General features: G+C 46.3%; 13 protein-coding genes, 1 long non-coding RNA gene, 1 other non-coding gene and 1 pseudogene across 34 annotated transcripts; 7 read left to right on the top strand and 9 right to left on the bottom strand.

The window, feature by feature from the left end:
• The first annotated feature begins 483 nt into the window (after positions 1 to 483).
• On the top strand, positions 484 to 7,798 carry LOC120641779 (probable LRR receptor-like serine/threonine-protein kinase At1g56130). Of its 5 annotated transcripts, none has more exons than XR_005662393.1 (23): positions 484 to 904; positions 1,093 to 1,276; positions 1,368 to 1,439; positions 1,732 to 1,803; positions 1,885 to 1,956; positions 2,260 to 2,331; positions 2,442 to 2,651; positions 3,185 to 3,256; positions 3,357 to 3,428; positions 3,534 to 3,608; positions 3,732 to 3,803; positions 3,938 to 4,003; positions 4,088 to 4,150; positions 4,382 to 4,477; positions 4,578 to 4,642; positions 4,759 to 5,141; positions 5,216 to 5,414; positions 5,556 to 5,690; positions 5,783 to 5,907; positions 6,247 to 6,457; positions 6,567 to 6,798; positions 6,972 to 7,037; positions 7,252 to 7,798. XR_005662393.1 is itself a non-coding variant. In XM_039918013.1 (23 exons), the coding sequence occupies exons 1-23, from the start codon at positions 787 to 789 to the stop codon at positions 7,573 to 7,575; spliced, it is 3,141 nt and encodes a 1,046-aa protein (XP_039773947.1). In that variant the 5' UTR covers positions 484 to 786; the 3' UTR covers positions 7,576 to 7,798. The 5 variants fall into 5 exon arrangements, 3 of the variants coding, with proteins under 3 accessions (XP_039773947.1, XP_039773950.1, XP_039773949.1); XM_039918013.1 differs by having other exon boundaries at positions 6,887 to 7,037; XM_039918016.1 differs by lacking the exon at positions 6,972 to 7,037.
• Positions 7,799 to 10,215: 2,417 nt separating this feature from the next.
• LOC120641778 lies at positions 10,216 to 23,886 on the top strand (annotated as a pseudogene).
• A 2,769-nt stretch (positions 23,887 to 26,655) lies between these two features.
• LOC120641777 (mitochondrial import receptor subunit TOM34-like) lies at positions 26,656 to 29,172 on the top strand. The gene is made up of 4 exons (XM_039918012.1): positions 26,656 to 26,996; positions 27,783 to 27,971; positions 28,279 to 28,841; positions 28,918 to 29,172. Exons 1-3 carry the CDS (start codon positions 26,817 to 26,819, stop codon positions 28,672 to 28,674), a joined length of 765 nt encoding a protein of 254 aa, XP_039773946.1. The 5' UTR covers positions 26,656 to 26,816; the 3' UTR covers positions 28,675 to 28,841; positions 28,918 to 29,172.
• Positions 29,173 to 29,714: 542 nt separating this feature from the next.
• LOC120643282 lies at positions 29,715 to 29,830 on the bottom strand. The gene has a single exon (XR_005662961.1). It is a non-coding gene; the product is annotated as a U5 spliceosomal RNA (small nuclear RNA).
• Positions 29,831 to 31,001: 1,171 nt separating this feature from the next.
• LOC120641776 (uncharacterized protein At4g15545-like) lies at positions 31,002 to 34,335 on the top strand. The gene is made up of 10 exons (XM_039918011.1): positions 31,002 to 31,382; positions 31,471 to 31,539; positions 32,589 to 32,642; positions 32,762 to 32,831; positions 32,933 to 33,007; positions 33,100 to 33,345; positions 33,432 to 33,474; positions 33,553 to 33,631; positions 33,724 to 33,861; positions 33,944 to 34,335. Exons 1-9 carry the CDS (start codon positions 31,134 to 31,136, stop codon positions 33,814 to 33,816), a joined length of 978 nt encoding a protein of 325 aa, XP_039773945.1. The 5' UTR covers positions 31,002 to 31,133; the 3' UTR covers positions 33,817 to 33,861; positions 33,944 to 34,335.
• A 224-nt stretch (positions 34,336 to 34,559) lies between these two features.
• On the top strand, positions 34,560 to 38,951 carry LOC120641775 (protein FAR1-RELATED SEQUENCE 5-like). Its single transcript, XM_039918010.1, has 7 exons — positions 34,560 to 34,996; positions 35,113 to 35,190; positions 35,596 to 37,624; positions 37,721 to 37,836; positions 37,919 to 37,999; positions 38,077 to 38,136; positions 38,333 to 38,951. The coding sequence occupies exons 1-7, from the start codon at positions 34,619 to 34,621 to the stop codon at positions 38,441 to 38,443; spliced, it is 2,853 nt and encodes a 950-aa protein (XP_039773944.1). The 5' UTR covers positions 34,560 to 34,618; the 3' UTR covers positions 38,444 to 38,951.
• Positions 38,952 to 39,366: 415 nt separating this feature from the next.
• LOC120641774 (protein argonaute 2-like) lies at positions 39,367 to 45,180 on the bottom strand. The gene is made up of 3 exons (XM_039918009.1): positions 44,638 to 45,180; positions 41,351 to 42,500; positions 39,367 to 40,998 (listed from the first exon to the last, which is right to left on the bottom strand). Exons 1-3 carry the CDS (start codon positions 45,074 to 45,076, stop codon positions 39,585 to 39,587), a joined length of 3,003 nt encoding a protein of 1,000 aa, XP_039773943.1. The 5' UTR covers positions 45,077 to 45,180; the 3' UTR covers positions 39,367 to 39,584.
• Positions 45,181 to 49,199: 4,019 nt separating this feature from the next.
• LOC120641773 (APO protein 1, chloroplastic-like) lies at positions 49,200 to 57,669 on the bottom strand. 11 transcript variants are annotated; one of them, XR_005662391.1, is made up of 6 exons: positions 57,413 to 57,669; positions 57,101 to 57,201; positions 56,946 to 57,008; positions 54,188 to 54,546; positions 52,997 to 54,051; positions 52,416 to 52,900 (listed from the first exon to the last, which is right to left on the bottom strand). XR_005662391.1 is itself a non-coding variant. In XM_039918008.1 (5 exons), exons 3-5 carry the CDS (start codon positions 50,398 to 50,400, stop codon positions 49,397 to 49,399), a joined length of 807 nt encoding a protein of 268 aa, XP_039773942.1. In that variant the 5' UTR covers positions 50,401 to 52,900; positions 52,997 to 54,051; positions 54,188 to 56,811; the 3' UTR covers positions 49,200 to 49,396. The 11 variants fall into 11 exon arrangements, 2 of the variants coding, with proteins under 2 accessions (XP_039773942.1, XP_039773940.1); XR_005662386.1 differs by having other exon boundaries at positions 54,188 to 54,551; positions 57,413 to 57,624; XM_039918008.1 differs by lacking the exons at positions 56,946 to 57,008; positions 57,101 to 57,201; positions 57,413 to 57,669 and adding exons at positions 49,200 to 50,103; positions 50,202 to 50,277 and having other exon boundaries at positions 50,377 to 52,900; positions 54,188 to 56,811.
• A 3,746-nt stretch (positions 57,670 to 61,415) lies between these two features.
• LOC120641772 lies at positions 61,416 to 63,516 on the bottom strand. The gene is made up of 3 exons (XR_005662383.1): positions 62,267 to 63,516; positions 61,753 to 61,831; positions 61,416 to 61,676 (listed from the first exon to the last, which is right to left on the bottom strand). It is a non-coding gene; the product is annotated as an uncharacterized LOC120641772 (long non-coding RNA).
• A 5,837-nt stretch (positions 63,517 to 69,353) lies between these two features.
• Positions 69,354 to 70,526, top strand: LOC120641771 (cysteine-rich and transmembrane domain-containing protein WIH2-like). Its single transcript, XM_039918005.1, has 3 exons — positions 69,354 to 69,687; positions 69,786 to 69,963; positions 70,051 to 70,526. The coding sequence occupies exons 1-3, from the start codon at positions 69,669 to 69,671 to the stop codon at positions 70,094 to 70,096; spliced, it is 243 nt and encodes an 80-aa protein (XP_039773939.1). The 5' UTR covers positions 69,354 to 69,668; the 3' UTR covers positions 70,097 to 70,526.
• A 185-nt stretch (positions 70,527 to 70,711) lies between these two features.
• On the bottom strand, positions 70,712 to 74,976 carry LOC120641770 (lecithin-cholesterol acyltransferase-like 4). Its single transcript, XM_039918004.1, has 11 exons — positions 74,146 to 74,976; positions 73,693 to 73,784; positions 73,256 to 73,374; positions 72,917 to 73,052; positions 72,742 to 72,793; positions 72,548 to 72,648; positions 72,253 to 72,435; positions 72,014 to 72,171; positions 71,595 to 71,649; positions 71,421 to 71,474; positions 70,712 to 71,331 (listed from the first exon to the last, which is right to left on the bottom strand). Exons 1-11 carry the CDS (start codon positions 74,378 to 74,380, stop codon positions 70,915 to 70,917), a joined length of 1,602 nt encoding a protein of 533 aa, XP_039773938.1. The 5' UTR covers positions 74,381 to 74,976; the 3' UTR covers positions 70,712 to 70,914.
• A 587-nt stretch (positions 74,977 to 75,563) lies between these two features.
• Positions 75,564 to 81,354, bottom strand: LOC120641769 (protein NARROW LEAF 1-like). Of its 3 annotated transcripts, none has more exons than XM_039918001.1 (6): positions 81,080 to 81,354; positions 78,464 to 78,999; positions 78,206 to 78,349; positions 77,331 to 77,571; positions 76,429 to 76,956; positions 75,564 to 76,260 (listed from the first exon to the last, which is right to left on the bottom strand). In XM_039918001.1, exons 2-6 carry the CDS (start codon positions 78,941 to 78,943, stop codon positions 75,872 to 75,874), a joined length of 1,782 nt encoding a protein of 593 aa, XP_039773935.1. In that variant the 5' UTR covers positions 78,944 to 78,999; positions 81,080 to 81,354; the 3' UTR covers positions 75,564 to 75,871. The 3 variants fall into 3 exon arrangements, with proteins under 3 accessions (XP_039773935.1, XP_039773934.1, XP_039773936.1); XM_039918000.1 differs by having other exon boundaries at positions 78,464 to 78,990; positions 81,083 to 81,354; XM_039918002.1 differs by having other exon boundaries at positions 76,429 to 76,929; positions 78,464 to 78,990; positions 81,083 to 81,351.
• A 13,957-nt stretch (positions 81,355 to 95,311) lies between these two features.
• LOC120641768 (probable flavin-containing monooxygenase 1) lies at positions 95,312 to 97,549 on the top strand. The gene is made up of 4 exons (XM_039917999.1): positions 95,312 to 95,869; positions 95,948 to 96,364; positions 96,496 to 96,866; positions 96,959 to 97,549. The coding sequence occupies exons 1-4, from the start codon at positions 95,414 to 95,416 to the stop codon at positions 97,302 to 97,304; spliced, it is 1,590 nt and encodes a 529-aa protein (XP_039773933.1). The 5' UTR covers positions 95,312 to 95,413; the 3' UTR covers positions 97,305 to 97,549.
• On the bottom strand, positions 97,401 to 107,038 carry LOC120641766 (myosin-14-like). Of its 4 annotated transcripts, none has more exons than XM_039917995.1 (9): positions 106,844 to 107,038; positions 105,719 to 105,805; positions 100,122 to 104,603; positions 99,773 to 99,997; positions 99,524 to 99,682; positions 99,016 to 99,174; positions 98,580 to 98,738; positions 98,188 to 98,334; positions 97,401 to 98,100 (listed from the first exon to the last, which is right to left on the bottom strand). In XM_039917995.1, the coding sequence occupies exons 2-9, from the start codon at positions 105,788 to 105,790 to the stop codon at positions 97,882 to 97,884; spliced, it is 5,622 nt and encodes a 1,873-aa protein (XP_039773929.1). In that variant the 5' UTR covers positions 105,791 to 105,805; positions 106,844 to 107,038; the 3' UTR covers positions 97,401 to 97,881. The 4 variants fall into 4 exon arrangements, with proteins under 4 accessions (XP_039773929.1, XP_039773930.1, XP_039773932.1 ...); XM_039917996.1 differs by having other exon boundaries at positions 97,415 to 98,100; positions 105,719 to 105,850; positions 106,844 to 107,004; XM_039917998.1 differs by having other exon boundaries at positions 97,415 to 98,100; positions 105,719 to 105,850; positions 106,061 to 107,002.
• A 3,734-nt stretch (positions 107,039 to 110,772) lies between these two features.
• Positions 110,773 to 115,999, bottom strand: LOC120641765 (gamma-aminobutyrate transaminase 1, mitochondrial-like). The gene is made up of 19 exons (XM_039917994.1): positions 115,763 to 115,999; positions 114,846 to 114,976; positions 114,605 to 114,689; positions 114,369 to 114,441; positions 114,177 to 114,274; positions 113,974 to 114,066; positions 113,466 to 113,539; positions 113,299 to 113,337; positions 113,094 to 113,182; positions 112,916 to 112,992; positions 112,756 to 112,830; positions 112,436 to 112,483; positions 112,284 to 112,367; positions 112,119 to 112,206; positions 111,936 to 112,014; positions 111,748 to 111,838; positions 111,574 to 111,652; positions 111,298 to 111,413; positions 110,773 to 111,216 (listed from the first exon to the last, which is right to left on the bottom strand). The coding sequence occupies exons 1-19, from the start codon at positions 115,805 to 115,807 to the stop codon at positions 111,142 to 111,144; spliced, it is 1,539 nt and encodes a 512-aa protein (XP_039773928.1). The 5' UTR covers positions 115,808 to 115,999; the 3' UTR covers positions 110,773 to 111,141.
• A 1,209-nt stretch (positions 116,000 to 117,208) lies between these two features.
• Positions 117,209 to 119,982, bottom strand: LOC120641764 (MADS-box transcription factor 31-like). The gene is made up of 7 exons (XM_039917993.1): positions 119,248 to 119,982; positions 118,534 to 118,603; positions 118,282 to 118,443; positions 118,128 to 118,169; positions 117,955 to 118,005; positions 117,626 to 117,846; positions 117,209 to 117,471 (listed from the first exon to the last, which is right to left on the bottom strand). Coding segments are annotated over exons 1-7 (735 nt in total). The 5' UTR covers positions 119,436 to 119,982; the 3' UTR covers positions 117,209 to 117,470.
• Positions 119,983 to 121,408: the final 1,426 nt, after the last annotated feature.

The raw sequence follows: 121,408 nt of genomic DNA, 5'->3' as shown, positions 1-121,408 counted from the left end.
GAGGCAACACCAGCAGCTTCTTCATGAGCAGCAATGCCACCGGGATGTTCATGACTCCTGAGCTCCGTCATCGATGCACAGGAAGCTAGGACGGTGATGATCGTCAGGTTCAGAGCACCTTCCGTCAAGTCGAAGGTTTTGAAGTTCTTCTAAATTGCATGTTACCAAGGGTCTCGGGATCTTCAATTTGTGCACCTTCTTCATGAATCTATCTCGGTTTGATTCTTCTCTCCGGAGGAAATTTTTTGATCGGACCTCGGCGTGCGTTGTATGCATAATCAAATGATGGTTGGCTACATGTATGTGCATAAGATTTGTAGAATTGGCAAAGGCCGACTTGGAAGTTGGAAAAAAGTCCACGCCCGCGTGCTTGCTGGAGACTCGAGGATTTTGTTATTCCCGTCTGGGGGCTGGAGCTGGATACTCAGACAGCCAGTGGTGACAGAGGGAGCTACACACAAGAGTTTAGGTGAATTTGGACCAAAATAAGACAGTGGATCGCCACAGTCCCACAGGCGGAGCAAATATTTGCATTTGCAGTTTGGCTGCAAACTAGGAGCCAGCTCTGCTACAGCATTTGCGTGAATTACTCTAGCACAGTTGCAGAGCATCACGTTCATCTCTGACACTGCTGGATGCCCAAATTCAGAGGACCCCTCCTTCCCACAATCCCCCTCGGAATAGATATGCTGCTTCTTTGCGCCCTACATGCATCAAGTAGCGCCGGTCTGCCGGAACACATCGCCAGGGATTGCTCTGAAGCAAAGTGAGAGCAGATAGAGGGAGATGACCTCAAAATGGAGCTCTTGCGTCCGTGGCCTCGTGTTCTCCGTCCTGCTGTTTCTTCTAGTCGCGCCGGCCGGAGCCCAGCAAGCACCAACCAGAAGCACAGATCCAGTCGAAGGTAACCCCATTTCATACTCGTTGCTGCAATGAAAAAGGGCCAAAAGCATAGTGAGAGTAGGGTTGCCCTCAGCAGGGCAGGGCGCCTTTCATCCCTTTTTCTTTCGAGTTTTTTTTTTCATTCTTGGGCATTCGATTGTAATGTGATGATCCCTTGTTCATGCCATTTTCTCGGTGCGTGGTTTGCAGTGAAGGCGCTGAACACGGTGTTTGACAAACTCGGGCTGAAGCTGTGGCCGGCATGGTACAGCGGCGACCCGTGCGTCGGCGCGGCCACGAACGGCACCAACATCGACATTTACCAGGACTGGAACCCGGGCATCAGGTGCGACTGCTCCGACCACGACAGCACCTTCTGCCACATCGTCCAGCTGTAAGTTCGTCCTTTTCGCTGCAGATTACGCATTGCTTGTTGGTGGATTCGACGAACAGCTCTGATGGGTGCTTCACTCTTGTTGCTGCAGGAAAATGTTCAACTTGAATGTAACCGGTCCTATACCAGAAGCACTGAGGAACCTCACGCGATTGACCAATTTGTATGAACCCTCAACTTTCTTGCCGAAATCGTCTGAGCAAAAGCACTGTAGCTCAAGCGTAGAATAAGATTGTTTAGATGCAATTAACTGGGGGAGATTTGTCACTTCCCACTGTATTCTGCCGCAAGAGGCAAGACCTTTGCCTGTTTGCCATTAACATGTTAGCAGGGAAATGGTCTTAAGCTGCTAATGATCAATCGTTATAAGCAAGTTCAGTTTTGTTCCCACTAACACCTGCTGAGCCAATCTATATATTTTTGTTGGCATCTGGTCTGATCTGATGTTGTTTCAGGAATTTGCAACAAAATTACTTAACAGGGCCTATACCATCGTTCCTTGGGGAATTGACCAAGTTGCAGTACCTGTGAGATTTAGAACCTAACATTGCTCCTGTGTGTTTTGGGTAGTTACATAGAACTTAAACATTTTCCCTTGAACGTACAAGGAATCTTTGCGGCAATTCATTATCGGGATCTGTTCCAAAGGAGCTTGGGAACCTTGTGAATCTCATAGTCCTGTAAGAAATGACTTCACACTGTCATGACCCATTTCATTATTTTTATTAGAAATCTCTACTAGATTCCAAACTACAAAATTTATAAATTTCAATTGAACTTTTGTCCAGAATTTATTCAAGTGATCTCAAGTTTATATATAGTACTACTGTGCAGGGAAAAGTATATCTTCATTCCTTTTACCATTTAATTCAACTTCTGTTAGGAAAAGCAGCTGTGATGCTAGTATTCATGCTTCCTGAATAAGGAAATTCCAGTCGCGAATTTTGTCTAATAACCTAACATTTTTTTTTGTGGGATTTCAGGCGTTTAGCCACGAACAACTTAAATGGCTCCCTTCCTTCTGAATTGGGAAACCTGGTTAAACTTGAGGAACTGTGCGTATTTTGATTAATTTTGTGCTCCTTGTAGTCCGTACCTTCTTTCTTGGACGATTGTACTCTGTGTTTAATGTGTGCTCTTATATTTTTTCATCTCTTAACTGCAGGTATATTGATAGTGCCGGCTTAAGTGGTCCTATACCATCATCATTTTCTAAGCTTACAAACATGAAACTATTGTACGTACAAATAAGACATTCTGTATATGTCATTCAATCTTATCTATTATTCCTCTGTATGTTCAGGGTGGCATCAGATAATGAATTTACTGGACGACTACCAGATTACATCGGGAGGTGGAGTAATTTACAAGTTTTGTAAGTTTTTTCATTAATATTCATAATTTGCAATCCCTAACTGAAAATAGTAAACACAACTTGGACATGTTGTTACAACATATAGTTCTCATTTAGTGTTGATATTTTGAAGAAAAAAAACATCACATACAGTTTGCTAGAATTCTCAACAAGCGAAGCTTTACTTTTCGCAAAATTTTAGTTTGTGATGGTGTACGAAATTCATTTTGAATCCTCTTGGTTCGTTGTGGTCTATGAGAGAGATGGTATAAAGTGTGCATTTGTTTTCACTCTGCTAAATTCCAGCCACTTAAAATAATTTATTTAAGATATGATGTGAGGTGGTTTTATCATTTTAGTAAATAGTATGCTACTTCTGAATATCTGTTAGTGTAAAAAAATAGGCTTTTACTAGTATATTTATCTTTTATTTAGAAAACAAATCATAATGTTTATGCTGCATATATTTAATGTTGTTTTATCCCAAAAAGTATCTTGTATCTACAGTATCTTCCTTCCTTCTTTACTACTAGTAGCAACAATTGAAATTGCAGGAGATTTCAAGGAAACTCGTTTCAAGGTCCACTTCCAGCCACTCTTTCTAATCTTGTCAACCTAACAGACTTGTAAGTGAACACTGATCGATGGCTAGGCTAGCAAACTTTCATTTTTAAATATATCAAGCTTACAGAAGGGAAGGATCAATTATCGATTTTTGTGGTGCAGACGAATAGGTGATATACTAAGTGGGAGCTCTTCCCTGGCATTCATTAGTAACATGACATCTTTGAACACCCTGTATGCAAAACTTGCTGTTCACTTAATGACTCTAACTACAAATTAATGTTAATATAGTGTGACAAAAATTTTAAACCCTAAAACTCATGACTTCTTTCATTTTAGAATTTTGAGGAATTGCAGGGTATCTGATAGTCTGGCATCAGTAAATTTTTCACGATTTGCAAGATTAAATTTAATGTAAGGCATTTTGTTTCTTCCTAAACTCCAGCCAAGAGCATTTGATGTGCTTTAATGAGCTGTTATGCATTATACGTTATTTGATGACTCCTTTCCCTCTTGTTCTACTTTTTACTGTTGCAGGGATTTGAGTTTTAACAATATCACAGGCCAAGTGCCACAAGCCCTACTGAATCTCAATTCGCTCAACTTCTTGTACAAATTTTCTTGCCTTTGAATGCATTTTTTCTAGGAACTGGAGACATTATGTATTTTTTTTCTTTATAGAACTAGAGGTATTCATTATTTATCTTGCTAAATGCTAATGCTAGAAAATTTGTTCCAATCAGATTTCTGGGGAATAATAGCCTTTCAGGAAGCCTTCCAAGCTCTAAAGGACCTAATCTCAAATACTTGTATGTCACTGTGGTTCAATTTCATTTGCGAAATAAAAGCAGGATGACATTTATCTATAACGCTGTATCTTTTTCTTTGTTTAGAGACTTTTCTTACAACCAGCTCTCAGGAAGCTTTCCTTCTTGGGCTAGTCAGAATCTGCAATTGTAAGTGTTAGAGTTTTGTAGCTTTTTGAAGGATAATCCTGCACAACCTGGATCATTGAAGTAGCATTTTTTTTCTTCTTTAAAAACATGATACAACTGAAAAGCTACTTTTGGTGCACCTAGCTTTTTTTTTTAAAAAAAAGGCGTGGTATTTCTAAGCCACAGCCATCTGTAATTCAGAAATATATCTTACAAAGCAGGAGTATTTGAATCAGTATTTTGTCCTAACAGCTCCAGAGCGGTGCATATTCTCATTTTTTCTCAATGCTGCATTCTACTTAGGGATCTGGTGGCAAACAATTTCGTGATTAATAACAGCAGTAACAGGTCAGTTCATATTCCAATATCTCCTGAGGTCATCAAATACAATTATTACCTTCTCAAAACTTATATCTTCAATTCAAAAATCATTGTTTTGCATCGGCAGTGTCTTACCTTCGGGGCTGGAGTGTCTTCAGCGAAATACATCCTGTTTTCTTGGCCCTCCACTGTGTGAGTTTCCACATTTGCAATTTCAAGCATGCCTTTACTTCAGGAACACTAGGCAGATTTACTAAATTAACACCAGTATTATATAATGACTCTTATATAATTGAACTTTCTTGCAGCTACCTCCTTTGCTGTGGACTGCGGGAGCAATAGATCTATATCTGGTTCAGATAATTCCATGTATCAGCCTGATGATGTCAACATTATTGGACCTGCATCATATTATGTTACAGGAGCCCGAACATGGGGTGTCAGCAATGTCGGGAAGTTCATGGATGCATCAAATAGTAGCTACATAATCTATAGCTCACGCAAGTTTCAGAGTACTTCAGATTCAGAACTGTTTCAGACAGCAAGGACGTCGCCATCTTCCTTGAGATACTACGGTGTTGGACTTGAGAATGGAAACTATGCAGTCACACTTCAATTTGCAGAGTTTGCCTTCGAAGACTCAAAGACTTGGACGAGTTTAGGTAGGAGGGTTTTTGATATCTATGTCCAGGTAGGTTCCAGTCATGCTCACCCTTGGATTTTAGCCTATGCTGGTCATGATTATTTTTCTTATTTTTGGTACAGGGTGAGCTTAAGGAGCAGGATTTTGACATAAGGAAGGAAGCAGGCGGGAAATCTTACACTGTTGTCAAGAAGCAGTATATCGTTCCAGTCACTAGAAACTTCCTTGAGGTTCATCTCTTCTGGGCTGGCAAGGGAACATGCTGCATACCAAGTCAAGGCCACTATGGGCCTGCAATCTCAGCTTTGAGTGCAACTCTAAGTATTCTCTTCAACTACAAAATCAAAGTTCCTACTACGAGAGCTACTAAAGATTACACCTAGTGGTGCATACGCATACTAGATTGTAGTTCACGTTGCACTTTCAAAGTAATACAAATGATTGAAATTTTTTCTCCTGCAGCTACACCGGAGAAGAGTACTAAAACTGGTGTAATTGTTGGAGCCGTGGTTGGTGTGGTAGTTTTCGGGCTAGTTGTACTTGCTGGACTCTATGTGTGCAAGCAAAAAAGGAGAAAAGTAAGATCGGAGCAGCAAGGTATAAGATGATGCGTACACTAGGACTAGGCTGACGTATATTTCTTAAACCAGCCAAAAGGTTGTGCTCACGAACTTATGTGGTGTTTGCAGAGCTCTACAGTATTGTTGGAAAACCTAATATATTCAGTTACAGTTATGGTGAACTAAGGAGCGCCACTGAAAATTTTAGCTCCAGTAACCTTCTTGGTGAAGGAGGATATGGGTCAGTTTATAAGGTTAGTCATCTACAGTGTGCACATGCATTTGAATTTTCTGTGAATTTTTTTACACAGCAGATAAGTAATGAACAACAAATCGGTTTCATTGTGCAAAATTGGCTAGGCATTTTTTTTTAGTTCAGCTCTCCTTTGGGTAGTACAAATTGCTTTTCTTTCATTGAAACTTATCACTTCTCCAATTCTTTTACTAATATATCAACATATACAAATCAGGTGCATTCTCTAATTTTTTCCCTTTCGTTGTTTTCTAGTTTCTGCACTTGGTCCATTATATGATATTTTTGGTAATCTGGTGCCTAAAACTCGCCTTCTTAAATAAACGTCACCTTCTGGCAGGGTAAACTAAGTAATGGCAGCGTGGTGGCAGTGAAGCAGCTATCTGAAACATCTCGCCAGGGAAAGAAGCAATTCATAGCCGAAATAGAAACCATTTCCCAAGTGCAACACCGCAATCTCGTGAAGTTGTATGGTTGCTGCCTTGAGGGTGACAAACCACTACTGGTTTATGAGTACCTGGAGAATGGAAGCCTTGATAAAGCATTGTTCGGTACTGATCATTTCATTCAATCTGATGCGGCGGCTATGGCGCTAGTCCATGATTGTTATATATATAAATTAAATTAAATGTGATAGCTTAAACTAAACTTTGTTGGCAGGAAATGGAGGATTAAACCTAGATTGGCCAACACGGTACGAAATATGCTTGGGTATTGCAAGAGGCCTGGCTTATCTCCATGAAGAGTCTAGCGTCCGAGTTGTGCATAGGGACATAAAGGCTAGCAATGTCTTACTGGATGCCAATCTCAACCCTAAGATCTCAGATTTCGGGCTCGCCAAACTTTGTGATGACAAGAAAACACATGTCAGTACAAAAGTTGCTGGTACATTGTAAGCATCCCCAACCCCACCCTTGTTTCTCATTAGTTTTATCAATTTGTGAGGTAATGGCAGTCTTTTTTTTTCTCTGTCCGTGAAGTGGCTATCTGGCACCTGAGTATGCCATGAGAGGTCATATGTCAGAGAAAGTTGATGTTTTTGCTTTTGGTGTGGTCATGTTGGAGATTATAAGTGGAAGGCCAAACTACGACGATAGGCTTGATGAAGACACGGCTTATCTTTTAGAATGGGTACGCCTACTATGCGATCTAGATATGCAGTTCTTGCACTCTTTATTCTGTGTTATTTGGGGAAACCTACCCCCAAATTTATATGATTGATCTAAAAGTTGCGTCTAGTTGATTTAGTTATGTACTAAACAGTTGTAACGTTGTAAAAATTAACATCAATGCACGCTCGCGAAAAAAATTAACATCAATGAAGTTGTCCCGCTCATCCTTTCAGGTCTGGCAGCTTTATGAGGAAGACCATCCCCTCGACGCTGCGGACCCCAGGCTCACGGAATTCAACAGCGACGAGGTGCTCCGTGCCATCCGCGTTGCCCTCCTGTGCATCCAGAGCTCACCCAGGCAGCGGCCGACCTTGTCGAGGGTGGCGTCGATGCTCGCCGGGGACGTCGAGCTGGCCGAGGCGATCACGAAGCCCAGCTACGTCATCGAGTGGCAGATGAACTCGTCTATGGGGCAGTCGTCGTCGACCTCCGGGGGCAGGGACGCCACCACCAAGTCCTCGTCGCCTTTCCTGAGCTCCGTCACCGACGGCCGGTGACGGCCATCATCAAAAGTTCAGATCAGCTTCTGTCAAAGCCACGGCGACTATTTGTCCTAGCTGAATTCACTTTAAAACGGTCGTCGGTTATTAATTTTGGGTGCTTGTAAGAATTGTAAATTCACTCCAATCCAAGAACTGTAAAAGATTTGCAATTGACTGGACCGGACACAGTGCCATGGCCACACCTACCTCGAACTCAAAAGCCGTCAATGTTGAACGAGGTTTGCGTCCAAGTGCTTGTTGCCTTGCTGGGGACTTTGTGTCCAACCTGCGATCAAAATCTGTCTCGAGCAACCATCGTAGATCAGGGACCAACAACGACGGTCACGCCTGGACGGTTCGCAAAAGATTTCTTCAATTCGCTCCCTTTTCCTGCAAACGCGGGGACGTACGTGGTGCGAGTCTGCGACCCGACACGTCCTAAGTGCAAATCCGTGACGGAAGCAGCTGACGCTGCTACGTTGAATCGGTTAGGAGAATCGTACAAAGCTGTCTGTGTCACAGTGACAAACCGCTTTCTTTCTTCAAAATCTAGACCATTGTAATCTTCAATGATTAATTCCTACTCGACACCTATCGGTACCTGTAAACCTTGGTGCTGGTCAATCCAGACCAGACCGTAGGAGGAGAAACTCAAGTCGATCCTGTCCGGAGTAGGCGTGCTAGATAGTCGCATGTCGATTGCATGCGTAAGGTTAGGAAACTCCATATTAAAGCATCATAGGAATCAAATGGTAACTACGAGGAGCTTTCGTCGGTTCCTGACCAATGCTTAATACAAAGATACGCAGCCAAATCTAAAGGTAAATTAAAACAAAAGTGGCTGGCCTTGGTTCACTGCATTAAGACTAAGAGCATCTCCAGCAGTTCTCCAATTGGGAGAGTCACAACTCTCCCTTTATTTGGGGAGAATTGGGGTGAATTATTAGGTTGTTCCAATAATTATTAAAAAAAGAAAGATTTTAGGAGACTGTTGGACCACTATTTTTTTTACCTACTCTCCCAATATAGTAGTTGGATTGGCGATTGGGAGACTGCTAGAGATGCTTTAAGTTGGATAGCATTTCTGCATGCTCTTGATCTAACTCGGTAGCATTTTAGTCTAAACTTTCTTGTGCCAGATTTCTCAAAAAAAAAATCTTGTGCCAACTATTAGCAACTCACGGTTCACAGTGGGTCAAGTGGTCTGTAAAAAAGGACACACATAATATATAAACTGCCATGCCCACTTGCATCATATATCCTTACTCAATTACCATTGTTAATCGATCCATTCAAAGTCCACTAGTTCACACATCCGTGATGTGAACATAATTAAGGCAGCTAGCATTATTCCGTCGAAGAAATGTTGGTTGAAATTGTACAAAGCTGTTAGTGCACAAAGTGTCCCGTTCTAAAAAAGTCTTAAGCATTTTAGTCCTGATGATATAAATGAATTTCGACGTCTGTCATCTGCTTTCCAATTCGTTTGTCAATTCAGAGCTTGTGAGATTGTCGCATGTCGATTATGTACTAAAAAAAAGAAATTCTTTATTGAGGCATAGCATCAACGGGCCAGATAGTAAGAGGTTAGTCTAGAGTAGTACGAGAGCATGTAAAAGTAAAACAATGCCAATTGCAACTATGAGGAGCCTCCGTTCACTGCGTTGGGACGAATAATGGTTGGATAGAATGTCTGCATCGACATGACAAAAAGCTAATCTATTTTTTATGCCCACCGTTGCGTTTTTTTATTAGCTATTAGCAAGTAGTAATTTAAAATTTGTCAAATCCACTTTGTGTTATCCTGTACTACTAGCTTGCTAGATCTATTTTAATCTCTGAAAAGATACGTGGAAAGCAACAGTAATACACATAATCTCCTATCAACGTGTGGCAGACCTTTTGTCGATATTCAAGGCAAACGGCGTTGAATTTCTCCTTTTGTTCCGTCTGATTATAGGGGATGCTGACGTTGAGGTTGAAGTCCAAGCAGTATACAGCAAAAAGGGAACCAAAACTCCTCACATAAGTCACATGTGACGAAAATGCAAATGTGCATGCATGCACCTCATGCGTAGATTAACATCTCTGAAATAACCATGTTCACCTAGCTAGTATAACAATGATCAGAAAAAAAAAAGAAACATAAAGGTCGCCATCTTAGGACAAAAGCGCACCAAAATGCCCTTAGTTAGAGAGGACAGAAATTAGAAAAAAAAATCTAGGGATGTCAACTGACCAGTGCTCACTCGTACTATATAGAGAGAAAGAGAGTCAGAGAGCAATGTTAGAATTGAACACAAAATCGCAGGTGGGTACTGGATTCGTTGGACCTCTGTCGTCTTGTCACCTTTAGTCAGGGCGGGGGCAGGGTTCGAAGATTTTCTCGATCGGGGAAACCGATGCTTCTTCTTAAGTTAATACCGGTGGGACGGTCTTTCCCCACCCGGCCGAGTTTTTTTTCTTGTCACCTTAGGTTAGCTAGGTCCCTTCCACTTCAGTCATTTAAAAGTGATCTGCTAAATCATAGAGGCCCAATCTGAAACCGCGCCACCCAAATTCAGCTAATATATCCAGCAATCACCACCTAATCCTCGTGATCACCCCGCTTGCCAGAGTAGCATGCTAGCCAGCTCCTTAACAAGCAATTTAGTACAGTATTAGTGGCGCCAATTTCATATAGGCAAATTGGCTACCCCACATCACCGCATCGTTTGCATGGTGGTTCCATAGCTGTGAGCCCGGGACGCTTTTGTCGGCTTTCTTTGTTCGATCCACCACTTGTTTCAGAGAAATCTGAAGGGAGCAGAGGGAGCAGGGAGGGAGGGGCTCGTGCTCGGGCTCGGGCTGGGCAGGGAGAGATGAAGCCCAGGCTGAGCTGCTGCGGTTTCCTCCGCGGCTCTGTCTTCCCCGTGCTGCTGTTCTTGCTGCTGCTGAATTCTTGGAGCGCGGCGGCTCAAGCTCAGCCGGCGGCGCCGCAGACTGATCCGGTAGAAGGTACGTATCTCGCTCGACGGAGCTCTAGAAGTGAAAGGTTGTTGATCATGGTCGATGAGAGGCTTTGATTTTGATTGCCGGGGTGGCGTTTGTGCGTCCAGCGGCGGCGGTGAACGCGATCCTGAGCAAGCTGGGGCTGAGCGCGCCGCCGTCGTGGAACATCAGCGGCAACCCCTGCAGCGGCGCGGCGACGGACGACACGCAGCTCGACGACAACCCGGCCTTCAACCCGGCCATCAAGTGCGACTGCTCCGACCAGAACAATACGCTCTGCCACGTCACGAGATTGTGAGTTCTCCCCTCCCAGAAAAAATGCTAGCCTTGCTGCTGCTGTTTCTTGGGACCGACTTTCCATGCTAGTACTTCCTTAGCTCTTCATCAGACTATTTTCCCCCTCTCTTTGATGTTGGTGCAGCAAGATAAACACGCTGGATGCGGTCGGTCCGATTCCAGAGGAGCTGCGGAACCTCACTCACCTCAGAAAGCTGTATGTGCTGTCAACTTTGATGACTTGTTTACTTGCACGCATAGCCTGCCTAAAACTAAAAATTGGTTTGTGAGCTATAACAAATTGTTCTCCTTCTGAATCTTACCGTTTCCCAACTGTGATGTTCCTTATTCCCAATTTTGTTCATGGGAGTTCATGTTAGAGTTTGATGAATTTTCGGGTGATAGAGAGCGTTTTATCAGGGGGAGGTCGTTGTAGCAGGCTAGCAGCAGAAGCACTGTAGATAACTCCTGTTAGGAAAAGCCCATTGGGCCAACAAGGAATTGGGCTCTCTGAATCAGTCTGGCCTGCTAACGATGAATGAATAACACTTCCACTTGCACAATGCGCAAGGCCTCCACTGTTTGCGCTCCACTCCGATTCAGTCCCCAAAATGGCGGAGAGGTCACCGGCCGCCGCTCGCCGCTCGCCGCCGCCGTCACTGGGCGCGTACCAGTGCTCTTCGACGGCGAAGGCGCTCGGATATCTCTTGCCGGACGGAGGAACGAGGAGTGCCCCGCTCGCGTTCCGACTTCAAACCTGAGGTTTTGCTCGGTGGCGATGTCCTCCCGACTTTTACTCCTTCACCTCTGGTCCCTGCAATTGCTCGTGTCCAGCTTCCCTCTAGTCTCTGCAATCGCTCCTGTCCAACCTAAGGTAGAAGTAGAGCAAGTCCGTCATCGTTGCAGCCATTATGCGTCAGCGTCACGTCAGCTGCCACAGCCCCCAACCACAGTCGCCAATTTCGTTTGCTGCTGATTTGTCTGTTGCTCAGTGTCCAGGACTTCTCTTGTCAGAATTGGAGTAGCACGTATAGTGTCTGTTTGGTTAAGGTAGCTTGTGCCTAAGGCATTAGACATCTTTGCCATAGATACCTAAATTCAACCCAAGGGGGGCTCGAACCGTAGTACTGCAGTGTGCATAAAGTTTTTCAAATTCATGTTGAATTCAGAAATCTACTGCGAATCATCAAGATCATGAAGTAACACAATTCACCCAATCTGGTCTCCGCGTGAGACGTGCAATATTAACGCTGCTTAACATTTCAGGGACCTGAGAAAAAATTACTTCACTGGGCCATTACCAGCATTCATTGGAGAACTAACTGCTCTGGAGTCCATGTAATACTCTGAACTCAAAATGGTGCTGCAGTTCCTGCATTAAAGAAATCTCACATTCTTTTACATGTAAATCACAAGGACTGTGGGCATCAATGCATTATCTGGACCTATCCCAAAGGAGCTTGGAAATCTTACCAATCTCGTATCACTGTAAGATCCTCCAATCATGTTATTAGTTGTAAAAAAGGTACTTACCAGCACTTCGTTTCGGACATCCTTTTGGAGCTAAACTAGTTTGATTAATTAATTATTTTAGGGCATTGGGGTCAAATAATTTTAATGGCACACTTCCTGACGAGCTGGGGAAACTGACAAAACTTCGACAAATGTAAGCTGTCTATTTGGTTGCTTTACATGTCTTATACATACTCATCTATGCTTTATTTATCTTTTAAAGTGATAGCTATTTGCATAATACGACTAAAAAAATACTATCCATCTTTGAGTTGCAGATACATTGATAGTAACGACTTCAGCGGTCCTCTGCCGTCGACATTGTCGCAACTGAAGAATCTCTCAATCTTGTAATTTTGTAACATAAGATATCAACTAGTGGATTTCTTCTTTCTTCTGAGGTAGAAACCAATAATCTTAAACACCCTTGTCATCTTGCATCCAGGTGGGCATCAGACAATAATTTCACTGGGCAGATACCTGATTATCTCGGGAGCTTGACTAACCTGACTGAACTGTAAGATCTATATTTGACAACCACTAAGACTCAATATTTTGAAATTTTTTTTCTCAACACCATAGTAAAGAAAGCCATTAACCGTTTTGGAGAAGTGCAAGATGTTGCATATACACCTACATCATCTTTTTTTATAGCACAATTCATTTTTCTTTAGGAACTAGCATAGGTATTACTTTACTAACCAAATATTTTGAAATTTCAGGAGGCTTCAAGGGAATTCTTTTCAAGGCCCCATTCCCACAAGCCTTTCAAATCTTGTAAAGTTATCAAAATTGTGAGTCCCTGGTAGTTTTTGTGACTGTAGGATTGTTGTCATTGCAAAGATAAGATAATGGCAGTAACTAAGGCATTGATTCTTCCAATGTAACAGAAGAATAGGCGAAATAGTAAGTGGAAGCTCTCCACTGGCATTCATTGACAACATGACATCTCTGGGTGAACTGTACGACATGTGCCTTCCACTTTTTTCTTCTTCTCAAGTTTAAGAGCCTAAACATTTAAGGTTCCATCTTGCAGAGTGTTGAGGAACAGCAAGATATCTGATACATTAGCATCAGTGGACTTCACCAAATTTAGAAATTTAAGCTTATTGTAAGCGTGTTCCCCTTGTCTGAAAATCACATCAAGTGACAAATTATACTTTAACTTTATGTTGAACTTTGTCATTTTTGTTTTCTAACGCTAAATTCCCTGTTTATCACAGGGACCTGAGTTTCAACAATATCACAGGACAAATACCTCAATCGATTTTGAATCTTCCATCGCTTAGTTATTTGTAAGCATTACTTGCTAAAATTTGCATAACTTGTTTTAATGACCTCTTTTTTCTTTCTTTTTAATCTTCTGTTGATATTTGCAAATATTCTACTTCCAAAATGTGTTTGAATCAGATTTCTTGGGAATAATAGCCTTTCGGGAAGTCTGCCTGCCACAAAAAGTCCCTTGCTGACCAATTTGTATGTTCACATTATCTTTGCTTTGGCACACTCGCTGCAATCAGAAGTTCACCTTTTTTGTACCTTTTTCCAGAGATTTTTCATACAACCATCTCTCAGGAAACTTTCCTTCATGGGCTACTGAGAAAAATTTACAATTGTATGTTTGTGTTCTGAAACTTCTTTCATGAAAGCATATTGCTTATTTATTGGGCACAAAGCCTGCCTGATTCAATTTAACAGTAATAGCTAATTTTCCCCATGTGTTCTACTTTGTACTAAGAAATTTGGTGGCCAACGACTTTGTGATGGATAGCTCCAATAACAGGTGAATGCCAGTTCATCCTCCCTGTTATTGTTAAGGCTAGCATAAAAGTAAGTTCTCTGTCTTAGCTTGTAATCAGAACTCAAAATAGTAAAACATTTCATCTGCAGTATTTTGCCATGGGGATTGGACTGCCTTCAGCGCAATACTCCTTGCTTTCTCGGTTCTCCACAGTGTAATGCTTTAACTCTTTGAAATTTCGAGCATGTGTCTATTCCATAATGTTGGACTTGCAATTGCATATTTCAATTAAGTTTTGATGAATTGCATGCAGCTGCCTCCTTTGCTGTGGACTGTGGTGGTAGCAGAACCATATCAGGTTCAGATAATTCTATGTATCAGGCTGATAATGCTAATCTTGGAGCTGCATCATACTACGTGGCGGGTGCACCCACATGGGGTGTTAGCAGCGTTGGATTATTCACGAATGCACCCAATGGAAGTTACATAATCTACAGTTCACGCCAGTTTGATAACACGCTAGATTCTGCACTTTTCCAAACAGCAAGGATGTCACCATCATCTCTGAGATACTATGGCATTGGACTTGAGAATGGAAACTACACCATTACACTTCAATTTGCAGAGGTTGACTTTCCAGACATACAGTCTTGGACAAGCAGAGGGAGGAGGGTTTTTGATATCTACATCCAGGTGGCTACAAACTTATATCTGGCTGGCATCTGATGCTTTTAATTCATATGATGTTTTGTGCTTGATACTTAATGCTTGTTTAGGGTGAGCGCAAGGAGCAGAACTTTGACATTAGAAAGACAGCAGGAGGGAAATCTTTCACTGTGGTTAAGAAGCAGTATGTTGTTCCAGTGACCAAAAACTTCCTTGAGATTCATCTCTTTTGGGCTGGGAAGGGTACTTGCTGTATTCCTTCTAAGGGATACTATGGGCCTGCAGTATCGGCTCTGAGTGCAACTCCAAGTACTCACCTGAACTTAACTCTTTGTTCTACATTCCAGACTTGCAGTTATACTACTGCCCAGAGTGACATCTTGGAGTATTGACCAATGCATACTAATGACGGGAATAATTGCTCTATTACTCCAACCCTAGATGGGTGGGGTATATATAGATCCAATACATGGGCCTCTAGATGGGCCTCTACACACATGGGCTCAATATATACTCCAACACCCCCCCGCAGTCTGAACTACCGGCGCAGCGGTGTTCAAGACTGGACAACAAGAAAGCTAACACCCCCCCCCGCAGTCTGAACAACCGACGCAGCGGTGTTCAAGACTGAACAAGATGAGAGTACAAGTAGAGCACAAAAGGGCTAATACCCCCCGCAGCCACAACTAGCCACCGGCTACGTTGAGGCTGGATCGAAACTCCGAGAAGGTCGACGAGGGCAGCCCCTTCGTGAAGATGTCAGCAAACTGGGAGGTAGTCGGGACATGGAGTACCCGAACATCGCCGATGGCGACTCTGTCGCGCATGAAGTGTAGGTCGATCTCCACGTGCTTCGTCCGCTGATGCTGGACGGGGTTGGTGGAGATACACGGCGCTGACGTTGTCGCAGTAGACGAGCGTGCTCTTGGCGAGCGGGCTGTGGAGCTCCGCCAAGAGCTGTCGTAGCCAGGACGCCTCCGCCACGCCGTTAGCGACAGCCCGGTACTCCGCCTCGGCACTGGAGCGGGAGACAACCGGCTGCCGCTTGGACGACCAGGAGACCAGGTTGCCGCCCAGGAAGACGGCGTAGCCAGAGGTGGAGCGACGAGTGTCCGGGCAGCCAGCCCAGTCAGCGTCAGTGTAGACCACCAGCTCAGCAGAGGACGAGCGGTAAAGTACCAGGCCGAGGTCCACAGTGCCACGGACGTACCGGAGGAGACGCTTCAGCGCAGCAAGGTGTGACTCCCGGGGATCATGCATGTGGAGATAGACCTGCTGAACAGCGTAGGTGAGGTCCGGTCTGGTGAAGGTGAGGTACTGCAAAGCGCCGGCCAGACTCCGGTAGGCTGTAGGGTCAGCCACCGGAGCACCCAGATCAGCAGACAGCTTCGCCTGAGTGTCGACTGGAGTAGAGCAGGGCTTGCAATCAGTCATCCCAGCCCGCTCCAGAATATCGAGGGCGTACTGCCGCTGGTGCAGAAGGAGACCAGACGGGCGAGGCTCAACAGTGACGCCCAAGAAGTGGTGGAGCTGACCAAGATCCTCATAGCGAACTCCTGCTGCAGAGAAGAGATGACACTCTGAAGCAACTGCTGACTGGAAGCTGTAAGCACAATGTCATCGACATATAGCAGCAGATATGCCGTCTCATCCCTACGGCGGTAGATGAAGAGAGACGTGTCAGACTTGGCCTCGGTGAACCCCAGTGTCAGCAAGAACGTTGCGAACCGAGAGTACCAAGCCTGTGGAGCCTGCTTCAGTCCATAGAGAGACTTGTTGAGCCGGCAGACCATATCCGGACAACTCGAGTCCACAAATCCCGCAGGCTGAGAGCAGTAAACAGTCTCTAACAAAGTGCCGTGAAGAAATGCATTCTTCACGTCCAGCTGGTGCACAGGCCAAGTGCGCGAGAGCACAAGTGAGAGGATCGTGCGCACCGTAGCAGGCTTCACGACCGGGCTGAAAGTCTCATCATAATCCACACCAGGCCGCTGAGTGAACCCCCGGAGAACCCATCGAGCCTTGTAGCGCTCCAGTGTGCCGTCAGCCCGACGCTTATGCGTCCAGATCCACTTGCCAGTCACCACATTGCAACCAGGCGGACGCGGCACGAGATCCCACGTCTGGTTGGCAAGAAGAGCCGCGTACTCCTCTTCCATCGCGCGACGCCAGTGAGGATCCGCCAAGGCGTCGCGGACAGAGGAGGGTACCGGAGAGACCCGCGGCTCTCCCTCGGTGGCGGAGAGAGTCGCGGCCTGGGACGCCATCCGCCGAGTCACCATGGGATGTATATGTCGAGGATCCCGATGGATGACCGGCGGGTGGTACACCTCCGGCTCTGCTCGAGAGGGAGCCGGAGGGGGCGGCGGCGGCGACGGCTCCGGTGTCGGTGTCACAGGAGCCTCCGGAGCAGGAGGCGGCGCCGGTGTTGACGTGGAACGACGCCGGTACACCTGCACCGGCTCAGCGTACCGCCGCGGCGCCGAGGTCGGCGCCAAGCGACGCCGGTACACCTGCACCGGCTGAGCGTACCGCGCAGGGCAGTGGAAGGCACCGGGGCCGCGCGTGGCGCAGTGGGAGACACCGGGGCCGCGCGTGGCACGACCGCGGGTACCGGGGCCGCGCTCGGCGCAGCAGGGATCACCGGAAGCGGTGCCGGTGCGCCGGGAAAACCTGCAGGAAAAGGACAGACAGGTAACGGTGGCTGGACCACCGGGTCAGTCGGAAACAGGGACGCCAGCTCGGGATCAGGAGAAGGTGTGGGAGAGGTGGAGTAGGGGAAATCCGACTCGTCGAAGACAACGTGTCGGGAGATCAGAACACGGCGAGAGGTGAGGTCAAAGCATCGGTACCCCTTGTGGTCAGGGGAGTACCAAAGGAACACACAACGAGTCGAGCGGGGCGCCAGCTTGTGAGAAGCGGTGGCGGACATGTTAGGGTAACACGCACACCCGAAGACCCGAAGGTGGTCGTAGCGAGGAGGGGTACCGAAAAGAGCGTGGTGTGGAGTGGGAGCAGGAGAAGCAGTGGACGGAAGACGGTTGAGCAGGTAGGTGGCGGTGTGGAGGCTCTCAGCCCAGAAGCGCGGGGGGAGAGAAGCCTGGATCAGAAGGGTGCGCACGACGTCGTTCGTCGTGCGAATCATCCGCTCAGCCTTGCCGTTCTGAGGAGAGGTATACGGACAAGACATACGCAGCTGAACACCCCGAGATAGGAAGAAAGACCGGGAGGTAGAGTTATCGAACTCCCGCCCGTTGTCACACTGGACAGCCTTAACGGTGAGGCCGAACTGAGTGGACACCCAGGCAAAGAAGTGGAGGAGGGTAGAGAAAGTCTCAGACTTGACGCGCAAAGGGAAAGTCCAAGAGTAATGAGAAAAATCATCAACAATGACCAGGTAATATTTATATCCAGACATGCTGAGTACAGGAGATGTCCACAGGTCACAGTGGATGAGATCAAAAGCATGCGCAGCATGCGAAGAAGAAGAAGGAAACAGAAGTCTAACATGACGACCTAGCTGGCACGCATGACAGAGGTGCTCAGCAGGAGCCCTAGTACAAGGAACATCTGTACTACGACTAAGCTGAGCCAAAACGTCGCGGCCGGGGTGTCCAAACCGGCGGTGCCAGGTAGTGGAAGAAGCCGTCACGGCAAAAGCAGTAGACGAAGAAGAAGCCAAAAGCGGAGCAGCGGAAGCAGGAAGCCGAAGAGTGTAAAGGGGCCCCGGGCTGTCACATCGGAGAAGCGGACGCCGGGAAACCGAATCCTTCACAGTAAGACCAGAAGAGTCAAATTCAATAGAACAGGAGTTGTCAGCAGTAAACTGACGAATGGAAAGAAGGTTGTGAACCATCTGAGGAGCAACAAGAACACGAGGAAGACGAGGAGCAGAACCCACGGCGGTGACAGGAAGGCAAGACCCATCACCAACCATGATAGAAGAAGGACAAGAGGGGTGTGGGGGTCGGACAGAAAATATGATACCAGCATCGGGAGTGGTGTGGAACGAGGCACCCGAGTCGGCGATCCACTCGGTGCTGGTCGGCGGCGTCAGTCCCATGGTGCTGAAGGACTGCGCCAGAGCGGCCTGATCCCACCCCCCAGGCCAGGTCGGCGGCTGGCTGGGCTGAGCGGGCGGGGTCCATGACGGCGCGAAGAGTGGAGTAGCGCCAGTGAACATGACCGCCGGCTGTAGCTGAGGACGAGGCGCCCCTCCCGGACCCTGGAACGGCCACATCGAGATGCGCCCTGACCATGGGTTGCTGAAGGATGGCCAGGGCGTACCTCCAGCGGCAGGGGCAGGTGTGGGAGCCGGAGCCGGTGTCGGCGCGCCCCGACGGCCCCCACCCGTACCGGTGCTCCCAGAAGTAGGGCCACCAGTGCCACCACCACCACCCCGTCGCCGGCGACGTCCACGGCCCCCCCTCCTCCGGCCTGCCCGGCTGGAGGAGCACCGAGGGAGGTGGCTGGAGTAGCTGAGGAGGCCGGTGGAGCAGCAACGAGCGCGGCTGGGGTGGGCGAGGACGATCCGGGTGCAAGACCCCTGGTGATCTCCTCGAGGGCGAGGTCGTCCCGGACCTGCAGGAAGGTGGGGAAGGGCCTCTGGCGGGCGATCCAGCCCTTCAGGTGGTCGTAGGTGCTGCTCAGTCCCCGTAGGACATTGAGCACCAAGACTCGATCGGACACCGGATCCCCGAGGTCGTGGAGAGCATCGGCCATGCTCTTCATCCGCTGGCAGTACTCACCGACGGAGAGGTCCCCCTGCACGAAGGTACGGAAGGTGGCGTCGAGCTGGAGGGCGCGATACTCGGCGTTGCCGAGGAACTGCCCCTCGAGCGCCACCCAGGCCTGCCGTGCGGTGCCGCCGTGGGTCCGGACGAGGTCCTGAAGATCCAGGGAGATGGTCCCGAAGATCCAGGACAGAGCGACGCTGTCGAGGCGCAGCCACGTCACGTCCCGCGCCTCGATCGGCAAGTCGACGAGGACGTGGTCGTTGAGGGCGTAGCGGCGAAGGGTGAGGACCTGGTCCCGCCAGCGGCCGTACGAGGAGGACGCGGGGTCGAGGAGGACGGAGACTAGGGCCCTGATGTTCTGGACGCCGGCGGCCTGGAGGTGGAGCTGGGCGACCATGGGGTCGGTCGGGTCGTACCGGGGTCCAGAACTAGCGGGCGGGGGCTGGTGGGAGGAAGAGGCGCCATGCTCGGGGTCGACGGGCAAGCCGGAGGAGACGCGGAGGTAGCGCTCCGCCTCGGCGACCCGGAGAGCGAGTGCGTCGGCCGTGGCGCGCTCGCGCTCCCAGGCGAGGGCTGCCACACGGACTCGCTCCTGGGCCGCCGAAGCCTCCGACTTGGCGGCGAGGAGGGCTGCGGCGAGAGCGGCGTCGGCCTGCTGCCCTCGGAGGGCGGCGGTGGAGAGCGGCGCATCCGCGGGCGCCATCCCGAGGCCGGACCACGCATGATCGGCGGCTGCGGCGGCGTGCTGTTTGCCAGCAACGATGGCGGCGCGGTGGACGTCCTGCGCTGCAGCCCACGTGGCGGCCTGCTCGGCGGCGTGCGCGGCGGCCGTGGGCCCTGCGGGGCCTGCACCCGCGCCAGCAGAGGTCGCGGCGGGCGGAGGGCCCTGCTGGGCTGCAGGGGCGGCCGCAGCAGGCTGCTGGGCCGCGGCCAGCTGCACGGCGGCCTGCTGGGCGGCGCTGGCGGCCACGGCAGCTCCCCAAGTGGCGGCGCCAGCACCCACGGCGGCGGCGGCGTCCACGGCTGCGGGATCTGCGGCGGCGGCGTCCACGACTGCGGGATCTGCGGCGGCGGCGGCAGCACCCGGCGGCTGGAGGGAGGAAACCAGGGCGGCGGCTCGCGGGTGCCCAGCCTCCGCGTCCGCGCCAGCTGCTGCAGAGGTGGCGGCGCGGATCTGCGGGCAGGGGACAGCAACGGCCTAGGTAGAGGATCTCTGCGTCGGCTGCAGGGGAGGCGTGGCAGCAGAGGAAGAAGAGGTGAGGGGAGGGAAGGAGGAAGGGGGGAAGAGGGACGGCGCCGGGAGGGGCGGCGCCGGCGGCCGGCGGCCAGCCATGGAGGCCGCCGGCGGCGGCTGCAGGGTAGGGAGGAAAAAAAAACTGGCTCTATACCATAATGACGGGAATAATTGCTCTATTACTCCAACCCTAGATGGGTGGGTATATATAGATCCAATACATGGGCCTCTAGATGAGCCTCTACACACATGGGCTCAATATATACTCCAACACATACTAGTGTAATCACAAAAAAAGGAACTTGTTGGTGTTGTATACATAATTTTAAAAATTTAAAATTTTGATAAAACTGTTATATTTAATAGATTAATCAAAACATGGAGATTTGTTGGCACTGGTATGTTCATGTTGTATCTTTATAACTGCATATGTTACTATAAGTTAGTAGTCAAAGTTTTCTTGACTGGTGGTAGCGGAAAAGTAAATGTAGACACAAACAACTGATTAATCAGGATAATTTGAGTTGAATTTATGCCATTTCAAATCAAAAGTAGAACAAACATAGAACACCCATGATAAACGCTCATATTGACATTATCCTCTTTAGTACTTGATGTAATTGTACTATTTTAAATATGCATATTCCATCTCAATTATGTTCTATACAAGGTTTTCAATGCTCCAGCTAACTGAACTTTTCTTCAGATTTTGTCCCAACGGTGCGTAGTTCTGCAGACATCAAGAGCAACAGTAAAACTGGTGTGATTGTTGGAGTTGGAGTTGGTGTTTCAGTTGTTGCATTGATTGCACTGGTCGGGATCTTCTTATGGTGTCAGAAAAGGAGAAAACTATTGTTAGAACTAGAAGGTACTGGATATACTAATATCCCATTGTGCGCTTGACTTAACTGCACATGGAAATTATGCTAATAAACTATTTCTGACCTTGCAGAATTGTACACCATAGTTGGAAGGCCAAATGCCTTTAGTTATGGTGAGCTTAGGTCAGCTACGGAAAACTTCTGTTCTGGTAACCTACTTGGTGAAGGAGGATACGGATCAGTTTACAAGGTTTGTCCTTCTAGTTATCTAGTGTATAATCTGATGTGTGAACTTATGAAAGCTTAAACGCTGTTTCCTATACTCTAAATAGTACTACACACAAAAGTCAGGATATGACATTTATCATAAACTGGTGCTTTAGGGGCTAGTGGCTAGGATAGCCCCCATGATTATCAAAATAAAAAAAGGGATAGCCCCCCTGCATCACAGGACACTAGGGACCTGGTTTTCTCTATGATTTTTGCGAGGATGACACCGTGAGAATTCGAACCTGGGCTGGGCTGGGATGGTCCAATGACTACCCAGTTTCACTGCCGCTCCCCTAAACTGATGCTTTTCAAGTGCTCTCATAAGCAAACCTTGGCCTGAGCTATGAAATACCTTGCATAATAATAAAGATATGCAACTTTCTTGCAGGGTAAGTTGAGTGATGGAAGAGTGGTGGCCGTGAAGCAGCTCTCTCAATCCTCTAATCAGGGGAAAAAGCAATTTGCTGCTGAAATAGAAACCATATCTCGAGTGCAGCACCGTAACCTTGTGAGGTTGTATGGTTGCTGCCTTGAGAGCAACACACCATTGTTGGTTTATGAGTACCTGGAGAATGGGAGCCTTGATCATGCCTTGTTTGGTATGACTTATTCTGATCTGACATGATATATGGAGTGCAACTTTAATGCAGAAGTTTAAAATGTCTGAATCTTTATATTCAGAGAAGGGAGGTTTGCATCTAGATTGGCCGACACGATTTGAGATATGTTTGGGCATAGCAAGGGGTATTGCTTATCTCCATGAGGAGTCTACCGTCCGCATCGTGCACAGGGACATAAAGGCCAGTAATGTGTTACTGGATGCTGATCTTAATCCGAAGATCTCGGATTTTGGGCTTGCCAAGCTTTATGATGGCAAAAAGACCCATGTCAGCACAAAAGTTGCTGGCACATTGTAAGTGTATTTTTCATCTCTACTTTGAATATGGTGTTATATTATTTGCAAATGTAAGTTAATGGTAGTTGTTTCTTTGCTGTCTTTGACTGTATCATCTAGTGGTTATCTCGCACCTGAGTACGCCATGAGAGGTCATATGACTGAGAAGGTTGATGTGTTTGCATTTGGGGTGGTCGCATTGGAGATTGTTGCTGGTGAATCAAACTACCAAAATACATTCGATGAAAACACGACTTATATCTTTGAAAGGGTAAGATCAGTATATTTACTTTTAAACCCTACACATAGCTTGGTTTTTCACTGCATGTCTGGAATTCTCAATATGCATTCTCAAGGCATTTGTGTGTTCTGTGTCTTTTTGCTATGCTAGAATATAATGTGCTTGTCATAGAAGCTTGATTGTGAATCCGGTAGCGGTGCAAGAGCTAACTGTTTTCAGTTTTCTTTTTAAAGAGAAGGTTCAAATTTGTTTCTTTTAGTGGTGGAGAAACAATGCTGATACACTAGTTTACTGTTATGTTCAGAATTCTGAATCCTTTTCAGTAATGTGACATCTCAAATTCTGAATCCTTTTTCAGGTGTGGGAACTGTACGAAAACGGGCGCCCTCTGGACTTCGTGGACCCCAAGCTGACCGAGTACAATGGCGACGAGGTCCTGCGCGTCATCCGCGCTCCACTGCACCCAGGGCGCGCCGCACAAGCGGCCCCCCATGTCGAAGGTGGTCTCCCTGCTCACGGGGGACGCCACCGACATGGCCGAGGAAGTGACAAAGCCGAGCTACATCACTGAGTGGCAGGTGAAGGTCGACGGCAGCGGCACCTTCACGAGCAGCCAGGTCGGGTCGTCGTCCACGCAGCCGTCCTCCGGCGTCCAGCTGGCGACCCCGGAGCCCGGGGACGCCACGCCGGTGCACCCGTCGCCGCTGTTCACCTCCATCATCGACGAGGGCCGGTGACAACCGTCGTGGAACTGAAGGGCGGAGGCCTGGGCGCCTGGCGGAATCCCTTTTGTCGCGGTGATGCTTCTGTGGTTGTTGCACTGTGTATACAGCTATGATGATTTTGGAGGAAAGGAGATCGACCTCGGTTGTAATTGTAATCTCCAAGTTACATTTCAAGTGAGGAATCTACTTGTGTGAGGCAACAGGTTACTCTTGAAGGCGCTCTGAACTGGTGCGGGAATTTCGGCCGGCCGGTGATCAGCCGCCGCGGCTGGCGTCGCGGGCGGCGCAACATCGCGTCCGATGGGTGGCAATGCCGGCGGTGGTGGGTTTGTTCCCGTCAAGAATGGGATAGCGTGTGCGTGTCGCTGCAAGGTCTGCCTTGGATTGGTTGCTGCTGCACGATGGCACGATCTCGTTCTCGTCGGTGGCCGCGTTACACGTCTGGAGAGCCCAGCGAACGTTCCAAGCCATCTGTTTAGGTGTTGTTTGTTTCCACGGACTTAAATTTAGTTCCTATCATATCAAAGAGAAACTTGTTATTTTATGAGTATTAAACTAAATCTATTTATAATTTTTTTTGACAGATAAGTGCTAATTCACAAGATGAATCTAACAAGCTTAATTAATCCATAATTTGCAATAGTAATGCTAAAGTAATTATTCACTAATTATGAATAAATATATCTCATTAGATTTGTCTCGCAGTTTAGCCTCAGAGTTCTGCAATTGGTTTTATAATAAAATTTTATTTAATATTTTTAAATACTAAAATTCTTTTTGATGTGACAGGAACTAAAATTTAGCCCTCTAAAATCAAACAACTCTTTAATTTTAGTATGCATCACATTACATTGCTGGTGGGCTGGCGCAGGTGCTTTTGCTATATTGTTTTTGTTCTCCCTGTTGGGGTTTGTGGAATGGGCGTACGATCGAGCCGTGTTCGGCTGACCTTTCCCGGCACGTGGACCTACAAAATCCAAAATTTTCCGCAATATGAATGCTGATTGCTGAAAAAAATATAATAATAATAATAATAATTCGGGCGAGAACTATAACAAGATTGTAATATAATAGCAAGGCAGAAGAATTTGCTTAGCTTGTCATGGTGTCATAAAGAATCTACATTGGAACTTGTGTAAAAAAATTGCATGCGAAGCAACTTCAAGCGAAAGAGGCAAAGTTAGGTCTTCTACAGTATAGTGATGCCTGTTTCGCTTGTATGATTACAGTGTGCAGCATCATTCTCTTTCTACACCTGGAACCCAAAATAGAATTAAAAATTTTAAATCGTCTCTTCTCTCCTTCCCTCCAAATGCATTCGTATATTTTAATGACCAAGCATCGGTGCATGTTCCTGCACCGAAGCCAAAAAAATTTTATCAGGCACCCGGTGCTATAGTGTTGAAGCATCGGTGGGAATGATGCCTAGACTCTAAAAAGTGCTTTCAAGCATCACTTTAGCAGTACACTATGGAACAGGGACTTAAAAAAAGTCTCAGGTATTTTTTAGTATTTAGAAGTATTAAATAAATATTAATTATAAAACTAACTGCAGAATCCTAGGGTTAAACTGCGAGACGAATCTAATGATGTATCTTAATCTATGATTAGCGAATGGTTACTGTAGCATCACTGTAGCAAATTATGAATTAATTAGGCTCATTAGATTCGTCTCGCGAAAAAGCACTCAGCTGTCAAAAAACATTTATAAACAGATTTTATTTAATACTATAAAATAATAAGATTTTTTTTATGTGATAGGGACTTCTGAAAAAAAGTTTGGAACCAGGGCCTTAGCGCTATGCAGAAGTTAACGCCATACAAAAAATTAGTGCTATACCGCAGAACAATAAGCTCGTCAAAGAAGACAAGAGCAGCGAAGATGTCAGCACTCTCTGCACGACTATATAAGGAGGACATGCTTCAATAAATGAAGGCATCGAAAGGAGAAGCTAGAGCCTCCGACAGCGAAAGTGCGTGCGAGAGTTCCTAAAACCCATAGAATTCTTAGTACCATTCTTATAAAAAAATAGCCACCAAATCCGTTGTAAGGTAATATTTGCTCTGTTTTAAAAGTTTAGGGGCTTTTCGAAAGAAAAAACCATATGTAAGCTTGTTTGTATCTCTCCCTCCCTCCCTCTCCGTGTGACATAGAAAAAGTATACTGAAGTGTGTAAAATGTGAAGTGTATCATGGTATCTTTGTTGGCTTGTTAATTGATCAATGCCATGCATCCCGTGTAGATCTTCCCAATATCTTTTGATTTTTTTTACATAACAAAAGATCATGAAAAGTATAGAGCAAAGTTTTTCACTAAAAAAATATAAACCACTAACACGCCGTAGCGCGAAGTCACATGGGCTAATTGGGTGGTTGTGATGAGCAGAGCGCACTCAGTGTTAGCAGCTAAGCAGGCTGAGGACCGTTAACTAACAACAAAAGGTAGTAGCATCAGCCTGAAAATTCCAAAGAAAAAAAAAAGAAAAGAAAACATCCGTGACAACCTGAAACAGGTCATCACTGTTAGGATTTATAACTGTTAATACAAATATACAATCATACAATCCATCACTGTGTGGCATGTCGGACTCCTTTTATGCGTAATAATAATACTCCATCCGTTTCACTCCTTTTATGCGTAATAATAATACTCCATCCGTTTCAAAATGTAGATCGTTTTGATATTTTTTAGATTCATATATTTTGCTATGGATCTAGATATATTTTATATCTACATACATAACAAACATTATGAATATAAAAATATTAAAATGACTTATATTTTAGAACGAAGAGAGTAAGAAACAAAAAGAAAACACATAAAAACGAAGCGCGTTTGCCCCTGCTCCTGCACGAAGGCATCCGGAAATCTAGGAAGGTTCGAGGTTTAAGGAAGGGGGGCAAACCCGTCATTTCCGGTAGATAACCCCCAGCGGCCGTGATCCTCGCGCGGTCGCGGGCAAGCGAAACCCAACAACCCGCAACCGTCCAGGCATCCAACCACATTCAAATCTCCCCCTCCTCTCGCCATCATCTCCATTCTCCTCTCCTCCCTCGTGATTATCCATCCCCCCAAATCCCTGACCCAAACCAGCCTCCGATCCATCCGGCCCCGAATCGCCGCCGGGATCTCCGCGCGTGGCGGGCGATGGCGGGCGCGGGCGCGGCGGAGGTGGAGAGGGCGCACGAGCTCTACCGGGGCGGCCGACACCGGGAGGCGCTGGAGCTCTACTCCGCGGCGCTGGCGGCGGCGCGGGCCCCGGCCCAGCGCATCGCGCTCCACAGCAACCGTGCCGCATGCTACCTCAAGCTCCACGACTTCCACAAGGTCCGTCCGGCTCCTCTGCTCTGGGTTGCTTTCCTTCGCGGAGGATTGCGTGGGTGCTTTGATTTGACTTTGCTTCGGTGGCGATTGTGGTCCCTTCCAAGTGTCAGAGTTGGGTAAAAAAAAATCGTTTTCTGGCCATACAGATCCTGATTGGTTCCGGATTTCAGGAATAGCGGCGATTTGATGCTCGTGGATTCTGTTTACGTGGTAATACAACTATTTGATGCGTAATTTGGAATATATACGCTAGGCATGCCTTAATGGAGTGATACTGTTGTGTGAAACTGTTCTAGTCTCCAATCTAGCTTTATGGTGATCTCTGCGCATTTAGCTCAGTTGCTGGTAAATTTTGTGTTCTAAGGTTCAGTCCATTAGAATGCTTGGACTGAACTTGAGAAGCTGCAGAGCTTGTAAAAGCTTGGAGTTGCCATACCAAAAATAGCAGAAAGTACTACAAATGGACTAGGCAGGGTACCTGAAAGTACGAAACACTGGAAGTGACTAAATTTTTCAATGACACCAAGTGAATGATCTCCTTCACTACCTGACATTTTTGGGACGGACAAACAGCTTATTTCCTGATCTCCTATGAGCATGGGCAGAATGATACTGAAAACCTGAATTACCTAGTAAGGGGCGAAAGTTATGACTTAGCTGATCCTCTATACTAACAGTAGATATTTTTCTTGAATCATCTGGGACTGCAGACTTCATTTATTGTTCCCTTTTCTACATTATTGTTTTTATTATTAGCACTGAATTCTCCATTTGCAATGTCTGGTATAGGCAGCAGAAGAGTGTACATCTGTCCTTGAGTTGGATAGGGAGCATGCTGGAGCTTTGATGTTACGTGCCCAGACTCTGGTTACTCTGAAAGATTATCAGTCAGCTCTGTTTGATGTCAACAGGCTCATTGAGATAAATCCATCGTCTGAAGTATATCGGAACCTGCAGGCACGATTGAAGACACAGCTAGTATGTTTTACTTTCTCTCTCATTATTTTCCTTGGTTTACTCTCCTCATACCTTCTACCCTGACATGCCTTGTAATTGGAAAAATCATTTTTCCTGAAAATGAAAATGAGCAGACCTTTGCAAGAAAGAAAAGGTTAGATTGGTCATTTGTAGCTTTCTTGCCCATATCTTTGTATTTTTGCCATCAGCTTACAAATCTTCTGTTTTTTCCCCCACTTCTCCTGAATGCCTCAATTAGTCAAACCGTTAAATGGCTTGCTTGCTTAGCTGATATTTCTTTTTGCCCATCTGCTGTATTGTTTCGAAGTCACTGGCCCCTATTCCTGAGTGTGAAGAGGAGACCATGTTTCTTGAAGAAGAAAAGGAAGAACTTCCTCCAAAAGGACATCAGAAGATTGAGACTTCTATCACTAAGCTTGACCAACCTGAAACTGAACTGGTTCTCGAGAACAAACCTTCAAATGGACCTGTTCTCAAAAGAAAACCTGCAAGTGAACCCCAGAAGGTTGATGTTGCTCCCATTCTGCCTTCAAAACCCCAGGGCTGGGAGGCCATTCCAAAACCAAAGGGCCATTCAGGTCTTGATTACTCAAAGTGGAACAGCGTGGAAGATGATTCGAGTGAAGACGGGGATGATGATGAAGAAGAAGAGTTGCCGCAGTATAAGTTTAAAGTCAGAACTGTTGTGCGGTCTGTAAAGTGAACAAGATTAGCAATGTTCAAACTATAATCTGTGTAGTCTGACAGGATGCCTACTGACCAGGGTGCCACTTATCCATCTTCAGTTAAATTATTTTGGATGAACAACTATACATATTGGTTGATATTTTGCTTCAAAACCAGGTTGCCCAATCTCGAAAATAAGCTCAGGTAGGTCCGTTTGAGTTTTCAGAGTCATGTGAATTTAAACTGCAGTCCACATATTTATCTTCTATTTTGTATGCAGGTTAAATGATTTGTCCAATACTCAAATGCTGCCCGACAATAATCCAGAGCAATTATTTGTTTTTCGAAGCGATGGAGATGGATATGATGGCAGGGTCCATGATGTACAAAGATCCAAGCTAATAACATTACAGTAGTCTAGCGCAGTTTAGGACCATAGTCTCGTCTCGGCGGACCTGTGCACCTAGCGTCCTCTGGATTTTGGACTATTATATGATCCGTTTTTGGTTACATGAACTCGCTCCTCTGCAAGTTATATGAGCCATGTGGTGGCAAGAGAAACGTTTTTATATGAATCAAAATATCAATATTTAATCCCTGATTTGTAGGGGCTCTCCTCCTTAAAGGAGAATCCTCTCAAAAAATTGGGGTATGCTGCTATTTGGGGGAAAGCTATTCATCGCGCACGCGGGTGGCAGCGAAACTGTCGCAGAAGCGCCGCAACACGCCCTGTTCATCTTCCCCGGCAAGCTCCGGCCTGTTCATCTTCCCCGGCAAGCTCCGGCCGGGGTTCGGGCCCTACGGGTTCCGGGTTGCCGAGTCCTATGGCCTCTGGCGGCCTTAGAAGAGAGGCGGGGAGACATACGATGGACCAAGCACCGGACGGGGGAACACGGGTCCGAGCTGACTAATGTCGACAGCACGGGTCCGAGCTGACTAATGTCGACAGCGGCGGAGGGCCAAGCACGGGAGCACGGGTCCGAGCTGACTAATGTCGACAGCGGAGGCACCAGTAGTGCGCCGGAGCCAGGAGAAGGTGCCGGGTACTTCTGTGATACATCAACGGCAAATCAAAACAATGAATAAACACCCCCAAAAACGATGAATAAACACCCCCGCTATTTGCGGCGCGCACGCGGTATTTTTTAGTAAAATGCAGAAAGAATAGTTTGCTCTGTGCGCACCGCGCAGCTGCGTGCCTTCTCAACGCCGCCTTGGCCTCCCTTATATGCTTTTCCATCGGCGTGCAACGCAACTCGACCAGCGAGGTGGTACTAATCCCTATCGGCTATCGCCCCGAGCGCGACATCTCACGCGCTCCACCGTGCCCGTTGCCCGCGCCCGCGCAACCAGATTGGCCTGTTGGGCCAGGCCAGCAGAGGATGATCGTAGCACTAGAGTTTCGGCCTTGTCCCCGTAAAAAAAAAACTAGAGTTTCGGCCTTGTGGCTATTATTATTCGCACGTCTTTTTTTTTAGACCTTTGGATGTAGAAGAAAATAGGGAGTACTTTTTTTTTGCGGGTAAAAAATAGGGAGTACTGAGTAGTACTGACTTTTTTTTAAAAAAAAATTACACAGTACAACTTAGACATTCTTACCCTTATGAGTCTCTATGAGCATCTTCGAAGACTAAATCGGCAAATTCTTGAGATTGACGAAGTCACCATAGACGCCTCACTGTCGACGAGAATATCGCCTCCCACTGAATGTACAGTGCCGTTAAATCTCAAAATATTCGCTCTCATGGAGAGTCGAACCCAGAATCTCAGATGCTACCGAGGCTCTTAAAAAACTAGGATACAGCCCTTTTCACATGAGTACTGACCTTTTGCGCTCCACCTGTCTACCTTTTGTGCTAGGTTGGTTAGTCTGGGAAACAAAAAATTAGTCTGGAAAACAAAATTTTGCTTAGTCATTAAACCGCGTCACTTGAGCTTGTCGAGCCTTCGTCAATTGGGAAAAAATCACATGTATAATTTTTTAAACTGAAAACATGCGACTATTGCTTGCAAAGCAAAAGGAGAATTTGCCCGAGCTGTAAGCATTTTACAAATACAACTGTACATGTATAACCAGTATATGCTACTGCTTTACCAGTATTTCTTTCTTATATTGGTAGCATTATTGCTACAACCATTTGTCTATCTTTTTTGGGGGAAAGATGCTAAACATTGTTTATCGTGAGTAGAATGGCTCTAACAGCAAAAAAAAAAACTGCTAATACGGTGTACACGACCAAAAAGAAAATTCAAAATCCTTTCAAAAAAAGAAAATTCAAAAGGAGCAAAAAAAGAAAATTGAGGGAGAAATGGCTTGGAACTCCCAACAGTGTACAGCCAGGCAATCCATCCCCATCACAAACCACACATTCTTGTCAAAAAAAAAAAAAACTCAAACTTTAATTTCCAATTCCTTTCTTCCCCAACGCCGGCGACCACCGCCAGTCCGCCACGGCCTTCTGGAGCTAGCCAACCTACCCTTCCCCGGCGGCGGCGATGGCGAGGCGCGAGGCGTCAGCATCGGCGGCGGGCGTGGACTTCCACCTCCCGGACGAGATCCTGGCTGTGATCCCCACCGACCCGTACGAGCAGCTGGACGTGGCGCGCAAGATCACCTCCATGGCCATCGCCTCCCGCGTCTCCCGCCTCGAGGCAGACGCCGCGCGCCTCCGCCGCGACCTCGCTGACCGCGACCGCAACGAGGCCGACCTCCGCGCTCGCCTGGCCGCCGCCCTCGATGAGAACGTGAGCTCCCCCGTCGCCGTAATTCTTCCGATGTCCGTTGTATTAAGACCTGTACTTAGCTTCTTGCCCTCGGATCCTTGGTGTGCAGGTGAAACTGGCGAAGGAGAGGGACTCGCTCGCCGCTACGGCCAAGAAGCTGGCTAGGAACTTGGCAAAGGTGCGACCTTTACTAACTTTCTATGTCTCCTTCACTTCGAATTCTCTGAATTCTGTTTAGTACATTCAATTTTTAGCACAGATTGTAACGAGAAGCCTGTGAATTTAGACGAGAGTTGTGTCTTGAGTGTACAGTTAGTAGAATTGTTGTTGACTTTGATTGAAGCATTATTTTTCTAGTCTTGTTTGCTTGTTTATGTCAGAGTTGTGCTTTTCAGTAACCATGATTCTGGGCACTTGGTAAGATGGGCCAGGTGTGCATTGGATTTTTATAGATTTGAATGACATGTATGTCTAGCATTGTTTGTAGTGTGGAGAGAGCCAATTTTGTTCCCTATGGTGTGTTGTAGACCTTTAAGCGTAGTGTTCATCACAGTGGGGACTGGGGAGTATGTTTGATTTTTGTACCATTTTAGTTTTGATGCTTGACTTACTCATACAGCCTTTGTCTGGTCTTGGTGATCTAAAGAATACATGTTAGGGAATTTTTGACTCCGTCGGATGGTTCAGCTTAGCATGGGCTGCAAAGTTATTCTGACATTGAAAGTCTTTCTATAACTTCAGTCTATATGGAAGATTTGGTGCAGTTGGAAAATCAGGCCTCTTGGAATATAGCTGCAATTTTACTGCCCCTGAGTTGCATCGTAGATTAGCTTGCTGATTTTTTTGAGAACCATCCAGGAGTAAAGAATTTTGAATACGAAATGGTAGAGATGCCAAACTATCGGCCCAGATTTGTAGAAACTGATTTAATAGGAAACTAGAAACAAGAAAAGGTTTGGTTACTGCTTTACTGTTAGTTACCTTGTTTTGCAGTTTCACGCAGTGTTGTGGAAACTGGAATAGTTGAATGTGAAGTTTTTTAGTAGAGTATTACTCTTCCGTGACTCTGCTCTTCATTTGCTATACCTTGAATGATCGCATATGTATGGCAGTATGAGTCTAGCATGGTATTCCAACTGGCATGAATTTTGTCAAACTCTTTCTATTCAACATGAAAAATGCACCTTGCTAGTTACCAAGTTACCAGAGGTCATTCTTTCTTTGCAGCTGGAGGCATTTAAGAAACAGTTGATGAAATCATTGAGTGAAGATAATTTATTGGTGAGTTGTATCGATCAAATGTTTCTTTCTCTTATTCAAGATTTGTTGTCATCTTTTAAGCCTTAACTTCTGCGGCAACTTTTGGCTTAGCAAATGATTTTTATTTGCATATTCCACAGCAATTGTCTGAAACCGGTCTGGAACATGACGCGGAGGATAATTTGACTACCCGCCCCCCCTCTTGGAAAGGTGCCATTTAACATCCTTGCAGTTTTTGTAGCATCTTTTGTTAAATTACATAGCCTTAACTGCATGCCTGATACATTCTTTTGTTTTAAATGACTTTATAGATGAAGTTTCAAGCAGTTACTCTTCTTCAGATACTTCCAGCAGATGTACAAAAACAGAATCCACTCATGGTGGAGGTAATTCAGTCTCACCACTGCTGAACAGCTAAACTATGTCAATGTATGAACTCTATTCTCAGCATAACCACTTACATAGGAAGCATTTACAGGATACCAGTTCTCGATCACGCCATACATACCTCAAAAAGTAACTCCTGGTTCAACACCTATGATTTCATCCACTGGTGGTTCCCCTAGATCATATTCAACGGGCCCATCCTCTCCCAAGTTCTTATCAGGTCCATCTTCTCCTACAAGATCTCGATCTGAGGGCCAATCCGCATTTTCATCATGGCAAAGATCAAGTCATCAGTATCCAGCACCAACATCTCCTCCTCAACGCCACTCATTCACAGGTTTGAGAAAGTGACAATCTATCAATGCAAATATCATTTATGTATATGGACCCTGCTGAGGACGTCGCAATATTTCCTGTTTCCAGGGCGGCCTCGTATAGATGGAAAGGAATTCTTTCGACAAGCACGGTTTGTTTCTATTCTCGTAACCTTTTGCAGCAATTATTAGCTTGTTTTCTCTTACTGCTTGTGCCTACAATTGACCAGGACGAGACTTTCTTATGAGCAATTTGGAGCATTTTTGGCGAACATCAAGGAGTTCAATGCTCAGAAACAATCACGAGAGGTAGCATAATCTGCCACTATTTTCATGGTTGGGCAACTCATCAATGTCCAGGAAATGTCAGCGCAATGATTTTTACTTGATAATATCTGCAGGACACCCTGTCAAAAGCAGAAGAGATTTTTGGAGTAGAGCACAAAGATTTATACATTTCTTTCCAGAATATGCTTAATCGCAACCAATCATGAACATCTGTCAGAGGATGTGTTCTTTTTCTTCTCTAAATCAAGCAGGTTTGTTCATTCTACGTCTACGACTGAGGAATCTAATGTTCTGGTCAGCTAATCATGTCTATTTTATACCATTTGTTTGCAGGGAAGCAATTTGTTGCAATAAAACTCTTTCATAGGTCTCAAGATCAGATTGCAGATATCTGTATATAAACCGCCTTAATTTGAACTGCCCATCCTCAATAACCTGGAGCTGTGACCGAGAAGAAAAAAAACTCATACCTCTTTGAAACTTTGGTCCTTTGATTTAGCATGCATTCACATTCCGTCATTCATGTCTTCCTGCTGTAAATTGGGTTGCAAATCTCTTGAGGTGCCTTCCCGTTGTAGAAAGTTGTACAAAACTGTTCTTTTGCAGTTGTTTTACTGCCAAGTGTAAGCAGAATGGTGATCACACAACATGTGCTCTATGTTTCTGTATTTGTTCGATGAACTGAGTGATTGGAAATTTTTGTTGGGTTATTCATTCCATTTGTTGATCACTGGATTTTTCACCATACCCATGGGATGATTGTGAACTTTGTAAAATGTACCTCAGATTGTTTTTCCCTCCGGGGGTTGTGATATACTACGTATACAGAAAAACATTGAAGAGCAAAAGGGTACCAGATGGTAAACGGACACTCTCACTGACATGTGGGTCCTACGCATAATAACTCCTCTAAAGGACTGAGGCTATGGGCCCACATGTCATGCACCCTACCTTTCTACTCGATGCCCCAGGCTTCGTCCTCCCGATCCCCACCACTGGTCCACCACCATGGCCACCCCATCCACTTCCGACGACCCTGCCGCCGCCGGCGAACCAGCGCCAACCCCATCACTGGAGCCCACCCAGCGTCGGCACCCGACCTCCCGTATCTCCCACATCGTGCGCACCTACCTCGACCTCTCCAGTTCCAAGAAGCGCCGTGCCTTTCCCAAGAGCCAGCCTAAGGCCGGCGGCCAGGAAACGCGCGCCGCCGAAGACGAAACGGACGGGTCCGAGGCGGGGCAGCCTTCTTCCCATCCGTCTCGGCTGCTTCGCGAGCTGGGAATCCGCGTCTCCCGCTACACGCACGAGGAGCGCCGGGACATCATCCTCCGCTACATGCAGAAGCGGAGCGGCCGCCAGGCCGTCAACCGCGCGGCGAGCAAGGTGCGATTCGTTTGACGAGAGCTTAGTTTAGCGGGGTGATTGGATTGAGGAGCGCACAATCAGGCTGAAGCTGACATGTTTTTTTTGGCGGTTGCTTCTGCTGCTGCTGGTGGCAGGTCCCATCGAGGCAGGCTCTGGCGGAGCGACGACGGAGGGGTGCTGGAGGGAAGTTCCTCGGCAAGGAGGATGCCCAGGTACGGTCTGGGATATCCGGTTCCTCAAGAATGGAAAATTGGAAATCACTTCGCGTTGCACTTGCAAATAGGCTGATTTAACGTTCCTGAAAGAAAAACAGAGGTTAATTTTTGTATGAATTTTGCCCTGTGGTAACTAGGCAGAACTTGTATCAGCACTGCAGTTTTAATATCAGAAATGTTGATGTCTTGGCTCGTCTGCTTGAGTGTCTAGTGGGTTATATTGATTGCATAAATGAACCAGTGCGGTAGAAAGTAGCAATGCTAAGATTGATATGTTCGCTCTGTTTTTGTCAAAATGATCACAAGTTTGTGACAGAGATTTGCACGGTACTACAAAAGATGAGCTCATATAGACTTAGTTGTCCACGCTTCTGCTCTGTAAGAGCTTTTGTTTTCCCCCAGACTGCAGATAATCCTGAAGGAAAGGCAGAAGAAGAGCCAGAATTGCCACCGGAAGTCGTCTCAAATGCTGGAGGAGTGCCCATAGTTGGAATGGTCTTTGAGAGTGAAGAAAAAGCATGCGAGTATTATGTTAGTTATGCAGGAAATATGGGATTTAGTGTCCGGAAAGGATGGTTGGATAAAACTTCTAAAAATTCCAACAGGTCAAGGGTCTATATCTGTTCTAGGGAGGGACTTCGCTCAAAGAATGATGCCAAGAGATCTCGCCCAGAGACAAGGATGGGTTGCCCTGCACGTATTGCTATAAAGTTAACACCTAGTGGTAAGTATAGGATCACAGAATTTGTGGAGGATCACAATCACCAGCTTGCTGCACCATTTGATATTGAGATGTTGAAATCGCAGAGAATGTTGGCCAAGGCTCAACCTGGAAGCCAAGCCAGCGGCATTCCTCCAGGGTACAAGAATTATCTTCGGTCGAAGTCCACCAAAGATATGAAATCAGGGGATCTCAGAGCTCTGATGGATTATTTTCGAAGAATGAAGAGTGTTAATCCTTCGTTCTACTATGCAATTCAGGTGGATGAAAATGACAAAGTGGCTAATGTCTTCTGGGCTGATGCAAGGTCAATCATGGACTATCACTACTTCTGCGATGTTGTCTGCTTTGACATGATCTACAAGCAAAATGACTGCAGCAGGCCCTTAGCTTTGTTTCTAGGTATGAACCATCATAGGCAAATGGTCATATTTGGTGCGGCTTTTCTATATGATGAAACTGTTGAGTCTTTTAAGTGGCTTCTTGAGACTTTTAAGAGTGCCATGTGTGGGAAACACCCAAAGACAATTTTGACTGATCGATCTGCGCCTTTGAAGGAAGCGCTGGGTCTTACTTGGCCTGGTACTATGCACCGTTTCTGCGTGTGGCAAATGTACCAGAGTACTGTTAAGTCTGTAGCACATATGTTTGGTACTTCTGAAGAGTTCACACATGATTTTAGACACTGTGTATTTGATATCGAGGATGAACAGGAATTTGTTGACACATGGAATATGATAATGGAGAAATACAACCTTAGAGAGAAAGAATTATTAATTAAGCTTTATGAAGATCGGGAACATTGGGCCATTCCATACAATCGACAAATATTCTCTGGGGATATTCAAAGCATGTTACACACTGAAAATGTTGGCACTAGGCTCAAAGAGTACTTGGGCTGTGAAGCAGATCTATCCTCTTTTTTGAAGTTTTTTCAATGTTCAGCTGAGAAGAGGAGACAAGAAGAGATGCAAGCTGATTACCAAGCCAATCAAGGGGTGCCAAGAATACCTCTGCCATTCCTATGGCAGGCTGCAAATTTGTATACCCCGATAAATTTTGACTTATTTAGAAGGGAATGTGAACTAAGTATCGACTGTATGGCTTATGGTTGTGGGGAGTTTGGCTCTTTTTCTGAATATATGATTACTGTCAAGAACAAGACCAAGGATCAGCTTGTGCGTTTTGACTTATCAAATGGTACGGTTGCATGTACATGCAAAAAGTTTGAAAATGCTGGACTGTTATGCTGTCATATATTAAAAGTATACGAGCTGAGGAATGTTAAAGAGATTCCCCCACAGTACTTTCTGAAGAGGTGGAGGAAAGATGCGAAGTTGGTGGCAATGGATGAAGCTGATGGATTTAATTTTGACGGTGACACAAAATTTTCCGTTGCAGGTCGTTATGCAGCCCTTTGCCGCTTGTTCTATAAGATTGCTGCTAAGGCTGCAGAGAACATAGAAACATTTGCACTGATGGCAAACCAGTCAGATCAACTTCTTGCAGAAGTAGAAGGAACTTTGCGATCTACTCTGGCTGACAAGTCATCTGGTCATTCCTTTACAGGCCAATTAACTCACATGGCCCAGAATGACTATCTACTTAATAGTAGCCATGAAGCTCTAGGTTCTACTGGAAAGAAGAAGTGTGAAGTCACTCGGCACAGAAATGATCCGGAAACCAATAAACGAAAGAAAGCGAGAACAGGTGTGTATACATGGATTCCTTGTGGATTTATACCTTTTGTGTTCTGCATGTAATATCTGAGCATTCTAAATATTTTATTTATTATCATTAATGTAGGGCAATCTGATGAAACAAAGGGCGGAACAAGTGGAGCAATGAATATTACACCAGGAAGTATACAAACAGAACCAAGGAATACTTCGAACCCATTCATTCCAGATCAATTAATGCAGGTGAGTCCTTAAGTAGGGTGCCGACATATGCTCCTTGTTGCTCTGGAAAAATAGCACATTAGCTGATGCTTTCATCATGCAGGGACATCATTATGTACTTGGTCACAACTTTGGTCTTGGTATCTCACAGAACCTTAACGACAATTTGAATCAGTTTGGTCAGGTCTGTGTTCATTTCTAATTTAAAATTCTTATGATGTTAATTAAGCATCAAGATTCTCAGGTTCGTTTTGCCTGCAGGCTTCCTCGTTTTCAACCTTGCACCAGCAGCCATTTCCTGGGAATGGTCAACTAAGCCAAGTGAGTTCTAGAGATTATTGTTGCTTGTAGAGAAGTATATCCTGGATTTATTTTTTTTCCCGTAGCATTTGATCTTCTTTTCTGCTGTGAAGCTATCTTGCATATAATCAAAGTGCATATGCGCATTATGTTGAAAATTTGCTATTTTTTAATTTTTCAAAATGCCTTCATTAGTTGACGGAAAGTACTCCTGCAGCGATATCCTGGTGATATGCATGCATTGCAATTCGTAGAGACAACTCCCGAAATCGATCATCAGAATGGCGACGACGGTCAGTCGTCAATACCGGTGTGGGATTTTCTTTGATTGCACTGCCTAGAATATCGGTATTCGGTAGGCAGCACTAGCCTCCTGCTCGAGCACTTTGCCGCTCATCCTCATGCTCCTCCACGCAGGAGGCAGCTGTTCACCTAAGAACACATGACTGCTGAACACTCGGTGGCCGGTTTTCTGACTTCCGTTTTCGTTATCATGAACTGCCTGAGAACTAGATGTTTGGTGGAACTCGATGTAGTAGCCTAGTGTAGGGTCTGATGTTTTTCACCCCCTTCAGCATCGCAAAAGGAGGCTTCTGTATATGATTTGGCTATTTGTGAATACTAGGTTAGGTTGCTCGCAAGGAAGATGAATGCACTTTTCTTTTATGTGCTGACGGCACAATGTAACACGTGCCGGGTTGTTGACCTTCAATTGTATATGATGCTTTTCACCCTTCCGCTGGAACTTTTTTTTTTTTTTTGGAAACGCCTTCAGCTGGAACTCTGTTTGCTGTTGGTGTGCAATAGATGATTAAAATTTCATGATTCATCGTAAAGTTATGGATGAGCCGCAACAAAAATAGAACTGTCGTGTACGTTCTAACTGTATGAACTCGACGCATTGGTATATAAATACACCATTGATGACAGACACAGGTTTTTCAGAATGATCACGCGCAGATGTCAGGTTGGAGTTGGACATGTCTGCTGAAAAATGCACGCACACTGCTCGCCAGCTCTGGTAGCGGTTGGGTGCGGCGCCTGACGCTTCTCCACTCCGCCACCTGCACCAGACCCTGTCCAGCTCTGAACTCTCACCTGACCCGGATGCATATCAATGGAACCTGCAATCTCTCTCTTTTACAGAAGGAAATGACGACGCAGTGATATACAGCGGTCTATTAAAACTCAAAAAGACTAGGCCTCCTTTTCGCCCATATGCTGTCATACAGTGTCTGTACAACAACGTAATTCAGCAAAGTTTCGTTAACTCAAACCACATTTACACCAGATCATCACTGTTTCAACTTTCAAAGGTGACGAAAACGTAACACGAGTATAGTTAAAAAGTGAACATCACTCACTGCAGTAGCCAGTAGGAAATAAAAGACGAGCTAAAAAGACGCGACCAACAAACGCATGATCTACAACAGACCATGCTCCATGACAACGGCGAAAACATGCTGGTGTCAGATGAAGAACATGTTGTCCTCCAGGTCCTTGTGCAGCCTTGGGAAGTTGCCGACTTCAAAGGTTCCCGACCTCACACCCGCCTCATAGTAGAGCCTGCCGCGGTAGGCCGCAAGGTCGGCGTAGTAGACGGGCGTCGCCAGCGACACCGGCTTGGTGCACCGCGCGAACACGAAGCACAGGTTGTAGATCAGCTTCTGCAGGTCATCCGAGCCGAAGCCGTGCTCGTCCACCAGGCTGTAGTAGTGCGTGGGCCGGCTCGTCCCCAGCAGCCCGTTGTGGCTGCACAGGTAGAAGTCGTACGCCGACGGGTCCACCACGCCCGTGTCCACCACTGTGCCGGGTGGCACGTTGCCGTTCTTCGTCTGCGGCTGGCCCTGGTCCTTGGGGAACAGCCGTGTGTGGTGCCGCTTCTTGGCCACGATCACGGTGATGGTCGGCGAGTAGCCGTTCACCTTGATCGCCTTCTCCATGTCCGCCAGCTCCTCGTTCAGGACCATGTCGAACTGCCCGTCGCTCACGCCGTCGCGGAAGTAGATGATCCTCTGCGGCTTCACGCGGTTCTGCTTCTCAAAGACTCCGATGAGCTCCAAGCAGATCTCACCAAGATGTTGGATCACCTCGCAGCGGTGTGGCTGGGCGCGGATTCTTGACGCATACTTGTTGACGCCAGAGTTGATAGACGCAACCACAGCTGCGATTGACGGGCTCTCCACATTCCCGGGTGACGGATGGTTAACATCAGCCCCGATGAACATGAAAGGCGCGCCGCTGACCCGGGGGAGTGAGTCGAACAGCTGGACGTTGCTGCCACCAAGCTTGCCGTTGATCTTGAGAGCAAGGTTGGTCATGTACTGGTCCTGGCCCTGCGGCTTGTTCGCGAGGTTGCTCAGGAAACACTGGGTCAGGATCCCCAGCTGCGTGTCGCATATCAGCTTCAGTGTCTTGTAACCTGGATGCTGCTCAGACATTGGGCAGAACAGGAGCTGCAGCTTCTGCTTCTTGCTCACTGCAGCTTGTTTAGCTTTATTTAGCTCCTCGTGCAGTCGATGTGGATCAGAGAGCACTGCCATTTCTGATATGTGCACGAAGCATGGATTAGTGTTCATCCGGATACCAAGGTCACAGCACTTCCTCACTATCTTTTCAACAAACATCCTTCCATTGAGGGGTTCCTGCCTGGGGTGAGACGGATGTGCACTGAAGTCAACAATGCCCCAGCACTGAAGATCCCGGCCCTCTACTAGTTTCTTCTTCATAAGGTTCCACTGGCAGTTATCCTGATCGATACTGAATTTGCAGGTCTGGCCATTGGATGCGCCAAGTTTTAGGTTGGGTGGCGGAAGGATCCTACCCGTGACTTCAGTCATTTGTACATCCAAGGAAATCCCAAATTGATGTGCTATCTCACCACTGTAAATGAAATGACAGTTAGTAACATATAAACATCACATATTCCATTGAAAAGAAAAGGTCATCACTTTGTTTGCTGTCCTAGAAATTAGAGGTAGGTCAAGGATATGTTCAGAGAAAAAATGGCAGCAAAGAAATTAGACATAGAACTTATGGTTACAGGTACAGATGAGTCCGATGAATGGACATTATTTACGCAGAAGAATGAATAACCCAAAAGTTATTAACAAATTCAATTGCATTGCATCTAATCTTCACTGACAGTTAAGCATAGCAGTACCTCAAGTTTTTAGGTTGACAAAGGAACAGACAGAGTATTCAAGAAAGGGAAGAACAGATAGAAAAGCAGTACCTGCAAGGTCCATCTCTAGAATTCACCAAGTCCAGAATCTCCTTCTTCCGCTTAAATGCAGGAATTAGGGCCTCCGATTTTAGTGTTCTATCAGAATTCTTATCCAGGTTTGCCTTTGGAAACCTCTGCCCTTCAAGAAGAGTGCAAAGCTCAATTGGCACATGATTTGGTTTGTCCTTGCTCTTGCTCAAATCCAGGCATGGAAGCATCTGATACTCAATCACCTTGCCATGTTTCTGAGCATAATAGTCGACAAGTCTCTTTGTTTGTCCAGTTTCAGCATCCACAAAGGTCAACTGGCTGGTAGGCAAGGGTGTCAAACCTTGCACAGTGTACTTCTGATTAGTCCTGCGGTGAATCACAGTCACACGCCGGCCTTTAAGCTCATACTCCAAATTTTCCACTTGCCTCTTGTTCAGAGTTGTCCTGTAATCAAGGCGCCCCACTATCTTCTCAACAAGATCCATCACTGGCCCAGCTTTATAAAATGGCATCACTGAGTAGTCAACGCATAGGATCAGCCCTTGCTGAGTATGTTTAAGCGTCTGTTGGGCTCCTTTCAGAGCCACAGCACCCTGCCCAATGTCTAGACTGTTATCTGGTGAGTAAAATCCTTTACCAACGATAATCTTGCGCCATCTAGAGGCCTCGCGCACAATGACATCAAGACCCTGCAAGACCTCTCTAGGCACAGGTAACTCTGAGAGCTGACTTAATGGTATCTGCTTCTTTAAATCTACTGATACAATGTAAGTCTTGGACCGAACTATCACACGGAATAAACCTTCCGGCAGTTCAGCAGAAGTGAATAGATTTCTTCCGCCATCATAAGCAACACACGACGAAAGACGCCGAAAGTCAGTGTCCTTGAAGAGCTCATCCTTGACAGAAAGAAACTCGGCCTTGGAGAGTTCCTTGCCTGAAGCCTTGGGGGAAGCTTGATCAAGCTTGATGTCTATGTCATAGTGAAAAATGGTAGATGCCTGTCGGTAGTTGACAATGAAGTGGTTCACCAAAAGTTTGACCTTTGCTTGAAATGATGAGCCTCCACGGTCAGGTCTTTGCATTGGCGCTCGTGTACCAGAAGACATAGCAACAAGTGATGATACCGAAGGTTGTACTCTAGCCAATTGACCGGGGCCAATGCGTTCTGCAAGAAAAAGAAGGCACAACAATTAGGAACAGCCAAGGTCAATTTTACATTAAAAAACTAAGTATATGAAGTTAAATAAGCAAAGACTAACCAAGCTAGTACTCCTTAATAAACTGTTTTAGCCCAACAATGTCCCAACTTAAAATGGTGGGAGTAAATATGCAACATACATTTTACTGAATTACAAACAAATTTCTCTTCCATCAGTCTATTGCTCCATAATAAGTCCAAAAGTTAATTATAATTCTCCAAGCTTATGAATCAATTTCTATTGACATCTGCCAAGCCTACTTGTACAATACCACAAGAAAGCAGGAAAAAAATGTTTTTTTCTCATTGTCAGACAAATGGACCGTGATTTTCTTTTACCAGTTCCGGATGCTTTCTAGATTCACTTATAAAATGATACAGGTAATTATCAACCTGAACCTTCGAAAGATGAATCTGGCAAGGAAAAAAGGTCTCATCTCCAAATGGTTTTCTTCTTGTTCTTTTTTGATGTATGTGTATCCTTATTTTTTCAATTCTGATCTCAAAATGGCAGCAGTGGGAAACTTTCAACAACAACAACAACAACATAACTTTTTTTTCCAAGCAAGTTGGGGTAGGCTAGAGATGAAACCCGAAAGAAATAAGTTCAAAGTTCAGGCACATTGATAGCTAGTCTCCAAGCGCTCCTATCCAAAGCTATCTCTTTAGAGATATTCCAATCCTTAAGGTCTCTCTTAACCGACTCATCCCACGTCAGTTTAGGTCTACCTCTACCCCTCTTTACATTATCGACCCGCTCAAGAACCCCATTACGCACCGACGCCTCAGGAGGTCTTCGTTGGACATGTTCAAACCATCTCAGCCGATGCTGGATAAGTTTCTCCTCAATTGGTGCCACCCCGACCCTATCCCGAATAACTTCGTTCCGGACTCTATCCCTCCTTTTGTGCCCGCAAAACCACCGCAACATCCGCATCTCTGCTACACTCAGTTGCTGGACATGTCGCCTTTTTGTAGGCCAACATTCAGCACCGTATAACATCGCCGGACGAATTGTTGTCCTATAGAATTTGCCTTTTAGCTTTTGTGGCACCATCTTGTCACAAAGGATGCCAGAAGCTTGCCGCCATTTCAACCAGCTAGCTGAAATTCTATGGCTAACATCTTCATCAATGTCGCCATACTTTTGTAGCACCGATCCTAAATACCGAAAAGTATCCTTCTGGACCACCACTTGCCCATCTAGACTAACGTCTCCCCTCTCATGCCTAGTCGCGCTGAAATCGCACATCATGTACTCGGTCTTGGTCCTACTAAGTCTGAACTCTTTCGAATCTAACGTGCGTCTCCACAGCTCTAACTTCCTATTAACCCCTGCCCTACTCTCGTCAGCAGTGGGAAACTTTCGAATAGGAAAAACATTCTTCTCCTTTTTTTTCAGCGTGCAGACCTTGGCCACCACTTCATCATCATGGTTTGTCACATGAAACAGTTTTTCTTTTTATTTTTGAAAAAAATTAGGCACTGCATTAACAAGAACGGGGGGGGGCAACCTAGAAAGGACGCTGAGCTACGGCAAAAGAAGACTGCATACTAAACAAGCAAGCAAAAAACAAAAGGGAAAAGCAGTAGGTTACTCGTTAATCGAAGGGAAACTAAAGCTTCAAGTATCACTAGTCACAAAAGACATAAAGTAGTACTGCCGGGACCTCTTCGAGCAAAAACAACGAGTCATATGGACACAGGCAGTAACAGCATAAAGCTGACCAACCCTAATACATCAAAAACCGGTGAGCAGATATCGTCATGCAGAGAGATCCTCCACATTTGAATCTAAAACTCGATTCATAAACCTGGAGCACTCAACTCATTTACAACGCTAAACCTCGATTCAGAAACAGGAAACCATGGATTGTACTCTAATCTAGATCGTGAGCACCAGCAGGCAGACGGCGAATATTGCAATTGCGAGACCGCGAGTCCACATGTTAACGGTGCCTACTCTACCATCGACCGCCGTGGAGAAACGCGCATATATGGCATCGAAAGAAAAGAGTATCCTAGTCAACCATCACGGAACACTAGAACAAAGCACTGCAACAAGCAGCACGGTTCGCGCGAGTAAATCCGGAGAGGCACTTACCAACGGATCCCGACGAACTCGGCGCCTCCTTGTCCTTGGGCGCGATCCCCCTCACGGCAGGCGCCTGCGCAGGTGCCCTGGCGACGGGGACGTACCCCGCGCCGCCGCCTAAACGGCCTCTCCCCGAACCTGGCCCAGGCTCCCACGCGCTCCCGCCGCGCCCATACGCCAGGCCGCTGCCACCGGCGGGGCCGCGCCCTCCGCGGCCGCCCGCGCCCGCGCCATATCCGCCCCCTCCGCCTCCGCGAGGGCCGTGGTAGCCGCCACCTCCGCGGCCCCCGCCGTAGCCTCCTCCTTCGTCATGCCCGTATCCCCCTCCTCCACCGCCGCCGCGACCGTCCCCGTGCCGCCCGAATCCACCACCGCCGCGGCCTCCGCCGCCACGACCCCTCCCGCGGCCGCGGCCGCCGCCGCCACCACCTCCGCGCTCGTAATCCATCGCGGCTGCCGATCGATGGATCGAACGCGCGAGGGTTTCAGATTTTGTTTCCGGAGCAAAACCGCTTCCGGTGCTTCGCTAATAAAGCGCAGGGGGTGGGGAGGAGGCCGAGGTTTGCGGGGATAGTTATACCGTGTGCGTGTCGGGGACAGGGAGATCAGGGGGGCGTGGCGGTTTTGCCCCCCTCGGGCATGGCCCACTGGTAGTGCAGTGCGAGGATGGTTTCCTACAAACTCGAGGGGCAGAACTGGAATTTGGACACCGCGAGTCAATCCCAAGTCTAGCCCGTCCGGATATGGGTAAAAGAATATATTTGGTGGATGGAATGTGCATCGAAATTGCCGCGCGGGCGCGGCGGGGCTCGTGGGAACGTGAATCGTGGGTTGCATCATGGCTGGCTGGCTGACTGGCTCGGTGCTCAATAGTAGGGCTGGAAAAAAAAAAAGCTCGTTAAGCTGGTTTGGTGGCTCGTTTTAAAATTGCTCCGATTACGTTCGTTCTTTTTTTAAAATAAAGATTAGTCGATTTGGAACAAAAGTCAATTTTGGCAGGCTCGGCTCGGCTCGGCTCGTTATGCTCGATTTGAAGTTGCATATCAAACAACGCGGGAGACTATAATAAATATGAATATATTGATTTCGAAGAAAGCTCGAAAAAAATCGAGACTCGGCTCGATTCCACCCCTACTCAATAGTTACACTTTTGCAGTTAGGTACCTGAGTTGTTCACTTGAGAGCAAAGAAGTATATTTAACATGTGGCTTGGCTAGGTAGATACGATGAAACAAATTATGTACCATTTCCGAGAGAGAGAGAGAGAAAAGTCACGTACCAGTTCCACCTATTGTTTCTAGACAAAAAAAAATAGTGTGCCATTATAGGTAGAAGAAGAGAGTTAAAGTTGGCCCCATTCTGTGATGAGAAGGATCGCGTGCAGAGGCAGGCGAAGCAACGAATCTGGGGCATGAGTGCATGACTGTGATGAGAAGGATCGCGTGCAGAGGCAGGCGAAGCAACGAATCTGGATCGTCGGTCGCCTTGCCCGGTTCTGCCCCTGATCCTTAGGAGCGAAGGCAGGGGGCAAGGCGCGGAGCGGACCGCGGTGGGGCCGCGCGAGTCTGCGCTGTCTCTTTGCCTCTTTCGGTCGGAGCCGCCGTGTTCTAAATAGATAGTTAGGGCGCGTTTAGTTACCAAACCATTTTTTTTGTCAAATTAACAATTTGACCAGATGTCGGGAAAATTTTTCGGACACTAATTAAAAAACTAATTTCAGATTTCACCTGGAAACCGCGAGACGAATTTTTTGAGACATTTGACCGCATCATTAGTACAAGTGAGTTATTGTAGCACTTATGGCTAATCATGCACTAATTAGGCTCAAAAAATTCATCTCGCCGTGTACATCCAAACTGTGCAGTTAGTTTTGTTATTTAACTACATTTAGTACTCCATACACATATCCAAAGGAAAAGGTACAAATTTCGAGGTGAATTTTTTTTGAACTAAACGCGCCCTTAGTACTGCTTTATTCTATACTATAAGGATCGAAAATAATTAAAAATTTATTTCATCTATATTGGATCCACCGTACCTCTCACGCTAGACCCGCGTGTCAGGGCGGAGGAAGGTGGAAAAATATGTAAATCCATAAAAAAACTGCGAGTTAGAGCGCTCCTGTTAAAATTGAATTTTTTTCTCACCTTTTCGGCACCTACCCGCCCGCGTACGCGTTGCTGGCCCTCTTCCCCTCCTCCCGCTCCCCGCGCGCCACAGCCTCCTCCCCTCCTCCCGCTCCTCACGCGCGCCGCCGCCACGGCCTCCTCCCCTCCTCCTGCTCCCCCGCCACCGACGGATCCTCCTCCTCGTCGGGAGGCGGGCGCTCGCCTCGCGCCATGAGGTGCCGGCGGCGGCAGCGGAGGTTGGCGTTGCGCGGCCCGCCGTAGCCTCTGCCACGGTGTAGGCGGTATATGTTTGAAGGAGAGGAGCTCGCTGTCGGTGCAGGCGGTGCGTTGCGCGGCCCGCCGCCGCACCCGTCCTCGCTGTCGCTGCTCGACCCGGTCCCCGCCACGGTGAGGAGCTTGCACCCGCCAGCCCCCTCGCCGAATTGTTCATGTATTATACATATTGTTATAAGACATTAGTAATGTTAGTTACGTATGCATGAATCTTATGATGTTCATAGGATTCTTGTTTACTAGAATGTTTGAAATCACATGTCAGTGCGCATGCATCTTTTGTTTTAGAAGGACCCACCTAAAATTAAAGGTTAGAATAGTGCATTGTATTTTAGTCCTAATTTGGTGCTTCCAAGTAATGCTAAATTATTAGTTCTTGGATATAAAAATCTTATGACTATTTTCTAAAAAAAATGTTATCTCTGCATGCACATTTTACTGTGCATAAAAATTATTATTTACAACATTTCATATAATTGCAAAAATAATTATCATTAAGTTTTTATAACACGAGCTTGGGGCACGTGCGTCTCTACCAGTACCATTAAAAAAATAAAGTTGCTGCTTCCACGGGACGGCAAGCGCCTGTGCTGGGCCTGTAGCTGCTTCGCGCAATCGCGCAGCCCCAGATGTAGTACGTCCCGACAAATTTGGGCCCTCTCCGTGATAGTGTCAGCCTGTTGGGCTGGCTAGGCTCACGTAAGCACGGACTCCTCCAGTTTCCAAAATCAGCGCTGCCTATGCTGGGCCTCGCCTCACGTAATGTCAACTAACATTTTACATTTCCTAACAAAACCAATATTTTATTAATATAGTAGTATCTTGGAACCTACTTGTAGAAAACAATACTCCTATGTCAGAACATTGGTTATCGGTAGTATCTTTACGGTTTTTTAAATCTCGGAAATATAAATGAACAATGTATAAACTCGTGCGGAAAAGTACTACTGTTTCATGATTTTATAGCAATATATAGGATCTCCAAAGTCTTATTATAGAGCCTAATAATCAATATACTCCGTCTATTCTAAAATACAGGTTATTTTGACTTTTCCAGATTTATAGAATTTTATAAAGAATTTTTTCATATATATATATATATGTATATATTATATCTGGGTGTATAGTAAACATTATAAATCAATGAATCTAGAAAAAAGAATTACTATAATTTAAAATGGAGGGAGCACGAAGGTCAATTCCAATTGGTGGTTTCATTTTGTTGTTTTCAAGAGTGTCATATCAACAAAACCGTAGATGAAACTCATTCCACGGTGCGTTATTATTTCACGTTTGTTGTTTTATAAGTTCTTATCACATTTAATTCTAAAACTTATCGAGAGTTGGTAGTCACGCATATATGGTTTTATCTAGATGAAACTTATTTCATCTCTCTCCTCATTAATCTAACGTCACAACATCTAAAATGATGATATGATATCATATTTATTTAATGTGCATAAAACTCTCATGAAACCTCCTGTGGCAATGGTCCAATGAAGCTACTTTGGAGTCTCTAATCACTCGTTGCTTTTGTGCCAATGTACTAATTACGCTTACGCGTGAAACGTAATGTGCGGTCCAGTTCGATCAGCCCCTCTCCATCGTCTTTAATTATTCCCTTAGCTTGTTGAACGAACAAAGCCGGGTCAAGACCAAAGCAAAGCACCCCGCTGGGATTAACGTTCCAGCGGCTCCAACGCCACTCGCCTCTCGATCAGCTCAGCGACGGGAGGTCCGGCCGGCCGGCCGGTCCAGTCGTCCTTGGAATCGGCGACCAGCGAGCAGAGCGGGCCACGGAGCTCAGCAAAGCCACCTACCTACCTACCCCCACCGCCGGCCCGCGAGCGGCCGTTTCCGCCCGACGCCGAATCGATAAAGCCTCGGCTGGGCCGCGGGCGGCGCCATCATATATTCCTCGGCTTTAGTTTCCGTTGCTTTCTTCTTTAGCTTCTTCCTCTACTACCCAGCTAGCTACTCCTCTACTACCCAGCTAGCTACTCCACCCGTTGCTTTCTTCTTTAGCTTTAGTTTCGGCCGTTTCCTTGGTGTACCCGAGCGGCGGCGATTCGTTGGCGATGGGACGCCGCGAAACAGTGGCGGAATCGCGCGACAGGGCCCCCGACAGCGACGGCATTCTTCTTCTTCTTCGATCAGTATATGTTCGGAGAACGGAGAAAAAAGAATTCGTTTGATTCTTGGGTTGGTTACAGTTGTTACACTGCGCACGCGCGCCAGACGCATCGCCATCGATGCCATCTGCTCGGGGGGAAAATGACACGGTAAGGAATGAAGCTACGGGGCGGTCGGGAACGGCGCTGAGGGTGGCGTCCATGGCGCTGGCCGGGTCGGCCATGTTGATTGCTTCACATGACGCGGCAGTCGACCGTGTTGTCGTCGTTGAAGAAATCCTCGTCGAAGCGGGAGGGCTGCGGCCGGAGCTGCCGTGGAACACCCATCGGCACCGGCATGACCATGGGCGGCGGCGGCGGCGGCATCGAGTAGTAGCCGCCGTAGTACGGCGCAGGGGCCGGCGGGTAGTACGCCGGCACGTGCACCGGCACCACCATCGCCGGCTCCGCGCGGTGGTAGTGCTGCTGCACCTGCACCTGCCGCGCCAGCGCCGACCCTTTGCCGCCGAAGCCGTGGGCGTCGCGTCCTCCTCCCTCGCCGCCCTTGGCGTTCGCGTCGGCGTCCTTGGACGCCGCCGCCGCCTTCCCGCCGGCCGCGTGGTCGCCGCTGCCGCCATCGGCGTCGCAGGCGCGCGCGGCTTTCTGCGTGCACTTCTTGCATTCCTCCTCCTTGCACGCCGCGGCCTTGTCGCCCCCCGTGCCCTTGCCGTCATCCTTAATCTTGCTGCTCTTCTTCTCCTCCGCCGGCGCCAGCCTGTCGCCGTCGTCCTTTGCGCCGCCCTCCTCGCGCCTCTTGCCGTTTTCGGAGGGCGGTGGCGGCGGCGGCAGCACCTCGGCGATCTTGCCGACCTTGGACAGCTTCTTGACGAGGACCTTGGCGTCCACATCGCCGACGATCGTCACCCTGTCGTGCGACGGCTGGATCTCCGTCCTCAGCACGCCTGCACGCGTGGACACACACGTCAGCACCATGTCTCTTGGAAACAGAGCAGAACCCAAATGCACCAGAGACATGACACACAGAGCTAACGATCTTGACCTTTCAAGCTCATGGCCTTCATCACCTTCCTCCTGCACCCATCGCAGCAGCTCACGTTCACCTTCAGATCAATCCTCTGCACGACGATTCCACCGAGCCATGTCAGCCAATGCAACACAACGCAACTACACAAGCAGTGGATCAATGGACGCGTGCGTTGAGCAAGCTCCGGTACCTTGAGCTCTTCTTCCCTAGCCATGGCGATGATGACTACGGCGCAGGAGCTCGCCGGAGAGGCTGGCTCTGATTGGGAGCCGATCAGCGCTGACAGCTCCCGAGTGCTGATGCCTAGCACTGCCGTTGCTGCCGCGTATTTATACACAGCCACATCGGCAGCTTTCGCAACTGGACCATTAGATTCCCAAACGCCCACGGTCCGTTGCTTGATTCCGAGCTGTATTTACTCGCGGTATTCTAATCGCCCTAGGGCAAGGGAGACGAGGTATATACCGGGACAACTCAAACTCGTGTACTTGCAGTGCAGAGGCCCACTCCTTTTTTTTCTATGTTTGCGCCAGCATCATAGATTCATCGGCTGTTATGTGACGACAGATTCTTTGGCCAGCAAAATAATAATGATACGAGCTCTAATGATGATGTGCCGCGAATGTTCTTCTCTGAATCCCTATATGCTCTTCAAAACTGTTGTAAGATGCACATATTTCTAAAGCAGTCAAGCTTCAGTCCTAGCTGACATATTTGTTTACAGTAGTCGTAATTGAAAAGGGTCAAGGATATCTGCAGTTCATCATAGAATTTGTTACTCAGGATAGTGCCGTATCTCTCACCGTACAATTGGTCTACATGGCTCTATTTCTCATCATCCAAATCATATACAAGTCAAAAGCTACCATCCATTTTATACAATTTCAATCATAGATTGATAATGAAGTTTTTTTTTGAAATTACTCTAGAATGAAAGTTGCACAAAGCTTGAAAGATTAGTTCAAGGCTAGCTGACAAGCTTTTTTTTTTGCGAAGGGACTGGATCCCGTATATTAGAAGACCGTGGCCCTTACAACCATCTCCCTGGAGGAATTATAAATTACAAACAAGTCCTAAGCACTAATCCTCCAGAAAAGAAAACAAGCAAACAAGACCCTAAAGAAAATCAAATTTGAAACAAAGGTCCTTTGCTCTGCATCTCCCAGGCAGCGCACTCCCACTGGATCCACCGGAGATGGAGAAGAAGCACGTCGCCTGAGACAAGAACTCAACCAAGAAATCGACAGGGACCTCCAGCTTGCAGCCGCAATCCATCTCTCCTCTGGCGTGCATTGGCCGTCGCCATCAAGATCTTGGAAGAGAGAGTAATCGGCACCACTGAAAAAATCAGTGCTCCGAAGTAAATCCGCAGCTGGTGACATCGTCATCAACCCGGAAAAGAGCCCCAAGTAAGAGGAATCCGGTCCATCCTCTGCCAGAACAAAGGAGAACACATCTCTTCCCATCTTCCAGTACTTCTCACCGAACCTTGACAACGTGCGCCAGATCATCAATCCTCCAGCATCCACCTCCTTTCGGACCAAGAAGCCGACTCCACACATTGGAAAGCCGCAAGAAATCCGCGATACGAGAACATCGGCCGTCAAGCTACGAAGTCCGGCCACCCACACACCCGTTGCCATCGATGACCCAGAGCACGGCACCCACAAATCCGGCCAGACCACCAGAAGCGAAGGAAGAAAACCCAAAAGCTCCACCTCTAAGGTCAGCGGCGAGCTAACCCTCACATCAAGCACTCCGGGGACGGCGTCGTCGCCACCGTCAGCGGAGAGCAAGAGGAGGAGCAAAATCCACCTCACCAAGAAGCCGAAGTCGACCTCAGCAAGGGGAACCAAAGCCCAGTGCCCATCGTCGGAAGGAGCGCCGACCTCGCCGCCGCCGCCGCCGCCGCCGCCGAAGATGACCAACAGGAGACCTAACCCTAGACGGCGACCAAGGAGCCATCGCCGGGACACACTAGCACGAAGATGTACATCTACGGCTATACAAGGTCCTCCCGCCGAGGGGCCGGACTCCCCTCGCCGCTCCGACGCCCCGCGGGCCGCCGGAGGGGAGGGGGCTGGCGGATCGACGGAGGAAAAGGAGGGCCAGCTGACAAGCTTGATCACATAAGTGCACTGCAAGTGCTCTAGCCTCTAGGATATCTGCTGGTTATCACAGAACTGGTTACGCAGGGATGCATCTTTTTTTTTTAAACAGCTCAAAACATTTCGTAAGCACAATTAGTGAACTGCACTGAATAAGTATCCTCTACAATCTACATGCATGTTACAAAGTAGTAGTATACAGCAAAAAGGAGAACACAATATGCCGACGATCTGGTAGGACTGTACATGTAGCCATACGCCCAAAGTGTCGATCTGGGGACGGGCACAAGCTCACAGCCTTTTAGGCCATGATTAATTACAACCAGGCGCACAAATACCCAAACAAACCGCTGGCGATTAGTTTAATCCAAAGCACTTGCTCACAATTAAGCATGGTACCCTGCTACCAGCAGAGAAACGGGAGGCCATCTGTATGATAACGCCTGAGGCATTCTAAGTGCCTCACAGTCTAGCATAGACAGGAATAAAGCTAGCTGTGGCCATTAAACAAGGTGGTATGGACATCATACATGTTGCAGAGGCCACCCTTTTTCACTTTCAGGCAATCAGGGTTGTTCCCGTGTGTCTTCGGTTCATGCGCTAAACCTACAAAAGTAGCAGTCCAATGGCTCATTAGAGAAATGAATAGAATAGAATCGCTGAAAAGGCAATGGTAAGGGATACAGGATATTCAGGGATCACCTTTCAACGAATACTTAAACCAGGTCCTCGGATCAATTTAAAATTCTGATCGACCATGATTTAGCTATGATACTCGCCAACTTATGTTATACAGACTGCATTTTCTGCTCCTTGAACTTTACGGTTACAGTATCAACAGCCCCAACTACCAGAACATGCCTGGAAAACGGCATCTTTGGTTCAAATGTACTCTGTTGCTGGTAGAAGTAGAACGTTCTTCTCATGCAGCCCACCGAGCTTCGTCAGAGTCTGGAATGACAATGTCAGTCCTCATCATTGGCCTATAATCGTCTGGTATTGCAGCTCCGGCCTGCACACACAGCTCTACAACAGCGGGAGCTTTGCCATAGAAACTCCTGAGAGAGGATCTGAGAGGAGGGCCACTGGGGTCAGGGACATGCCACACGTAGTTAGGCGGGATGACCTCGTCGATCACTGCGTCCTGCCACCCGTGCTTGCCATCCCGCCACTGGTGCTTGAAAGCCCCGCAGAGCTTGACATTGTGGCCCCATGGACCAACATGGACCTCAGAGCAGTAACCACATGCTTTCACAGTGTACTTGCTCATCAGCTGTTCGACGCCTCGCCTGACATTGAGGTATGCTTTCAGTGTCCTCTCTGCAAGCTCTTTCCCATTGGATGGTGAAGGTGACTGGCCCTGTTGGTTGCTGAATGTGTCAAGCTCAGCAAGCAGAGACACGCAGTCTTCTGACCGGTGTGGCTTGGGCTCATCAACAAACTCGCCACGGCTAATCACCTTCTTGCCTATCATTCTGACAGGAGAAGTCCGTCGCCTTGAGGGATATTGCGGTAAGTCAATGCCAGCCTGAATACATAGTTCAACTATTGCCGGAATCCTGTCATAATCAAACCTGGTCTCATGCTTGACTCTCCGTCCAAATGGATCAAAAAGATGGTAAGACTCAATCGGGATGAGAACATCATTGATGGAACCTCTAGCCCAAGAGTGATGACTGTTCCGACGCTGGCTTCCTGAGCCATAGCAGTCTTGGATCTGGTGGCCAACCAGACCAACATGGACTTGAGGGCACTTTCTGCAAAATCACCAACCAACAAAAAAAGTTCAGGATTCTTGACAAATCATTTTGGATAATGCTGATTTCATGTATGCCTACGTAAGAGCATCTACAGATAAAACTGCTCACACACATAAGTATTTGTTTTGGTTACCTGCAACCATAAACTGTAACAACATTCAGAAGTTGAGAGAGTCCTCTGATGAGCACTTTCCAGTTATCAAGGACGTCATATGCAACAGGAACAAGCTCCGGCACAAGTAAACCATTCTTTGGGGCTTCAAGAGGCTTCTCTATCCGCATTTGTGCAAGCCTCTTATCTCGCCGAGAATCTTGCAACATCTTTTTAATTGGAACAGGAAAGGGTTTCTTTTTGTTTTTTGGTTGTAATTCTGGAAGATCAACATTCTGTGGTTGTTGCTCATACTTTGCTTGCCTCCTATAAGTATTGGGAGAGTACTCACAGCATGTCCTTGTCAGCTTCCAGCCAACTCGTTGTGGTTGAGATCCTACCTGAACTTGTAAACAAAACAGACAAGTGTAAATTGGCCTTCTTTTTGCATACTACAGTACTTCTCCACAAACCGGTTTCGGCACGAAAATGAACAGATGCTAAGAATTTTCTGATCATGTAGCATTCAGTACCAACCATCTCCATAGGTCATACTAATGTGTTCGAGCTGCTAGTCTGAAATTGTATTGGGGTTTTCCAACTGGTCAGTTGTACTGAAGGTATTTTCTCTATATGTTGAGACAGTTCGAATTTCGAAACCCCAAGGACAGCAGATGAATGATAAAATGTTTGTGCATACTATCTGCTATGTGTAGTATAGTGCAATCTGAATGGGTGACTAGTAAAGCAAAATCACTAGTGTCGTCAAAATGACACTGCAACAAGTGCGAACATGTAAGACGACAACAACAATGGAAAATGTTCCTACCCCGTTTGGATAGAGCGTTCAAGAAGAAAACAACCGATCCTTCAGCAGACTCCATAATTAACAGTAATGAAGATCAGGGGCAGACAACTGATGCCAAACTGTATATGGCAGGTACTGACAAAGTATTTCTCTGCAATGGACTCTACAAACAAATAAATCAACTTCCCTTTTGATCACCTAGAAAACTGGAACTGGATGGCAACTTTGTGCTGAATGGCCTAACCTATATATGCACTTTCAGTTTTCTTTTCTTCAATGAACATAATTATATGAAAATAAATTAACTTCCCTTTTTCTATCACCTAGAAAGAATAGATGGCACACTTTGTGCTGAATGGCCTAAACCATACATGTAATTTCAATTTTGTTTTCTTCAGGCAACATAATCACAACTGAAGTACTGAATGAACTGCCTGCAAAAGGCCAGAGCATGAAGACAGTACCTTCACTGTCTTCATGCAATGGAGAGGGGGGTAGGAAATGAGCCACTGCCGGCACTCACGGGAGAGGTGGCGCGGAAGGAAAGAAGATCTTAGATCCGGTAGGACGAAGAAGAATGATGCCATGGTGGAAGGAATTGCAGAAGGGCGAGCTGAGGTCGATCGAGGAGGCGGCGAGAAGCGGTGGAGTAAAGGTGGAAGACGATGGTGGAATACGAACGGGAGGCGGACTTGTGCTTTTCGGCCAAAGACAGGAGGCGGTGAGAGGCATCTGACGCCGCACGATAAAACAAGCTTCTTATCTCCAAGCCTATCTTTATCTGTCGCCTCCCTAAAAAATCCCACAGCCATCCATCCACTTCAGTTCGCCATGGCGACCTCCTTCCTCCGGCCCCTACTGCCCCCCAAACCCTTCCTCTCCGCCCGCAGGCCTCACCTCCCCGCTGCTCCCGCCATCAGCACCACCACCGTTCGCTGCACCGCCGCGCCCAAACCGGCAACAACCTCCACGCCGAAACCCAGCCAAGAGGAGGCCATCAACGGCGCGGCCACTCCGGACGAGGCGAACGCCAACCCCAACAGCATCCCCGACGAGGAGACCCCGGCGGCGGCGGCGGCGACCACCTCCTTCGCGGTGGCCCGGCGGGTGCCGTCCGCCATCTCCCCGGACCGGCGGCGGCGGACGGCGCTGACGCAGGAGGAGCCGCCCAACTACGAGATCGGGTGGAAGCGCACCAAGGAGCTGCCCCTGGAGAAGCCCCGCGGGTGGGCCGTCGCCGACTTCCTGGAGAAGCTGGAGGGCCTGATGGCGCGCGGCCGGTACGGGTCCGGGCAGCTGCTGGGCACCGTGGCGGGCGTGGTGACGGAGCGCGCCCGGGAGGAGGCGGAGATCCTGGTGGCCGAGGGCGGCGTCGAGGAGCGCGTCGTCACGGAGCTCTTCCGCGTCCTCCGCCTCGTGGAGATGGACGTCGAGATGGTCAGGGCCGCCGTCAAGGAGGAGACCGTCAGGGAGCGCGTCGAGACGGCGCGCGCCCGCTGCCGCCAGGCCATCCTCGTCGCGCTCTCGCTGTGACCACGATGCCGGCCACTCTCTCTGCAGTCTGCTCTCCTCTCATCACTGATGGCCGCACGTACGCCTTTTGTAACTAAACGGCCGGTTAAATAAACAAGTAAGATTAGCACGCATTCAACTGATGCCAAACTGTATATGGCAGGTACTACTGACAAAGTATTTCTGACTCTACAAACAAATAAATCAACTTCCCTTTTGATCACCTACAAAGACTGGATGGCAACTTTGTGCTGAATGGCCTAACCTATGTACTCGTATGCAGTTTCAGTTTTGTTTTCTTCGATCAGCATAATTATATGAAAATAAATTAGCATCCCTTTTTCTATCACCTAGAAAGACTAGATGGCACACTTTGTGCTGAATGGCCTAAACTATACATGCAGTTTCCTTCAGGCAACATAATCACAACTGAAGTACTGAATGAACGAACTGCAAAAGGCCAGAGCATGAAGACAGTACCTTCACTGCCTTGTTTATTCTGGTTCTGCCGAGTGCCGACGCCAATCGAGATAAAGGAAACACCTGAACCAATGATCCAAAAGTAAACGTAAGAAGCTGCCAATAAAGGATTTCAAATGCCATAACTAAAACGCTGAGAAGGTAATTGGGCTTACTGTTAATTATCTCCATGGCAACAGCTCAAGCACGCATCCAAGATTCTTCGCTGAAGAACGAATCCCCCTTGCGTTCAATGCATAGGCGCAGGTTTAGCTACCTGTTAAGGAGAAATAGAATTGTTAGCCAAACGGTGCAAAGGCGGAATTATCGTTTGTAACATGCCATGGCATGGGGGGATTGGATTCAGGCATTGAATCGATAGGCTTCCGACACCATTGCTCGAGGACGAAGCAAAGGAAATGGAGACGGACCGAACCAAGCTAACTCTCGGCACAACCCACGCAAGCAATAAAGCTACGAATTCTTACCAGCAAGCAACCAAAGAAATCAAATCCAGTCTGGACGGGTCTGCGCTCCCAGCTGAGCTGGTAGAGGGTTGGAGGTGGGGAGGAGGCTTGGGGACGGTCTGCGCGGCAGCGAGGCCGAGAGGGATTTCCTTTTGGCGATGGCGAGGGAACGGGGAGGAGGGCACGACGAGGACCGGGCTGCCCGGCGCCCGGCGAGGTGAACTCGAGATGAGGTGAACCTGCTTGCTCTCGAGTCTCGTCGTGTCGCAGCGCAAGAGGAAGAAGCAGCACTCGGACGGAGCGTTTTTTTATATATTTTTCAAAATCGTTTTTTACAGAAATATATTTTCGGTTTCATAATTTACAATTTTGTACCCTTACCGTCCGGCTGCGGGGGCGGCCGGCCCCTTGCCGCCCTGCTGCCGGGCGGTAGAGACCTGAATGTAAATATAATTTATTTTTATTCGCATTTTGGCCCCTAGGGGGAGCCTGCCCCCGGTGGCGGGGCGGTAGGCCTACCCGCCGCCCGGCAAGGGGGCGGCAGGCCCCCCCTCTACATAAAAGGTTGAACTTCGAACTTGGAGGCAAACTTGCTACTGCATAGGGGCCACACAAGATACTTTGGAGGCGAACTTCGAAGATTGGAGTCGGTTATTTTCTACACCTAACCAGCAGGCTGATCCTACCTTCCAGACACATGTGGCCACCGGACGTCCAGGTAGAGACGTAGGGCCTCCAGACCGACACACATATCCTACAGACCACGTCCTCGCACAGCGTAAAAGAGGTCGACATGGCCGGGGTGGTTAGGAGGTGCTTCTAGTTGTTTCTGTATTTTTGTTATAAACATGTCGTCATGTTATACTTATTTCGTTCTCATGCATCACCTATTTCGTTCTCAGTTGCGTATGTGTATGAATTGCTAAGTTATACTTTTCATATTCATCTACTTTACTAACGTTTTTTATTTCTATCCAAAATATTTAAAACCACATCTAATGCCGCACTGCTGCACTGACAGGCAAGGTTTAACCTGCGGGAGGGCCTGCCCCCCCTGCCGAGCGATGGGTAGGCCTACCTGTTATCGCCATAAATTAACAGATTAATTTATGGGCCGAAAGCAAGATAAGCTTAAAGCAGAAGATTAAGAAGGCTTGTAAATCGGCTCCTGCGTGAGCATCTGGGCTACATGGGCCATGTATCCTTAGATTTAGTTTAAGATTAGAGATAGAGTCCAATCGGGACAATATTAGTTTAGATTCTTTCCCAAGTCTCCGGACTATAAATATGTACCCTTTGTTATTCATGAAGGAGAGCATCATCACGTCTCGCAAACAACAACTCTCGGCGCATCGCCACCCCTAATTCTAGGATTTCATCCAAGTAAGCGCCATGCTGCCCTGATTGCTTCTTGCGATCAGGGCAGCGTTGTTCTTGCTTTTACATTTGTATTACTCGTACTGAATTATTTTTGATGGCGAGTAATGCTAGTTATCCTGATGTTCGTAGCATGGCTTTTAGTAGATCTGTTGTGCTTCGTTGCTTATCATCTACGAATATCATGTTGTCTCTGTGCAATCACGTTTCAATCTTATGCTAGTTCTTGTCGCATAGAATTAGTTGCACAGAGGCAACACCCTGCTTCTTTTATGTCTAGTAGATCTAATCTATTATGGTTTGCTCTTATCTCTAAGAGTTGGCGTAATATCTGCTAGGTTAGGCCTTACAAACGGATTGGATGATCCGGTGGTGTAGTAGATGCTTTATCTTAGCCTTGATAGGGATTGTTCCGGGAATCGGCTCTTGCTAGTTCTTAGGCCACTGTTTTGGGTTATGGTTTAGTTGTCTGTTACGTTCATTAGGCCCAGTCACGTGTAGGATGTTCCGATCTAGCAGTGAAGCTGTTACCATCGTGGATTAGATTGATTAGATTTAATTGAAGCAGCTTTACAGTTATTTGCTTTATTCATTAACATCCTGATGCAAATAGATCCCATCTGACACCGGGACTCGATCGGCTCTTTAAAGCCGATGCAAGAGTCGTGCCGGGGAGCTGACCATGGCTCGGACTTATGTTTACACGTGTCTTTGTATGCAGGAAACTGTTCGGAGCACGTTCGCACCTTCCTGACCGGGTATAGGTCAGGTGGCACGCCCGGCTTTTCATAGAATCTCCGGGCGCGTGATGGAATTGCGGGCCGTCAACGAGGGAGCAGTGCCTGCCAGCGCCCCGGCGACCTCCCGGCTCTTCGTGTTGCCTGTCGCTGCTCGCCGGTGGGTTTCGACCGACAACACATTCTGGCACGCCCGGTGGGACCCTTCTCGGCAACAACGTCCACTGCAACAATGACTGGAGCTCAAGATCAAGAACCCGCTCCCAGGCCCGTCACGTATGAAGAGCTCTCTCCTGAACACAAGAAGAAGTATGATGAGATTAAAGCTCTGCTGGAAGCCGATCTCATCGGCTCTTTTGAGAGGACCCGCAACCATGGCATCAGATGGAAGGGGTTCTCACCAGAAGGCGCTCTCGACAATGTAGATCTGTCTGTGCCATCGGAAGAGCGCACCAGAGCTCTGCGCCAGGAGATGAACTACATGGTGGCCCATGCGCTTCATCGGCACTCTCAGAGCCTGATGAACGAACTCGAGCGTATGGCGCATCGCGTCATCCAGGAGATAATCAAGAACCAGTACTCTCCATCGGGGCCAACGCTAGGGAGTCACACAGAGGAAGCTGCACTGCATTCTAGACCGGTATTGCCTTTCTCGTTTGCGGCTCCAAAACCACAAAATTCGCCGATCTACGTCGTCCACAAGATCGGCGGTGATCCTGGAGAAGACCAATTCCTCACCGAGCCACCCAAGGAGATTCCGCACGGCTACACGTGCGCCTACATCCCTGACAGCGTCAATCCAACACGCTCGGTGCAGATGGTAAACCCAGGAGCTTCTGGAGCAGACGCGGAGAAACAAGCGTGGCTGGCAAAGTACGCTACTGGGCCGAGTGCTGAGCCATCGGCCCCAGGAGTTCTTAGTGTGGAGCAGGTCAGTGCAATACTGAGAGACCAGTTCGGCATCCTGCCCAAGAGGAAAGCGATCGGCTATTCCAAGCCGTATCCAAGTGATTATGACTTGATCCCACTGCCACCCAAGTATCGGGCTTCCTGAGTTCACCAAGTTCAACGGGTCAGAGGGAGCCAGTTCTATCGAGCATGTGAGCCGATACTTAACGCAGCTTGGGATGATCTCAGTGTCGGATCCGTTGAGGGTCCGGTTCTTCGGCCAATCCCTTACAGGCCCAGTGTTTGGATGGTATGCATCACTGGCTCCAGATTCGATCCGAACTTGGAGGCAGCTCGAAGATCAATTCCATACCCAGTACCACTCGGAGGCTGCTGAAGCTGGAATTGCCGACCTCGCCCAAGTCAGGCAGAAGCGAGGAGAGACTGTGTCAGAGTACATACAACGCTTCAGGGAGGTCAAGAACCGATGCTACTCGTCGCGCATCACAGAAAAGGAGGCAGTCGATCTGGCTGTCCTGGGACTTGCTAAGCCGATCAAGGATGCGGCTTTTCAGTTGGAGTTCACATCTCTGGCGCACCTTGTGCAGAAGCTCACAGCATACGAACATTACAGTGGAGCAGTTCGAAAGCGTGGTAACCGAAGAACCCGAAGCAGCAGCAGCAGGAAACGTCCGAACGGAAAAAGGAGAAGAGATCACGTCCCTTAATTATACTAGTAAAGTGCTCGTGCTAACGCCACGGATAAATTTTAGACGTACATTAAACAACATATGATGCATAGTCTAAACTGAGAAACATATGTTCTACACAAAGAACAAAATTATTATGTTGATTACACAAACACATCCAACATCGGTCTTTCCTAATTCCCCCTCTATTATTAAGGAAAAGAATGTGAGTAAAATATTCTTATGAGTTAATAAGTGTGCCCGTGCTAACGCTACGGATACTAACATGTCTTGTTAGATACTAATAGATCATTAGATGTTCAGAATACAAAATAAAGATAGAATACGCGATATCAACCATTATTTTTCGAAATAAAAATGTCGCACATATATATGCGGTCCATTACTTGTGAACTTAATTTGCATAATTAGTAACCAATGCAAAAAAATTATTCTAATCACAATCTTTTCCTAAGAATACAACCCAAGAGAAAGCAAAGGGATTGCCAACAATACTCATCAAATGATTGTAATAATCAAACCCCCCTCTGTCGGTCACTTAAAGTCCTGCCCATCAGCCATTCTCGTAAGTTTCTGCACAACCAAATAACAATTTGTAAGCAACAGCTCATTGTTTCTATGCACCCAGATGTTTTGAACATATTCTTACCCTGCGCTGTCTATGGAGAGAATTTTCTGTAGAACTAAGCCATTTGCTGATAGGGTTGATGAACTGTATTGCACATGGGCTGTAAATTACAAATGCAGATTAGCAATCACCAATTGCTTGAAATATGTAACAGAACGGGCCAGATGGGCCGGGCCGAATCCCGGATACTGTAGCTCGGCTACTGTAGCGCCGAAAAATACTGTAGCGACGGGCGTATAGTCCCAGACTGTAAGTTGAGAGAGGGACGAGCCAGCTTAAATACCAGGCCCAGGGTAGTTGAATAACTCCGGTTGCAATTTTTTGCGCGAAGCGAGGACGAAAGCGCAAGAGAGTTATTTTAGCTGGTGTGATTTACTCAACGTGCAGAGTAGATCTTAGCCATTACCCTGGGTCGACTCTCGCGGTTTCACGCCACATACGGGCAGAAGTGCGCGTCGGGTCGTTACAAAATATAGGGAAGGGAAGATCATATTGTCAATACAAACATCCTTAGTATAAAGAGTTAAAAGAGTACCAAAGCTTTTAGGGTGACCATCCATTTTTGTAATAATCACATCGCCAATAGAATACTTGGTTTAAAGGCTCATGCCTGATGAAATGCAGCCTGGCCAATACTACTGTCCATAAGATTTGTAGTGAAATTTAGCAGAATTGTTGAAAGCCAGAACTGCAAATTTCAAGTGCACATATTATTGCTTCTGAATCTTGCCACATTTCATTGTAGAGTGTTGCTTCTTGTTTGTGCTTTCCACCCACAATGATGAGATTGCAATTTTCTTTCTTGAACCTATGGAAGCCCTGAACAGCAATCTTTGATTGGATCAGACTCAATGTAGATGCCAAACAACTGTTCTAGAGAACAGATATGAAAATAGAAATAACAAGAAATTGAACTTGAACCTATGCAAGCCCTGAACAACAATTTTTATTGGATCAGACTCAATGTAGGTGCCAAACAAGTGTTCAAGAGAACAGATATGAAAACAGAATTAACAAAAAACTAAAATTGAGATTTATAGCAACTTTTCATAACTCTGAACCAAAGTAATCTAATTTGAAACTGGCATATGCCATCTCAAGTTCTTGAAATAAGTACTGACAGGGCGTCGAGGACAGAGAGGAGCCTGGGATAGGATGCGTTGTATATATTGGCTTGCTGAAATAAAAGGTGCCATGAGACTATCATACTCCCATAAGAGAATGCACCCGCCCTACCTTGCCAAACATTATTGTGACATTTTTCGAGAGAGAAAATATTTTCACTAATATATTAGCCAAAGCCTTCTCATTTGTCCATTCAGTCCAGCTGATTCAAGAACAGGAACATAGAAGGAAAATCTCTATAGTGATACTAACAAGTTTTGCAAGTAAAGAAAACTCTTTTTATTCAATGTTGAAAGGATCTTGGTGATGCCTAGAGGAGGGGGGGTGAATAGGCGAACCTGTGAAAAACCTGAAAAATTCTTCGCAGCGGATTAGTCTGTCGGAACTTCCGACCCTGTGAAGGGAGTTCCGAGGAACGAAACTTCCTACACTGTGAAGGAACTTCCGACGAGAGTAAGAATTTGAACGAATTACAAGTTTCAAGGAGAACCTGGGAAAAGTGTTTGAATCAAAAGTTCACCAGTAGTTCCTAGAGTAACCTGCAAGTGGTCTAGCACAAAGGAACACTCCACAAAAGTAGATCGGGACAAAACGAGTTCAAGGTCAACAAGAACGAGATATAAACAATAAGAACATGAGACACTCGATTTGTTTCCCGAAGTTCACTGTAACACCCCGGGTGTTTGCACAGTAATTAAATAAGTGTCTGCACAGTAATGGTGTAGGTTGGTTTTGCATCATGTGCTAGAATTACTTAAAAAGGATCTTTTTGTAATTATGAAAGGGTATATGTGTAATTATGATTTTATGCAAGGTCCTTTATATAGTTATTTCTGAATATAGCTTTTGTGGAGGGTGTTTGTGCAAAATTTCAGTGCATTTATTGCATGGCATCAATTTTTGCTTGAAGGTCTACATTTGAAATGAAATTGCTTTGAAAAAGACAAATTTCCTGGAATTCAAAATCCCTTCAACAGTTTTAATTTTAGCTCTTGAAGCTTTGGCCAAATAAATTTTTGCACAACATCAAAGTTGTAGATCTTGAAATTTTGAACAACTTTCATGTTGGGCACTTTTCTATTTGAGCTTTGATTTAAAAGTTATTGCTTGTTTACAGAAAGGTCCCTGGAACTTTTGGAAATTGCAAAATCGCCCTTATGACCATCTCCCCCTCTCTGCTCTGCTTCTCGCCGCCGGCCACCGACAGCGCCGCCCGCCGACGCCTTCCCGGCTTTCCCGGCCATCAATTCGCCGTGCGCTGGCTCCCACGCGTCGCCGGCGAGCTCCTCCCCCTCCTGTTGCCTCGCGCTGGAGCCCCCACCCCTCGCCACGCGCCCCCGCCGAGCCCAGAACCTCCCCGGCGGCCGCCACCGCGACGCCGCCGTGGAGAGCCCAAACCCGAGGCCCAGCTCTCGATCTTTCGCGCGCCTGAGCACTACAAGAAGCCCCGCGCTCTATTCCCCTCCTCTTTTCGCCAGTTCCCTAACCCCACGCCCCAGAACGCCGCCGCCGCTCACCCCGAACGCCGGCGAGCTTCACCCCGCCGCGGAGCCGCCACCCCAGACCCGCTCTACCCCTACAGCCCCCACCTTTAGCACCGCCTCGACCTCGCGCAGCTCCCAGGCCACTTCCCCTCGCCTGAACCTCACCGGAGCACCCTCGCCGTCGCTTGCCTCCGCCGCCGACCCGCCCTGCTCCGCCGAGCCGCCGCTTCCGAGCCCCTCCGCGCAACCCTAGGCCACCCAGAGGTGCGCCTTGCACCCGTGAAGCTCACGCACCCCTCCCCTCTCGCCGCCGGTGAGCCCCTCGCCGGGAAACGGCCGGTCAACCGCCGCCTCCCCTCTCTGACCCGGCCCAGGGACCTCGGGTTGAAAGGAAAGAAAACCCAGGGGGTTATTTGCATAGGTCTAGACTCAGATGAATAGTGTCAGTAGGGGCTGCTTTGTAATATTTTCAGTGAACTTTGAAATTCTAGATCAATTCGTAGAAAATTCGTAAAATAGCAAATCTTGATGTTTTGGAATCCTCTTGAAGAGCTCTATGCAGTAGAACCAGAATATGTTAGGCCTTAGTTGCAAGTTTTTGCTGTAGATGTTGTTTTGTGTTACTAGGTATATAACTACTTGTTCTTTAATCTTTTTCTTATCTGATGCTTGAAAGCTTGTATTGCTTTGAAATTTTGGTGGTAGTTTACTCTTGTTACACTAGCTCTGCTATAAAAATTTCATGATCAGTTCTTTGTTGTAGCTATTTATTTGATTTAATCTTTGTTTAATAGACTTTATTCATGGTAAATAGTTTCTGTTCTTAATAAATCATGAAAATATTCCTGAATGTTGTTCTGGAGTATGTTAGCTTTTCCAGGAAGTTTGAGCCTTAGTTCATGGCTAGATCAGGGGCTAAAATATAAATTTTGCTAATCTGTTGTCTGTTTTATTTATTTTCTCAGAATTATTTCGGTGTAGATAAAATCATAAAAAAATTCACAGTAGATAGATCTTACCTGTGTAGATCTCCTGTTAATTTTTGAGCTTCTACTTTGCTATATTTTAGTCTGTATAATTCAAGCTTGTGCTAGGTGTTGCCTGCATAAATGTTTTATTGTGATTAAATGGTTACATGTCTTCATATGATTTTTGTAGGGTAGATTACTTTGTTCATGTTCTGTTTAGTGTAATTTTGGTAGATTTTATTACTATTTGTACTTTGAGTTGTTGATTTATTTACAAATCATGACTTAATTGTATAGGAAATCACCACCACTCATTTTATGAAGTTAGTTAACTTCTTTTGTGCTGTTGATCATGATGCCTTGTGTAGTTAAATTTGTTATTTAACTACTCTATAAACGATTGCCCATGTTGTTTATAATGTTGTTCTTGCATTACATATAGGGCTGGATATCAAGCCAGCTCGGCTCGTTATGGCTCGCCTCGTTATAGCTCGGCTCGTTAATATATTGGCTCGGCTCGGCTCGTTATACTAACGAGCCAGCAGGCTAGCTCGGCTCGGCTCGTTAGCGAGCTCGAGCTAGCTCGTTTGGCTCGCGAGCCAATGTAGAGAGACAATATGAACACACATCATCACAGAGTATGGCTCGTTTGGCTCGTTATAGCTCGTTTGGCTCGTTCCAATTCTTGCTTCTTATGCTGCTCTTCTTACCCATTTTCCAGCATTGTTCCAATTCTTGCTTTTTATACAACTATTCTAACTCATTTTTTATATAAGCAACCTCTTGTTCATACCTTGAGGAGTCATAAAGCTGACTAAAATAGAACTGAATATATATCATTTTGAACTTAGGGTCAAGGATTGTAGCAATAACCATGACATTGTTCTTCTCTTCCAAATATTTATCAAATTTGTTTAACATTGCAGCACTCATTTTCTTCAAATATGAGTCATTAGAATTTTTTGTCTTTAACAATGCACCCATTTAAATTTGCTGGCTCGTTATGGCTCGCGAGCGGCTCGCGAGCCAGCTCGAGCTGGCTCGTTATAAAACGAGCTGGCTTGTTATAAAACGAGCTGGCTCATTATAAAACGAGTCGAGCTCGAGCCGAGCCATTAACGAGCGAGTCGAGCGAGCTAGCGAGTTACGAGTTTTTCGTCCAGCCCTAATTACATATAGATACGACTACTTTGTCAGACGGGACGTACGAGTTGATTCCGGAGTCTGACGGAGGTGATCTCGAAGCTCAAGTGAACACTGCGGAACTAACTGAAGCCCCGAACCAAAGTTCGGAAGAGCCTAGCGCTGAAATAGTTAGCAATTACCGAGAAGGCAAGCCCCGGACATAACCTATACTTCAAAATTAATTTCATTTACTGTATTATCTTACTTGTGCATTTACAGTTCTTAGGATTTGAATTGAAAACCCTAGATGCATGATCCTAGGAACCTATGTACTGAACACTAGACTTGAGTTCGAATAATTGCTAAGCTTATAGGACCGGTAAAAGTCGAGTGATTGCCTGTCACTCGCGAGCTTTATAGGAATTTTCTGTTTACTTTCTGTTATCAATATAAGGACTACGGACGGGGTTGTGTTCGATATCATGACCTTATGTGATACCCCGTCTGTGTTGATGAACTTGCTAAGGTCGCGGTGTGTGGTAGTGCTGGTTAAGTTTTTGAAAGTACTAGTCACATGCCGTAAATATGGTACGCGGCAAGCCTAGTAGCCGATTGGACCGGGGAGTGGATATACCTGACACTCTCTCTTAGAGATAGGTTTTATTTTATGTTGCGCAACACCACGACTTCTAGGGACAAGGGTGGACCGGGCACGGGTGGACCTTGGAGCCCTGTAGTCGGGGAGAGTGTTCCTATCCACGAGCCGGAAAGAAAGGCAAACGGTTGTTTGGAAATGACCCGACGGTGTTCCAGACGTGTGTGCTAGGTTGTCCTTGCAAGGTTGAATTTCGATTCAGAATCGTCCGCCTCTCACGATGAAATGAGACTGCTTGATCTCTTTGCCACACAGAGTAATAAGAGCAACAATATTCTTATTAATCTTGATGCTTGCTTAGAAGTTCCACCATGTTTGGTTAGTAGATGCTTACATAGAATGGTTAATCAACTAGAATCTTGAAGCTAAAACTTGAAAGTAAGGACCTACTCTTTATTGCTTTTCAGCAAAGGAAACCAGAGCCTTACAAAGCCTTGCATAGTCTAGCTAAGGTGGGCTACTTATACCCGTTGTCGGTTAAGTCTTGCTGAGTATTAGAATACTCAGCCTTGCTGTTGAAACCCTTTTTCAGGTATGAGTTTTGAGGATCAGATCGCTAGCTTGACCTATCCTTGCGCTTTGCCTCCTGGCTGGTCCGTAGAATGGGATACGTCTTCGGCCGGCAATGACTATGACGAGTGATACCAGGCTTGGGCTAGCTCGGTATACCTTTGCGACGTGTTGTAGTTATCGTGTTTTATCTTCCGCTGTTTAAACTCTGATTCTACACTTATGTTTTGTATAACTGTTTTACTTAAGTTGGTTTTGTAATAATCTTTTGAACTGGTTTGTGATCTTTAATATGCCTGTGTTGTAAAATTGTGGTTGTAATATCTCTGGACTCGCCTTCGTGCGGGGTATGCTTGTTCGATCCGAGAATCGGTGGTTGTATCGGGACGTTACCCGACAGACCAAAAATTGTTCCGTTTGAAGTGCGTTTAAGCTAATGTTGCCTTTATGGTGATGGTTTACGCACTTGAGCCGGGATAATTTAGGCGGTTCTGCCACATTCACACCCAAAGGTGCTACGTCTCCGTTGAGGAAGGATTCAAGAGACGACGCTCAAGAACCCCTATGCTCCTCCCCAAGGGCGAGATCACCTCTCTAGCCCAATGTCACTTACTATGAGATGTTGTTGTACAAACTTCCCGGGGCGCACACACACGAGAGGACGCTCCACGGGCGACGCCTAACCGTCTAGAAGCAAGCTTCAAGAGTAACAAATACGAATCGGCGGGAGAAGATGCTTCTAGAGCTCTTGAGATGGGAATGACTGCTCACACAAGTCAAATGCTCAAGCTCACACTCAAATCTTGCTCTCACCCAAGCCCTAGCTCAAATCCTCACAAAGTTTAGCTCTTGGAAGGATTGGGGAGAAGTTTTGGAAGCTCTAGAGTGTGTTTAGTTCGCGGAGTCAGCAGCCAATGAGTGAAGGGGCTGAAGGGGTATATATACCCGTGGCCCAAAAACTAGCCATTGCGGGGGTGTGTCGGCTTGGTGGATGTAGCCAAAATCGAAGTCGTCCCTTAGTGGATGGACTTGTCAGCAACGGACCATGGATGCTTAGGGGTTAAGCATGTGAGCAGTGTCTCTGTCTCGCTCATTGCAGCAGATGATCAGAGATTTGATTTCAGCAAGACAGCAACATGAAGACATCCATATAAACATTTTTTTAATAGCATATAAATTAAGATTGGAACACGGCAGAGACGGCGGAAGAACTAACCAGGCCGAGTCGTGGCTCCTCTTCCTCATTGGCGCGCCACCGATCCGAGCTTTGAAAAAGCACGATGATGCATGGGTGGGCGCTGGCCGATCTGAAGGTAGGACCCGTTGTGTGCGTTGTGAGGAAGACGAAGGCCCGTTCACTTCCCAAAAAGTTTGTTATACTAACTGTTACATCGAATTTTCGGATACATATATGGAGCATTAAATATAGTTGAAAAAATAATTAATTATACAGTCTAACTAATTAGTACGAGATATATTTTTTAAACCTAATTAATTCATGATTGGACATTATTTGTCAAGTAACAATAAATTGTGCTACAGTAACTTTTCATCCAAAATCACGAACTGAACGGGGCCGAACCCACCAACGAACGGGCTAGCCAATAGGAGAAGACGAGTAGACGGCTGATACGGCTTGGTGGCCAGGTAGGCGGCATGACATCTGCGACCGGCGCCTCTCTCTGATTTTTTTTTTTTTGAGGCGAGCTCTCTTTGAATTTCAATCTTTTCTTTTCAGTTGTTTTCCAAAAAATCTTTTCTTTTCAGTTTCATTGATTTATTAAAAAAACGAGGCGGCTTCTCTGAATCTGAACGCCTGGTGCTTTCAGTTTGTCCTTCAGTTTTCCGTTCCTCCTTGGAATACGCGCCTAAGCAATATACTAGCAGGTTGGCACTAGGGATTAAAAAAAGTGTTTTACAGCTCGGCGCCCAGCGCCTATATAAGGACTAGCCTCTCTGAAGGTGATGATCTCGTCTATCCATCCACCATCTCCTGTGTTATCAGTCCCTGTTCGGCTTCCTAGAGTTCCAGCTGGTGTTGATCGCACAGAGTTCTTGCTGTAATCGGCCATGAGCTACCAACCTTCAGGTACTTCGGAGTTCTGATCAGTGGCCCGTGATGCGTCCATGCTTCTTGCTACCTGACCTGAACTGATCGGTTTGAGTTTGTTGGCTCTGCTTCTGCAGCGTACCCGCCACCGGGCACGGCGTACCCTCCGCCGGGCCAGCAGGCGTATCCGCCGCCGGGCCAGCAGGCATACCCGCCTCCGGCGTACGGCGCGCCGCCTCCCGTGGCCGGGTACCCGCCGCCGCCCCCGCCGCCGCAGGAGTCCAAGGGCAGCAACGACGGCTTCTTGAAAGGATGGTAAGATATCCTGACACCGTCGTCTACCAACCCGTCGGCTAGCTCGCCAACGTCTCTGATCTGTCTGTCTATGTTTCTGATCTGCAGTTTGGCGGCCATCTGCTGCTGCTGCATGCTCGACATGTGCTTCTGACATCATCAGGGATGAGAACGTCCAGACTCATCCTTCATGCAGGCGAATAGAGCTGTTTCTGAGTCATGATGCGTCTTTGTTTACATCAAATGTATCTGTTTTGCCCTTGTTATGAATTTATGATCGTGGTGTTGGTGTACCTGCAAACATCTTCGGACTTCATTAGCTGATCTAGGTTTTTCCTTTTTCCTTTTGGAGTTCCATGTGAAAAAAGCATCTCCGATCAATCTGTACTTGCTTTGGTGCTTGATTATTGCCGTACTCCACGCCTCCTCTGACCCTGCATGCTCTGGGGTAAACGTGTGTCGATGGTGGATGTTGATTTTCAGCGCCCCGTTGAGTTCAGGAGTGTGAATGTACCAAGCTGTCATTAAAGTCCAAGAGTGTAAATCTCAGGCGACGAAATCTATTGGACAAAAATTGGCATCTTCTAAATATTCTTTTTAACACATTTGACCCTTACGGCTGAAGAAATGAGAGGTACAGAATATGCCGCACGGCCAAACGATTCGGCATATCCTGATATCCAACATAGCTGGTTACAACAACAAAGCCTTTTTTTTCAACAGGCGCCAGCTAAAAAGGCTAACATTTCAATTTTCAACCACCACATGATAAGCAAATTATTTGCGAGGGAGTTGTATTCCAAACACCACTTTGCTCATTCAGTTCTGAACATTTACACGCAGAATAAACATTTTTACAGCTCTAAACACAAATTTCCAACAGAGGCCGTAGCCCATATGTACATGCACTTTACAGTGTGTGTTACCGTGCCCAGAGGTTTAGCTGCCAAACAACCAACGTGGTTCCTACGCCTAGCCACCATGGCTGACACCAACAGCCCTAACTTCCACATGCTGCCGCCCCTTGTTCTCTGGGTGAACAACGATGGTCGCCTGTGCCTCTTCCAGTGTGCCCTCCTTGCCCTCACGACTTGCAGTTAACGTGCCGACCATAGGAGCTAACTCAGCTGGCCTCATGGTTTCGCCGTCGCTCGGGGAGATGATCTCCCAGTCCTCTGAAACTGATGTGAGATCCCCACGTTTCTCATGATGCTTCTCGATCTCATAGGCTGTTGGGAGTATGACATAGTCGTTCAGGGGATTGTAGAACGGATCAGGTTCTCCAGCATGCAGCCAGTGCTGGACAATCCGGAATACGTGGTGGCTGCAGACGATTCCTCGGTGGTCAGCTGCAACCCCAACTCTTGCCACTGCATTAAGCCCATCCGCCTGCAAAACGAGGGAAAAAACATTTCACACAATTTTCTCAGTAGCGCTTTCCTCCCAAATAATAATCTGGAACAGCAAAAGTATCAGACCTTTGCTGATTCTACTGGGACAGATCCATCACCATCAACATAGACATATTTTCCCTGAAAATAGAAACATGGCTCAGAACCTCAGGCACTACAAACCAGTGATTGATTGTTCAGCACACCAGCAAGCCAGAAACCAGGTATGCACAAAACACAACAATAAGGAAAAGAACTGACCTGAGCATATAAAAGGTGACTAAGATTTGAAACCGGATGGTGTTCACTACCATAGCTGCAAGACACATGCATATTAGTAACTGAAGGTTGATGCTACTCATCAATATGTAGCCATCCTACATTGATGGTTTATACCATATTTGTGCCTTATCCCATAATATTTGGCTACATGGATTTCGACCAGCATGTTTGTGTTTTGGAGACATTTTAGCTCTCGAGTAATGTTTACAATCTGTGTAGCAATACTAGTATTGTGAAATTACTAGTATACTAAAATCTGACACATGCACCACTCTAGTTATTGAACGTAAACAGCAATTAACGCATCATCCCATCATGTCAATGGGCCCAATGGAGATTCTGCTTAATACAAGAACAAAACTGAAACTAAAATCAGAAATTTCCAGGTGAGAAAGTACCAGACAGTATGTGGAGTGTCATAATCAGTCCCGTATATATTGTAGAACTTCACTGATTCTGGAAGCTTTGCACTGGACAAAATATCATGAGTTTCCTTTGCCCACTTTAATATATCCAAATTAAGGGGCACAGAAATATGCATCCCATCAGCAATGATCTGCCATTACAAAATTTTTCAGAAAGAATAAGCATCAACATAAGCTGAGTCATACCATAATTTGAAATGCGAAGGACTCACCTCATTGTTGGAAAGAGCCTTTTCAATCATCTTTATTGCTTCCGCAGGCTCATACGACTCCAACAGGGCACTTTTCTTACCATTGTTATCCAAATTCTCTCTCCAAATCTGTAGCAGTGGAGTGTCTTTCCACTGGAAGTTTGGGTTTGCCAACAACTCATAGATTGATGGGCACTCAAGTAGCTGAAGCAGAAATACTGTTTTCAGACTTCTTTTTGAAGGAAAAAATTCTGGTATCCACATGAAACATGCAGACGATAGGATGCGGATAAATGGATAGGATATAAAAGCATACCAATTGTTGCATACACCACTTTGAAATAAAGAATTTTGATTCCCATCCTTCAACGAAAGACATTCCATTCAGCAGACTAGTAGTTATGTACCCAGGGGCACCTGTAGGACAGTAGAAGGTCGCTTTGTCAAGTAAAATTTGCTAGCAGCCTAGTTGAATAACGTTGGAAGAAATGGTACTCAAGCACATATTACCTTGGAATGGTGCAGCAATTGCAATCCAACTCTTAACATATTTTTCAAATACCTATAGAAGAAAAACAACACTATTCAGAAAAGGAGCTATAGTCTTGAAGCCAGCAAAGCTGAGCAGGACATTGAACATGGCAAATCAAAAGGAAAGATCCAAAATACATGAACAAGCACTGACATCGCTGTGCAGAGATATGAAACATTTGACGATTAATCCCCCCATTGAGTGAGTAATGAGATTTATCTTTTTCCCACCAGAAGCTGTGTAAACTGACTCCAGCTTTTTGGAAAATCTGTCAAGGGTCTCTGAGAGCCTGAAGAACAGAACAGTATCAAAAAGTATGAAGATAAACATAATGTGTCCCACCAGAGAATAGAAAACTCCACAATACTTAAATCACCAATGAGAAAATCCATAATTGTTTTCATAAACTCATAAAACGGTGACTGTTAATAATCAATAAAGGATCACGAAGTGGATAGCATAAATAAAACAAGAACAAAGTGCAAAATTTACCTATTGCTTTGGCGGAAATCGTAACCAAACCCAAAGAGAGTTTTTCCTTCTTGATATCCCCATTTAATCATTTCCACTATCATGTCATGATAGTAGTACACAGTCTCATCGCCTATGATCTGTTACCAAAATGTAGTAAATTCTGAGATCATAGAACCACTGCAATTTATGCAATTTATTGGGAGGGGTTCGTATCGAATCTATAATCAAGTTGGCTTCAAAGTCGGAAGCCAACAACAGATAGAATGAAAAATAAAAGCAACATGGCTATTATAACAAGAAACCGAGCAGCACATGATGAGAGCCACGAGCTAAGAGACAGAAAGTTGAAAAGACATCACAAACATTTACTTCTACAAGCTGCTACTGGTTGAGGTGAAACTTTTTTTAAAAAATAACAAAACAACAACAAAGCTCCCAAATAAGTAATATCTTACCATGTCTGGGTCTAATGTGTCAATGGCATACAAACCATATCTATCCTCGGGGACGGTAATTCTTGTTTTCTCATTCACAGAAACAGTTCTACCTGCTCCATTAGAATAACTTCAAATCATATGACATAGAAGCAGGAAGCGATCTAATAATAGATCGGACAAAATCATGAATAAAAATGGATCAGCTGTTGTTTTCTTTATGAAGCCAAAGAAAAATAAATTAATTTCCATACATTTGTTTATATCAATTGTTTCACCAGACCATGTGACTTTAGTACAAGCATCTCTGCCATTTTTTGTTAGTTCAATATTCTAACATCCTTTCTTTTTCATATCATGTCCAAAGTAAGTCAGTACAGTCCCTAACATTAGAGTTTAAATAATTAAGTCAATGTATAATTAGCCAATTGAATGTAAACCACAATTATTGGTGAACAAGAGTGTTGCTCATACCAGTGGAGGCATCAAATCTGGACCAGAGCTTCTCCCGGAACTCATGCTCCGCAGCAAGGATGCGCACCCACACCCTCTCCTTGTTCCCAGCCTCATCAACAGCTTCAAGGATGGAGCCGGCAATACCAGGAACAAGTAGCACCGGGTCAAGGGTTGGATCGACCAAGGGCACCTGCTCCTTGACAATCCGCAGCCAGAGCTCTATCGCCCGGATCAACTCCTCAAGTAGCGTCATGGTCACCAAAAAAGGCTGCGCCTTTCCAAGACTTCTCTATCCAAATTCAACCCCAACCAGCAGCCAGCGGCAACTGCCCCCGCTTCAGCAGCTATCAGATCACGCAAGCAGCGATGATGGCTCAGCGATTTCAGCAAATTGCAGCGAAATCAGGGTAAGCTGAAAATATTCCCGAAATCAGCTTGCAATTTGTTTCGCCAGACTAACACAGCGAAATCAGGATTGAAATCAGAGCAAAAACTAAAGCGATTGGGCCATAGATAGGAAACAGGAGCAGTCTCGATTGGCTGCGGCAGCCACCAGTGAAACGAAAAAGAAAACGCCGACAACTCTGACGCCCCCACCCCTAGAACATGAACACCGACCGAACCCCCAATCGCTCCAGCTGAAGCGCCGGCAGGAAAGCGAGAGCCTTCCCGCCAAACCAGCTCCGATCGCACGAATCAAGCCGCAAGGTTTGGAACCAATCGGGGGACGCCGACGCTGGGGTACGGACCGCGGTCGGAATCCTGCGGCGTTTATTCGCTTCCGGATTGGGAGGTGGTGGGGTTCCGGCGGCGTGAGGGCTTCGCTATCCCGTTCCCGTCCCGTACTCTAACGCCCAGCTGAAGGGAGATACGCGAAGCAACCAGCGGCCACGTGGATCCGTCTGCCCACGTCACCCGAGATCTGCCTCCCTCAATGACAGGAGTACCCGACGTGTTGCGGGGCCCAGCGATCCGTGACTAGTGCTAAAAGTAGTTAGGGAGAAATCGCCTCAGAGGAGTCCTAATTTAGACTTCAGTACGATGATGAAGTTTCCCGGCGTGGCGGACCCAAAATGTCAGTGAAAGCTGGTCCTGATTCTGAATTAAAAGAATCGAACGGGTGAAGCTTTTGCGGAGGATTTAACAGTTAGATCTGGGCCGTCTGTTCAGCATATCCCGGTCCATGCCTCCATGGCCCATAAGTGACAGTCACACAGAGATGTATATATACATGCTGCTCCGTTACCTTACGTTTCATATTATAGATTTTATTTATAATTTTGATTTTCTAAGTAAATACATATAAAAAGTCTAAAAAGCTAAAACAATTCATAATTTAGAACGGAGAGTACATGTAAAAGCAGCAGTTTTTACGTTAGAAAGTGAAAACATAAGATTTCTTACTAAAAAAACATGAGATTTCCAGAAGCTTGATCTTGAGAAAAACATCACCAATAATGATAGGAAAAAAGTGCTGAAGATCACTTCATCGCTCCCTACATTGTTTTAACATGGTAGAGGATTCAGCATTTGTGTATATCAAGTCTCATGAGAACAGTGCAAAACTGCCGGGATCCCACCTAAACTCCTACAAGTGCTGAATCAAGTTTCACCATAGTACATCATAATGCATTCGCCATGAGCATGATGGTTTAAGCTAACGCTGCAGGTTCAATTTGCTGGACCACAGAAGATCTTCAGACTAGTTCTGATTTCTGAATGTAGGGAAGCTGAACTGAGCACCTCACTTCTCCAGGTCAAGGTCAGCTTCTGTGTCGGTGCGCAGCCGCTTGGGCTCCCGGTCACCTAGGTGCAGCGACATGGCCAGTTCTTCCTCTGATGGGTTGTTCAGGTTGGCGATTTGCCTCGGAGCGTCCTGGTCTTGGCGCACAGGGGACATACCGACGAAGTTTGAGATGAACTGGTGCTCCTCCACGTCGGTCACAGCTGCATCGTCCCCTTCAGTTCCAGTGGTCGGAACGTCTTGCCGAAGCAGCTGCTCAATTTTGATCCCCAGAGGCTCGAACATATCCTCCACCTTTTCTTCTGGGACAGGAGGGGCTACTGTGGAAGACTCCCCAACGATAGAGTTGGCTGCAGCCACCATCGCAAGCCTTTGCTGCTGCACGGCATCTTCATTTAGGATAAAATTTTGTCAGTTGTGTATCATGGAAACAAAAGCGTACAGATTCAATTTTTGAAATAATAGTTCTGAACCGGATAATGAATTTTGTAGATATCTGAACAGACAATCGGAAACAAGTAGAGCACATAGAAATGAAAGTTTGGGAAAGACCAAACCTTGGAGTGATTCATTGGTTATGATAAGATCAAGTTCAAGACGGTCCAGAAGGCGGCCAAGATCAACTCCACTGGTCCAATTTTCAGGGCCATGGTCACATGTAAGCTTTAGCCTCCCACGGTTTGCTGTGCCACCCCATATTATCCCAATAGGACGTGGCTTCTCACCATCCTGGCCGGTCAGGATAATAAGGCTCCCACTATCACCTTCCAAATCAAATGTTTGGCAATTCTCACCGACAACAAGGAGGTCAGTGAAGAAGCTTATTCCTTTCTCATCATTGTATTCAAGGGCATAAGCCATCACAGTTCCAGTTGTGTGACCAGAACTTCTGCCGATTTTGCATACTTGCCTCCCTATGAGGCTATTAAGCGGGCACTGCAGATCTATAACCTTAACATCCCCGATGTCACCAACACCCCTAACTGTAGTTGTGACAGTCTTGATGTCAAAGTCATGAGTAAATGGGATGAATGCCCCGTCAGCCCGTACAAATGTCTCTGCAAGTTTATTAGAACATGGCATGTATGTTTGGGAATTAGAACATTATGTACATCATTTTGAATGTCGGCAAAAAAAAAGGTAGATGTGCTACATTGGTAACATGGCGAAAACTAGCCTATACTTTATTTGTTCAGAAAAAAAGGCCTAACTTATTTTTTTTCTCAAAATTAAACTTATGCTGCTTTGTTTGCAAGCAGCAACCTGAAGAGCAAGTTGGTGTTAATTTGACTGACAAAATTCAATAGACTCACAAATGTCAAACCTTGCTTGATATGAATAGATTAATAAATAATGGCATCTCGTGAAATTTTAAATAGACACAAAATTAACCAAGCAATTAAAGCTGTAAGCAATATTTTGTTTCCTCTATTATCCAGGTAATTTGTAACTGCTCTACCTGGGTTTGTTCCAGCATAAATTCCATACCAAACATCATCTGTGATGAAAGATGTTGCCCTTTCGACAGCTCCAAGATAAACACCAGGCCCAAGGTTGGGCGGCAGTGGGTGATACATCTTCTGGTTTGGGTAGTCCAAGTCAACCGCAACATGCCGGTTGGTTAGGAAACCTATCTGCTTGTTGCCAGTTCGCCGTTTTACAATGGCACCCAAAGTTCCAAAAGTGTCCTGACTTGCAACCTGAAACCATGAAACAAGATCCATACGGAGGAAATTTTTAGAAGCATGGCATCTTCAATCATCCATTGCATCATCACACAGTATTAGCAGCTGCCTATTTTGCCACCACAAATGTGACAAAATCTTCTGGTAGTTTCAAAGAGAATCAATGACTAAGGTAATTCAGACGATAGTAGCAAATTTCAGTTGCATCATCTCAGATTATGTGTGATGTGTTTTTTTAGGACAAAGAGTATGTGTTTGCCACTATAGCATACATTTGACAGGGGAAACTAGTTGGAATATCTTATTAGAACATCCAGCTGGATGAACTGAACATTTGCCGGATTCATAGTAGCTCCTTTAACCAGGCATTTTACATGGTTGGATGTACTGAAAAAGTATCTGTCAGTCCTTAGAATATGCATGCCAGGCATTCCCCCCCTTTGTACTGGTTAAATCTCGAGAAGAATCTTGACAAAATTGAATGGTCCCCCTACAAATCAGTAGTACAATTTTGTAGTACAGGGTTTTGTCTGGTACAATTATTGTGCACAGCTGCACAAGTGCAGATGGTAGCACGATCTAATTGATCCACATGATATATTATATATAGTTCGAAAATTAATCAATGCAGAAAAGAACAAAGGTGTACCTGAGATCCTGAACCGATACATTCATCACTACCGCACAACCTATCAACAAGCTCAGTGAACATTTGCTCTTTTGGAGTTTGAGCTGGTGCGCCATAGTACGAGAATTCAACAACATCAACATCACACCAAACACCTCCTGGACCCTGTCAATGATCCGACTTAGTGAAAGTTATTCAGACCATGACAAAACCAATTCAAAGCACAAAAAACCAAGCTAGTGCAATATCTAAAATGCATATGAATTGAAGTTTCCTAACCTCAACGATTGCAGGAAGGCATTGGGTCGGATTAAGCCATTTCTTGTTAACCTTGCGAGCAACAAAGACAAGAATAGCAGGGATATCTGTCAGAACCCCTTTCCTGATGCGGAATCCCACTGCGGTCCCAAGGCTAAAACATCGTAATATCTTGCTATGGAAAGCTCTTATAGTCATCAAGTCAAGCAAGCTATTTGCTTGCTGGCCCTTTGGCAACTTGCCAGACTTGGGAAGGAGTCCTTTTGAAAGGTTGCCAAAGTAGTTTGCACGCCCCTCAGCTGCACAATGCTGTAGGTTTGATGTCGGCCATAAGAAGTATGCCGCGCTATTCTCTGTGTGTGTGCACCCAGAAGCAATTGGTTGCATTGATGGAGAACAAGGGAATGACTGTTGGTGGTAGCAATGCCCCTCCACATCAAGTGTTGATTCTTCTGATTGTGCAAAGCCTGAGAGCTGCGCCCTGTCATCTGAAGGCCTCATTTTGCTGAACAGGTTGCTAAGCTACACCAGGTAGGACAAGTTGTGACCTTGAAAATGAGAAGCATCAAGTCAGAGAACATGATCTTCGAGGCTAGATAACCTAAGGCCTAAGGTAGAAAATGTAAGGAAAAGGCTCGAAAGCTCGTATCCTTGTACATATGTGAACAAACAGCTATGTGAACAATGTGCTACCAATTTATAGACTCATAATGGATGGGGCGATCTATGGTCAAGAGCACATATGTGAACAAACAGCTAGTTGTGGAGCAGCTTGATATTCTTCAGGAATAGATTCTGAAAGATTGCAAGGAGAGCCACGTAAACAAAGCAGCCTGAATTTAGTGTCTCTGAAAGATGACAGAATAGGCAGACACCACCAATCAGCTGTACGAAGGATACGATCCATTTGAACGGCGCATCTGATATTCTGGCCGTGTTTGGATGAATCCACGAAAACTTTTGCACAAAAAGACGAATGCATGCATGAAGTACTAAACGAAGTTTATTTGCAAAACCTTTTTAGGAATGGGTGTAACTTTTCGAGACGAATCTAATGAGCCAAGTTTCATCATTATGGCTACAGTGATGCTACAGTAACCGCGCTCAATCATCCTACCATGCGGTCAAAGATCTCATTAGCTAGAGCAACTGCTACAGTACCACAGTGTGGAGGTAATTTTGTAATTAGACTTTATTTAATACCCCTAATTAGTAGTCAAAGCATCATTTCTCTCTCATCAAAACTTTTCCACCCTCCAACCAAACATGGCCTCTGATATAGAAATAAACAGATAAGAGGAATCTGCAAAAGCCCAGGCCTCCGCCCCCTTGCTGTCTAAAGGCAATGGCGACTTGACAATTCAAGAAATCAGGGCCATGAAGGTTAAGGGATGGCACAAATTCTCTCTTTAAACAAAGGATTTGGCATAAATCCACATGGCCACTGATTGTAATGAACTAATGATAGTCTCATTTCGGGGAATAAGGTAGGACCTACACTACGATTTTGGTAGTCGGCAGTGAAAACGAAGTTGGGCAAAGGCATCATGTACTTTCTTGAAAGAGAAAAGCAGAAACAAAAGGTCCTAAAAAGCGCCACCAGGAATTGGTATTGGGTAGCCAACATTGAACCACATGCTCTAGCTAAGTCTGGAATGCAGAGACGAACAATACTCCTTCCATGGCGTTTCTCCAAACTCTGAATAAAGAATGCTGAAGGCAAAACATCGGGAGCCATCGATCACGCCTCCAAGATTGTCTCTACGAAGACGGGACCTCGCTTTCCATCGCATTTCCGCACCCAAGACGGATTAACAACAACCAACAGCACCCACACCTTTTCTGGTAAAAAAGAATACATCAAACACACTTGCCGATGCTAGGATCGAACTTAAAAGGGGAGGGGGGCTACACAAAATGTCAAAAGGAGCTAAACCCTGTTGGAACCGAGGAACGACGGACGATCACAAGAACACGAGATATGGCGACGAACGCCCCGGCGGCCGGTATGCTGGCTTCTCTTATTCCCCTCGGCTCAACCCAAATGAGCGAGACTACATCGCACTTTATAGCTGCAGCGCCTAGCAACGGCCACTTCGGCACTCGCACGCATGCACTAGCTCCTGAAGACCCGGCCAGAACGTACGTGAGCCACTCCTCATGCGCACGATCTGGCCTCTCGCCGAGCTCTACGGAAGGCACGTCTGCGACTCATTCCTGCAGCTAACAGCCCCGTGCAGCTATCCTGCACACGCACACGCGACACACCAACGCACACACATGACCAGTCAGGTTTATTCCTAACAAACCCTGCCTGGCGGCTGGCTGTAACTCTACTCTGCTAAGCAAAATCAAGAACCCTTCACTTCGGCATCAAGATTAAAACAAAAACAGAGGGACTTCGAAAAGATTAACCAACCAGCGGTAGAATGAATACGAAAGCTAAGCGGACTCACAAATGCAATCATGAATCAATCAATAAAGGATATAACGAAAAAAGAAAGAGGCAGGAAACCAAGAAAGGAAGGAGAAGGCGCTGCCAAGATCCCGCCTTTCTCCATTCCCGGGCTCACGGCAGCGAAAAGATCCAGTCATGGAAGGATTTTTACGTGCGGAAGAAGAGGAATTCCAGGCGCTTACCTCAAATGGGAGCAATGGCGAGCGGCCTCAGTCCTCCCCCGCTGGCTGCTGGCTATCCATAATTGGGAAATGGGGGTGGGAATCTCCACTATTCAGGGCGACGCCCAGTGGGCAGAAGCCGCCAGCCTTGCAGCCTTCCTGCAGCGCCGCGCCCTCCTCGATGCAGCGACCCCTACCGCTCGAGCCTGCGGTCCTTCGCTGTGCACGCACAGCGAGAGGAGGCCCAGAGCTAGGGGCTAGCGAGATGGGGGGGGGGGGGGGGGAGCCGGGGGCGGAGGGGGCGGGAATCTTGGGGGAAAGAGAGAACGGGGGAGAGAGATGGAGGGGCGCGAGCTCGGCTTAGGTGATCATGGTCAGAGATGGGATGAACAGCCGCTGATACTGTTGCGCCCGTGTGGTGTGTCGAGCGGCGTGTAGGCCATGTTTGGTTTATAACGTGAATTTTTTTAAAAAAAATGAATGTAGGCATGGAATACTAAATGAAGTTTATTTGTGAAATTTTTTCACGGATGAGTATAACTTTTCGAGACGAATGTAATGAGTTAAGTTCCACCATGATTAGCTACAGTAGTGCTATAGTAACCGCACATAATCATTCTCTAATCATATGGTCAAAGACCTTATTAGCTACATCACATGCTACAGTATCATAATTGTGAAAGTTATTTTGTAATTAGATTTCATTTAATACCTCTAATTAATAGTCAAAGGGGCGAAAATTTTATATAAAAACTTTTTCACCCCTAACCAAACACGGCCTCGGTTTCGAGCTTTGGCTGCATAGTCGTCCATGTCGCCGGCGGAAATGGACGGCCCGATCGCCGGCAGGGAATTCGCCGACACGTGGCCCTCCGCCGCCCCTGGTCCCGGGGGGCTAGTGTTTCATGGGGGGAGGTTTGTGGCAGAAATTCAGAGGATTTTGTGAATTTCTGAATGAAAATGAAGATGTTACAGTAAAAGAAATAAAAGAGGAATCACAACAAATAATCTAGCCATACTCCCTCCGTATCCATAAAACTTGACGTTTAGGATAACGACACGGTCTCCTAAACACAACTTTGACCACTTGTTATTATAAAAATATTTATGAAAAAGTGGTATATGTATATTTTTATGAACGTATTTTTCAAGACAAATCTATTGATATAATTTTCACATTTGCAAACTCAACAACTTAAAAGTTATTGATGATTTATATTTCTAATGTTTGACCCAAACCTTGTCCAAAACGTCAAGTTTTATAGGTACGGAGGGAGTATATCCATTGCCGACCTACGGATAAATTTATGCCTGAATAGAAATGCATCGTGGCAAAGGAAACCTCTACTTGAAACAGTAAGAAACTGAAGACAGAGAACACAGGGAAACCACCAAATGCCTTGTTTGGTTAGAGGGTGAAAACTTTTTGCCTCTTCGATCACTAATTAGAGGTATTAAATGAAGTCTAATTACAAACAACCTCCACAATCATGGTACTGTAGCATGTGATGTAGCTAATAAGGCATTTGACCGCATAATTGGAAGATGATTAGAGGCGGTTACTGTAGTATCACTGTAGCCAATTATAGTGGAACTTGGCTCATTAGATTCATCTCGAAAAGTTACACCCGTCTGTAAAAAAAATTTACAAATAAATTTCGTTTAGTACTTCATACATACATTTGTTTTTTTTTGAAAAAAATTTCAGGGTGAAAACCAAACATGGCCAAAGGGTATCTCAGCGCAGTGAAACAGATGGCTGCAAACGCTGCCTCCATTTTCGGCCCCGGAAAGCGTCCTCTCTCCCTTTCCCTTCTTCAACAGCAAATCGGCAGCGGGTAGTAGTAGTACACTGAGAAGCTATGAACAGTACAAATGCTGCACGCTGCATCACCCCGCCCACAAGATCGGCAGGCTTGGGCCACTGGTTTCTGCAAGATCATCAATGCCTCTTCTGGGAAAAAGTATCACGAATTAGCTTCTAGTATTTATTTAATTAATTCCATATTTAATTTATATTTAATCCTCCTAATTAATATTCAAATATATAATGTGATGGGACTAAATTTTATTCGTGGAAAACAAATTGAGGAGACCCACGCCGGAGGAGGTCGTTGGGGGAGGTAGACCCACGCCGTCGCTGTACGTACGCGTTCGGCGGATAAGATTTGGGGGCATGGGTGGTAGCTGGAGCTTCTAGAACCTTCCGATACCAAAATTTGCAAGGGCGAGACCAGCTAGTCAAGGAAGCCCTCTCCTTTCTGCTTTTGGAGTCGCCATCCATCGAGAAAGGCGTGGATGAGCGACGGCTCGAGCTGACGATGATTTCGGATAGGTTTTCACGCTGAGATCCATCGTGTGAGCCGACGAAAGATATCCAAAAAATATCTAGGTTTCCCGCTGCGGTGAAACTGTGAGCGTGCGCCGGCGACGGACCTTGGATGGCGATGGAATCGAGCTGAAAGGCAAGCGATACGGCAGTGAAAGAGAAGGTGATTGCTAGCTCGATTAGGATCGGCGTTAGTGGCGAGCCGTCACTAATATCTCTGTCTCTCTCTCTGTCTCGCCCAAAATGGTAGCCAGAGCCAGTAAGTAGATTAGGCAGCAGCCAGCAGCAGCCAAGAACTAGCAGCTGATGAGGATGCACGGCGGAGTAATAACTCGGCGGCCTGGGTCGCCAGCGAAGCAATGCGAGCGTTTTTTTTTTTTTGAACTCGGATGCAATGCGAGCGTTGATTGCGCTGCAAACTCTGCAGCTGCGATGGCACAGCCTTTCCGCTGCTGTATTTCTCTGAGGCCCTTTTAGTTACCACCCGTAAACATAAAAATGCAAAAATGTAAAATTTTGCAAAATAATCTTGCTAATTTGAAGTACTAAATGAAATCTATTTATAAAACTTTTTGCATGGATGGGCTGTAAATCACGAGACGAATCTAATGAACCTACTTAATCCATGATTTGCAACAGTGATGCTACAGTAACCATCCGCTAATTATTGCTTAATCATGGATTAATTGGCGTCATTAGATTCGTCTCGCGATTTACAACCCATCTGTGAAAAAAGTTTTATAAATAGACTTCATTTAATACTTCAAATTGGTAAGATTCCGTCGAAAAAAAATTACGTTTACACGCCGACGAACTAAACACGGCCTGAATGTTCTGCTAAAGGCTGGCTTGGGGTTCGCTTCGCCCGCGCGAATCCACACGCGCGCAGCCGCTGTTCAAGGTGGAGTCGATGAACATTGACGGTCGCTAAGTTTTTTTAAGAAGTCTATTTTTTACCATCCAACTATGTCTTCAGTTTGGTTTTGACCATAAAACATTAAAATCGGATATTCTTGACCATTCAAATATCAAAACCGTTCACAATTGACCATCCGACTATTTTGAACTGTGGTTTTGCTGACGTGGCCGACACGTGGTAGTGGGGCCACCTATAAGCTCCTTTACCCGTCTTGCCTCTCGTCTGGCCGGTCAAAACCGCGGCGCGCGGCAGAGCTTGAGCTCGCCGGCCGGCGGCGCATGCCCATGGCGGAGCTCAAGGTTGCCTGGAGCCAGGCCCGCTGGGGGCGAGATCGCCCGCGCCGCCTGCTCCGACCGGGGATGGAGCTCACCCGCGTCGCCTGCTCCGACTAGGGGCCGAGCTCGACGGCTTCGGCTTGGGGCCGTCGGGGGCCGAGCTGGCCCGCGCCGCCGCCATAGAGCTCGACGGCGGCGGTCCTGGCCACGTGCCGAGCCTCCTAGCCTTCCTGTTGCTGCTCGACTCTCCGCTGCTCTACTGCTGCCATGCCCACGCGCATTCCAATGATAGCCGGGCTGCCCTCCGCCCTTTCTTCTCTGTTCTTTCTCTCGCCCAACATGAGCGCCGAACAAAGCTCCACCACCGGCTACAAATACTCCCACCAATGGCCGCCTCTTTCCAATTCCCTATCACCCACGGCACCCAAACCTTCCCAGCTACAGCCGTGACTGAGATCTAAGCATAGCTGAGCTCCACGGCGCCGGGGATTTCAAATTCCACGGCCGCCGCAGTCGTGCACCGTCGACTCCATGGCTCCATCCATCTCACCGTGGACAGCCCGTTCCTGCAGACTTCCACCCCAATCGGACGCCTCGGTGAGTTTTCCATGCCCCACTTGTGCTCACCGACCCTTTTGTTTTTCCGGCGCATCACTCCTTCTCGACGGCACATGGCCACGTCGTCGCGGCTCGCCGCAGGGCCGTGTGTCATGGGGCTGGGCGCGCTCGTGCGCTCGCCCGCCCTTTGCGCCGTGCGTGCCACGTTGGCCGTGCCGCCTTGCGGATGCTGCGCCACGCGGCCAGGGCCGCTGCCGGCCGAAGCCGTGGCCGGCACGCCGCTGCCGCTAGTGCGGGAAGGGGCAGCTGGTGGGGGAGAGGCATGGCATCCGACGCCGAGGAAGGGGTGGGGGCAGGAGCGGCCGACGTCGAGGCAGGGGTGGCCGGCGCCGGGGAAGGGCCGACGCCGAGGCAGGGGTGGCCGACGCCCGGGACAGAGAGAGGAGAGAGTAGAGAGAAAGGAGCTGACAGGTGGGCCTCACTGCCGTGTGTTGGCCACATCAGCGAAACCACCGTCCAAAATAGCTGAATGGTCAATTGTGAACGGTTTTGATACTTGGATGGTCAAGAATATCCGATTTTCAAATTTTATGATTAAGGCCGTGTTTAGATCAGGGGGCGTGTAAACGCAAATTTTTTTTGCGTGGGAATCTTTCCAATTTGAAGTACTAAATGAAGTCTATTTACAAAACTTTTTGCACAGATGGGTTGTAAATCGCGAGACGAATCTAATGATACTAATTAATCCACTAATTAATTCATGATTAATCAATAATTAGCGGATGGTTACTGTAGCATCACTGTTGCAAATCATGGATTAAGTAGGCTCATTAGATGCGTCTCGCGATTTACAGCCCAACCATGCAAAAAGTTTTGTAAATAGACTTCATTTAGTACTTTAAATTAGCAGTATTTATTTTCACTTTAATGCGTTTACGGCTTTTTTGCGTTTACGGGGTGGGATCTAAACACACCCTAAAATCAAAATCGGATGATACTTGGATGGTGACCTTCGCTCCTTTTGTTTTAAAAAAAACATTGACGGTCGCTGGTGATGGCGGGAGGCCAGCGGCAGGCTTCCTGTAGACGGACAGCGCCGCGACGCTGCCGCCTGTCCCCCGGGGGCCTCCCTCAAGCCACGCGGCTACCCACTTCCTCCTTTTTCTCAGGCCCGCCCGCAACTGTTACATGTACCAACCGTGTAGTCCCCTTGAGTACTTGCTAGATATGTTTGTTTTTTTGACAGAAGTACTTGCCAGTAGTATGTAATTGATTTGCGGTCTCTCTCGTATATTGGTGGAGCGGTTAGCAAGTTGCTGGTACATTATGTTGCTGCCTACAATTCTGGATTCTAGATGCTATACGTTGCTTCTTCTTCTTTTTTTTTTTTTGCACCACGAGAACTGAAGGCATGGGTGGATGATGATTAGACTGTGTTGGTGGATGGATGATGAATTGACGACACTATTCCATGAATGATCCAAATAGTAATAATGACCCTGTGAAAAATGAAAACTGGACCCATGCGCGGCGGAGCAGGAGGAGATCTGCAGGGGGGGGGAGCCTTGGCCGGGTGTACTTTGCATTGCACCGCGCGTCGCTTATTATCGTCGTCCCTCTGCCCACGGCGTGCACTGGGCGTTGCCAGAGAGGAGGATAGGGTTTCAGGCAGGCAGGCAGGGGAGACCACAGCCCCTCCTCCCGCATGCATTGGCCATTGGCCATGGCCTCACCCAGTCACCTTTGACGGTTTGACCGCGCTCCACACACACACTCTCTTTCATCATGGACGCTAGCCGGGGCCCAAAGCTTGGCGCCATGCCGGCGGGCGGGCATCCTCAAGCAATGCCCTGCCTCTCGGTGGTGGTGGTGGTGGTGCTCCCAACCCCAACCACAATGGCGGCCGGGCAGGCGTCGGATCCGAAACGGGATCCGAAACGGGCGAACCTGATCGCCCAAGGCCTTCTGGAATCCCCGTACATACATACGGACATACGGTGTGGTGGCGCACGTGCTTGTGAGCGTACAACTGCTGGGTACATACGGGCCAAGCCGCGAGGAAAAGCCACGGCCCACGCGCGGCGCTGCACCAGGCCCACCAAACTGCCGCATTGCTGCTGCTGCTGGCGCCTCTCTTTCTGTGTCTGTCTCTCTCTCGGGGCAGCGGCAGGGTATCCGGGAACAGTACCCTCTTCGACAAGTTCCAAACGAGTTGACGACGACCCCGCCGTAACTCGCCAGGGACCTGGTTTTCACATCCCTGCAGTTTTTCCTTTTCCTACGAACAATCACCAGAAGGCCTCTGTTTGGTTCTCTTTTCCCGGCTTATTTCGGCTTGTTTTTGTTTATTTCTTCTCACATGGTATTATTAAATCAGCCGGTTTTTAAATCAGCCGAGAAAGTAAAGAAGAGAGAGCGCGGAGCGACGGTCTCGTGAAACGCCAGCTTGAAGCGGGTAGATAGATACGAGCGCGGCGCTCCTACTGTTCGCTGCTCTGCTGCTACGCTCGCTCCGCATTGACTGCACGTGCTGCTGCAGAGCAACCACTGCCGCTGCCGTTTATTTCACCGACCGTCTCATTGCTCCTGCTTTCAAGAATCTTATCTTCAGGGATGTGGGAGACAACATCGTCTTGCTCGAGGCTCACCATACAATGCGAGTTTTGGGGGCCGCCGGGCGGCCGATGTAGGCGTTGTTTGGTTACAGTGATTTTTTAAGTCTCTGTAATTTTTAGTATTTAAAAATATTAAATAAAGGTTAATTATAAAACTAACTGCAGAACTCTGGGTTAAATTGCGAGACGAATCTAATGACGTATATTAATTTATGATTAGTGGATAGTTATTGTAGCATCAATGTATCAAATTATGAATTACTTAGGTTCATCAGATTCGTCTCGCGAATTAGCACTCAGCTGTCAAAAAAATATTTATAAACAGATTTTATTTAATACTATAATTGTTTTTGATGTGATAGGGACTCATGAAAAAAAAAAGTCATGGAACCAAACATGTCCTGTGTATCTTTGCAAGGAACTCAGGAAGAATGTGCTGTGCTGTGCTGCGCGACCTGACCCATGCCATTTTGTTTGCTGATCATACCACACTCCACACTCGTAGGAGTAGGGCGGTAGGGGTGACGTCCCTACTCCATAAGCATATGCCTGCTACTCTGCTAGGGCATCTCGTCTCACAGACATTACACAGCTAGGCAGCTAGCTCACTATAGGCTTTAAAGAATGGCATCCACTCGTGTTTTTCTTTTTCGCCACCACCACCGTACCTTTCCATCACTTTCACTGCTAGCAGCACCCCTTTATCTTTCTTCCTCTCAAGAAAGTTCGTCTGCTCCGGGGATCGTGCCTGATCTGCTCATTGACCCTAGTTTAGTTGTATTCAAAATTTTACAAGATTCTCTATCACATCGAATATTTTAATATATGCATGAACTATTAAATGTAGCTAAATAAAATAATTAATTATACAATTTGTTTATAATTTGTGAGACGAATCTTTTAAGTCTAATTAACCTATGACGGAATAATAATTACCAAACACAAACAAAATATTACAGTACTTTACACTAAAAAATTTACGCATCTAAACAGGGCTCTGGTCCAGTGGAACGAAAGTTCTCGTGTTGTTTTGACATTGTTCTCGGCGCAACAAGCTTTTGGCTTTCGGTTCTACCGTACGGGGGATTCATTCAATCAAGTGCTGAATCGCTCTGATGGGGGAGAACGTGCATGGCATGATGGTGTGTCCTACTGATCAATATGTCATTCTCATTCGATGTGGGTGGATGCAGAGTGAATGGTCAGGGATAAGGCATCGTGTCGATCCACGATCCGTCCCCGGAGGAGAGGCTGCGAGTGCGAGATCGATCAGCAGACGGGACAGCGGAACCCTTACCGCTAAAAAAAAACGTTCCGATCGTGAAAAAATTTCCGAACTCTGGCCATGTTTGAGAGAATCAAGTCTTGCGGCGAGCACAGCGAAAAATTTTTTATACCCACGGACGAAAATTCGTCCCACCTGCGATTCAAACTCCAGACAAGCGAATATCCTGCCGCCAAGACCAGCGAGTATTAAACATTAGCGAGTACTTAGTATCGTGCAGGACGGATCTGAGGGGATAAGATGCGGCCGGGGAAGGCCTTTATTAGGGTCGCTGGTACAGATCTGCTGCATAATCACATGGCTCTGTAACAGTGTGCAGTAAGTAGAGAGCTTCTGGAACCTCGATCTCCAGGCATGCAATTTGCAATGCGAGTGTCCCGTCCCGACAGCAAGTGGATGCTGATCCGTAACGGATTCGATCGGCCGTAGGGTCCCGACCATCATCGCATCATCATGCATGCATGATCGAAACGACCACGCAAGCTTTGCGCAGGATTAATTATTTCTTCTGTTGTGTTTACGAACCAAACTGACGCCACTGCTCTCTTTATATATATAGTTTGCAGTAACGAGTCGACATGTGTTGACTACTGAATTTGACAGGAACCGATTTGATCGGTACCTCTAAGCGGTCTAACTGGTCGGGGTTCCTGTAACCGGGCTGGCACAACCAACCGGTCTGACCGGTCCAAGCAGAGTCCGAGTATAATTAGAAATTTTTATAGATTTAGATATGTAAACAGAATTTCTTACGTGATAAGTCCACCCCACCCTATAAATATAAAGAGTCACGGCTGATTAGGGTACCCAATCGATCAAAACACATCAATACATTATTTTTTTCTATGTTCATTGCCTTTACTTTTATCACCAAACTCTAGCTCCTTCCAACCCTTTTCTGTTGTTCTTCCTTCGTCTCCGTGACGTCCGAAGGCGTTCTAGGTGGCCTGCCGATCCTAGAACAACCCTACGTGCGCCTGCCCTGACGGGGTCCCTCCCGGGCGATCGTTCGTTGGACTTCGTCGTTCTTCGCCGGCGAACCGGTCTGACCGCCCTGAGCATCGGCGCTGCGTTTGTGCCGTTGCTCATTGCGCGATCTAGCGCGTTCGTGTGTTGGCCCTAAATTTGCGTCAACATATTTTGACGACTCCGCTGGAGAAGAAAGATCTTGATTGTAAAGCCGATCTAATCTTACTCCATCTACTGCCATGGCGAAGCTGTCGAATCCTGGTGAGATCGATCCTGATAACATCAACAGACCATCTGTTGATGAGTTGCCACCCGAATATCGTCAAGCTTATGAAGCCTTCATAAAGAAGTGTGAAGAGGAGAATAAACGGCGCAAGGAAAAAGAAATTGAAGAAAAACATCAGTGGTTCTTGTCGCACTATTCCAAGAATCGGAAAGGTGATGTCTTGAAGGATAAAGAGGTGGTCATTCTTTCAGATGAAGAGGAGCAAGCCAAATCAAGTGCTACAACATCGCCTACTTTGGAGCAAATTACTCAATTGGTGGTTAGTGGTCAGGAAAAGATACTTGCTACTATTCAAAATATGATTGATAAATCATTAGAAAATCAACCTTTGATTGATGCTGGTAGTGCTCCTAATTTTAATGCTAATAGTACTTTTCAAAATAATACCATGACTCCTGAATCATCGGCAGCATGTATGCCTCATTATGGTATGCCGATGAATTTTTATAATGGTCAGAAAAATCCAGATCAGTACCGAGCGCACTGAGCGGTCGGACTGGTCATGCCGACCGGTCAGATCAGTCATGGAGGACCGTTTCCAACCGGTCCAACCGATTCTGGAGCTTTAGTTGCATATCCATCTTCTCCTGAACCAATTACTAGTGTACCTCCTGTTTCGGCTGATTTTAGCCGAATGAATAATTCATACGGTATAGTGCCAAATAATGGTCATATGTAGCGATTACCACATACATGTCTGAACCATGCACCGTATATGCCGAATAATTCTAGTGTTAATATGCAAAAGCCAAAAGACTCTTATTTTAATCAAATACTTGAGAAGCAAAAGAAATATTTGGCTATTATGTTTAAAGAAACTTTCGGCGTAGAATTTAAGGACAAAACTCTTGTTTGTCAAAAGCCTTATCCTGAGAGTTTTAATTCTATTCCATATCCTCGGAATTTTAGAGTGCCAGAATCTATTAAATTCACTGGGGAGGATAGTAGGACTACATGGGAGAATGTTAGTTACTTTAATGCACAGATAGGAATTTATGGGAGTCTTGATCATTTGAAAATTAGAATGTTCCCTTTGTCATTATCTGGTACTGTTTTTTCATGGTTTTCGGCCTTAGCTCCAAATTTTGTGCAAACATGGTTGCAATTAGAGCGTAAATTTTATGATCATTTTATACTGGAGAAAATGAGTTGAGGCTATGTCATTTAACATCGGTTAAGCAAAAGCATGATGAGTGTATTGCTGAATTTATCAGAAGATTTAGAGATACAATAAACCGATGTTATAGCTTGGTTATTTCTGAAAAGGATCTTGCCGAATTACCTCTTAAGGTTTGAGATCTCATATTAAAGAAAAATTAGAAGGATATGGGTTCTTAACCATTAATCAAGTATTGCAAAGAGCTTTGGCTCAAGAAAGCCGAAGTAAAGAGTCTAAGTTTAAATCTGATCGTCTTGGTATGCATATGCTACATGGTGATTCTTCGGACGATTGGAACAGTGAGGTTTATGCTGCTGAATTTGTATGGTCATCTAGCGATAAACCTAGCACTTGTGCCTCTTTAAAGCCGATTCCTAAAAATCGGCATGATGAAATTAAATACACCTTCGATGTGTCTAAGTGTGATAGAATCTTCGATGAGTTAGCAAAGTTTGGAAAGATTAAATTTTCTCACACTATTCCATCGGTAGATGAATTGAAGCGGCGTGCTTATTGTAAGTTGCATAATAACTTCTCTCGTGCTACAAATGATTGCAATGTTATTCGTAGACAAATACAATCGGCCTTAAATGAAGAACGATCGGTTATTTCTGGAATGCAAGTTGATCAAAATCATTTTCCAATGCATATGCATGTGCTTGAATTGCAAAATCCCAAGGTTTTAATTCGGCCGAATCAAACCGAATCAACAAAGGGAAAAAATGTGGTCATTGGAGAAGAGAGGCCTGAGAAGAAGATACAGCAGAACAAAACCTCTCGAGATGCTTCAACACTCGGGGGGCAAGACAAAAGGAAGGCCGACAGCAAGTCGACCGGTCTAACCGGTTCTAGAGGCGGTCTGACCGGTTCGGCCGGTCTAACCGGTATGAAGACCTATCTGACCGGTGCATCCAATGAATCTGGGGGTTCCTCCAAAAGTAAGATAGGGCCGAGTTTTAAGGAACTCTTAGCCGAATATGAGGAGCAATGAACTACTCAGAAGAAGGAGAAGCAATCAGGTGAAACCAAGGATGTGAGTTCATCATCAAAATTCCAAGAGCAATCGGTTTGTTGCTCACATCAAAGTAATTATTATGGCCCGTTTACTTCTTGGTTTCACCCTTATTTATATACGCCTATGGATTATAGTAGGATACATATGTAATCATATTACATTCAATATCCTCCTATATATTCATATCATGCTTCACCGCAAAGACCAATTGTTGTTAGTAACGATCTGGCCAAAAAGGATTATGATTGCAGCAAGGAGGGTAGAAAGGATGCAAAGCAAGATTCAAAGTACTTACAGCTGAGGTGGTGTCCCTTAGGCTTGTCTCATACCAAAAAACGAAGACTGCAACATTTGCGCAAACTAGAATCAATGGAGCAACAAAGTGGAGGTCAAGCCAATAAAATAAATAGTCACAAAGAAAGTTTGGAGGCCGAAGCAAGTTGTTTCAACTTGAAGAAAAACAAGTCATGGCCGATAATTTTTATCGCCCTTAGTACAAAAAATGGATAATTTTTATCGCCCTTAATACAAAAAATGGCCGATGTGTTGTTGATCATCGTCCTTAGACAAATTTGGTCCAGATGAATATTCTTTGGCACGCAAGCTTTGACAAAGATCAGAGGGGCATATGTTGACTACTGAAATTGGCAGGGACCGGTCTAACCGGTACCTCTAAGCGGTCTGACCGGTCGGGGTTCCTGTAACCAGTATGACCGGTGGGTCTGACCGGTCCAAACAGAGTCCGAGTACAACTAGAGATTTTTTTATAGATTTAAATCTGTAAACATAATTTCTTGCAGAGTAAGTCCACCCCACCTTATAAATATAAAGGGTCACGGCCGATTAGGGTATCCAATCGATCAAAACACATCAATACATTATTTTTCTCTATGTTCGTTGCCTTTACTTTTATCTCCAAATCCTAGCTCCTTCCAATTCTTTTATGCTGTTCTTCCTTCGTCTCCGCGACGTCTGAAGGCGTTCTAGGTGACATGCCGATCCTAGAACAACTATACGTGCGCCTGCCCTGACGGGGTCCCTCCCGGGCGAGTGTTCGTCGGACTTCGTCATTCTTCGCCGGCGAACCGGTCTAACCGGTCCCTCTGACCGGTCTGACCGCCTTGAACATCGGCGCTGCGTTTGTGCCGTCGCTCATTGCGCGATCTAGCGCGTTCGTGTATTGGCCTTAAATTTGCGCCAACAACATGGCACGGGTTCACAGCCACATTAACGGCGGAGTTCAGAATCAGAGCTCACAATGCGTGCTCAACGGGATGTGTTCCGGTCCAGTCAACTCGGAGGTCAGGGTAAAAGAGATGGCGCCAGAGCATGGAAATCTCTTCAGGTATTTCGTACTACTTCTGTCCTAGAATATAATTATGTTTAGATTTTCTTCATTCCAAACCTTTTAAATTTTGACCATAGATAGAAAAAAGAAGTATAAAGATTGATAACATAAAAATGATATTTATTTATTTGTAATGAAACCAACTATCATGTAACCTTTTTTATTTAAAAGAATTATTGTTGAAGATATTATTAGTCAAAGATGAAAATATTTGATTTTGAACAAGTGTAAAGTTGCTATATTTTGGGACGGAGTTAACAAAAAAAGAGTGCATTTATTTATTTTTTTAGAGGAAAAAGAGTGCATTTGTTGGTCTCTGGGATTACAAGTGTGGACGTCAAAACTCAAAAGGCACTATGGCGGCAGGAAGGAGACGTCTCACGCGCGCGGAGAAATACAAGAGCGAAAGAGCGGAGGCTTGCCTGGCCCGGCCTGTCTGTCATATGGGCCTCTGCACAGCGGGAGTGGGGTTAGGAAGAATGGGCCGGGCCATCAAAAAAAGGAAGAATGGGCCGGCTTTGTTTGGCCGACAGGAAGGAAAACGGTCGTCTGGAAGAGGGCCCAAAATAGATGGCCCAGATGAATTTGGAAAAGTGGTAAACGAACCCTGAAAATAATTGATTTTTTTATGGAGGCAACATCACGTGCTTGTTTTTTTTTTACATTCTTTCCAGTCAACGATCTGAGCTGCACGTTTTGGACCTGCGTATCGGACGTCGTGCACCTTCACCTGCACGCTCTTTGTTTAAGCTAGGCCCCTGCCTGATTCGCTCAAGTCCTGCCCGTTGCCTCTACTTCTCTCGAAAGGCCAATGGCCATCAAGCTTCTAAACCCCTGCCGGCCGCATGATCGATTCAAGGTTCAAGCTAGGTTTCAGGTACTTGCAAGCTAGGAAGAGTGTTTTTAAGTTCTTTTAATTAAGCATAAAATCTATTTTTTTCTTAAGTCAAACTATCTCAAGTCTGAGCAATCAAATTTATAAAGAAGAGTATCGTAACACCACATAGATATACTATGAAAACATATTTCATGTTGAATATAATGGTAATTACTCCATCCGTTTCAAAATGTAGATCGTTTTGACATTTCTAGATTCATATATTTTGCTATGTATCTAGACATATATTATATTTAGATGTATAGCAAATACTATGAATCTAAAAAGTCAAAACAACATACATTTTGGAACAGATGGAGTGTTTGTTATCATAAGGATACGGTACTTTCTCCATATAAACTTAGTCCAAACAGAAAATGGTTTCACATATAGGAAAAAACTAAAAGAGACTTTTTTTTTCATGGGACGAAGAGAGTAGTTAATTAATTAACAATTTTTTTAGCATAAAACTCAGTTCCATCATATTTAATTTTTTTATTATCCAATGAGTTGGTGGGATGCGTTCTGACGCCTCATCGCCCTGTTCGGCTTGGCTATAAGTTAGCCGCTATGCCAGCTGCGGCTGATCTTCTCTCTCAAGCACTGTTATGCACTGTAGAAACAGCCAGCTCCAGCCGGCTTATATTCCAACCGAACAGGCTTCTTTATTAGAAAAAAAAAGGAAACGAAAGCTGTAGCGCACCGGTGGATCAAGCAATGGACGACCCGACGACGAAGCGCGTGGCCATCGTCGGCGCCGGCGCCAGCGGCCTGGCGGCGTGCAAGCACGCGCTGGCCAAGGGCTTCCGGCCGGTGGTCTTCGAGGCCGACGAGGGCCTCGGCGGCGCGTGGAGGCACACGCTGGCCTCCACGCGGCTGCAGACGCCGGCGCCCAGCTACCGGTTCTCGGACTTCCCCTGGCCGCCGGCCGTGTCCACCGAGCTGTTCCCGCGGCACGACCAGGTGGTGGAGTACCTCGCCGCCTACGCGCGCCGCTTCGGCGTGCTGGAGCGCGTCCGGTTCGGCAGCACGGTGCTCCGCGCCGAGTACGCCGGCGCGCCGGAGGAGCAGGTCGCCGCCTGGGAGCGGTGGGCCGGCAACGGCGAGGCCTTCGGCGACGGCACTGGCGAGTGGCTGCTCACCGTGCAGCACCGTGGATCGGAGGCTACGCAGGCAATGCAGCTAGTCTAATTTGCTGAGCATTAATTGTAGTTTCACAAACTCAAAGCTGATTGCAATTTTGTTGTGCAGATGTACAGGTTTGACTTTTTGATACTGTGCCTCGGGAAGTTCAGCGGAGTGGCGAACACTCCGGCGTTCCCGGCGAACCGAGGGCCCGAGGTGTTCCGGGGACAGGTGCTCCACTCCATGGACTACTCGCGCATGGGCGCCGCCGCCGCCGCCGAGCTGATCAGAGGCAAGCGCGTCGCCGTGGTGGGCTCCGGCAAGTCGGCCTACGACACGGCCGCGGAGTGCGCCGGCGCGAACGGCGCCAGGTTCCCGTGCACCATGGTCTGCCGGAGCCCGCAGTGGATGCTCAACGGCGGGTTCGTGTGGGGCGTCAGCATCGGGCACCTCTTCAAGAACCGGCTGGCCGAGCTGATGGTGCCTCGCAAGCCCGGCGAGGGGCTCGCGCTCACCCTCCTCGCCATGCTGCTCTCCCCTCTGGTGCCTTGCCTTCCTGCTCCTCCCGATCTCTTCTTCTTCTTCCTCCTTCTTCCCTACAAGTCTAGAACACACAGCTAGCTCCTGCTAATCGGAGTGCGACGCCGCACGCCGCCGCGCCGTTCCGTGTGCAGAGATGGCTGATCTCGAAGCTGACCGAGGCCTACTTCAAGGCGCGCATCCCGATGCGGGAGCACGGGATGGTGCCGGACTGGAGCTTCGCGTGGACCATCTCGGCGTGCCGGCTCGGCGTCCTGCCGAACGGGTTCTACGACAGGGTGGCGGAGGGCAGCGTCGTGATCAAGAGGGCCAGGTCCGTGAGCTTCTGCGCGGACAGGCTGGTGCTTGGCGAGGGCGAGGGCGACGCCGGGGAGCGCGTCGAGGCGGACGTCGTCGTGCTCGCCACCGGCTTCCGCGGCGCCGACAAGCTGAGGGGGATCTTCGCCTCGCCGAGGTTCAGGGAGATGGTGGCGGGCGGTCCGGACAACCCGGCTCCTCACTACAGGTCAGCACGCGTCGCTCATTTGCTTTCGCCGTCGATGATCCTCGATCGAGTTCGCCGCCGCGCCGCCGACAGATGATTCTCCCTCCGTGCAGGCAGTGCGTGCACCCGCGGATCCCGCAGATGGCGGTCATCGGCTTCTCGGACAACTCGTCGAGCATATACGGCTACGAGATGATGGCCAAGTGGGTGGCGCACCTCCTCGACGGCGCCTTCCGGCTGCCCAGCGTCGCGCGGATGGAGAGGAGCGTGGCGGAGTGGGGCGAGTACGTCAAGAGGCACGGCGCCGTCGACGGCGAGGGCCCGTGCATCAGCGCCGCCAATACCTGGTACAACGACGAGCTCTGCCGGGACATGGGCTACAATCCGCGGAGGAAGAAGGGGATCCTTGCCGAGTGGCTCCAACCCTACGGCCCGGCTGACTATGCCGGTATCCGCTGAAGCATACTCCAACCAAAGCATGCACAGTTGATTCATTCCAAGAACTTGAATCGTCAGCAACTTCATGTAATTGCAAGAGACATTATAAATGTGTCGTTTCTCGCTCAAGCAATTCAATTGGACATCCGTACATCAAAAAAGCACCGGAATGGTTGAATTTGTACATGACAACAGAACTTGAACTCTCCATGTATATGAGCAAAGCAGCAAAGGCTTTTCATGGTTTGAGTCCCTGGATTTCTGATCTTTACAGAGAAGAAATGTACATGAAAACTTGCTGACGGCAAAACCAGATGCACATAGTTGGCCTTTTGCATGCGAAGGGTAGGAATGAACAAAAATCAAATTCCAACCCCCGTTCCCAGAAAATGAAAATTAAAGCAAAACTCAACAGGAGAAAATAGAAAGACTTTCAAGATCTCCGACTTCTCCCTAAAAGTCGTCGATCCATCCCCATCAAGGCCACCAATTCTTTCAAACTTCTGCTGACTCAACCCTTTCAGTACAAATTAATAACCTGAGTTTCACTGAAACCAATATTGTCAGTGGAATTTCCCATGGCCATCAACACTGAGCACTAGTACCGCTTTCCGAGAAACACGCCGATGAGTACGGACAGCAGGGCAACTCCCAGGATGAACTTGAAGGCCATGATCCCAGAAGGTTCTTGCACTTCTTTCTGGCTTAGGTTTGGCGAGGTCGTGTCAGCAGCTGAAGATCTGTCGTGTTGTTTGCCTGAAGTTGTTGATGAATCCATGGTGAATTCCCGGGATCTCAACTGGACAGCATCATTTGCCTGCAAAGAGATCATGTGATTAGTTGCTAATAACAAATGATCAGAAATAAGGTAACCAATAGATTTCACCAGCATGTCTCTGCTTACCTGTTCCTCAGATTTAGAGTAAGCTACCTTCAGCTTCTGTTCAAGGTCCTGCACCTTCTTCTCCAATTCAACACTCTTGCTTACTTTTTGTGTCAATTTGTTGAACTCCGTGGTGACCTCAGCAAGTTTATCCCTCTCTTCTGTGACCTGGAAAGCTCAGACGATTCAATGAAAGAGCAAAAAGTTGCGACCTAGCTAATGAATCATGCATCTTAGCAAGTTGGTAAATTAAATTCCAACAAAAAAAGGCACGTCCTGTATTAGCCAGAACCTAGAAGTATGGGTGCCGCAAAAGTAAGCTCCATCATGCTATTATAATATTTGCTGACCTTATGTATGAATATGATGATGGTCCCTTTACAATTAAATAATGCTGCAAGGATAATGTGTACCTTCTGCTTGTAGTGTGCGTCAACTGATTGTAGCTTCTGTGTAAGAGCTTCGATCTGTTTCTCCAAGTCGTTGGCATACTGACGCTGAGCTTCCAGCTCGTCCAGTGAATGAGTTTTATCCGCTTCCCATTGAACCTCCCTTAAAGAAACTTGTTCTTCCTGTCAAAAGAAAAATTATCCACTTATAAAAAGTCCACCAATATCATAAATACTAGAGTGTCCAAGTAAAACATCATGTAATATAGTACACTAGCTTTTAGTATTGTGATTTATTTGCCACAAAAACATGTGTATTTTTCCTCAGAATCTATAGCCATAACAGACTTAAGACTCAGGTACAGGAGGCCTAAAAATCTGAAAAGCGCCATAGTGCCCTCTTTCAGGCCCAACAGGTGAATTAGCACATAGCATAAAATGAAAACACAGAGAAACCAACCTTTCGCTTGTAATGGATCTCAGATTCTTGGAGCTGTTGTTTAAGAGCTGATACTTGCAGTTCAAGCTCTGCAGTACGCTGCTGCTCAGCTTCCAGTTGATCCTCTGAATACTTCCTATAGGCATCCCACTTTATCTCTCTCACCGAAGCTTGTTCTTCCTGCAAAAACAAAAAAAATTCATGTCAAGATTGGCTCAGGCAATTTTGGAAAAGAGATATGTCTGTTTTAAATATTATTGGCCCTTGAGTTGACAACTTCGGTCATGTCAAGATAGTTGAGCACAACGCAGTACAAAGAGGAGGGTGCCTATTTGTTCCAAGATCAAAGTGAGACAGGTTTACGATTTCTCAACAACTGAAAGAGATAAAGAAGCAAACCCAAGGCACATAAGTTTTGTCTCTAAACAAGTAGGCCGCAATATATTTGGCAAACCCTAAGTTTCTTAGCAATAAGGCTTGAAAATAAGAAAATTATATTGGATTTTGTTTTTATATAACACCAGTTTACCTGATTTGCTATGGTATGGTAGGCACCATCCAGTTCCTTTCTTATTTCCAACAACTGTTGTTCCAACTCATCTTTCTCATGCTGTAAGTTTGCATGTTCCTGCATCTTTGCTGTTAGTGCTTCATCCTTTTCAGTTGTTTCCACCTGCATGGTCTTTATCTGAAAATGTTGTATACAATATACAGATGAAACAACATTTCCAGGTCAAAACCCCAAATAGTCTTGAGAGAGAGAAACAGCGACACATACCTCCTCCATGTACTTTATCTCGGATAATGTAATCTGTCGCTCCAGTTTTGATAGGTGCAACTCTTTTTCTGACTTGTCCACATTCATTTTCTCCTCCAACTTGGCTACTGCTTCCTCTAGCTCTTTCTTTGTAGTTTCATATTTGTCATTCAATATCTGCTTCTCTTCGAGTGTACTTTGGTATTTGCTCTTCAGTTCATCATGCTCTTCCATGGTAGAAGATACCTGAAAATTGTTCTACTTTAGCTAATGGAAAAATAATCTTTATTTTCTAATGCTATGTAATGGTACAGGAACATATATTGAAGCTACAGAATTAAGCAGAAGTAACAATTAAGCGTTCAATTACCTGGATTTCTATTTCTGCTTTGCGCTCAATCATTCCATCTAGCGTTTTACGCAGTGAATGAATCTCTTCAGATGCCCCCTCCTTTTCTGCTACTGCAGCAGCAAGTGCAAGTTGTAATTCGTTCAACTTGTTCTGATGCACTTCCAACTCCACATTCAAACTACTATTTGCTTGAGCCAAGCTTTCCTTCTCTGTAAGGAAATGCTCAACCTTGCTTTGTGCCTCCTCAAGCTGTTCCTCCAGGATCTTTATCTTCTGTGAAGCTTCATCAAATTTAACTTTGTGATTTTCTTCAGTGGCAGCAGCTTCTGTTGCCTGCTCTTCGTAATATCCCAACTCAATTTCAAGGGCATCCAGCTTCTTACTCAATTCTTTAACTTCACCTTCTTTCTGTGCTATCGTCTCAAGAGCTTCACGGAGCTGAGCTTCAATCTCTTCATTCTTTGATTCAGCTGCAGAATGGAGCTCCAAGCTCCGTGTGTGCACCTCTGTCAGGTGTGAGATTGTCCTCTCATGAACAGTTAGCTTCTCTGCAGCTTCTTCCTTCTCAGCATGAGTAGAGTTAAACCGTTCCTGTAGCTCATCAAACATGGCCATCCTAGCATCCACTTCCTCTTTTAATGTCTTGTTTCTAATAGCCAGCTTTTCATTCTCAGCTTTGAGTAAAGCCAGCTTCTCCGTCAAGTCTGTAACTTCATCTTCCTTTTGTGCCACCTTTTCAAGAACTTCACGCAGTTGACTCTCAATTTCTGCATTCTTCGACTCAGCTACAGATCGGAGCTCCAAGCCTCTTGAATGCTCTTCTGTCAAATGTTCTATTTTTCTCTCATGAACAGCCAACTTCTCTGCAATTTCTTCTTTCTCAGAATTTACAGAACTACACTTCTCCTGCAGCTCATCAACCATCACCAGCTTAGCATTGATCTCCTGTTTTAAGGCTTCATTTACATGTGTCAAACTTTCGATCTCAGACTCGAGGGCAACCAGTTTTTCGTTCAAGTTTTTCACCTCAGTCTCTTTCTGCTCTGCTGCCTCAAGAGCTTCACGCAATTGAGCTTCGATTTCTGCATTCCTTGATTCAGCTGCAGATTGAAGCTCTATACCTCTACTGTGCACCTCAGTCAAATGTTCTACTGTCTTTTCATGCTCAGCTAGCTTAGCAACAACTTCTTCCTTTTCAGCCCGAGTAGAATTAAGCTGTTCCTGAACTTCATGAAGCATTGCCAGCTTCGCATCAAGTTCCTCTTTCAGGGCCTGATTTGTTCCACTAAGCATTGTAAGCTCAGCTAACGCCTGCTCTGCCTTTGACTCAGCATCAGAGACCTTGATCTTGAGTTCTTCAATGGTGGACTCATGAGTTGAAATCTCTGATTCAAAGGCTTCGAGCTCCACCTTCATAGATTCCACCTCTTCAGTGGCTGCAGTTGCTCTTGATTGATAAGATGCTGCTTGTTCCTCAGCCAACTTCAGCTTTTCAGACAGTTGCTGGCACTCTGTGTCCTTCTGAGCTAAGTTGTCTGCTGATTGTTGGAGCTTCATCTCTGTATCTTCAAGTAAAGACTGGTACAGAGCTTCCGAGTCTATTTTTTTTGAAGTGGCGTGTTCCAGTGCCCTCCCTTTGTGCTCCAGCTGCTCTTCTGCAGATTTAAGCTTCTCAAGCACTGAGCTTTCTCTAATACCCAGAGACCGCAGTTCATTTTCCACCTCTTCCATTTTACCACGGGCAGATTCTAATTCACCCTGTAAAGTTTCGGCCTGCTTCTCTGCTTCCAAATGCTTTATGGTTGCTTTCTTTGTTAGTTCTTCAAACTTCTCCTTTTCTTCATTAACTTGAGCCAAGCTCTCTGACAACTCAGCCTCTGTTTGCTTTGCTTGTGCTAATGAAGTCTCGAGGTTAGTTGATTTCTCCTTGTATGCTTCAAGCTCCCCAGAAAGCTCATCAATCTTCACATGACAATTATTGCACTCTATCGTAGCAGCTTTAAGGTCTTGCTCAAGATCTATGCCCGTCTTCTCAGCAGATGCTAACTTTGACTCTAACTCACTAAGCTGCAGCTTCAGGTTCTGTTCCGAAGCAGTTAATTCCTGAATTTGAGTTTCAAGCTCTGAAACCCTTTCCATTGCGGATTCGGCAGCTGTTTTCGATGCAGTGTGCAGGTCATTAAGAGATTTTAGATTTATCTCAAGTTCTTCTTTGTGTAATTGTGCTTCCGAGAGAAGTGATCTTGTTTTGCTATGATCATCACCGGCCTCGTTTATCTGGGACTCCAGTTGACTGTACATGTCATTCTTAGTGGAGAGCTGCAGGTTCAGATCAGCAATGGTGTTTTCATGGTGTTCTTTTTCTTCTCCCAACTTCATCAGCTCTTGTTGTAGATCCAGCACCTTCAATTCTTGGCTCTGCAAACTCTCTTCAAATGATTGTTTTTCCTTCAAATTTGCTTGAAGTTTAGCTTCATACTCTGCCGTTAGTTCTTCAATTTTCTTCTTTTCTTCAGTTATTTGGCTCAATGACTCCATAAGCTCCTTCTCTTTCTTGCTAGCTTCTTCCACCACAGCTTCAAGACTAGCTGCTTTTGTCTGATAAGCTTCTAGATCATCGGAAAGTTGTGAAACCTTGCTTCTGTATTGCTCGAGTTCAGTATCAACCCCCTTGAGCTTTTCATATGTGCTGTTCAGCTCCTGCTCCAGCTCCTGTGTCCTGGAGTATGCACCTTCAGCATCAGTCTTTGATGCGTGCAGCAAATCTTCCAGCTCAAGGCTCCTTTGCTGAACTGAATGAGCTTGTTCTTGATGCTCTGAGCATTTATCGGTCAGCTCCTTGACTTGCTGTTCAAGTAGCTGATTTTTAGATAATGAGGAATCTAGGGACGATTGTAACTCATTGATTTTTTCTTTGTATCCCTCTACACTGGCCACTGCTTCTTCAAGCTGCGTTCCTTTTTCTGCTGATACAGCCACTTCTTGTTGAATACGCTCTTTCATCAACTCTATTTCTTCACTTGATGCAACTAATTTATTTTCAATCTCACTCAGTTTTTTCTCAAGGTCTGAACCGTTCTTCTCAGCAGCTTCCACACTTGCGTCAGCTTCTTTTAGTTGTGACTTGAGTACCTCTTCAGCTGCATGCATTGCCTGGATCTGTGCTTCAAGCTCGAGAATCTTCTGGTTTGCATTTTCTCCAAACAGTTTGGACTCACCATGCTGCTCACTGAGAGAGTTCAGATTCAGCTCCAATTCTTCTTTTTGTGACAGTGTTTCTGCGAGGGCCAACTGTGCTTTAGCAAGCTTATCTTCAGCCTGATGCAGCATGGAGTCTTTTTCTGAAAGTTTTGAGTTAAGATCAACAAGAGACCCTTGGATAGTATTGTTTTCATCCTTCAATTTGTCGAGCTGAGTCTGCAAGATGACTATCTGCTCATTTTGCTTCTCTAGTGCAGCTTCACTTGTCTGTCTGTCTTTTGCCTGCTCATCAAGTTTTGTCTCCAATTCCTGCAAACTCAAAAGCTTTGCTTGTAGCTCTTCATGTGCTGTAGTAAGTTCATTCTCTAGTTTAATAGTCTTCTCTTTAAGAGACTCTTCAGATGAACAATGAAGATTCAACTCTTCAGTTAGTTTACTGATGTCAGCATCCTGAGAGGCAAGTTTCTGTTCCAAATCAGCCACTTGTGACTTTGACAGCTCTAGTGCTTCTTGTACCACCTTGAGTTCTGAGATTGTGCTTCTCAGTGATTCTTCTATTTGTTGATGGTCTGTGGCCTTATCTTGATGTTCCTTTATCTCCTCCTGAAGACTGCTAATTTGTTTTTCCATTTCCTCCATATTCAACTGTGCCTGTTCCAGCATCTTATCAAGTTCTGAGGCCCTCTTTGCTTCCTGTGCAGCATGCAAGCTTCTTTCATCCTTCAGCTCTTCAAGTTTGCAGAGCTTATCTGCTGATGAATCTAATTCAGCTTCAATTTCTTGAATCCTCTTTTTCGAGCTTTGGAGCTCAGAATCCAGCTCCTTCAGGGACTTCGTTGCTTCAGCCAGTTCCTTATCTTTCATTGCCAGAGAGCTTTGAGCTTCTTGTAGATAACTGTCCTGCAGGCTCTGCTTATTTTCTGCTTCTGTCAAGTCCTTAACCAGTTTGTCTTTTTCAGATTCAAGCTCTTCAATACGCTTTGTCAGCTCACTCAATTGTTCTGTTTGTTGGTTCAACATGGAGGAGTCTAGATGTCTTGTGTTTGCTGCAACTGATTGTTCTTCATGGGTTGTCATATTTTCTTCTTGTGTATCAATTTCCTTTTCAACAGGAGATGTATCAACCTTTGTACTTGGAGCTGCCGTTTCTTCCTCCATTTTTGTTAAACCAAAATTTTCCTTCACATCTATCAGCTCAAACCCATCAGATCCCGTTCCATCATCTTCATCATTGTGTGCTTCCTTCACTTGCAGATTGGCATTACCATTCAGTAGATCTTCTTTTTCATCAATTTGTGCCTGTGAATGTGGCATTGTCATAATTCAGTGATCCGTTTGGAGCTTAAAGGAATACCAGAAATTGGATAGTAACGTTCGAGAAAATTTAAATAGTAACAGTGTGCCAAGTTTCACTAATCTCGCCTAAGGTTGTTAGCCCGAGTGGTGCGAAGCAACCGGCGGCACCCCACAGGTGGGGGGTTCGATCCCCCACCGGGGCGGATTTACCCCGCCTGTGGGGAAAAATCCCCTCGCTGTGCTCCCGAAGTGCTTGGGCTGTGCGACCCGGCGCTGGGTAACGGTTGCCGCGAGTGTGGTCCGGCCCAGCTGCAACGGAGCCTCCGGCTACAAGGCCGGGAGTCGGGGTTCGGGGATTTTCTCGGCCGGGCATTACGGCCCTCTTCTTAGAGTAATACCGTGGGGGTGGTCTTTCCCCCACCGGCCGAGTTTTTTTTTAAAGTTTCACTAATCTCAACCCAAAGTTTTAGCTTTGCTTGGTGGTGTATTTGGTAATAACACCACCCCTCACCCTGGTTTCTATAACCCTATTAAGAAATGGGTACAACTATTTACAGCCTGAAAGTCTGAAACTGAAAATGCATTTGATTTTTCTAATAATCTCAACCCAAAGTTTTAGCTTTGCTTGGTGGTGTATTTGGTAATAACACCACCCCTCACCCTGGTTTCTATAACCTTATTAAGCAATGGGTGCAACTATTTACAGCCTGAAAGTCTGAAACTGAAAATGCATTTGATTTTTCTAATATATAACCTCACCAAACCAATCCTGAAAACTGCAATGCAATGTTCAATACACACTGCAATCATATTTTGTATTATGTATGTACAGAATCAAATGTAACAAGGATACCAGAGAGGTGAAGATCCTAACATGACAAACACCATATATGGAAAAAAATGAGTTCAGAGAGAACACTTTTTTGGCGTCACAAGGAAATGTGTTGACATTATTGGAAGCTAAATTTTACTCATCAATTAGATGCGGTAAACACACTATTACACTAGACATCAATAAAACATCATAGTAAACCGACAACAAGACTCCTGTTGCTCAATGGGCATTAATAGCAAACAGAATGATCTCACCAACCGTCACCAGGGATATGTTTCCTTACCGGCGTCTTATCAGGCACCTTAAGATCAGTCGTCTCTGGAGCACTTACATCGGGCCCCTGTTCGGCTTCCATATTGCACTACTTCAGCTGTCCGTCCATGCAGATCACAGAAAGAATCACTAGCATCAATCCCTGAATCGAATCATAGATAAAAACAAGCAAGGCTAAGCTGAAAGCAGACACTCGAAAGTCCAACGACATTAAAAAACGGGCTTCTTTTACAGACTGGATGATGAAGAATACAGGGGAAAAGGTAGCGCTAGAATCCAATGTCTACAGTAAAGTAAAACATTCTGGTACCAAGAAAGAATTAGCGGATTCCTTCTTCCACCAAAACCTTACCGACTGCACGGAAGTCGATCCGATATCAATTGAATCGCAATCATGCAAAGGAGCCCACGGAGCAAGTGGAAAAGGTCGCATGCATATGGCATCGAATAACACAAGATGCGCAAAAGGAAATATCGAAACTTGGAATTGATCTGAGCTCATCAACTCTTGAAGGACAAGATTGTAGCTGCCAAACGCAAGGACGGATAGCAACACACAACTCAGCAACCCGCCAGGAAAAAAGCAAAGCCAAAAGACAAAGACGACAGCCCGCGCTCACCAACCTCCCCACGATCGCTGGCGGCCTACCCCGATCGGAGACATGCCATCTGCAGCGCCTGCAAAGTCAAAAAGAGCGATCCGATCGGAGCGAGCAGAACACCACCGGGTCCGCACAGAGAAATCCGCCGCCCGCCGCCGCCACCCCCGCCGGCCGGCAAGATCGCCGATCGGAACAGCAGAAAAGGAAAGCAAGCAGGGAAGCAAGAGGCGAACGAAGAGAAGAACAGAAACTGTAGCAACAGCTTTCCTGCTCCGGAAGTACGAACCGGAGAGAAGCCAAAGAACACCCACAAGCTTGCCATGGTGACTCCAAAACCAGACCAAATCGGTTCAAAATGGCAGCAACCGCAAGCAACGCCAGCACTTCCGAACTAAATCACCGGGCCGTCGGCGGACAATCGCAAACAGGGACGAGCCGGGCTAAAAAGAAATAAACGGAAAAGGATCGAAAATATCGGACCTTTCTGAAACAGGTAAACAGACTTTCTAATCGGAAGAAACGGAAGTCACCACCTTGGGTTGGAAGAGGTCCCGGCGGGGCGCGATCCTCCTTGCTCCTCCGCTTTGCTTCCCCTCCCCCCTCGCCGGTTGCAAGCAAGCAGCGGCGATCGAAAACCAGAACCAGCCCCACCCCTAGAAATCGAGAGGGAGAGAATCTTTTTTATTTTGTGTGTGGGGTTTTTCCTTCGTGGGAGGGTTTATATTCTCAGGTGGTGCGCGGTGTATGCGGCTGGATACGTGCCGCTGAGTTGGCCGGGTCCGGCAGGTGGGGCCCGCCCGCAGGCCGGAGCGGCTGCTGGGCTCACCGAGCCCGTGCGCTCACCGCCCTCAACAGCCAACAGCCCCTGCAGGTGGGGTCCTAGCGGTTGGGGGCCCGCATGTAAGAGGGTGAGGAACGTCCGGCGGCGTGGTGAAAATACCGAATTACCCCCGGGCGCGAGATGCTGCGGATGTTGGGGGCGGGGCGGCGGCAGTAATTCCCGATGACTTCCCCCCCTGACGTATATCGAAACTATTTTACGTGGTTGATGAATTTTATTTTGGTAATAATAGTAATATTCTAGGGGCAGTATTTGAGTTGACGTGGATTCATCGAACACAGATTAGGCATTGCAAGAATTTCATCCAACACATGTAGAATGGGAGTGGTTTGGGATGGATTTCATTCTCTCTTTTTTTAATATAAAATGGAATTCTTTCTCCCCGTTTGGACTTGCACACCGTGGGCCTACTTGGTTGCCGGCCACAATTCGCCACAGCCAGAGAGCGCCACAACTGTTGCTAGGAAATGCACTGCATAAAAAAAAAGAGAAGGTTATGGTGCTGCCTCATTCTAGGAACCGGCTAAACAGCTGCGTCGGTTTTCCTGGCGCCGTGGCTGGTGTGTGGCCTTGTGGGTCCAGCATTTTTCTTTTGCACAAAAATGGGTCCAGCAAATTTAAAACAATGTAAAGAAAAACAACAATACTGGGGCTCTCAAAATGACAAAGAAAATTTGTTCCCACATCAAGTCGTTTTCACGCATCCCACTTAATGAACACATTTCCCTTTTGGAGGATACTTTCTCATTCAAGATTAATTGCATTAATTATATTTCGAGGCCGATCACTTTGCTTGCGAGAAAATGATGCGTCGATAATGCATGCCAAAAGGCGCTTCCATCGTGCACGTCTTTAGTTTTAGAGTTTGGATTACCTTGCAAGCCTACCTCTCTGTTCATCCGCAAACAAAGAACTCCAATCATTTTCAGTTGTGCCCTCAGTACCTCCATCAGCAAGACCGATGCTCCTGTCTATCTCTAACCGCAATTTTCAGTGACCATAACCAATTATTCGGAAATCATTGGATGAATCGATCTGTGCCTAAAATCAATATGCGTGGTCCTTCTGGTATGGGCGAATTCGCATAAGAAATTGTCTCATGCTTTTTTTGCGGGTATAATTGTCTCATGCTATCAAAGGCTTTACCTCCATCTCCATGCTGATGTGTTTATACAAAAGGGTAAACATTTGATTTTTTTCTATTTAAGTTAAGAAGTAGTAAATGTTAGATTCTCTGACTTGGCCTGCCAAGAAAGACCACTTCAACAGACAAATAAAAAGTTAACACAAGCCAATAATCACATCTTGTCACGCTATCTGCGATAACCTTCGAGTCTACATCAAGCAAGATAATATAAAAATCCACCGCAAAAACTTTAATCAAATACAAGTTATTTTTCTATATATATCCGGCTAGGATGGCAGGCACGGCTGGCCACCGCAAAGTTTAAAGAGAGCTTGCAAGGTTGGCAGGAGAGGAAATAGTATTGTCTCCGTGGCCGGTACAGACCAGTTGAGCTCAGCCACAAGCTCCATGATGCCGTTGGCTTTTGCGTCTCTGTGGCTGTGGGTAGGTCTCGTCGGGCCCACGGCGCAGTGGACGGCGGGGGATAATCCGCCGGCCACAGCCACAGCCACACCCCCACCGACCCGCCGGCGGGGGAGCTTTCGGCATGCTGATGATGCTGTCACTGCCTGCAAGTACTTGTCTCTAGCTCGGCTCAAGAACATCAGCAAGCAAATGGAGAAGCTTAGTTTAGTTTTATTTTTGTGTTTTCTGAAAGGCTACTTTATTATACTCCTAGATTCATCTTGTATTGCTTGGGCAGTTTCTTCAGACCTTTTTGTTTCTAACTCGCATCATAATTCCATATCACACGGCATTCTTGTTCACAAATTTTGTAATTCTTTTTAGCAGATAAAATCAAATTCAGTATTTTTTTAAGGAAGTTGGGGTTCGAATGGTGAAAGGAATGTACCAAGAAATGAGCTACTACAGTTGACAGACAGTGTTGCACATGTGCATTAGTACTTAAGAGATCGACCATTTGCCTGCTCCGATATTTTGCTTGCTTGCTTTTCAGCTCACAGAATCCCTGCTACTGTTGCCCTCTTGTAATCTTGCGGGTCTCCAGATCTGAAACTCTTGCTGCACCACTTGTCCTGCCCATCGACAGTCACTGTGGCAACCCCGGATCTTGTTGGTCAAAAAAATGGTTTGAATCCCACACAAATTTGGCAAATTCCTGAAGGCATGTGTGCAAAGCTGCGGCCGCAGGTGACCCGGTCCATGTGATGTTCAGATGTTCTGAAGCATCCGATGCAGCATCATTGCGCGCTGATTACTGCCCGCAGCCCGTAAACACACTTTCTCACTGGCCAAGTCACCACGCTTTGTCCTAACGAAGTATCATATGCTAGTCAGCACGCATTCAGCCAGGTTGGCCCTTTTTCTGCCCGTGTGGTTTGAAACTCTGAATCTGCCTCTTCTGCCTCGCCCAATTGTCCAAACTCGTTCAAAATTTCTGCTGTACCATTCAAATCGACGTAGGCTGAACTTGACAAAATCCAAAGGTAGCCCGGGCCGGTAGCTGACTAGCTCGACGCCGGTCCCGGTCGTGGTGTGCAAACACCTTCCTTTTTTCAACTGTGAATCCGTCAGCCATCGGTCTAGGTTTTGGACTGAAAATTCTTCAACCGCCCCCCCTGCGCTTTTCCTCTTCCTTTCATCATCATCATCTCCTCTCTCAAATCCCCACCAACAATTTGGAGTCGATTTGGTAGCGAGTGCCAGGCCGGCAAATTCCGGGCGAAACAAACACAATTGCATTCGGAAGCGTTGGTGCCGCGCCGAAGCTTTTCGAGCAGGATTGGAACTATGTCGCGTGAAATGAAATTCCTCGAAAATTTGGGCCGTCGTCGCCGCAGCTGCGCCGCTCATCTCACTGGTGAAGAGTTCGCCGGCTGGCCTGTTCCTTTCAGCTGTCCGGTTCCTTTCAGCTGTCCGGCGACCGGCGAGGCGGCGGCGGCTGGTCCTAAAACCGCAGCAGGCCCGGTGGCACCGAAAGGCGAGGCTAGTAACCGTCAAACAAATTGGATCGGCCCTTTCCCGCGATCTGACGTGGACGACACCTCTTCTCCGGGCCCACGGCCACCGCCCAGTGGGCTTTCCAGCTGTGACGCGGGGCCCCCCATGTGTACTTGCTTGGCCCGGCTAGGCACGTCGTCTTCGCGCCCAATGAATGACGCCTGGGCCCAGCCTGCCAGCGGAACAGAGCGCCCTTGCACTGCGCGGAACAGAGCGCCCGCCAACGCCTTTGCTCGCTGCCCGTGCCGCCGTGTCTGATGATTCGCTGATGTCATGAGCGTGCTGCTGTACCCCCATGGGAGGTGACTGCATCCCCAAGCAGGCAGGTCTTCGTGCGTGGGGGCCACTGACATACGGGCCCACTCAAAAGGAGGCTGAAAGCATCAAAGCAACACTGGACTGGCGTTTTCAAAAAAAAAAAACACTTGACTGGCTAGCGGCTACCGTTTCAGGATTCAGCAATGAGCCTATGACCAGATTTTCCGATACATTTCAGCATAATTGAGTTTGTATATGAAAATTATAGCACAAAATTGCAGGCAAGGTTTAAACTGCACCCCTTTCATTTTATTTGTAACCACCTTTTTTTCTCATTACAAGGTATTTATCGGAGTATTCTACCAATAAGGATTATGATATGCATTATCTTCAGGAATGACAGGGCAGCACACATTTGAGATATCTGTTCTCACCAATAAGGTTTAAAAACATGTATGTCCTTTATATTAGTGGTCACAATTGCTCAGTACACAGCAGCTGCTACCTTGCACAGTTGTTGCCCTTCAAGAACAGTGCCCGTTGCAGCATTATTATTGCCATCTCCCAGCCCCGAACTTATTCTTCTGTACATCAGCTGTGTTCATCGCTGCCTGACGTTTATCGTCATCGTCGTCGTGCTTGGCTTAACTCCTCTTGGTTTTCAGCTCCGCCACCCTCGCCTCCGTGGCCTTAAGGGCTTCCCCGTAGATGCTCACCAGCTGAAAAAGCAAAGCCATCGGTGTTACCAGGAGACTCGAGACTTGAGAGGACAATGGTGACACTTGAACCACTGATCTTACCTCGTCGACTTCCCCAGGTGTCATGATCAGTGTCGGCGACATCATGATAGCGTCGCCGGCAACCCTCACCAGCATGCCGCGCTTCTGGCACTCCTGCCCAAAGATTGCACCAACGCCTGAAAAAGCATCACCCGACAGTATACAGACTTTAGTTCCCGGCAGATTCAGGTTACGCTTTGGTTCCAAGATGGTGACTTCTCTAGGTACCTTGGAACAGGATTAGTAAGGCCTAACTCTATTAAATTTCACTGTGTAGCAGCTGCTACATTTACTTACCCCATTCAGCAGGGAATAGATCAGTTGGTGACTTGTTGTTGGTGAATTCAGTTCCCATTATCATCCCTAAGCCACGTATCTGCAGTACAGGAGCAGTGTAGTCATGTATTTGAACAACAAAAGTAGCCTCTGGCCTCTGGGTAGGTTTGGCAATTCAGAAAGAGAGATACACACCTCCCCGATAATTGGACTGTCTGCAAATGCCCTAATTCCATCCTGAAACTTTGGAGCAATCTGCCTGACATGGCCCGGAATATCCCTTTCGCTGATGCCCATTTTTGCAAAGCATTCATCAGGAACAAGAGATATATAACTCAAATAGGTGCAGGAACACTGTCATGTTACAAAAAGGTCAAGCATACCGATAAATTTTCAGAGCTTCTATGGCCACAGCACAGGCAACTGGATGACCGGAGTATGTAAATCCATGAGCAAATGAACCTGCGACAAAAGGAAACATGTCACCACATGAGATGTTCCAGGAAAACTCACCACATGCCAATGCAGAAATATTATAGTTGAGCTCACATAAATCATTAACTTACCAAGCTTATTGCTCTGGGAATGAATCACATCTGATATCTCTGGGCTAACGAGAGTTGCTCCGATGGGTACATAAGCATTCGAAAGAGCCTGTTAAAATGAAATTGGCATGACTCGTTCTACATTATAAGCACTGTTCACGAATACAGTGGTGCTGAACAATTCACCTTAGCTAGTGAAACAAGATCCGGTTTGATGTTATAATAATCAGATCCAAACATGGTTCCCAACCTTCCAAATGCAGTGATGACCTAGAATGAATTGACAGTCAACACATGCATTGCAGACATTGTTTGATTTCATAGAAAGTGTTAAATACCTCATCTGCTATGAAAAGAATGTCATACTTCTTGACCACTGCTTGAATCTGTTGATAGAAAACAAAATGACATACAGTAAGCAATCAGAACAAGAATTGAAGTCATTGACGTAGTCCTTTGCTAATACGCCAACTCTAGCAGTTCGTGAACAGTGAACAATGCTGTTTTTCTGGAACCACTATGATGAAATGAAGGGCCCTCAAAAGACAATGAAATGAAGGAAGAAAAAGGGAAGAGACAGAGAGACATGTGAACAAAGCAGCTATACTTTCATAGTTCAGTTTGCTGATAGGAGACATCAGGATTCATAGTAGATAACCTTGTCAAAATAGGTCTTCGGAGGAGGGATGACACCACCAGCACCCATCACAGGTTCAGCAATGAAAGCAGCAATCTGATAAATCAAAGGAAACACATAAGGTTAAGCTTTAGAACTATTTGACAGCATGCAAACGCGAGGTTGGTTATAAGAACTTCACTGTTTCTGGTCCTTCTTTCAGAATAAGATTCTCTAAATTGGTGGCAAGTCTAGTAGCAAATTCTTCTTCTGTCTCACCTGTTCCCCACCAAATAATTTATTAGCAAAACATGCTGGGCTGAATTCATACATCAGCTTTGTTTCTGGAATTCATCTAGCAGAACTTTAAATCATATTACCAGGAAGATGATAACGCCAGTAGTGAGGGCAGTCAGTGTGCAGAACAAAAGGTGCTGGCAGATCAAACTTCTGGTGCAGGGCAGGAAGACTGAAGATAGAGTGGCATTTAGAGAATTATTAAAGATCTATATATAAGTGTTGTTAGACACATGTTTTAAAGATGTATGCAGGCATACTGGCTTATTTTTGTAGGACAGTACTCACCCAGTTAAGCTCGATGATATCAATGTAGACCCATGGTATCTGCAATAAGTGTAACAAGCAGTGAAAATGGAATCCCAAAAGCTTCCAGATTTTCATAGAACTGAACAACTTGAATGGGCATTTATGCTTTTTTCAAGAACAAAATTTGATAATTGTACAAAGCTTACGCTTTTGTCCGTGCAATAAATTTCTTCTTGTTTGGTCTCCCCAATGCATTGTTATAATACCATACCAGTTTGACCTGTAAAATAAAAGTGTCAGCCCATGTGAGAAACAAAATCATGTGTACATCAGAGAAGGAAAAAAACACATTAAAATACTAGAATAAAAAACCTCAGGTGTTTTCCAGTGAGCTAGATATATTGCATAGAATAGAATACTTGGGGTTGGGGCACAATGGCCATATCTCAGAAAACCATGATTGATGAACCAACAACCATTTACTAGTAATGGGAGGGCACCGACATATTTCTTTTGCGATGTGTAAATACCACACTTCCCTCTAGTTAATATGTTTAATTACTTAAAGATGAGAGGCTGATGCAACAGTCACTATTTAAGCAGTTTCAGTTATTTGAAGTGAAAAATGAAGAACAGTAACGGCAAGACCATTGATGACATGAAATGTTTGAACTGTAAATTGCAGAAAATGGTAGGTGCCATTGATAGTCACACCTGAGAGTCATTGGCTTCTGAACCACTATTTGTGAAGAACACTTTTCCCATTTCCCGTGCAGTGAACATGCTAAGAATCTCCTGCGCAAGATCCTGAAAGCAGTAGCAAAGCTCCAATCATCAGTTGGACGGCGATTTTCAAAGCCACACTGATTTCAAACACGACAAAACTACTATTTGATGAATGATTCAAGAAAATATACCAATGAAGGTCTGGTTGTGCGGTTCCAAAAGGAATGATAGAAGGGTAACTTGTTTAATTGATCAGTTGCTGCTTTGACTAATCGAGGCTCGCTACCACCTGAAGACATAATGAAGTAATATAAGCAGGTCTGACATTACTAAAGGTGCAGAAATAAATGGTGTCTCATTGTCACAAAATCGTGTGCACATACCTAAAGCTGTACACCATAGTCCTGCAAGAGAATCTAGGTACTTATTTCCATTTATGTCATAAACATAGGAACCCTGTATATAAAAGTAACATGTTAGACTGAGAAATGTAGTCCACCAATGTGAGAAAAAGCTTGTATATAGATTAGTCAGCATTCTAAACTTAACTTTCCAGAATTCAATACTACATTTCAAGGGATGTAAATCAAAATAATGCCCCAAAGCTCAGAGTCACAACCTCAGATCTCTCGATAATCAGTGGATGCAAGTCATTGCTCTGCCAGCCAGCTGTAAACGGTGCCAACATGCCATGCCCCTTAAATCTGGACAGATGACTTTGCAAGTCAGTAACAGGCAGTAATTTACATAGTAACCCAACTCTGCATACAACACTATGCATGTAGTAGAATACAACTGACACTATGCATGTAGTAGAATACAACTGTGAAGATTCCAGCAAAGAGAAACGAATGGCGTACCCATTTTCTTCAGTTGAGTCAGATTGGGAAGATGGCGCTGAACTAAAATGTCTGATTGATCCATCCGACAAACATTCTGCTTGCCCTTGCAAAGTTGCAGCGCTGGTTACATACTTCACCAAGCTGCTTGCCTGTAAATGGGCAGGAAAGAGGAACACATGAGCTGTGACGATGGCAAACCTTGGCAGGTGTCTGAAGTCTGAACGACAAAGGTCGAATATTCATGCCATAGTACCTGAAGCCACTACATGTTCAGTATTGAACAAGAAGCATCACACTTTCTACATTGAAAGTCAAATGCAAGAAAGGTAATCAACTTTGCATCACATAGCACTACACTAGGATCGAAAAAGGTAATGTAAAGAACCATACAGTACAATCACTTTGTAAGCAAAATAATATGAGAAAATTGGGAAATTTAAGGGGAGCAAATACATACTTTGAAACATTTGTTTTTCTCCTTTTTTTTCGCCCGAAAATTGCCATAAAGCTGGGTATTTTTCCCCTCAGCAGTCAGGCCACAGTTTCAAATCTAGGAGTTCGTAAAGTATAATAATTCCGATGAGTCAACTGCTACCTCCATGCAGTTGCGAATTCTAAATAGAAACTGCTCTATGTGTAATTTGTCGTATCTTTACCTCCAAGTACTCTAGGTAGTCAACCAGGAGTAGTACACGAGAAGGAAAGGAACTCGCCCAGAAGAGCTTTTTAATGAAAAAGCATAATTATCCAATTCTACCCAGACAGAATCCCCACCCACTTTTCTGAAGCGGCGAACGCCAAGATTCCTATCAAAAATACCGTCTCCTTCCCAACTCAGCCGAAGAGAAGGCGGCTCCAGCTGCCCATGGCTGCGATTGGGTCCGCTGTAACCAAGAAATATTCCGCCTTTCTCCAGAGAAAGAGAGAACCGTCACCTGGGCGGAGGCATTTGATCGGAGCAGGCGCCGCGCAATCATCATCTTCCCCCGAGACGGAGACGGACGGCGGCCTCACGAGTTGATGGAACCAGGAAGGGAAGGAACAGCGCGAGAAGAGAGGCTGAGAGGGGCCAAGCGAGGAGGAAGGCGCACTTGGCGGAGGAAGACGTGTCCTATTTTGTCTATGGAATCTCCTCCTCCTCCCCTTGCTCCACTGCCCACTCTCGTCACGGCAAATCAGACGACGGAGGGGGAGGGCGTGGAAAATTGTGCGGTTAAACAACCGGACTCTCAGTGCAGACAAGGGAGGGAGAATAAGAAGTTTTATTTATTTCTACTTCGGTTGCTCGTAGGTTTTACCAAAATTGTAGGTTAGTTCGGAGTATATATACGAGGGAAGATTTTATTATAAAATTATCAATATTTGGAGAATAGAAAATAGTCTCTCATACATGTGTCTTGTACTTTATTCTTGTGCTTGTCGTGAGAGAGGGAGAGGATCCAACTGTTTGACGACGTGACGAGAAACCAAGGTCATCGACATCATCGTCAAGGGGCATGCAGATCTACGACAATGCATGCCTAATGCCCTACGCTGTATGTATTTACTGATAATTGTCCTACGCGGCAAGGGGAGTAGATCAAATTGGCATCCAACCAACAAGGTACGAATTGTTTAGACCACGATCTAGATTAGATCTCTATTACGGACCTCGAACCGGAAGAATCTTTTTCAATCTACTGCGTGTAGCGGACCAATCAAGGTTGCACGCACATAAACGTGACGTGCCATGAAGCAGCCACGTAAAACACATCACAGGCATGTGTTGGCAAGTAGTAACGCAAGAAGCTAGGAAGTAAAAAATAGATTGAAGTTACACTTTGCTCTTAATTGCATATGCGTATGCATCTGCGAGGAAATTAAAGAGAGAACGACTACTACGCGATATGGTAATCGATCGTGTGCAGGAAGGGCGACACGAAGTCGATGAATACCTCTACTGAACTAGTTTGACAGCTACGGATCTGGACTTGTAGTCTTGCACGCACGCTGCATGTGCGCAGTTGAGCACCGCAAATCCTTGGAGGCAGTGACACGAGTGCCGTGGCGCCCATGGCGATGGCGATGGCGATGCTTGCCCGCGGCTGCGTCCAAGGATGACACTCCTGATGACACGAGTAGGAGTGGAGCCATGAAAGAGATGGTGGCGGCCTGGCGGGGCTTCGTAGGAAAAAAAAAAAAGATGCCCGGTCGATTGGCATCTTGTCAGATGTGCGTGCCCCCTTTCCACTCGACCTTTCTTGTCACAAGTGCCCACAACCAGCTGCGTTCCGTCCTCGAAACCTTTCTAGCAAGTGGCTGAGTCACGGGGGGTGAAGTACCGAAGTAGGATTGCGAATTTGCGTTGCAGACAAAGCAAACTGCTGCGTGGACAATAGTCATGATCCCAGGCCAAACCTTGGAGCCTGCTCGTCCTAATCACGATCCAGTACAACTATTCTACTAGTTCTCACGACGTCTAAACATTTACATATCCAAGGAGCGATGTCATCACACAGAACAAGCGAAGGGTAACTGAGTAAGTAGAGTCATAGACTGAAGCTGTGGAACAAGACTTCAAGAAGCTCTACCAGAGCAGGTCACAGGCAAAGGAGTAAGTTCAGCAATCAGCATCCTCGTCCAGGTCCAGCTGCCCAAGCACAATCTGCAGGCAGCAACACGGCAATTCAGCTCCAAGCAAAATGGGGTGACATCCTTTTCAGTTCAGGACTCGGATCGGATGCTGCCGCATCAGCATCAGCATCAACATCTACATCTATCCGTCAGATGTCGAGGCAGAGAGACAGTGCGGCGCTTACCAGAGCCAGCCATGGAGGCTGCTGGCGTCCTGCAGGTTGGGCTGCCGCGGCTGGAGCCTGTACCCGTGCAGCTGCAGCGCCGTCACTGACGGCTCGGCGTCCCGGCCGTTCGACCGCTGGCTGCCGCTGCCGCTGGCACTGGCCCCAACGTCCCACCACCACGCCGTCGCCGGGAACGGCCTCGGGTTGGCCGCCTGGCTCTGCCCCCTCGCGGCCGGGTTCTTTATTTGTTCAACAGCCACACGAGGGGAGGTTCAGGACATCAGGTGCAGGTAAATTTGGAGCACGGAAGGATCGGTTGAGGCTAGGAGAAGGTATGAGAGTCTTACCATCAGGCACAGGTAGCTGCTCTGTTCTTCAGGCATGTGCATGTGCATCTCCTGTCAAGATTCAGGACGAAAGAAAAATTCAGTCACAACTACAGTAGTAGGTTCTTCTGAATGGACGGAGGCACGGAGCTGCAAAGAGATGCAGGGAGCCAGAATGCTGGAATGACGCGTACCCTGTGGTGCATCTCGAGTAGCTGCTGGTCAAGCAGCTCTTGCTGCCAGAAACAAGGGTTTCAGCATTAGCAGTTAGCACTGACGAGTGTCTCAAGAAATTTGAAGGATAAAGAACCTATAACTACATCAAACTGTCGGCGTGCCTATAGTTACCTTCCTGAGGCGAAGTTTGTACAGCGAGAACTCCATCTGCTGTTCAAGGTTACTCAGATCTTCCACAGAGAACGAGGCCAGGTCCTCCCCCATGTAGTGTCCCATGATGATCCTGAGCCTGTTCCTCTCATCCTTCATCCTTGTCATCTCCTGGATGATTTTCTTCATGCAGAAGGGAATGGATATTAGGCTACGTCAGTGGGAACAGAAATAGTCCCATCTTGGACTCTTGGTTCAAGAGAATCAGCGTACCTGTTGGATGTCCATCTCCTCAAAACGGGTGCTAGGGGCTTTCAGGTATCTGTCAAAGATGTTTGCTATCCTGCAGCCAAGAAAAAAAAAACAGCAAATGCATGATATAAGAATGTTTAACTGGAGGTAAAATTCCTGATGTCACTCAATTACCAGACTTCTTATAACATGCAGTTGATCATCATCACTTCTCTTTGCAAACTTCAAAGGGTCTAGCGTAAGTTACAATTGTAGTTGGCAGGAATAAACTAAAAATCAGTTTTGAACTCTCACAAACTGTTGACGTCATTACTTAAATGTTACAGCACAGTAGGCTGAATCTTGTGTAATTATAAGAGAAGTTCCTACAAAAACTGGAAAACAGTATACGCCCATTTTGTAAAATTGGAATCCTACTAAACAATCTTAAAAAAAATTTAACCACAAGAAAAATGTATCATCACGTTCCCTTTGCAGATTTCAAAGGTTGCATGCTGTATGCTAACTTGGAGACTATAGTTTGTAGGAATAATTGCAAATCAGTTCTAAACTGCTCATGGAACTGTGGTTTTATTACTAAAACCTTATTGCAGCACAAGCTGGATCTTGTTTCTTAGATGAAGGAAGCTTTGTTCTGAGACAAATAGTGTTCCAGCCTCTCTACTCAAAATGAACAGGCGATGATCAAACAGAAGGACGGATGATAGATGAAATAGGAAAGAATGCTTCACGCACCTCCATGGGGGGCTTGAGTACTCATACATCCTGCCACTGCCAGAGAATATGATGACTCCAATTTGTGCATCACAAAGAATAGCTAGTTCGTTTGCCTTCTTGAACAGCCCCATCCTCCTCTTGGAGAAGGTAACTTGCCGGTTCGTTGGGTTCTCAATCTTTTTCAGCTCTACTTTTCCACGACCCATTGGTGCAGTTTAGTGCTTCTTTTCAACCTAACAGAAAAACATGTATTGCAAATCATAACAATCATGCTTCAGATACCAAAGTTCATCCAGGATAAGAACCAAATAAAGGTTTCATATGCATGAGAGGAGATGAAAGCAAATGTTCAAACCACCAAGATCGTGAGAGGTAATAACAAATGGTTTCAATCTTTCAGATGCAGGATAGATTTGAAACTTGGAAAAGTTATCCGTACAGGCACAAATGCTAGTAGAACTGTGCAGTGCCTATATTTCCTTGTTTATGAACTTCGACAAAAGGAACAGTTGGTTCAGAAAAATCAAACTTCCATGAAGATCAAATGGATATAAAAGCACGAGAAGATGAAAGATTACATATTCATGAGAAGATCGCAAATGATCTGAAACCATCAAATCATGAGAGACAAGCAAATGGTTTCAGATGCAGGATAGGATGAAAAGTTATCTATACAGGCACAAATGCTAGTACAACTGTGCAGTGCTTATATTTCATAAATCAAACTTCCATGAAGATCGAATGGATTAAAAGCGTGAGAAGATTTATAAAAATCAGAATGTTCTTGTGCTAAGTTGCAGAGAGAGAAAGAGAGAGAGAGGTTCATGGAGGAGTGGTATCACCTGTAGCTGCTTCTTCAGAAGATAGAGAGGGAAGCAAAGGGGGTTTGGTCACCTTTATATGTGGTCTGCGCGGTTTCTCATCTCAAGTATATTTTATGAAAACTATTATTCGAAGCATCACTGTTGACAGCCAAATTTGGCACCTGCTGAGGTCGACCGGTCTGACCGGTCGGGCTGACCGGTCTGACCGGTCTGGTCTGTACAGTCCGAGTAGAATTAGGGTTTTTGTAAAGAGTCCTCATGTAATCCTACTCGTGAAGGGGTACGTCTTCCCCGGCCTATAAATATAAAGGCTAAGGCCGATTGATGTTATTCCCAATCGAATCAATCAAAATATCGCATTACTTTTTGTCCCTCAAACCCTAGCCTTTTCCAACCCTAGATTGCTTTCTTCCTTCGTCTCGACGGCGTTTGAAGACGTTCTGAGTGGCCTGCCGACCTCAGGACAACCCTATGTTCACGAGCTCCGACGGGGTCCCTCCCGAGCTCGCTGTTCTAGGTCTTCGCGAGTTCCCTGCCTGCACCGGTCAGGCCGGTCGGCGAAACCGGTCAGACCGGTCCGCCCAGGGTTTTCGCGGGTGTTGATTGTTTTGACGATCGTTCGCGCGTTCTAGCGCATTCGAGTGTGTTGGCGCGATTCTGTGTCAACAATCACCTGTCTCACTGTTCCATTAGATATCACAGACAAGGAACATATCAAACTATAAATGAAGAAATTAAGTAAATGGAGCGGTTTAGATTAGCTTTTTACAGTGTCTGTTCATTTAACAGTTACCATGTACAAAACAGACTTTTAGCCTTGTAGGTACCCAACAGGTCTCTATCGCAAAAAACATCACATCCAACAGTATGTGCTTGTGACTCAAATACATGCAAGTAATGCGTGTTGATGCAGCAGTTGTGTATCAGAGACGGCACCAGATGACTGAAAATGGCAATGCCCAAAGGCACAAACAACCTTTGCTGTGGACTGGTAACTGCTCATACCTTCGCATCCAGGCTTCATCTGCAAAATGGCAAGGCTAGAATTGACCAAGACATGGAATAAGTAGGACCAATGATGCTTTCCGGTTTCCATAGGTAGCATCTGGTCCACACTACACATCTACCGGATGTCAAGCATAGTCAAATACATGACATCTCACATATATCCTACTTTCGTTTTGTTGTTTGCACCAACCTAAAGCTCTTGGGACACCAGTTTTCGGTGTCAAAACAAAACAAATGATCAACGTAATTCTCACTAGAAAGGCATTTCACTGACTATATCATGGCAAATTGCAGTATCCTAAATCAAGAGACACATGCTAACTTGCACAGTTGTTCCATAGATACTG

This window comes from Panicum virgatum, chromosome 7K (genome assembly GCF_016808335.1).
Source record: "Panicum virgatum strain AP13 chromosome 7K, P.virgatum_v5, whole genome shotgun sequence".
Taxonomy (NCBI): Eukaryota; Viridiplantae; Streptophyta; class Magnoliopsida; order Poales; family Poaceae; genus Panicum; species Panicum virgatum.
This window is presented reverse-complemented; position numbering and strand designations above follow the sequence as displayed.

What these genes read in the sequence shown, in the direction of transcription:
- LOC120641779 (XM_039918013.1), top strand. Translation starts at nt 787, where the DNA reads ATGACCTCAAAATGGAGCTCTTGCGTCCGTGGCCTCGTGTTCTCCGTC. An exon ending in AGTAAGATCGGAGCAGCAAG is followed by an intron (nt 5,691 to 5,782) that starts GTATAAGATGAT and finishes TGGTGTTTGCAG; the next exon opens with AGCTCTACAGTATTGTTGGA. An exon ending in CGGCTTATCTTTTAGAATGG is followed by an intron (nt 7,038 to 7,251) that starts GTACGCCTACTA and finishes TCATCCTTTCAG; the next exon opens with GTCTGGCAGCTTTATGAGGA.
- LOC120641776 (XM_039918011.1), top strand. Translation starts at nt 31,134, where the DNA reads ATGGCGAGGCGCGAGGCGTCAGCATCGGCGGCGGGCGTGGACTTCCAC. An exon ending in TGGCTAGGAACTTGGCAAAG is followed by an intron (nt 31,540 to 32,588) that starts GTGCGACCTTTA and finishes CTTTCTTTGCAG; the next exon opens with CTGGAGGCATTTAAGAAACA. An exon ending in CTCAGAAACAATCACGAGAG is followed by an intron (nt 33,632 to 33,723) that starts GTAGCATAATCT and finishes TAATATCTGCAG; the next exon opens with GACACCCTGTCAAAAGCAGA.
- LOC120641773 (XM_039918006.1), bottom strand. Translation starts at nt 55,765, where the DNA reads ATGGCTGTGGGATTTTTTAGGGAGGCGACAGATAAAGATAGGCTTGGA. An exon ending in ATTGCATGAAGACAGTGAAG is followed by an intron (nt 54,547 to 55,417) that starts GTACTGTCTTCA and finishes TTACAAGTTCAG; the next exon opens with GTAGGATCTCAACCACAACG. An exon ending in GTTACAGTTTATGGTTGCAG is followed by an intron (nt 54,052 to 54,187) that starts GTAACCAAAACA and finishes GTGATTTTGCAG; the next exon opens with AAAGTGCCCTCAAGTCCATG.
- LOC120641764 (XM_039917993.1), bottom strand. Translation starts at nt 119,435, where the DNA reads ATGGGTCGTGGAAAAGTAGAGCTGAAAAAGATTGAGAACCCAACGAAC. An exon ending in AGGAGATGGACATCCAACAG is followed by an intron (nt 118,444 to 118,533) that starts GTACGCTGATTC and finishes TTCTGCATGAAG; the next exon opens with AAAATCATCCAGGAGATGAC. An exon ending in ACAAACTTCGCCTCAGGAAG is followed by an intron (nt 118,170 to 118,281) that starts GTAACTATAGGC and finishes TGTTTCTGGCAG; the next exon opens with CAAGAGCTGCTTGACCAGCA.
- LOC120641777 (XM_039918012.1), top strand. Translation starts at nt 26,817, where the DNA reads ATGGCGGGCGCGGGCGCGGCGGAGGTGGAGAGGGCGCACGAGCTCTAC. An exon ending in AGCTCCACGACTTCCACAAG is followed by an intron (nt 26,997 to 27,782) that starts GTCCGTCCGGCT and finishes TGTCTGGTATAG; the next exon opens with GCAGCAGAAGAGTGTACATC. An exon ending in CACGATTGAAGACACAGCTA is followed by an intron (nt 27,972 to 28,278) that starts GTATGTTTTACT and finishes ATTGTTTCGAAG; the next exon opens with TCACTGGCCCCTATTCCTGA.
- LOC120641770 (XM_039918004.1), bottom strand. Translation starts at nt 74,380, where the DNA reads ATGACGCTACTTGAGGAGTTGATCCGGGCGATAGAGCTCTGGCTGCGG. An exon ending in GATTTCCGCCAAAGCAATAG is followed by an intron (nt 73,053 to 73,255) that starts GTAAATTTTGCA and finishes TCTGTTCTTCAG; the next exon opens with GCTCTCAGAGACCCTTGACA. An exon ending in AATTGCTGCACCATTCCAAG is followed by an intron (nt 72,649 to 72,741) that starts GTAATATGTGCT and finishes ACTGTCCTACAG; the next exon opens with GTGCCCCTGGGTACATAACT.
- LOC120641766 (XM_039917995.1), bottom strand. Translation starts at nt 105,790, where the DNA reads ATGGAAGCCGAACAGGGGCCCGATGTAAGTGCTCCAGAGACGACTGAT. An exon ending in ACCATACCATAGCAAATCAG is followed by an intron (nt 99,175 to 99,523) that starts GTAAACTGGTGT and finishes TTGTTTTTGCAG; the next exon opens with GAAGAACAAGCTTCGGTGAG. An exon ending in ACGCACACTACAAGCAGAAG is followed by an intron (nt 98,335 to 98,579) that starts GTACACATTATC and finishes TGAGCTTTCCAG; the next exon opens with GTCACAGAAGAGAGGGATAA.
- LOC120641769 (XM_039918001.1), bottom strand. Translation starts at nt 78,943, where the DNA reads ATGAGGCCTTCAGATGACAGGGCGCAGCTCTCAGGCTTTGCACAATCA. An exon ending in GTATCGGTTCAGGATCTCAG is followed by an intron (nt 77,572 to 78,205) that starts GTACACCTTTGT and finishes TCATGGTTTCAG; the next exon opens with GTTGCAAGTCAGGACACTTT. An exon ending in TTATGCTGGAACAAACCCAG is followed by an intron (nt 76,957 to 77,330) that starts GTAGAGCAGTTA and finishes ATTCCCAAACAT; the next exon opens with ACATGCCATGTTCTAATAAA.
- LOC120641774 (XM_039918009.1), bottom strand. Translation starts at nt 45,076, where the DNA reads ATGGATTACGAGCGCGGAGGTGGTGGCGGCGGCGGCCGCGGCCGCGGG. An exon ending in GAGTTCGTCGGGATCCGTTG is followed by an intron (nt 42,501 to 44,637) that starts GTAAGTGCCTCT and finishes TTTTTCTTGCAG; the next exon opens with AACGCATTGGCCCCGGTCAA. An exon ending in TCTAGAGATGGACCTTGCAG is followed by an intron (nt 40,999 to 41,350) that starts GTACTGCTTTTC and finishes TTTCATTTACAG; the next exon opens with TGGTGAGATAGCACATCAAT.
- LOC120641775 (XM_039918010.1), top strand. Translation starts at nt 34,619, where the DNA reads ATGGCCACCCCATCCACTTCCGACGACCCTGCCGCCGCCGGCGAACCA. An exon ending in TTCCAGATCAATTAATGCAG is followed by an intron (nt 37,837 to 37,918) that starts GTGAGTCCTTAA and finishes TTCATCATGCAG; the next exon opens with GGACATCATTATGTACTTGG. An exon ending in ATTTGAATCAGTTTGGTCAG is followed by an intron (nt 38,000 to 38,076) that starts GTCTGTGTTCAT and finishes TTTTGCCTGCAG; the next exon opens with GCTTCCTCGTTTTCAACCTT.
- LOC120641768 (XM_039917999.1), top strand. Translation starts at nt 95,414, where the DNA reads ATGGACGACCCGACGACGAAGCGCGTGGCCATCGTCGGCGCCGGCGCC. An exon ending in GTGGATCGGAGGCTACGCAG is followed by an intron (nt 95,870 to 95,947) that starts GCAATGCAGCTA and finishes TTTGTTGTGCAG; the next exon opens with ATGTACAGGTTTGACTTTTT. An exon ending in CCATGCTGCTCTCCCCTCTG is followed by an intron (nt 96,365 to 96,495) that starts GTGCCTTGCCTT and finishes TTCCGTGTGCAG; the next exon opens with AGATGGCTGATCTCGAAGCT.
- LOC120641765 (XM_039917994.1), bottom strand. Translation starts at nt 115,807, where the DNA reads ATGATGATTGCGCGGCGCCTGCTCCGATCAAATGCCTCCGCCCAG. An exon ending in GACTCAACTGAAGAAAATGG is followed by an intron (nt 114,690 to 114,845) that starts GTACGCCATTCG and finishes TCATCTGTCCAG; the next exon opens with ATTTAAGGGGCATGGCATGT. An exon ending in TTCTTTTCATAGCAGATGAG is followed by an intron (nt 112,368 to 112,435) that starts GTATTTAACACT and finishes AATTCATTCTAG; the next exon opens with GTCATCACTGCATTTGGAAG.
- LOC120641771 (XM_039918005.1), top strand. An exon ending in GACGGCTTCTTGAAAGGATG is followed by an intron (nt 69,964 to 70,050) that starts GTAAGATATCCT and finishes TCTGATCTGCAG; the next exon opens with TTTGGCGGCCATCTGCTGCT.